This window comes from Nyctibius grandis, chromosome 10, assembly GCF_013368605.1.
Source record: "Nyctibius grandis isolate bNycGra1 chromosome 10, bNycGra1.pri, whole genome shotgun sequence".
In the NCBI taxonomy this organism is placed as follows: domain Eukaryota; kingdom Metazoa; phylum Chordata; class Aves; order Nyctibiiformes; family Nyctibiidae; genus Nyctibius; species Nyctibius grandis.
Window position 1 is genome coordinate 7,543,447 of NC_090667.1, and position 140,150 is coordinate 7,683,596.

Below are 140,150 nucleotides of genomic sequence, written 5' to 3' on the forward strand. Positions count from 1 at the left end.
GCAGCCAGAATCAATGGGGGTTGTGCAGCCCCTGAGACGTGCTCGCAAGGAGCACGGTGACCCCCCAGCAAACACGGGACTGGGCTATGTGCAGTACAGGACATGGCTTGTGTTGTTGCAACTCAGGTATCAGAGCATCCCCTCTGTGTATTCAGCCAGGCAGCCAGGCCGGTGGCTGGCTCTTCTGGAGTCAAAATCAACTTCCTTTTGGGATTTTACTGGCCAGATTCTGAAATGTATTTGGGATGTGGTGCATACTGGCGATCCCCGAGGCTGTGGCCATGAGGGTGCTCTCTGAGCCAAGAAGCTGGGTACCAAGGGACACACGGGGCCAAGATGGTCTCAGCAGAGCATCCCCCATAGCCTGAGCCTCCCTCTGCGGATCTGCTGACCCTTGACGCTGTTGCCCAGCCGAATGGGGTGCTGAGCTCACGTTTGTCTCTCGCCCTCTTCTTTCCCTGTGACAGCTCCACTGTGAAATCAGCTTTTCATCCTTCTCCACGCACTGTCAGCTGGGAGCTACATCTTCAGTGCCCTGTCACGCTGTCAGGTCTCCTGTGGGGGCTGCACAGATGTCTCACCAGGGCTACAGGACATGTTGGGGCTTCCAGATGAATCTTTCTGGGGAGAATTGGGGCAGTGTGCTCGTTGTCACCGAGAAAAGGCCGGGAGAGGCTTGCTATGAATAAAAAAAGGCATCGACTAAGGGCTGCAGTGAATGAGACAGGTTGTGCTAAGCGATATCGGCGGTGCAAATCGCCTTTTAAATGTGTATTTGTGTGCGCTCACACACGGGGTTTGGACTCGGTGTCTTGCTGGCCATAAGAATTAAGGGACAAATACCGAGGATGTTAGTGACGGTGATGAGCGAGGGACATCCCACCAGCCAGAGACCAATTCAATATTTCAACCTCCTCAAAGGAAGGTCTGTGGGCTTTGCCGGGCTCAGGACACGGGAGGGGTTATTTCCCCAGGACACGGTTATTTCCCCAGGACACGCACCGAGTCCCCTCCTGCACCTTCCACTGGAGACGAAACCCCCCGCAGCCACCAGCTCCGTTATCCTCAGGCGTGGGTACCCGAGAGCATCCCCGTGGGTACCCGAGAGCGTCCCCGTCCCTCGGCCCCCGGGTTGAAGGTGCAGCGGACCCCCCCCGCCGCAGCCGTTGCTCCCCGGTTCACACTCGGTTGGAGGGGACTCAAGACCAGCCAACCCCCCTCTGACTCGTGTTTCCACCGGCTCGGGGGCACCGGGTGCGTTCCGCACCGGGCAGCCCCGGTGGCCCCGAGCCGGCAGCGGAACCCCAGCGCGGCCCCTTTAAGAGCCCCCCCACCCCGCACCGCGCAGCCGGGCGTTGCATCAGGCACGTGCGCGCCGCCGGCCGGCCCGCGGGGGCGCGCCCCGCCCCGCCCCTCGCCGGCGCGGTGCGCGCCCCCGCGGCAGTCGCGTGGTCCCCGCGCGTCTCCATATTGCGGCGGCGGTTAAAGGGAGGCGGGGGGGGGGCGCGGGCAGCGCCGGGAGTTCCTCGGCGGGGCGGGGGCGCGCAGATGGCGACGCAGGTGGAGGCGCTGCTGCCCGGCGCCCCGCTGCTGCCCGCCGAGGAGCGCGCCCTGGTGCTGAAGCCGCCGCAGGACGGCGGCCGGGAGAAGGGCGAACCGCCCATGGGGCCCGACGGCGGCCCCGCGGCGCCGCGGCCGCCCAGCGCCAAGCAGCAGAAAGAGGAGAGTAACAACCAGGAGAAGGAGAGCCTGCTGAGGGCGGGCGGCGAGGCGGAGGAGGGCGGCGAGGCGGGAGGCGCGGGGCGCCGGGAGTTCATCGAGGCCCCGCCGCCCAAGGTGAACCCCTGGACGAAGAACGCGCCCGCCGCCGCGCCGGCGGTGAACGGGCAATCGCCTCCAGGTGGGTGCCGGGGCTCGGAGCGAGGTGAGGGTTGGGGTTGGGGTTGGGGTCGGGGCGGGGGGGGGCGGTTGGTTGCGCCGCCGACCGCGCCCCGGCCGGCCGCGCCATGCGGCACAGCGTGGGGACGGCGCCGCGCCTGCGGCCTGCCGGGGAGCGGGGCCGCGGCCGGCGTGAGGGGAGCGCGGCGGGGGAGGGAGGGGTGGCGGGGGGGGGATCGTTGGAAGTAGGAAGCGGCGGCGCCGTCTGTGGCCATGAGGTGGGGAGCGCGTGTGCGGGGGAGGGGAGCCCGGCCCGGGCAGCGGCCATGGGGCGGCGGCGGCGGGGGGGGACACTGAGGGCCCGGCGGTGGGCCCGGGCGCCAGGCAGCGAGGGAGCTCGGCCGCGGCGTGGGGCGGCCGGAGGCGCTCGGCGGCCGGGCCCGGGCGGGGGCACGCGGCGAGCTTCCCCCCCCCCCCCGCTCCCAGCATTCCGCCGCAGCGCAGGCAACGTGGTCGCTTCCCCGGGCGCCGCCAGCGTGCGGCTTCCCCCGGGAGCGCGGCCCGGCCTCCGCGGCTTCCCCCGGGAGCGCGGCCTGGCCTCCACCGCTCCCCGCCACCGCCCCCCGGGGAGCCCTTCCCCGGCCCGCGGCCCGGCGCTGCCCACGTGTGCGGCGGCCCCTCGGGCGCGCAGGCCGCGCCGCCTTTCTCTGCCGACTCATGGCGGCGGCGAGCGCGGCTCTGCCCCTGCACGCCTGCAGCCGGGCACGGAGGTTGTCAGCGGCGAAGCGTGCCCGGCTGGGAGGGAGGAGGAGGGGGGGTCCCCAAAGGGGAGTCGCGTGGGGAGGCGGAGGGGCAGCGTCCAGCGCGGTGACACTGTCTAAGTCTTGTTTGTAACCCGCTGCTGTCGTCAGCAAAGCTGAAGCTGCAGAACACCATTTCCTCGGGAGCTGGGAGAGGGGCTGCTTTTACCGGGAGGGCATCGCTCGTACCTGCTTCAAGTGAATCGATACTAAGAGGAAAACACAGAAGTTTTCGCTAAGCGTCTTGTTTGGGAAAGACTCTTTAATTTTTCCAGCCTGCCTCTGTTAACTCTAAAATCGCACTGCCAGATATGACATCAGATTCCCAATTACTGTATGTACCAGTGTTTTGCAAGAACTGTTACTGCCTAGCGTGATGATTCATCAGAGGTATTGATCTTTGGAAGACGGACAGCTCTGCAATTTCCACCTGGAAAGCTGTTGTCTTAATGGGGAGTATAGAGGAGAAGTTAACTGAGCCAGGTGAAAGTCCATGTTCAGATTGCTTGGTGGTTTGTTGTTGTATGCACCAACACAAGCAAAGCTTAACGAAATCCAGGACAGCATTGCTGTCTGCATTTGCCTCTTGCGGTATGACATAAAACTCTCACATCGCTCCTTTGTGTGAAAGCTGCACTCCATCGCACTGCCTTTGCAGGTAACAGTCCCTGGAAATAAACCAAAAGATGCAAAAACGCACGACTGAACGCTCCTGTTTGAGGTTCACGTCTAAGGTTCATCCAGATTCGTTACCAGGCCCATTGCAAAGGTGGGTGACTTGTCAAAGTGAGCAGAGATGAGGCAGAGGCAGTCTGCCCAACACAGGAGGGGGGCCCTTGCAGCTCCCGAGATGATTTTTTGAGGGAGAGAGTGTGTCAGTAGTGTGTCCACCCTATGGTAGGGTAAGGGAGTAATGCTGTAACACTCAGAATTTTCTTGGGCCTGGCACGATTGTCCTGGTATTCCTGAAGGTGTTTAAATAATGGAGTTGGTTAGTGGTGTGTTTTGGGACACTTGGCAGCAGCGACTGGTTCCTGCAGTGCCCTGGCCGCTGCTGCTTGGCTCTCCTCTCTTGGGGCATTGTTTCTTTTGCTGCCTGTTCATTAGCAGAAGAGAAAACATGTAAAATAAACATGGCTGGCGAACTCCCACGAGAGGCGGACTGACAGCTGACCTTGCGTGACGGCCCTTCGCCCAAGCACCTTCTCGTAGAGTTTGCAGGCTCCTGTCGTGTCTTCGCTGCTTTGGGTGCAGGATTTCTTCTGGCTTACAAAAAAAAGATCTGGAGCATGAGTTTGTGCCAAAGACGGTGCTGGTGAGGTGAGTTGTTGTGTTGCAGTGATGTCCAGGAGGATCGCCTAAGGAAAGTGACTCCTTTGTACACTTGAAGCGAATTGAGAGCTTTTAAACTCCGGAAAGTCACTGCTGGATGTTTTTGGCTTTTCAGCAGAGCTTAGAAAACTGTAGCTCCTGATCCAGCAATGTGCCTGCTGCGGTGCTTGTATCCTGGAGATATTAAATGTTTCCAGCTCTGATCCTGCCAGAGGTAGCGAGGAGACCAAGGAGCCTAGTGAGGACAGCTGTGTAAAGATAAAGGGATCCCTCTATGACTTGTTTTACAGGCTTTGACAGCCCTAATTTTTTATAATGATTGTATTAATTACAGGCTCACAAATTTAATGGACAAGACCTGCTCCGTAGGTGTTCACCCTTTCTGTAATGGTTTGTGTTGGAATTAGTGCTTCTAAAAGTAAAGGCATCGAGCTCTGGCCCGGAGGAAACAGAACCACCTTCAAGATCTTTGTGAGTTTCAGCTGTCTGTGTTGGAAGGTGGATAGGGAAGAGCTTGACAAATCCACCTCTAGTTGTTTTGAACTGTTTGACTCGCTGCAGCTGGGAAGGTTGAATGCTTTGGGGGGCTGATGTAGGGCCTCAAGAACAGTGTCCTTTTTTGACGAGTTAGGATTTGTCTTCAGAAGTTGGTGTCTTACCTACCTGCTGCAGCATATTTACGCTCAAGGTTGCCAGTGAGATCTGTAACAGGGTGTTTGAGTAAATGTTTCTGCATTTTCAGGAAGGAGGACTATTGAAGCAAAGCCTCTCCTTGCTTCTTAACCCCTCCTCCCAAGAGCACAACGGCGTGGCAGTAAGTGGAGCAACCATTAGATCGAGTCAGACAACAGCGATGCTGCTGATGCTGCGCGCGGAGACTGAGGCTCAGCTGGAGTGGCACACCAGAACATTTTCCTGGTGTCTTGACAAGATGCGTGTTACGTTCCTGTTCCTGTGCGTTTCAGAGTCAGGGTACAAGAGAGCAGAGGGGATCCTTTGAGTCCTGAGGTAACACACGGTCCTGTCCTTTGTGGCAAGGCTTGTGCTTGACACTGTTTGCTGCTAGTGAGGGACGCTGGCAGAGTTGGTAATGATGCCTCATTTTTACACTCTAATGATCTAGTAGTGAGGTCTGTGTGACTGTCCCCTTGTTACTATACGTTCTCCTTATCATGTAAATAAATGCAGCCAGCAGCCTGACTGGCGAAGGCGTGATGGTAGTGTGTGTGTGTCTGCAGTAGCGAAGGAAACATCTTCTGGCAAAAACAGCTTTGCACTTTTGGCTATAAACCAAATTCAAAGTATTTTCTCAAATTCTCCTATAGAGGAGAAGTATGTGGCTTGCAATTAAGACAGCTCGACCTTCTGGAACATGTTGTACTCCTCCGCTGTGCCCTGCACCAGGGCTGGTGCTGATGCAAGCATTGGTGCAGACAGGTGTTAACAGCACCCCGTTTTGAAAACCTGCTGGATTTATTTCAAGAAATGTTGCATCAAGGCACTTGGCACTTCTTGATTTTTTAAAGCCATTTACATCTTGGAAGTAAGAACACGCAGGTTGTAATGACTGGCACTGCAGTTGCTGAGCTTTGCCTGTGCTGACTTCTGTGCTGGTTTTCATTCTTGTTGCAAACGCTCAGCCAGGAGAAAGCAGCTTATTTCCTAGTGGAGATGCAGGAGGTGTTTTAGTTTCTCGAGTAGAGTTTCTTGCATGCTGTTTGGCAAATGCACTGGGCGGGTAAGCAGTACTTTCCAGAAGGCACACCTTAGTTGCTAGCAGCAAGCACTGGAGGTTAGCTGACTATTGTTCAGAGAGCACGTGTTGCTTTATGCCAGAGCAGAAGCTGGGTTGGCTACTGGTGCTGAGAAGGCAGGGGGAAGATTCATTGGCTCCTCACCCCTCGCTGACTAACTCCCCCATCGGGCTTTCCTTGAAATCAGCCTCCGGTACAGGAGATAAGATGTATGGGAAGCTTATTTTACCTTTGGCATTTCTTTGGGTTCGGAGTAGACGCACGCATCTGCCTGCTTGGGTATCCAGCTTGGTAGTGCTGCACACACCTATTGCCAAAGTGTTGGGCAATTCTCACTCTGTCGTGGCATGTAATTGTGGAGCTCTCCTGGCTGTTTGTTGCAACAGAGCTGCTATCGCAGGAGTTGTCCTCCCCCCCACCACCCCAAGTTTCCTCTCCAAAATACTGTTTTGTTCCAATCCCACAACTCAGGTTTGAGTAACTCCTTCCCATCTTGTCAGGGAGGACAAGGGTAATTGGAACTCGCTGCTCAAAAAAACCCGTGAAGGTTAGTGATTTCCCTCCCCCGCATACCTTTGCCCTTCAGCTTTGTGCTGGACCTTTGCCCTGTTCTGCACTGTTTGTTTCGGGAAGGCTGGGGAATGCGGGGCAGCTCCTGAGAGCTGACTCACTGGCCCTGGTTGCTGGGCTTCGGCGCTCGCTTCTGCCACGACCTCCTGTTCCAGATTGCTGGGTCTGAGGCATCGCTGGAGGATTCTCACCAGCCACCTCTTTACCTCCACAGCTCTTCCTTTAAGGTGTTTATTGCCCGCGGTGCCATGGGGGTTTCCACCGGGATTGCGTCTGGAATCGCTGGGTTGGGGCAGCAGAAGGACTTGGGTCGGATGTGAAGGCAAATCAAGTGCAAAAAGCAGGGCTGGGAATGGGGCACTGGGGCTGCAATACTCTGCTCTCCCTGCAAATTATGACACCTGATCTTTTAGCTGTGCTCAAATAGTGTGAAATTATCCTCAGGGGAATGCTAAATGCTGACTTGGATAGAGTTCGGTTCCTCTTTGCATGCTTGAGACTACTTGGTAGCGATTCTCTGACACCAGCTCGGTGGTGGTGCTTGTTTGGCTAAATGAGGAATGGGCATTTTAGTAGGAAGCCGTGCTGTCTAGACCAGGTTGGATGTTTTAATCCTTACAGTTACTACAGCTGCAAACAGCAATGGATTTAAAAAAATAATATCTTAAAACTTAAATACACTTGAATACTGTTAGAGTATTGTGGTGCCCTTTGTGGTGGTGCACCTCTCGGAGGAGCTGTTCTCCCATATCAGTAACCAGGTAAATGGAGGTATGGTGGCCTCGCTGTAGGTCTGGCAGATAGCTGATAAGAGAGCTGGGAAGGCTTTTTGCTCTGCTTTTACCATAAGTCCAGTTGGGAGTGGTGAGCTTTGTTCATTCCCAACCACAATATGCATTAACATTATGGTCTTTAAGACGTTACTTATCCTCTGTTTGTTTCGGCATTGGAACCCTTGCTGACTTCTTACCAAGGGATTAAGTCTCCATGCTACTGGCTCTGTCAAATCCCTGGCTTGCTGTGCATCTAGGTAGCTCAGGGAAAAGAGGTGGTGCAACCTTGGTGATACCTGCTGGGCTTTCTCATGGGGGTAATGCCGTCTAGGAGGAGCTTTGCATGGGCAAGAAGTCATCTCCTGGGGTTGGGTAAAGCTCTGGATACTCTGTGTGGATGTGTGGTCTCTGGCATGGCCAGGTCTGCATTTGTCTCTTTCTTTGCTTGAGACTGGGCTTCAGTTCCAAGCTCATTCTGCAGGTCCAGGTCCTTGTTAGTGATCTCTGAACCGAGTTGGGAGAGTTTTCTCCCTGCATTGAAGTAACTGGGTAATCGGAACATCTAGTAGCAAATGATACATCTGTGTAACTTGGGTAGGTCAGAGGAGGGGTAAAAGAAAGGCTTCGAAGAAGTTAATGCAGTGTTATGGGAACTTAAAGCAGCTGCTTGTGTATTTAGGCAGCAATAATTGGTGACCAGAACAAATGGGAACTGAATTTGGCCTTCAATAAATCAATTACTGGACTTCTTTGTGGGGAGAGTCCTGGGTCAGGGTCGGTCTGCATTGCTTGGCTGAAAGGAGAAGTGGATGCGCACGTGAAGGTCCTACAGCCGTGGAGTTAAAACTAGCACAAGGCGTTTGGTGAAAATAGGTTTGCTGTTGGCAGTTCTAATACTGCGTGAGATACACAGGTGGGTTTTTTGAAAGGTTGTGGAAGTGGTGGTCAAGTGTCAACATGTTTCTAAACAGAGTCTCATCCTGTAATTGCAGGTTCCCAGAAGATTCTCCTAACTGAACTTTCCTCTATCAGAGCATGTGTTTGTGGTACTGTTTGGGGGGCTTCTGTGGATTGCCTTTTCTGAGCAAATGGGCACACGATGTGCTGTGTCTGTGCTGGTTTCAGTATCACACCGGGCTGCTGGTGCTGGTTTGCTGCCGGAGCCATCCTTAGCAAGTCAGCCGGCCCAGCTTTGGTGTGACACTAGCTATGGATTTTGCCAGGATCAAGAGCTCTTCCTGCAGCGTTAAAGCTACGCGTGCTGGGGGATATTCTGCTGTGACATGCAAGGAGAGGGAGGAAGGGCTGTGAAGTGGCTGATTTATTACCTGCATTATCAGTGCTTTACCTTCAGTGTCCTTCTGGAGGAAAGCTGACTTAGGAGCAGCAGTTTGCTTCGACACTTCATGTGTTGCAGCACTGTACGGGACCGTGCAGCGGGCTTCAGTACTCTGTGGTGGTTGTGATTTTATTTTTGGTTTTTTGGTTTTGAGTCATCCTGTTCCTTTCCATGGTCACAAGTCAGAAGGGTTGGTAGAGATCTCTGCTGCAGATAGCTTGGAGATGACCGTGGTGGCTGGGTTGGGTGCTCTGGCATGACGGGTCAGGTGGACACCTCTGTTTGCTTTAGAAATGGCCAACGGAGGTGGCTGTTGGTGTGACCGAGGTCTGTCAGTGCCGCTCAGTTTGGTTCTGGTGGCACTCAGAGGTGACACAGGCCCTTTCTTTGCTTGATCTAGAAAATGGCACTTCCACTTCGCTCCGGAGTGTGTGTGGCACACACAGCGTGCTGGTGGGCGCAGCTTGCCCCGACCTGCACTCCTGGGGAAGCACGGTCGTGTCCTGCCGAGCACTCCTTGAAGTGGCTGGAGACAGGTCTTCAGCCTGCTGCTTTAGCAGGCGGGGCTGGCCCGTGACCTGGCCGTATGCCTGCTTCTCTCTGCTCCTGACTGGCTCCCCGAAGTGTCCCTGGCCTCTGAGAGGGAGAGGCGTCCCTGCCCGGTGAGGAAGGTGGTGGAGGAGAAGCATCTCTGGTACTCCACCGTGTTACTTGTTTGGTCTCTGGCAGGCTCTGCAGAGGTTCCTCAGGTGATGGTGAGAGCTATAGCCAGGGGGGCACTGGGGAGAGATGGGGGCTCGGATGGGGCTTGTGGACCTCACGTGTCCTTGACACACAAGCCGGAGTTAAACCATGATTGGGAAGCTGGGCGGGGGGACGGAAATGTGCTGCGTGTCCTTCCCGCTGGGCGCCAGCCGGTGGGAGCCCGGTGCTGCCTCGCTCTTCCCTGCCCAGGTATGGGGGTGCAGCCCCGAGGCTCGGGGGGGTGGTGGGAGGAAGCCGAGCCCGTCCCGAGCACACTGCTGAGCACGTTTTTCCAGCTGAGCGGCGGCGTGTGCCGCGCTCCTGCAGAGTGACTCTGCAGTCTGCAGGGCATGGCCGCGCTGGAAGGGATCCGCGGCGAGAGAGAGGGAGGGCGCGGGGGGCTGCGTATCTCTTCCCCTTTCCGGGTAGTCATTTGACTTCTTTGACTCGCCTGCCAGATGTGTGCGTGGAGAGAACAGAGGGTTCCAGGGCTACGTACGTTAGGTTTTAAGAAGTCTGAAACACAGAGAAAAGAGGTGAGTTTTTCCTTGACTAAATATGTGGGGAAACAAGTATGAAATTGGAAAAGCCACAAAAATGAGGAAAGGATAGAGTTTTGATGATGCGAAAGTAAGAGAAAAGGTGTGTGGGGAGATTGGTGTCTTACCCGCCTGGTAACTTGGAGCTGCTGCGAGAAGGTGGGTATGTTGCTAAATACTTAGCGCTGTCTCTAAGCAGATTTTTGTGTAGTATATATTCAGCCTTATCACTAAATTCACTCTGCCTTTTTTTTTTTCCTTTATAACTGAGCTTTTGAAGGCTTCTGGTCAGTGGTGCAAATGAGTGATTAGTAATTTACCAAATGTTAGTTACCAAACTATCTGGTTTGTGCACTTGCAGATGATGAAGCTAGTGATGGACTGAAATAGCGAGAACTTCTTGGTAATAAGCAACACTCAAACGTTTGATAAACCAACATTCACTTCAAACTACAGGAACTTAATTTCTTCAGATTCTCCAAGGTCAGATCTTCCATTTGTTGTATTAAATCTTGCAAAAGAAGCACAGAGTTTATTCCTGCAAGACACTCAGGTTTCTCACTGCAATAATTTTATACCTTTGCTGTAGCCCTTCCAAATAGTCACAAAGTCAGCATAGCTCAGGAGCAGTGTCTGTCTATGTCAGCTCTCCCGGCCTCACAGAACAAGGCTACTGAAAATAAAGACTTGACTGTAAGAACAAATAGCAAAGCTCTTGGCCTCGTCTAGCACAAAAAGAGATATTTAAGGGAGTGACTGAAGCATTTTGCCCTACCTGTGTGCCTCCAGGTGGGCTCGTGTTGGCAAGTCAGCTACAAGGCTGTGCAAGGGGGCAAGTAAAGGGAAAAACAGAGCGAAGAATTAAGTGTGAGGAGTGACACCAGTATGCATGATGCTGAGAAATTACGTGTCTGTAGCAGCAGATATTGAAACGTGGAGAAATACATCCCAAAAATGTTGCTGGGAGGGTTTGCTCTGACCGAAACAGAAGTGATAGGATATTTGTGTGCAAGATCCCACCCAATAAGACAGAAAAGCGAATCACGGAGGTGTCTTCTACCATGTGCTCAGATGACAAAGCATGAGACTTTGCTGGCTGTAATCATATTAAATTTCACTTCCCAACTCCCAGCTAAACCTTGAGAGCTCGGGGGAAATACCTGATATGATCTAACGCATCTTCTGAGTGCTCAGGAATCCTCTGCCACTGCAGAGGGTCTGGCACTGAGCTGAACAAAAGGAGGGCTGGTTTCTTTTGGCTCCCCAATCTCAGGTGAACTCTTCTACCTCCCTTTTTTTTTTTTTTTTTAGTCGGAGAATGACGGATGTGACATTTGCAGGCTGTGCAGGGAGGAATTTACTCTGTGACCCATGTTTTTAAAAAGTACAATTAAACCTGTAAGTACAACTGTGAAGATGAATTGGAAGAGGCGTGGCAGATTACAGGCAGACAATGCTCTTAACTTTAGTTGGAGCTGAAATCTGAGTTGAGCTAATTAACAGCAGAGAAGTGGAACCAAGCAAGGATGGAGTTTGAACCGTGATTGGGAAAGCTGTGTGTTTGATTAAAGCCAACCAGACAGCCTGGACCAGAGGGGGGGAACATCTCAGACTGTGAGTCTGATGATTTCTAATTCAGTTAAGAGATTTAATTATGTTGTCTTTGCTGTGCTGCCTTGTGTATCCTACAGACCCCCTGCTTGGCCCTCTGCCTGCAGCCTTAACGTGGAGAGCGCCTTGCAATTTTCAGTTCCTGGGGTTTTCACAGGGATTTATGGCATCCCTGTCTGATGTTACGGGGCATACCCATGATACTGGTGCTTTTGAGGAGGTAGGGGGGATCCTCTTTCATGGAGAGGCTGGATTTCTGGCTACAGGAATGGATTCTTGTAGGGAGAAGGATCTGTCTTGCCCACTGCTTATTGAGCTGTCCTTAGGCAAAGTGTCGCTGTGGTGTCTGAGCCTGCCTGCCCTTGATGTGCATGCAGAAAAGCGTGTTGCAGCGCAGCGTGCGATAACCCTGTCAGAGGAAATGCCATCCTGTATCGGTTTCCACAGCGCGGGATCCAGTTGGCTTCTGGACTGCACCAAAATGGTTCCTGTATTTCAACAAGAGTCTGTGAGACATGTTAATTTTGCTTGATCGTGCCTGAAATTTTACTGCCTGTTCAATATCCAGTAGCTTAAAGAACAATTTGGGGAGGGTAACTGTGATCATTGGGCCCAGACTCATGTAGGGTTGGTGATCTGGAAGGCTGGAGACTTCCAGTGGTGTCACTTCAGGCTTACTGGTAATTAAAGTATGTGAGGCAGAGAGCTGGGTCACCAGCTGCTTCATAGGAACGATAATCAAGCACCTTTCAGGTGCCTCATATTTTCCTTGCAGCTTTTTGTCAGGAGCGTGAATATGAGTGTTAGGACTCATGATTGGAGTGGCAGCACTTTACTGCTGCTCTGTTTTGGAGATGAGGGGAGAAGGGGTTAATGGGAGAGAACACCCAGTGTTTGTTCTCTCCAGTGTAAGCACTGATAAGTGGATGGGAGAAAAAACAGCCGTGACCTTACAGTTATTCCTTGTGTGCCTGCGCATATGTGAGCATTGGATTCACAGGACTGTCTTGTTTGAAGAGCTCTCATTTTTTCTGGTCAGGCTGACCAGCTGCATTCCCCAGAACCCCACTGGCATCTCTGGTGCTTGGAGAAGAGACCTGGACCCTCTTCCAAGCAGATCTCTGACAGGTGCTTTTGCCAGGCACAGCGCCGGTTTCACTGGTGACCGCATGTCCAGCCAGAGTTGCAGCCCTGCTCGGTCAGCTCTGCTCCCCTTCTGTCTGGAAGAGACTGAATGTCAGCATTAAGGTACTAATTTAGTTTAGTATGTGGTGTGAAGTTAAAGCTAGGGAGCTATCTCGGGCAGATAATGCTCTGATTTTGAAGTAAGTGATTTTTTTTTTTTTTTCCAGAGGTGTTCCTCTTGTAACTCGGTGATGCTGGAAGTCTTCATCCCTTTTCAAGTACATGTAGTTAGCAGGGGCACCCCAGCTGAGCTTTGCCAAAACCACAGTCGTTTATACACTGAAAACCCATTTCAAGCATTTGTTTCTACACGAGTTGTGGGAAATTGATGTCAGAGCTCACACTGGCTGCAGTTCTTTGGCTGGTGTAGGTGGTCTGGGTGTCTGAGAAGGAACCAAGCCTCTCCTCTGGATGGAAAGCAGAAAACCACTTACCAGGGTCTGGTGATCTGGATGCCCTTGCAGAGAAGCAGATTTGGGAGCTGATAAATGCTTCTGTAGCTTCTTACTGTTTACTTGCACAGACCTGATTGGTGTCTTAGGACCTAACCAACATCAGGTTAGGGTTGATAGGTCTAGCTTGGATCTTTTACCAATCTCAAGCTTCAGATTCTCTTTGAGGGGGTAAAGATACTTATTGCAGTGGCCGAGCATTGTTAAGAGGCATGGGAGGTGTTTGCCACCTGGCAGCTGGGGAGGGTTGGGAAGTTCTGGGTGGTTGAGAGCTGGACCCTCCCTGAGCCTGCTTGGCAGGTAGTGAAGGAGGGGAGCAGGAAGCAAGCAAGATCTCAGGAGGGATGTAATTGGCCATGCTAATCTTTGGGTTTGGGGTTTCTTGCTTTGCTGCTTTTTCCTAGCAGACCTCACCCCCTTCTCCACTGAGCATTGCTTTGAAGAGGCCTGTAACTATCTCGGGAACCTGTGCAGACACTGCCTTGGCCTCTCAGGGTGAGCTGGGTGATAGAGATTTGAGCTAAAAAGTTGCCTGGGGCTGGAGAAGAGATTCAAGCAGCACTGGTCTCTTTGTAGCAGACACTGGACTATGTAGTTTGGACTTTTTTCCTGCCTGTGCTGTTTGCACTGGGGGGACTGCCCTCGTAGCCAGAGGAGCAGAACTGAATTGTCCCTGCCCGGAGCCAAGTCAGGTTAGGGGGAGAGATCCCCGGAGACCCTGCTGTCCACCAGCGTTGCCCTTCCTTGTCACTCTCCTGGGCAGCCAGCGCATCCCTGCAGCTTTTGAGCCGTCGTGACCGAGCTCTGGTCACGTCTCTGCTGCCGAGTCCCTGCGTGACCTTGGAGAGGTCATTTTTTTGCTGATGTCCGAGTCTTTTGTCTGCAAAACGTGGAGGATGATTTAGTTGCAACTTCACGGGTCAAAAGCCAGAACATATCAGCTAGTGTCTTCCCGTAGCAGTGGCGATGTGGATGGGCCCTGTGTCCTGCTGGGAGCGGACGAGGACCGTGTTATCATGTCTGCTTGAACCCATGCGTGCAGAAGGAGCAGCCCTCGCTCGGCACCACACCAGTGCAGTGGTACGGGGCGGCGTGCTTTGGTGACAGGCAGGTGACATAAAGCACACTGAGGTCATTTCTCCCCGAGTCTGGAGAGCAGAAGGGTGATTGCAGGTGGGGGGGCGGTGGGGTGCAGGCAGCTGGTTCTTGCTGGCGCTCAGCCTGCGGCCGTGCTGCCCCTCTCGGCAGTTACGGCTGCGGGTTGCTGTAATAACGAGTCAGCGTTTCTCTTATGTCAGGACTAATGAGCTGCGCTTCAGCCGCTGCCTCTCAGGCCCTGCTGGGAAGAAGCAGGATCCATGGCAGAGGGGTGCTGGTGGCAGGGGGCTGGGGACGGGCAGCGGGTGGCGGAGGTCCCTTCCCGGCCGTAGCTCCTGAGCAGGGAGAGGGCAGGCTTCCCACGAGGGGGTCTGGATTGGGCACTGAAGCATGGCTGGTAGAGGACCTGGTTGGCAGCGTGCTTCTGCAGTTGAGCAGAGGAGCAGCGGAGGGGAGATGTGGGCTCGTAAATGGGGAAGCCTTTCTGGACCCGTCCCAGATACCAGAATAGCAGCAGTGGCCAGGTAGCCTCTGGGGAGGGGGTATGTGTGTGGATGCATCAGCTTTTCTCTTTAAATGCCCCAGTTTAGCATACGATCTCCTCCTGCGTTTAAAAATACCATCAGGCAAAAATTGGGATTCTGTATCCACCCTCCCGCACCACCTAAAACAGGGACGACTGCCCTCAATTTAGTTCTGTCTCCTGAGCTTTTTGTGCAGCAGCTCTAGGTATTGATGTTCGGAGCAAGCACCTCTGTACCGCGTCTGCACCCTCGTGTGACAGTGATGAAAGGGATGATCTGTGTCCATTCTGATGTCCTGCAGCACGCACCTTCCACCTCGTCCGGCTTGATCCTTCCTCCACCCTTCTTTGCTGATAACAGGGAGATTCATGGAACGTGGTTCCTGCTGAGATGTTGCAGGCTGTATGGATAATGTACGGAGTAGGATGGTGAAGAGCTTGGGAAATACCTGGCTTGGCAGAGACTGGCACTACAACGAAGAGATCGCCAGTGCCTGTGGTGATTATAATCCTCTGTTTAGACACCAGTTCTTTCTGGTCTTTGGTTCATGCTGTGAAACAAAGTGTCTGCGTGCAGGAAGGAGAAGGAAATGTGAGACCATGGGGCCCAAATTTTGTGGGTCTTCCTTGCTTGCATCACGATATTGTTACTTCTGGCTCCGTCTCGTTTGGCTGCCTGGGGGCTATTTTGCATCAGCCCAGCATGGCAGGTTGGATGTGGCTGGGAGCTGTGGTGCAGGCGGGGGCAGTGCTACCTGGCTCCCACATGGGGAGTACCCGCTGCTGGGCAGGTGGCCGGTTGGATGGTGGAGAGTTGGTGCGGAGCATCGTCCTCCACAGCATCTGCCTCCTTCCCCACCACGGCTTCCCTGGGAAAAGAAAGTGCTGCCTGATTTAGACTTCTCTTGGGCACTCAGGTGGTGCCCTTAATTGGCAGGCTAATTTCTAATCTAGTCACTTGTGCTTGCAAGGGAAGAAGGCATCCCAAAGGGTCATTGTGCCTGGCAGTCCCTGACCAGCCCTGCCTCGTACGTGTCCTCCCAGCAACCCTATTTTTCAGAAGAGCAAGTCCTGCAGACTGACTGCTCTGTGCTCATTCTTGGCAATAAGGAAAGCTGCCTGCAAACCCAGTGCTCTGGGTCTCTGCTCTGGAGAGCTTGGAGTCAAATTGCATTCATCGTAGGTGTGATGAGTTGGACAAGCTCAGTCTTTCCCCGACAAGAGGGCTGAGGACTGGAGGTAAGTGCCCTTCATCAACAGGAGTTGCACTGACAAACCTCTCAAGAGTGGATGTGAGCAATAAATACTGCCCCTGACCATCATGCATGGTCCTTGCTTTCTCCTGACGTAAGCCACTGAGGAGTTTCCACTGCTTTTCTAGCAAATGTGGTGGCAAATCTGCTGTCGAATTGTTGTGGGTGAGCTCAAGAGGAGCCAGGTGAACCATCTCTAGAGCTGGACAGGACAGCGGGGGATATAGCAATAAGCTGAGCGGAGGCCTTGAGGGAACGCAAGCTTGGAGTTGCATTGGTGGCATGACTGATAGGAGACATCCCTGAGGGGTCGCCTGCAGTTGCTACCTGATTTGGTGGCAGTTGCGGTTTCTAGAAGGGGATAGCCTGGACCTCGTGTGGATGGCTGGGTGCGCAGATGGCTGGCCAGGCTGCGGCATGTGTTTGATGAGAGTTGGTTGGACAGCCTAGCAGGAATTCAAACTGGAGAACTGCACCTGGCTGGGGTATAGCAAGAGGGATGGTTGCCAAGACCTGTAGCTCTTGGCTGGCACAAAGGAATTCCTTTTCTCAGCCATTGTAGTAGTAGTAGTATTATTTATTAAATTTTGTTTTTTGATAATAGCTGTTACAGTTAGCTCATCCAAACAGGTTTTGATTTCCCACACACACACACACTTGCTTCTGCTGCTCCTATGTGGGATGAGAGCACCCCTGCCTGAGGATGCCTTGAGTGCTGTGCCCTGTTAAAGGTCGATAAATAGGAGCTTTTTGGTAGAGGCCTGTTTTTGCTGTTTCTGCATTGGTTGGGCCCAGGCCAGAGAGCATTGCCTTGGCCAAGGGGTAGTCCTTGCTGCAACTCTTGTGACTTTACAGCTGAATGTGTGTTTTGGACAGCTGATAAGCAGGAGCCAGGGGCCTGCCCCTGTCCCAGGAGGACCTTGGCTTGCTGGCAGCCTCCCTTCCCCCCCTTTACAAGTTCCTTGAAGAAAACATAGTGTATTGCTCTCTCAGAAGTGCTGTTTTCATAGCTTCTTGGGGAGCCTTTATCAACAGGGTTTCTCTGCACATGCTGTCCTGCCTGCCTCTCACCTGATCCTTCTCAGCTACTTCAGTGAATGTCTTCCAGCAATAAATAGGGTCCCTCTGGAGAAGGACCTGTATGTCTAACTGGAAAGAGCTTGTGGGGTGGAAAGGTTGAGTAATCCGTTTCGGGATCTGAAACCCTCCGGACTCCAGCAGCTCTGCGCCACGGGCTGTGCTTGCTGGCAGAGCTGCCTGAGAAGGGAAGGCATCCCCCGGGGTGATGCGTGATGTGCCAAGGCACTGGGCGCCCATTCGGGTGATGGGTGCGTGCTTCTGGCTGCCCGTTCTCTGGAGTAGGTGCTGTGCTGGAGCCAGGCACAGCTGTTGGTGTCCCTTGGGGCTGCAAAACCCAAGAACCATCAGGAAAATGCTCGTTTTGCTTTGGCTGCCACCTGCACTCCCCGGCTGGTCACCACATTAGATGTTCTCTGTGCAGGTTTCCATTTGATAATACTGGCCGGGGGGAGTATGGGGGTGCCACCGACTAGCTCATTGTGTGCGGCTTTGTACATCTCATGAACTTGTTATTCCTCACTGCTGTCTGTTAGAAGCCAGTATGGAAGGTTATTTATGAGAGCAATACATTCAGGTAAACACTGTCTCCTTCAAAGTCTTTCTCACAACAAGTGGTTGAATTGAGGTGAGTTCCAAGCTGGACTGATGTTTAACTTGGGATACTAAGAAAATACTTCCTCTGTTTAGCTAAAGCAAACAAATCAAGAGAGGAGGGACCTTTTAAATATGATTTGCACTCTAGCTGCAACCAATACTGATTTTTTTCTTTTTTTTTTTTTCTTTTACAGATATATTTCCAACTGATGGCCAGTCTGGTATGTATTAATTAAAAAGGGAGTTCTTCAAACCTCCCTCTCCCATGCCTTCCCTGCACTTCTCTTTCTGCAGAGTCAGCGCTAACCAGATTTAGAAGACTGCTACAGGAATATGCAACAGACATTCATTTAAAATAAAAAACAAAACAAACCAAACAAAAAAAAAAAACACCCTGAAAACTGAAACAAAAAAACCTCTCAAAAAACCCCAAGCAAACAAAGCTCCTCTAATATTTGGCCATTCCTGTGTGGCAGTGACATGTTTTATGCTTTCATGCAGTGATGACTACAGCTGCTGGAAGGTTACTTTCCTCGCATACATTGTAGCATGGCAAATTTGGGTGTCCGGAGTTGAAAGAGTGTGGGAGATTGTAGGTCTTGATCATCACACATAACCGAAAACACTGGCGTGTCAAGATGCAAGTGTAACTCAGAATTGCTGCTGTTCATCTGTGTGTTGGTTGTATACAGCTTCATGTGTCCATGAACCTGAAGATGTATATTTGAATTTGCAGTACTTGAAAAGATGCAAACTTGCCCCTTAGCTTGTGTAGTCTGTGTGTTGCTGCTCAGTATCCCTGTTAATGACAACCGAGATACATACTTTGTGGCCATCAGTGCAAGACCAATGAAAACTTAGTGTGTGCAGCCTTGCCGGGGGGACCCTGCAGAGATGGATTGGGGTCCTAGGGAGGGAGGGGAGGCTACTCTGGATGGAGGTCTCAAATCAGGAAGGGGATATAGTTTTTTAAAAGCAGGTATCGATGGTCTCAATTCTTGCCTTTCCCAAACTGCCTGGGAGCTCTTCATCCAGGTTGATGTTGTTGAAGTGTTAAGACTGAAGGAAAAGTTTGTTTTACCCAGTGATACCAAGACCAGTCAGTGAGGTCCTGTTGTCTCAGAGCTGTAGTACCTTATGGAGATGTCCTGTAGCAAAGGCACCGGGCATGGGGGTCGGTGCCTGGCTTGGCCTTGTGTGACCTCGACATGTCACTATGTCCACCTCCTACCTGCATCTTTGGCTTTGCATGGGATCACATTTCCCCAGTTCACGTGATAGTGTGAGGCTAAATTGCTGCTGATTGTGGAGGCATTGAGTGATCAGGATTTGGAAGTATGGAAATTGGCTCCATTGTCTTAAAGGTGATTTTGGTAAAAATAACTCACAGGTTTTGAGCGGTGTGGTGTAACATTGGAGACGGTGTAATTTGACTTCATGAACTGAACAGAGGGCTGGAAGTTGTGTTTGCGTATGTGTTTCCAGAGCTCTAGCCAGCTAACGAGGCTGTGGTATTCTGGAGCATTGCGGAAGATGCTTCTGTAGGTGTTGGAGAAGTAACCCAAGTGGTAACCCAACCCGTTTGTAAGTCTCGTTATTTTCTTGTTTCAGAACATGTGTGAGAGTGAAATACTAAGACTGGTTTTGAAGGAGTGAAGGTGTATTCCCATGTGTTGAGTACAACAGGTGTGAAATCAGGATGGAGCAATGAATGCATAGAAAAGTTTCTGCTATTTAGAGGGTTTTTCTTCCACCCTGCTGAGGCTTTTCTCCACCCTGCTGAAGATCTGCCTTCATTGGGTGTTGGGTTTTGTCTGCCTGTGCTACAGACTCAGATGTCCCCTGGTTGGCACAGCTCCATCCTCTGCTGTCCAGCTGGTTGGGGACCTTCACAGCTGCCTCCAGGGTGGGGCATGAGTGTGTGTCTGCAGCAGATGATAGCATTTCTGTAAGTGCTTGTTACACATCAGTAGTGTTGCAGAAAACATTGCCTACAGAGCTTGGGGTTTTTTTTACCATTTTATATTTTCAAGGAGATAAGTGAAAGCTTGAACAGTATTCCTCTTAATGGTAGCTGCACAGGACACTGCACAGTCCTTTCTCATGCCTTCTCCAGAAAAGCCTTAAAGCTGGTGCCGTACTTTTTCTTCCCATGCACTAAGCTTATCTGGAAGCCCTGATATCTGAGAACACAGCAGAGTGTGAGCGCAGCTGGCAAAGGCAGGGTAGCACTGCTGGCGGGGGGCAGCAGGCTTGCCTGGAGCATACCTGCTCCTAGCATCATGGTGCACTCCTGAGGCTGTTGGGTTTGACTCCCTCACCTCCCTTTCATCGCTGAGGTGGTTTAATGAGTTAATTTGCTTAAATCTGTTACTGCAAATCACCAGGACTTCTATATCTATGCTAGTGCCTATTTTTTAAAAGGTTAATCTTGTACAGCCAGGTGGGTCTGTATGGCTTGTTTCCCCTCTTGATGAGAAGTCCATTGTTCTTCCACCCAAGGAAGCAGTTAGCATAGTGACGGAGGATGCCAAGTTGTGGTGACAGAGTTGGGACTTGCACGGGTGGGGAGCCTGAGCCAAAAATCGGCCATTTTGTAGGCACAGCAGCTGTAGCATGCCCCAAAGCATGTTCCTGCTTGTTAGTGTACGGATGCTGGAGGCGTTCTGCCCTCAGCCTGGTGTCACAGGCAAGCGCTATGGAGGTAGAAGGGCAGCAGTGTTTGCATCCTGGTTACCTAACAGCATTTGGAAATAAAACTGTTCTCGGAGAGAGGTGACTGACTTTCCTTCTGTCTAGCACAACAGTTCCTTGGTCCTCTCCCACATCCAGCACCAGGATTTGGCAGCTGTGGGGTGCTTTTCAGAAGAAGCCACTTCAAACCTTGTGATCTGGAGTTCAGGTGAAAAGCTGAGAGACTTCAATACCCTTGAGAGATGTGGTCCTGGGCTTGGCAGCGTGGTGGCAGAGCAGAGGGATGGACTCTCATTCTCCCCACTTCTGCTGTTAGAGGAAGGCTGTGAGGGCACGTCTCCACTTGGACCTCTGTGGATATGTCGGCCGTGAACACGTAATCCCTCTGCGAGGCTGCTGATGCTGTCCACATCCTGGGAGTCGTTGCTGCATGGGGTGGTGCAGTTCGCTGCCTGCTATTTAAGGAAATACTTTTGCCTGCTTTAAACAGATCCCCTGCTAGCTTCATGTGCTGTTCCTGCTTCCAGTTGGTCAGGAGGTACCCTCCTGGCATGGTACGCCGCAGCCAGCCCTCCTCAGTGGTGGAGGATCCCAGCCTTTTTAGTCTCACCTCTTAAGGGGCTGCCTCTGAGCGATTTAATTGCTTTTCTCTGTGCATCTGTAACACTGCTGCACCCTTGTTGAAATGCAGAGACCAGAGCTGACTGCAGGGTGCAGTCGTGGATGAGCTGGTGTTCAGTACATCAGCAAGTGATGCTCTGTCTTGGTCTCGCTACTTCTGATGATTTTTTTTTTTTTTTTTTTTATCTTCCACTGCACCCTAAGCTGATAATTTTGGAGAATTGTCAGCAGTGTCCGAGATGTCTGTCTTGAGTTATAAATTCCACTTTGTGGAAAACTTCACAGCATTTTATTCAAAGAGATGTGGGTGATGCTCCCACTGCAAGGAAGCGGTTTTTAATCCTTTATAAAGAAAAGGAGGAGATGGATGTTTAAATTAGGAAAGAAAGTGCTGTGTTGCACTCTTGTTACTGGGTATTCCTGACTCCTTTGGGAAGGCTCACTCTGATTAGGGTGTTTTACTCTTTTGTGCTGTGTATTGAGACAGGGGAGGCAGCTGCCTGTAGCACTGGGATTACCTGGACTGGAGAGCATGGTTTATGCAGCAAAATCCACCTGATTGGGCACCCAGGAAGGAAGCTGGCAGCATTTGCTATATCAAAGTAATTTAGAAAAATCTTGAATTTCACTGCCTCTGGCTTAAGGTGGGGGGCATAAGTGAGGATGTTGTATCTTGTGCTTGGAGAGCATGCCCAGAAATCAGCTCTGCTGAGGTACAGTAATCCTTAAGTGGCAAAAAAGGAGCCTTTCTGCCTGCTCTCAAAGATTGCAAGGATATTTGGCTGCCTTGTTGTCACAGCTGTAATGCTCCGGATTTGCCGATGGGAGGAAGCCCCATACCTCTACTTAGTTTAATCCAGGTGGTTACGGAACTGTAGGATTTCTTCAGCTCATTTCTGGAGACACCCTGCTTAGTGGGTGACCTAGGTCTGGCCTCCCTAAATTCCTTGGGGTGTTTGTTTACACCCGGTCCTACCACCAAATCGCTATTGCTTTCTCCTGCCCCAAGAGGTGGGGCTGGATTTCTGCCTGGTGGTGCCTCTGTCTTCCTCAGCCTTGCAAGCTGAGCTGCTGCTCAGTCTCCTTTTGTTACACGCAGTTGGGGAGGCAGGTTTGCAGCTGACCTGGCTTCAAGGGTGAGGTCTAGCGGTTGCTTTGGAAGTGGCTGCTGCACGGGGTACTCCGCCGGTCCTGTGGAGATCCCTCTGGAGAAGTAGCCAAAGTCAGGTGCAGGAATCACAGCAGGGAGGAACTAAGAGTGATGTTATTTAAATTACTTCAGTCTCCTTTCTAGAAACCCAGTCTCTGGCTCTCTTCTTGGAGATGACAGGTTTTCCAGAGGCATGTTTTGTGCAGAGTTTGCACCTTTGCCTTGTATGACCCCTCACTCAGCTGGTGCAGGCGCTGGGAGCTGTGCAGTCCCCTCCTAGACAGCACGAACGCGTGGAGCAGGAGGGTCTCGTGGCAGGCGCTTGGCTCTCAATTCCTGTCTCTTTGTTGTTAAATATTTACAGTGAGATGTACCAGATGCTTCCCAGGAAGGGTTTTTGTCAGCTTCCAAGTCCCCAGATGCAGCGGCAGAAGAGGCTGACAGTCGTTAAAGGGATCACACCAGTGCGATGCCCTGGGTCCGGCAGCAGCGCGGTGACCTCTTCTTCCTCGTGCTTCGGGCACTGCCGGTTGTGCTGTCTCATCGGCTGCAGTGGGATGTGGGCGGAGAGCACCCCTCGGTGATGACAAGAAATTAATGATGTCTGGTCTGCAGGCTTTTTTTTTTTAATCTTGTGAAGCTCTTCCACTGCAGTGGGAGGGGGAGTGGGTGATGCTTTTGGCTTTCGTTGCCGCACACCTTTTTTCTGGGACTTTCTCTCCACAGCAGTGGCACATATGTGTGACTGCCACACGGCCGCCTTTGCTCCGTCTCCATTCTCGGCGCAGCAGTGTCTGTGTTGTTCACCCAGCCGCCCTGCGCAGAGAGGGGTGGGCTGAGCCAGGCAAGGCAAACTCCTGTCGCCAGCTCTGAGCATCACCAGCCCCGGGCGAGCAGAGGCCGGCGGCCAGAGCATCGCTGCCGAATACCGCCCCTGCGCTGGTCACGCTGGTCACGTTCCCAGTGTGCCTCCTGCTTTCAAGATAAGGTCCAGGACCTTGGGCTGGGCCCTGTTTTGTTGCTCTTGGTGCTTATCAGCTTTCACTGCTGACAAGGTGACCCGCTGCGCAGTGCCGAGGATGGGGAGGGAAGGTCCCCCAGCCCAGGCTGTCCTGGGGGGGCCAGCCCCTGTGTGCACACCAGGCGTGCTCCCGTGCCGGGCGTCCCCATCTCGGTGTTACAGCTGGCTGGATGAGGGACTGCCTGGGTACCTGGAGGTAGGATCTCGGGAGGCGGCAGGTCGGCTCCACCAAGGGGGGGCCAGGGAGGGGCGGGCTCGCTAGGTCATCGTTTTTCCAACTAAATATAGTTGCCCGTGCTTTCATAAGGCCGGGATTTTTGCATCACGTGACTGTCTTATCCCTCCCAGCCGGCAGTCGGTCAGAGTAGGGGATCGTGTGTCTGAATGGGTAATAATTAACTGTTAACTAGCTTTTCATTAGAGCCTGGCAGAACAGGCAGAGCGGTGCAGGAGCGGAGCAGACTGCTCCTGGTCCCTCCCAGAGGGTGAATACCCCCCTTTAATTTGCAAACCAGTTGCTCCGAAAGGTGAGTGGGTTGGGTTTTGGTTTCTTTTTTTTTTTGCTGTGTTTTATAAAGAGTTGTGAGTCCTGTCATGCCTTGTGTGTCTGTCCTTGTTCTCCTGTAGTTCCCACTCATGTCCCCCCTCCTTCTCCCCTGTCACTGATTTTTTTAGGTCATGAACAATCAGCTGGTCTCCAAGCTGGCTTGGAGGAGAGCCTGACCCTCTGGCTCCTCCACGATTTGGCCCGCCTGCATGCCCTGGGCCCCTGCAGCCATCCTTGGGCTCCTCCTCTCCCAGCGCTAAGGTGTCCTTGCTGCACCTCGCTGCCCTGAGCGGCAGCTGGACCAACTCCTGCCTTTTCTCAGGGGCCCCAGCCCGGCCATGACAGACTGACGTGGCGTTTGCCCTGGAGCTCAGCAACTGGGGGGGCCTGAGCCAGCCCAACTCCCTGGTTTTGACAGTTTCTGGAGTCCAGTCAGCCCGGTGACCTTGCCTGCACCCCCAGTGTGATGCTTCCTGGGGTCTGGGAACCACTGGCTTTCCCAGCAGAGACCCCTTAGTTTAGGGCTTGGTTTTCCTTAGAAAATTGGGGGAGTTCCTGTGCCATCTTGTTTCTGCTTGAGCCTGGCATCTCGGGGATCAGGGCGGTGCATGAGCGTGGATCGTGTGTCAGAAGTTTCCTAGAAATCCTCCTTGGGGAAGAGCGTTGCTTGGAAAGGCGGTGGAAAGATGTCACTCGCCCTTGAGAGAGTTAATTTGCTGCCTTTAATAGTAGCCGTCTGTGCCAGGAAGACTCCATGGTGCCCTGGCTCTTGCTGTTAACGTTAGAAATGCCCATCAGCATTTCTTAACCCGCTCCTGCTTGTAGCTTGGCCACAAGTGGAAGGGTCTTTGTCTTGGGCTGGGCGGCTATGGGAAGGGGGGTTATGTGTCTTTGGTAAGCCCAGAAACTTCCTGCCCCTCATCTGCCCTGGAAATAAAAGTCAGACCCTGCAGATAACTTGTGTGTGCAGAGCTTGTAATGGCTAAGTGTGTTTAGAAAGCAGTAGTGTTTGTAAGCTCCCTGTGACCAGGGCGGTGTTACACCTGGTGCCCCTGCGTGCTCGGAAGGTCCCCGTGCAGGTCTGCGCTGCCTGCAGGGTGCTGTCGGCAGAGACACAGGCTCTGCGATACCTCCCCCTGCTCCAGGGCTGTCTTGGGAGTATCAGGTGAGGATGTGAGGGCTTGCAGAGCTGGGAATGTAACTCGGGTGCCCACACTGCCAGCCCGTGACGGCACTGCCCCGCCACGCTGTACTGAACCTGCCTCTACCCCCAGCCTCTCTCCCTGCACTTTTCCAGGGCACACTCCCGAGCTGTGGGAGCCTGCCGAGGACACCCAGGTGGGAGTGTTCTCATGCTCTCAGTGGAGCTGTCAGATGCCCTTTTTGAAGTTATTTTTAGCGAGTGATCTTTGCAGCAGTTGCAGAGCGTACATTGCGGTGTAGGCAGCTCCCTGCTTCCTCTGCTGTTACAGTAGGGCTTGTGAGGTGGAGCTGTCTGCTGAGGAGCTGCAGAAGATTGCTTGGAAGGCTTTGAGCCATGGTGCCTGCAGCTTGTCTCTTGCTCCTGCTGAACAGGCTTCCCACATGCTTTACAAGCCCGGATCCTGCTCAGCCATGCAGCTTAAGGATCGGGTCTTCTGCTTCGTCCTGACCTTGCCCATTCTACAGCAGTTTTTCTTGCACATATTGCAAATATCCCTCTTAGCTGTGCTGGGAGCTGTGAGACCGCATGCTGCAAGCGGTGGGGCCAGCTGTGGTACTCCACAGTCCCCAGGAGCGAGTGGGGGGAGCTCCTGCAGTGGAGACACCGACTCCTTTATGTTGGGAGGATGTCCTTGCGATAGCATCTCATTTAAGGCTGTTGGAGAACTCCATCCCAGTGCTCCCTTGATTTCCCCCTCCATGCTTGCTTCTCTGGCTACAGCTGCGATTTAGCAGGACATAGAGATGTACAATGTTGCAAACCTAGAGGAGGTGCAGTCTGTGTGCCCAGTTTGCCCTGAACTTTACTGTTTTGTGTACCTTGTGATGTCTTCAGCAAAATGTGAGCGTGACAGGCAGCCAGTGCTGTAAATCCCAGGCTCTTCTGCTCGTACAGGAGCTGCGGAGGCAAGTGTTGCCCATCTCAGTCAGGCATTAGCTCTGACACGTGGCTGAGGTCAGAGCTGGGAGCAGCTCCTTGGGAGGCAGGCAGAGGTAGAAGCTGCTACTTGGTCTGTGGGGGTATCTGCACCCCTCTCTGCACAGAGGGGTGCTACCAAATTGCTCCTGTCTCCTGTGCTTCCCAGCACCTTTACAGTAAGGGTGTGTTGCCCGCTGCTGCTGTCTTGCTGATGAAGAAATCTGTGCAGCAGCCATGGGAGGTGGGTAGAGGTTTGCCTGTCCCACAAGGCTTCTCTGCCTGTAACTTCAGGGGGTCCCTCCGTGGGACAGGCTCTCAACAAGAAAAACCTTCAGCGCGGGCTGCCGGTGGGAGGGGGAGGGCTGTTTTTGGCTTGTAGGTCACATCTGGCCTGCAGGACTGATCCTGCGAACATCTCTGGAGAAGGGGTGGTAGTGGTGGCATGAAGTTCACCGGCTGTGTTCTCTGATGGCTTGGGCAGGCTTGGGCAGCGATGGGTGCCACAGGAGGGTCTCCAGATCAATGTCTTGCCCCTGCTGCTGTGTGGATCAGGCTGCTCTGGGGGAGAGCTTGCTTGAAGTGTGGAGGAAGGACAGGGACAGGGTTGGGGCACGAGTTTCTCACGTCGGTAAGGTGGACACACACCTTCATGAACCCATGCGCAGCTCTTCTCTGTTCTCTCCCCAGGTCTCCTTTGGCACCAGCAAGGGGATCCTGGTGCCCACAGAAGGGTCCTGGCAGGCTTGGCTGTGGCTGCCTGCCTGCTGGGTTCCTCTGTTTTACAGGAACTGCCTCGCAGGTCGGTGCTGTCCCAGCACGTCTGTCCTGTGTGTCATACCCCGGGAGGGACTCTCCTGCCCTCCTGGAGACTCTGAAGGAGCTGGCTGTCTCCAGGGGAAACAGCTAGTCCTCAGGCTCATCTTCTGTGAATGGGCAGTGAGTGTGTGTATAGAAATAATGTGAGTGAGTACTAGTTCTTTTAGGTGTAAGCGGTCTAATGGTTTCTGTCTTTACTCTTCTCAGAAGTTCTCACACCTGGGCGCCTGTTGGTTTCTCAGGAGGTTAATGCAATACCTTTTCCGTGCTGCATCATTTTGGCTGGGGCCCAATCCCCCCCCCCCTTGGAAGCTGCCCAGACCCCCAGGCTGCGCAGGGCAGCAGTGAAGCTCACTCTTGACTGAGCTGCACTTGCTCTTTCTCACCTGGAGACCTCAAAGCAGCGTTGCTGGCACGGCTGTCCCCTAGCACTAGGTATGGGCTGCGGTCCTCACGTGCACCAGCACCGTCCCGTGGAGTCTGGGGAGGAGAGAGGATTGTTTGGAGGCTGTCAAGTGGTGAAGTGGATCCCGCTGGGCGCATGGCCGACTCTCCTGCCTGGTCAGCACCCTCGGGCTCCTGCCAGGGCTCCAGGGAAACTGGGGATACCAGTTTGGCTCTTCGAGCCCTGGCAGGACCTGTGACACGGAGCATGCGCCCCTGTCTCGGCCTCTCCAGCGCAAAGTCCGGGCTCTTGGCTTCAAAACCGCCTTCATCAGCGGTTTCTCCGAGGTGCCAGGCTGTGGGCTGGAGTGGCTCGGGGCCAGGCCGGCTCCTTTCAGTACCTCCAGGTACGAGGCATTTGCTCCCCTGGACACCCCGTGAGCTTCCTGCCTCGAGGGCTGCTGTGCCGCAGGAGGGCACGAGGTGTCTGCACGGCCTCATGGGAGGAGAGCGCGAGGTGTCTGCACAGCCTTGCGGCTCTCGGTGCTCGCCGGGTGTGTCGGGGAGCGAGCGCCAAAGGCCGACGAACGCTTTGGCTGTGCCTGGGCTGTGGGAGGGGTTTGCAATGGTGGCATCGGGCCGTGGTGCTCCCACCTGTGCCGTGTCCCCTCAGTTGTTAAGAAATAACCCCTCTTGGCTGGGCAGCCCCATGGGTAAACGATCTGGTCCTGGCTGCAGGCAGCAGATCAAAACTCGAGACCTGCTTTCTGTTCCTGGCTGCGCCAGCATCTGCTCTGTGACCGCAGGCACAGCCGCTCCTCCCTCCCCTGCCCGCTGTCCCCTTGCCGGTCTCACACCACTAAAGCAGCTCCCACTGCAGCTGTTTGGTCTGTCCCCTTGCACGGAGGGGCCCTGGGTTGCTTTTGGAGGGGGGTGGTGGGGGTGCTAGTGCGACTGAAAATTACTTATGCCCCCAGATAAATGCAAAAGGAGGTTTGTGAAATGCTGGGAGGTCTGAGACGTGTCAGCAGCTTTTAAGGGCTCAGCTATCGATCCCTCGCTAGCACTGCTTGTCCTGCACTCCTGCGTGGGGCTGAGCAACGCACTCTTGCTCCCCGTTTCCCAGGTTGATGCAGTGACGAAGGGCAGTGGGGTTTTCCTGCAGTGGGGTTTGGCAAGGGGATCTTTCCAGCTGTGCACCGCCAGATCTGTTGCTGTCCTTCTAGGAAGGTTTTCTGCTGAAGCCTGAGCACTTGAATTAGCCTAAATGTGTTTTGAGTGGGTTGGGTTTGGTTTTTCAAACACTTTGGTTTGCTAGAGTCTCTGCACGGGAGCATGAAGAGCAGTTTGGGTTTGGATGTCCAGGAGCTTGACTACAGAATCCCTGGTGGGTTGGAGCTGGGGCCCTTAGCTAGGCTGGCGTGCCCTGGAGGGTGCCAGGCGGGCACAGGTTCTGCTGGCGTGGCTCTTGGCTCTGCGGATGGTGGGTCGGTCTGTCTGTCTGCTCGCACAGTCACACCCCCTCGGCCTCCTGCCTTGCTCCCAGCAGTCTCCACCATGACTTGCAGATCTCGGACTCCATCCATGCTGGCGAGAGCCGCCTGCGGCGGGGCTGGCCTGGCTGCGCTCCCTGAAGCAGCCTCCCTGCCAGGCTGCAGCGTTGCTTTGCTTTGTGTTTTGCCTTCTGCAGCGCTCTGCAAATGCTAATTAGTCTTCTCAGCACCTCAGCTAGATAAGGGATCCCTGTTCCTATCTTGCAGATAAGGAAAGCAGCAGAACTTGTTTCAAACAATCTCCTCCCTCCCCTGCAAAGACGATGAGGCCCGTGGCACACACTCCTGCAGCCTGTGCCCCTACGTCCTCTTTCACTACAGGTGTGAGGGGGCCTCTCTTTGACTGGTCCCCAAAAAAGCACAGGAACATCTATGGCCGCGAGGCTCCTGAGCTGAAGCAGCAGGAGGAAAGGGCTGGAGGCCATTGCAGTGCGGTGGGAGCAGGCACCCGGGTGAGATGCTTGGCTCTCCCCCAGCCAGAGAGATTGGTGCCTCATTAGGCTGCAGAGCAAGTTCAGTTATTTTTTTCCTGCGGTGCCAGGCACGTCGGTGCTGTTGGAGCAGGCAGGGGTCCTCCGTACCTGTGGAAAACCGGGCTGGCTGCTGCTTTGTGCTGTAGCACTTGGTGCCTTTTGAAGCTATATTTAGTTGGTGACATCTGTGGGCGTTGAGTGGAGGATTTTAGGGGCTGTTTTGAAAGCACTCGCTCTTCCTACTCTAGCAGGAAGGTTTAAAAGCCTTGTGGCAAGCTCTGTGCTGTGGAGACAGGATTCTCAATGAGGTGCACATGGAATAAATGAGGGGCATGTGGGACTGCTCCTGCTCATGGGGGGAGGCAGTGCGGGTGGGCTGAGGAGGTCCTGGAGGCGAAGGGGGGGAGTCAGGGACCTAGCTGAGAGCTTGGGCTCTCCAAGGGGTGAAATCCCGGCACAGGAGTCTTAGGGAAGGGAACTGGGGAAGGGGAGCACACGTGGCTCCGTCCTGCCATGTCTGACTCTGCCTTACTGACACTTCGAAGCCTCCAGCTCTGAGCAAGGCTGGGCCGGCAGGCTGAATCACAGGTTTCGAGGCTGGGACGGGGACCAGGTTTGATCATGAAGGCGAAGTTGTCCTGCCTTACGCAGGAGATCAAAGCCAGCTTTGAGTGGAGCTGGGTAGGCTATTCAGGGTATTTCCCGGGGTGTCCCCAGATAGCCCCTGCCATTCCTCGGGGCTCTTCTCTTTACCTCCTTCCCACCCTCGCCCCCCACCCCAGTCTGGTCTGCTTTTCTTTCAAACAAAGCCAGTGGAGTCAGCAGAAATGCTCGCTCCTGCGGGGTGCGTGGCACGGGCTGCCCCTCGAGGCAGGGGCCGGCAGGCTCTCCTCTCCTCTCCCTTCCCTGCTGAGCACCGCTGCCAGGGAGGAGACCCTCTTACATGGTCCTCGTGGGGCTGGTTTGTGTTAGGCAGCAGCGTGCTGCTCTGCTGGACTCTGTTCATGCCCTAATCCAGAGACCTTGCAGCCAAACCTGGGAGGGAGAAAACAAATCAGATTTCTTTTTCTGCTTGTAAGGAGGTGGTGTGTGAGCAGGAGCCAAGATGGGTCATGGTGGGGCTGAGGTCTTGACTTGCTGCAGGTCTTCTGTGAGGTCCATTGTGGTGTGAACCCCAATAGTTGCACCCTGATACCTTAGAACACCGCAGAGGCATTCAAGTGCCTAACTACTTCTGGCTATAGCAGGATTTAGGCGCTTCCCAGATCTGGCTCCTTCTCTCTGTATGTTCCCTCTTGTGAACTCGCTGCCCCGTGCTGGGATGCACTGGAGATCAAAGCACGAGACAAGCACCGCCCGTGTGCCGCAGACTCGCACATCCATCCATCAGAGCCCTCCTCTGCTCCCTGGGGAGGGCCAGCCACACTGGCGCAGTGACGGGCCTTGCCTGTTCAAGGGCATGTTTGTTTTGCAGTGCATAACAGCAGGTCAAGTTTAGCGTGGCGCTTTACAGAGCGAACTGAACTCCTCGCCACCCCTCCTCCCTGGCTGGCAAGGCCAAGTGCAGAGGGCTGAGCTAAGTCAGGGAGTGCCTTCCTGCAGCAGGATGGGTTAAAGGTCCATTTCTTGGCCACCTGGATTGATCAGGAGTCTTCTGATCTGGATGGGGCCCTTCTGAGACCCAGGTCAGGAGCTGGCTCTGTTTTCTGTTCACCTTTTTGTCTCAGCCCTCCTTTGCTGAAGGGGGAGCTGGCTCGCTTCCCACCTGCTTCCCTCCAGAGCTAACACTTCCAAAACCCTCAGCTGTGTTTTAACAGTTTTGTTCTCCTCCTCTTGCAGAACATACAACTCCTGCAAAAGTGGTGAGGGCTGCCAACCCGAGACAGCGGAAAGGAAGCAAGGTAAGGCTGTGCCTGCTGCCCCCCTCGCTGGCCTCCAGCTTCTGGTGCAGTTGTCAGCACTGCATGAGCATCTTGAGGGTCCGGTGAGCAGATGGCCTCCTCGCCAGCCTGCTTGTGGAGGGGTTTGATGTGCTGGCCTGGCCCACTTGTGAGAGTGTGGAGGAGAACATCTTGATTCTCCATCTCCTCTTCAGCGTTTTAGTGGTCTTGCATGCTTCCTGGGCTGGTTTTCTGCCCAGCTAGGCTAGGGGCGACCTTCTGACCACCCCTCTCTCAGGGAGGCACTTGGAGTGCAGTGCTGGATGTGGAAAGCCTCTCCCCCCACCCCAAGGACACCCCAAGTCCCTTGGGGGCTTTAGCCAGTGCCCTGCTCTGCAGTGCAGAAGGGTGGTGGTGTGATAGTGGTGTGTCCGCAGGTCCTTTCTTCCTTGTGCAGTCTGTTCTTTACTGGCACATGGAGAGCCAGGGTAATTGATTTCAAACAAAGAGACTCCTTTGGAGGAACCAGGGCAGTCTGTTCCAGGGGATCAACATGTGATGGAGGGACAGTTGCTTCTGAGGATGTTGCATGCAGCTGGGGCACAGCTAGGGACACGAGCTGTTGGTGTTGGCTCCCAGCAGCCAGTGAAGACGCATCTGAAACTTGATAGGACTTTCCTTATCTGTTCCATCTCAGGGAGAGGAGGGCCCTGGGAATGGTAGATGCTCCTGTCTGTGAAATGGGCATGGCCCTGCCCTGGAAGTGGTTTTCCTATGAAACCTGTCTCCTGGGTAGAGGAGCATGGCACCTGAATGTAGAGATGTGATCTCCTGGGGGCCTCAGTGACGCCAAATTAATTTAGAAATAATAACCCACAAGGGTGAGGAGGAGTGTCTGTGCCCAGATAATCTTAAACTCAGTGCCCAGCCATGATTCATCATGTACCTGGGCAGCTGTTTGGCACCTTTCCTCTCTGTCCTGCAGGTCCTCTCTGAAACTTGGAAGAGGTAGAAATGATGGTAGTGGCCGGGTCACTTACTCAGAGAAGTGACTGGCAGTTCCTCATGTGGTCATGGGGTGTCTGGAAGGAGGAAGCTCCCATCACCATCAGATACCTGCTTGGATTTTCCCACCAGTTCTACTACACAATCCCTTGCATTGTTGTTGCCAGCACTTGGTTGCAGTTGGGCACTTAAATGAAACCAAGCCTGGCTGTGACCTGCCGCTGCATGGGGGCAGCTTCTCTGATGGGATGTAGCTGCTGCAGGTGGATTTAGGGTGCTGAAAGCTGTGTGATTTCCCTGTCCAAGGGATGGTGCCTGTGATGAGTGAGTTACCCTGAGCAACTTGGTGCCAAATGCTGCTGCTGGGGCAAAATGTTTGGTGGGAGCTGAGCGGCTGGTAGCTGACGGAGCTGGTGACAGCTTCGTTAGAATCACTGATAGACTTAAACTTGTCTGCAGTTATTTGGGATTAATTTGGAGGCCCTGCTTGGGTGGGGAGAGGGGCTGTGTATGTGCAGTTTGGGTGTCACCCCCAACCTCCCCCAGGAGGACAGGACACTGGTGGGTGGTGGCTGTGACAGTGTGGCTGGAAGAGCTTCTGGCTGCTGATGCAGGGAATGGCACCTGCAGCTTTTGTGCTAATGAGACCCTTCTCTTTGAATACAAGGTTGGTGACTTTGGTGATGCCACAAATTGGCCAACACCTGGAGAAATAGCCCACAAGAGTGTCCAGGTGAGAATACAATCGCTTCGGTGAGCGGGATAAGGCCCTTGCAGACCTCCCTGTGCCTCTGCAGTGCTGGCAGCGCTGGCTGAGCCAGGCCATTTGGGGTCCTGAGTGTCAGCGCGGAGGCAGCCAGGAATAGTGTGCAGGGGATTTCCTTTTAGGGCTGCCCCGCACATCAGGCTCCCTCCCTTGGTGCTATTCTGGGAGCCTGGAGCCCAGTCTGAGCCCCTAGGCTGGGTGAAGCAGGTAGGGCAGCTCCCAGACCTGCTCTCCTCAGGGCTGCTCCGTGCAAGAAGGGGCCTGGGCAAAAGCCAAGACTTCCCCAGGAGAAACTGAAAATGCATGAGAAAGGGCCTGTGTGCCCGAGGGGCATGGCCTTCCTCTCCTGCTGCCCATTGCAACGGGTGTCGTTGAAACCTTTCTATTTCTGGAGGCTGCTTTGCCAGCTCCTGGCTCTCTGTCAGGGCATGCGGGTCACTCACCCTTTTGCCATTGGGACAGTCCGGTCCGTTGTAGGACACCCCCACCCAGGAGCACCAGGCCTCCCTGGCAGTCCATCTCGGTAACTTCTGTGCCTGGGGCTTGTGTCTCAGCTCGAGCACTTCCCAGCATCTGTAGAGCCCCTTGCCCTGCTCAGACATAAGCCTTTCCCCAGGAACAGGACAGCTCTGGGAGGCACAGAGCAGGGATGCTTCCAGCCTAGGGCACAGTCCTCCTGTTCCTGCCGGGGCAGCTGGGGTCTTCGTCCAGCTTTTAATTTCTTCCACTTTTTACATCTTTCCTGCACTGGTGTGTCTCCAGCAGCCGCACAAAGCACCATCCCTCCGGAAACTGCCTGTCAAGAAAGACATGAAAGAGCAGGAGAAAGGGGATGGGAGCGATGGCAAAGAGAGCCTGAAAACCAAATCGGATGAGTCTGGGGAGGAGAAGAATGGTGACGATGACAACCAGAAGTCAGCCCAGAAAAAGAAAGGTAAGGCAGGACCTGGTGGGGACAATTCCCTGGGCTCAGTCTGTCTCCCCCTCTGCGACCCACAGCCAGGTGGAAGCATCCACTGCTATCTCTGGGGGCCTTGCTGCAGGACGTGGTCCCAGTGCGAGGACAGCTGTGGGGAAAAGGTGTTTGCAGGGTTCAAGGGGGCACAGTGTCATTTTGGTGGGAGCAGGTGGAGCAGGGCACAGGTAGGGTCACTTGTGTGTCTGGGGAGCGTGGCAGTAGTCTGCCCTCTCAAGTGCGCTTTGTGGTGACACAGAAGAGCCCATGACTGTGGGTTGCATCAGCCATGGCTGACACCTGGGCTCGCTCTGGCCTGAGCCTTGGCAGGCAGAAAGGGGCAGAGGAAGGACAAGTGCTGTGAAGCAACAGGGGAGTTTTGTGTCGTGTTCCTCCGTGCCTGAGAGTCCTGGTTGGAGCCTTTCTGCGTCCAGTGAGTCCTGGAGGAATGTTTGAGGACAGGATTGGTCCAGAAGGCCGCCCTGCTTTCTCCCCTCCATATGTTGGGGGCCTGTGTGGCAAGAAGGGGCAGCGGGAGAGAGAAGCAGACGCTCTCTGAACCTGTGTCACACCCCAAACCCTGTCCTTTTGCAGGCAACAAAACACAAGTGGGTCCCTTTGCAGATAGACATGAAGTCAGAGGTGCCTAGGGACAAAACGGCCTCTCGGAACAACCGGCAAAACGAGCAGCACAGGCACCCCTCCAACAACCGCGGCGAGCTGAAAGGTGGGGGCTCAGGCTGGGGACCTGCTCTCCCTGCCCTGGCTGTGGGGCAGAGCAAGCTCTGATGCCTCAGCATGGCGTGGGGTGGCGGGGATGCTCCCAGTGTTCAAAGGGCTCCGGGTGCAGTGGGCTTGCTCCAGGGACGTGCTTTCATCCTGTAACGCTCCTGCCTCTCTTTCCCCATCTGCTGCAGGCTGGCACCCGGACAACAAGCACGAGCGCAGCTGGCAGGACCACGATGAAACCTCCAGCGTGAAGAGCGAGGGAGGAGCCGTGCGAGGGGCCTTCCGGGGCCGAGGCCGGGGCCGCGGCAGGGGCCGAGGCCGGGGCCGAGGAGGTGATCATTGTATGTGTGGTCTTGTGACAGTAGGGAGAGAACGGGACATGTGCCGAGGTGTGCAGGGCCTCTGCGTGTTTTGTGACACCTGGGGCTCCCAGGCAGGCTGGGGAGGGCAGAGGGCTGTAGGAAATACTGTAGCAGGTCATCCTGGCTGGTAAGTTGAGCTGCTTTGAACAAAAGCAAATTATTCTTATTAGTATTTTAATAAAGGCACATGTCTTTCCGCTACTCAGGCCAAGCTCTTCCACCCGTTTCTGCCCCTTGCAGTACCCCTGCGTGCAGGAGTTGAAGCATGCTTCGATACTCTGCGTAGGCTTTGTCATGTTGAGAGCCAAGCAGGAGTCTTTGGCTTGGATGGGAAGAGCATCTGCAGGCATTTGGCAGGGCAGTGTCTGTGCCAACGCTGACATGCTTTCAGTGTAGGGCCTTCGTGTGTCACCTGGGCTGCCCGGTTGCTCCTGGGTAGGAGGGCTCCTGGCCTTTCCTCATTGGCTTCGTGTGTTGAGGCTTCACTGGATCCCTTCTGTGGCGTAGGCTGAGAGCAGGAGGATGAGGATGTGGGTCAGTGATGCCTCATTGTGGGCTGCCATGGGGGCCCCAGGAACAGTGCAGAGGGTGCTCTTTGTGCAGGAGTCCGGCCCCATCTGGCAATGCAGCCTGGTCTGGCAGATGCCAGGGGCTCTGTGCTCACCCTTACTGGGTGTCCCACAGGGCACTTCGACTACCAGTATGGGTACACGGAAATTCGAGGGCTCAGATGGCTCCCGCACCCAGAAGTACGCTAGCAACATCACTTACTACTTCGACAACATCAGCAGCGCTGAGCTCTACAGCGTGGACCAGGAACTGCTGAAAGACTACATCAAGCGGCAGATGTAAGCACGGCCTCTCCTTGTCTGAGCGTTGGGTGTTGGTGGGATGTTCACAGGTGCCCTCCCTGGAGTCTGCGTAGCTAGTCCTGTGGGTAGGGTTAGAGCTGAGGTGTGTTATCTCTGTGCCATGCAGCTTACAGCACCAGCTTGCCCAAGTCTGGGCTCCCCAGGCTCTCTGTCTTCAGCATTGCAGTAGCAGATGTATGTGGGGGGGGATTATTTCCTCGGGGGTGCCCAGAGGAAGGTGGTTTGGAGCCATCTCTCACTGATGTGTTGTTCATGCAGAGAATATTACTTCAGCGTGGACAACCTGGAGCGAGACTTCTTCCTGCGTCGCAAGATGGACTCGGACGGCTTCCTTCCCATCACCCTGATCGCCAGCTTCCACCGGGTGCAGGCACTGACCACCGACATCAGCCTCATCATCAAGGTGAGGGCAAGGAAGGATGAACTTTGCTGCTTGTTCTGCTTCTTGCTACCTGTGTCTGAGGCCTGTTTTCTAGATGGGCTGTGGGTGAGATGCAGGTGGAGCCTTCCCTTGTCCTTGACTTGCTCCCTTCTCTCAGTCCTCCTAGGGAGGAAGGGCTGGGGCTGAGCTACTGAATGTGCCGAGGCAGGGCCCTAATTTAACCAGCTATCATTTGGTGCCAGGCTCTGAAGGACAGCAAGGTGGTGGAAATCGTGGATGAGAAGATCAGGAGAAAAGAGCAGCCAGAAAAATGGGCTCTGCCTGGCCCTCCTATGGCAGACTACACACAAACAGACTTCTCACAGTTCATCAACTGCCCTGAGTTTGTGCCCCGGCAAAGCTTCCAGAAAGAGACAGGTGAGCACTGGGGGAATGTGGAGGGAGGTGTGGGGTGCAGTGTTGATACTGCAGCGGGACTGAGACCCTGAGAGTCAGGAGTGTTCCCCAGGGCAGGACTCTGCCATTTGCTTTCTGCTTGGTGGTGGGAGCTGGTATGGGCTCTGTCCTCAGACCCCCAGAGTGCTGCTGCCTCATGGGGAAATATGGGAGAGTCTGTGGCTTTTCCTCTGTGGGGCCTGAAGGGATTCAAGGAGGGTCAGTCCTGCTGGAAGTCTGTCGGCTGTGCCTGGAAATACTCTACCACTGCTGGACAGAACAGAGGACACTCGTGAACCCAACCTTTCCTTAATGGGTGAGGAGATATTGGGCACAAATGGAGCAGCAGGTATGGAGCTGTCAACTGAGTGCTGGAGAAGGGTCCGCTGTCCTTCATGGGCTGCCCCTTGCTCTTGTCACCCCATCCCATGGGGTCTGGCAGGAGCCCAGGGCTGGGCCTGAGATGCCAAGTGGAGGATCTTCTTGGTGCTGTCATAAGAGTTAGCTTTAGCAGGAGAAGATCTGTTCCCACTGGCTCCAGGCTGTGTTGGGAAGGTTTCCCTGAGAGCGACAGAGTCACCACCTGCTTTAGGGCTCTGTGTATCTGGGAAACTGTCACCTGCAGAGCTCTGTGGCCACCACTGGCATCACAGCCTTAACCAGAGACTTTTTTTTATTTCCCCTACAGCACTTTGTGGGCAGTGTGCCGGTAAATCTTGGCCACTGGATCTCAGTTAGTCCCACGAGCTGTGCCATGCTGCCAAAATAACTCCCTCTTTGGTTGGGTGCTTTAGGTACACAACCCCCCAGGCTCCCTCCCTCCCTCTAAAGCACCCTGTGGCTCTTGTTGGTTCCAGAGTCTGCTCCTGGCTCCCCGCGTCCTGCCAGCCCCGTCCCCACCAAAACAGAGGAGGTCAGTAACCTGAAGACAATGCCCAAGGGCCTGTCTGCAAGTCTGCCAGACCTGGATTCAGAGACATGGATTGAAGTGAAGAAGAGACCTCGGCCCTCCCCAGCTAGACCCAAGGTAGGTGGTGATGTAGGAACTGTATGGGTGGGGGTCACCCTGTATGGTGACTTGAATCATAAGTAGGCAGGTTTTGGAACAAATAAGGTCTGTTGGTCATGGGACTGATGCCCTAGTGTCCCTGGCTCTGACCCTCTGAATAGGTGTTTGTCTCCCCAGATGGGCAGCTTCTGGCTGTGGTAAGGAAACACGGTGCAGTAGTTGTGCCTCCAAGCAGTAGGTTTGTGCCTCTATGTGGTCTTTACCCTGTGTCACCCTTTACCCCTCTACCTGTAGAAACCAGAGGAGTCAAAGACACCACAGCAGCAGAAGCAGAAGGACCAAGATGAACCTGAGGAGCTAGACTTCCTCTTTGACGAAGAGATGGAGCAGATGGATGGCCGCAAGAACACTTTCACTGACTGGTCAGACGAAGATTCGGATTACGAGATCGACGATCGTGATGTGAACAAGATCCTCATCGTGACGCAGACGCCTCCTTACCTGCGCCGGCATCCTGGCGGGGACCGGACTGGCAACCACACATCCAGGGCTAAAATGAGCTCAGAACTGGCCAAGGTGATCAACGATGGGCTGTACTACTACGAGCAGGACCTGTGGACAGAGCAGTTTGAGCCAGAGTATTCACAGATCAAGGTGAGAGCAGCTGATCCAAGGAAAGGAGTGCATGTGGGTGCAGGGCTCCTCATGGGGAGCTTCGTGTGCAGCACCCTGGCTGCCTTGGTGGGGTAGAGAGGGCGGTACAGCAGGTTACAGCCCACTCATGGGGCAGAGCTAAGCAAGGATTAGTCCTCTTGTAGAGCTCGGGATTCCTGGCTTCCGACATCACACTCTGCTGTGTCGGGGATAAACATGGCTCTGTAACGTGACGTAAGGCTGCCCCAGGTAAACAAAGTGCTGGTAACGAGGTGACCTGGAAACATGGGGTCTGTTGCTCCGCTGTCAGCCAGGAGCTTGGCAGGCAGTGCCAGATCTATGGAGGGAACCGCGTGTATCTGCACTGTCCGTAGTGCCCAGCGCTCTGTGGTACTGTCACTTGGAGACCGCACTTACTGGGGACGGGTTCATTGATGGCTGGGCTGCACTTGGCCTGTGCTCTTCTCAGCTTTGCTGCCAGTTTGCATAGACTTGGGCTTTTTATGGAAAGGCCATCTGCTGCTTTGAAACATTTTTAGAGTCCCAGCTTGGGGACTTGCCTAGGCTCATTCAGCAATGGAAGTTATTTTGGCTGCAAGGTGGGGTGGTCCCTTGGAGCTACCAGCTGGGCACAGTGTTCCCATGTCTGGTACCTGGCACATTGCTGAAGCAGTGCTGCTCTTCGAGGTGGCAGAAGCTGGGGGTGTGGGGAGAGCAGGTGACAGAGGGACGGGGAGGGTTGTGCCCCCCTGCCGGTGTGGCGGGGAGGATGCGGGGAGGAGGCTCTAGGGATGCAAGAACGTGGTGGGGGCAATGGGGTCCTGGCCAAGCTTGCCTTGAACCTTGCTGCACTGGCGCTGACAGAGGTGGGTAAAAGCCTGAAAGAAGCAAGCGATGGTTAGTGGAGCTGCCTTGTAAGATCCCTGAAAAGCTTGGGAGAAGCAAGTGGCTGAGATCTGGCCCATGCAGGCCCTTGTTTTCTGTCTGCTGCATCTCCGCTTCTACCTCCGTGCAGCACATCACCCTCTGGGCACTGAGGCCTCGTGGGTGCAGTTGGTGCCCAGCATTGTGGCTGTGGCACAAGCAGAGCGGTGGTCACAATGAGTTGATGGGATGAGGGCAGAAGAGGGCAATTGGTTGCTTCATCGTCTTCCTCTTCCAATGCAGCAAGAAGTGGAGAACTTCAAGAAGGTGAATATGATCAGCAGGGAGCAATTTGACACCCTGACCCCAGAACCCCCTGTGGATCCAAACCAGGAAGTCCCTCCTGGTCCCCCCAGGTTCCAGCAAGGTAAGAGACAGGGGGCATGAGCGGGTGGGACTGAATTTGTCCCTGTTCCTCCTAGTGAGATGTCCTCGGAGATTTGGTAGCATCTGGGGAGAAGGAACTGGGGCCACTGGTGTGTGGGAGTATCTTTCCCAAAGCAATGCTCTGCTCCCAGCTGAATGTTTTGGGGCCCCAGAAGAGGAGACCCAAAAGCAGGGGTGTCCCAGTAGAGTGAGGAAACTTTGGCGGACTTTGATGTAGCTCCCTGGGTGTGACTTTTCTTTTGGGACCCTCTTGGGGTACCTGGAAGGCAGCTGCCCAATGGGCCTCACTTGCCTGTGTGTGGGGCTTGCTGCCCTGTCCTTCTTCCTGGGGGATAGGGATTTGTCACCGCTGTTAGCCCCTGGGAAGCAGGTACCTTGTGGAATCCCTGGAAGCTCAGTCCTTGGATCTGCTGCTAGGTTTTGGGCTGTCTGGCCAGGCTGGATTTGAAGCTGCTGGTCTCGGAGGGCTGGGATGTGTCCCTGCATTCCTGCCCCTGCTGCTTCCCATCTGCCAGATGAGTGTCCCTTGGCTGTACTGATGCTCTTGTGCTCAGAGCTCAGCTTGACCCAGGGTGGGGGGGTTTCTCTCTGCAGTACCTACAGACGCTTTGGCTAATAAGTTGTTTGGAGTCCCTGAGCCTTCAACCATTGCCCGATCTTTGCCTACAACTGTACCAGAATCACCCAACTACCGCAACGCCAGGACCCCCCGGACCCCTCGCACACCTCAGCTGAAGGACCCGACACAGACACCCCGGTTCTACCCGGTGGTGAAGGAGGGCAGGACGATAGATGCCAAGGTGGGACCAGGGCTGGGGTGTGGAATGGGAACTGGGGCCTGGGGAGGAAGGGGACACGTCCCTGATGCACCATGTCTTGCAGACTCCACGGAAGAGGAAGACAAGGCACAGTTCGAACCCCCCGATGGAGTGCCACGTGGGCTGGGTGATGGACTCTCGGGAGCACAGGCCCCGAACTGCCTCCATCAGGTACTGGAGATGGGCCAGAAATGGGAAAGGGAGCGAGGGTGGGAAGGAAGGGGAAAGGCAGCATCTGGTCTTGCAGGGGAGGTCTGTTAGGTGGCTGCAGAAAGGACTGAGACCCAACTTGTCCCTCCTGGAAGGAGATGAGGAAAGTCTGAGGCCTTGGAATAAGGAGATGACACTTGGTTGGGAGCATTGATTCACTTCCTAGTAGGATGCCCCATGGCTCAGGCCCCAAACCCAGAGCAGATAGTCACAGGGAGTCAGTGGGACCAACAGACAAGTGCTGCAGGCTAGAGCCTGACCCCGCTCCACTGTCAGCTGGGTGATGCCAAGGAAGGGGGTTGACGGGAGTCTCTCATGCTCAGCTCCAGCCCCTCGGAGGGGACTCCTGCTGTCGGAAGCTACGGCTGCACCCCGCAGTCCCTGCCCAAGTTTCAGCATCCTTCGCACGAGCTGCTCAAGGAGAACGGCTTCACGCAACACGTCTACCACAAGTACCGTCGGCGCTGCCTTAACGGTAGGGATGCCTGCACCAGGCGCTACGCTGGGTGTGCTCACAGGGCCCTCCTGTACAGCCCCTGTGCAGAGCTGGCTCCTGGGAGAGGATCTGCCTGGTAATCATCCCCTCTTCCCGAAACAGAGCGGAAACGGCTGGGCATTGGTCAGTCCCAGGAGATGAACACACTTTTCCGGTTCTGGTCCTTCTTCCTCCGAGATCACTTCAACAAGAAAATGTATGAGGAGTTCAAGCAACTGGCTGTGGAGGACGGGAAGGAGGGATACAGGTAGGAGAGAAGCGGCAGAGCGGCCTGTTCTGGGAGGGGAGTGAGGGAAGAAGAGTTCGGCCTTTTGCGGGGTTCATGGCAAAACAAGGCAGCATCTCTGCCTTGCTTGAAGGGTAGGACTGGGGCTGCCCTCGGTCACCTCCTGCTGCTGGTACGCAGCAGTGCTCTTGCCTCAGGAGCCTCTCTGCCTGGGTGCTGCGTGCACCAGTGTCTGAGCACCACGTGCCGCTCTGTTCCCAGGTACGGTCTGGAGTGCCTTTTCAGATACTACAGCTACGGGCTGGAGAAGAAATTCCGGCCAGACATATTTAAGGACTTTCAAGAAGAGACCATCAAGGATTATGAAGCTGGTAGGTGCCTCCTTTGGCCTCCCCTAGGGTTGGCAGTGATGTAGCCCAGCGGAGGGTTGAGTGGATGTCCACCGGCCTGAAGACTGCTGGGGGGATGGAGGGGGACAATGGGAGGCTGTATCTCTCCCAAAACATTTCTGTAGTGGCACCAGTTCCTCTGGGATTTCTCAAGGCTGTGCGGTGGCTGAGCCTTGTCACCACGAGGTCAGCTGAGCCTGGGCACATCCCCTGTTAAGAGGGCTGCCCTGCACTGATGTAGGTTACTTCCCTCCAGGTTCTTCATCCTGGAACAGGAGGGTCCATGGGGCGAGCAGTGGGGAAGCCTGGAGGAAAGAGTTCTGACATCTGGTTTGGTTTTTGTCCTGCTGATGTCTGGTTTGGTTTTCTTCCCCCTCCAGGACAGCTCTATGGGCTGGAAAAGTTCTGGGCCTTCTTAAAATATTCCAAAGCCAAAAATCTGGACATCAACAGCAAACTGCAAGAATACCTCAGCAAGTTCAAGCGCCTCGAGGACTTCCGAGTGGATGTGAGTAGACACAATGCCTGCACCACACTGATGGCCCCTGCAAACACCCCTCGGCCCCCTCCAAGGACTGAGGGTTTTGGGGGCCCGTCCCCAAGCGGTGCCAGGCAAGGGAAGTCAGTGACACCTAGTGTCATGCCATATCATTGCAGCTGGGCCAGGAACAAGCTGCAGGGTTTGACTATTGCTAGTCCACTTCAGAGCAGCTCTCTGGGGAATTGGATGAGCCCATCTTCCCTGCTGAGCTGAGGAGGGGGGGGGAGTGAGCCTTGATGGCTTGAGTGAAGCCAGCATTGCGTGGAGTTTCGGCTCCCAGGCTTCTGGACTGTGCCCCTGTGTGGGAAGGAGGTGCCTAAGAGCAAGTTGTCACCCTTGTGCTCGATTGGAAGTCGGTCTGTCTTTCTGTCAGCAAATCTGGCAGCAGCGGATTTGGAGAGGAGGGCAGCGGTGTGCTTGGGGTGAGTATGTGTGTTCCTTGTGGGTCAGGGAGAGAAGTTGCAGCTGGAGGTCTGCAGGAAGGCTGTTCTCTGATCCAGGGGGAGGGCATCTGCATTGGGAGGAGGCTGTGCTGATACTGGGGTGCTTCTTTTCCAGCCACCCATGGGGGAGGAAGGTGGACACAAGAGATACCCTACGACGTCAGGGGGAGATGGCAGGAAGCGCTACCCATCCCAGTCTTCAGCAAAAACGGTCAGCCAGTGCCCGCCCAGCCAAGCCCACGCCTCACCCAGCCAGCCTGCACAAGAGGATGCCAAAAACCTGAGCCAGCAATCCCCTGCCCCGACAGCTGCAGAATCGCAGACAGTGGGGAAGTAGAGAGGCTGCAGCGTCTGCTTCCCGACGAGGGATGGGGTGGGTTGGTGGGGGACTGGCTCGGAGAAGGGGAGACGTGAGGGGGTGGGACAGGAGGGGAGCTGGAAGGTGGGTGCCCAGGAATAGGCTGCTCGGGAGAAATTTCAACGCACACGATTTTTTTTTCTTCTGGCTGGAAAGCAAAGATGATCTGCATCTATAAAACACCATTTTGCTATTACAACCCTGACCAGAGCCAGACCCGCTCCCAGCAGACCCACTCTTTGCTTTCCCATCCCTCCCCTCCTGTGCACACTCATGTCTTAGTGTCTCTTCAAAAAAAAAATGTTCTGGCTGGGTTGGAAAGGGGAGATTTTTTTATTGTTATATATATATATCAAGTTTTAAATTATTGCTAGAAGTTTGTCTGGATTTACCAAATCAAGTCCGCTCTGTGCGGCCCCAACACCTCCCCTCTGTGTCCCCCCTCGGATCGCAGGGCAGCCTGCTTAGGAAGCTCGGAGGAGCGAGGTTCCCCGATGGGGGACCGAAGCTGCAGCGTGTCGCGATGCTGCAGAGCCTCTGATCTCCACGGCCTGGCTGACGTCTCCCATTCCACGTACGGCGGTGCCTCTCCGACACCGACCGCCACGACAGGAGCATCACCCTGTTTGTCCTCCTGGTCCCTTCTCCCCAGCGTCTTCAACCTTCCCGAGGGTCTGGCTCTCCCTCCACCCACCTCTCTCTTCCATCTTGGACAATTTGGAAGTCAACCAAAGGACCTTTGCCAAGGATAGGCTTGTTCTGACTCCTTCCTGCAAGGACAGCTGGTGGGAAGCCAGCAGGCACCTGGACTTGAGCCTGCATGGTTCATCTGCTGCCCCAGGAACGCCCATCGCATGCAAAGACAGGACTTTGCTGAAGGAGGTTTTCTCTTCCTTTTCTCTTGGAAAAATGAAACAACAAGAAAAACAACAAACTCATCTAAAACAATCCCTCTTTAAAAAGACACATCTCCCTTTGCTTTCTTCCTTGGAAATATTATTGAAGAAAAAAAAAAAACAAACAAAAAAAAGTTGCCTTATGGTGGAGCTGGACTGGGGAGGCTCGCTGGCTTCCTGCACCCTGGGGCGCGCTGGGCTCTCAGCCCCCGAGCCCAGAGACTCCTGACCGCATTGCTGCCGAGCTGATCTTCCCCGTGGCCTTTCCTCGGACCCCGCAGCTCGCTCAGATGCCTCCCCCCAGCACAGAGACACCCTGCCAGCCCTGATTCTCGTGGGGGAAGGTGCCAAGGGCGGTCAAACCCAAAACTTGTGCTCACAAAGTAGCTGAAGCTGCCGTGTTCTGTATATACCATTGTAGCATCCTCCCTGTGACAGCGACTGTACATGCTTATGGCCTCGCTCGGACCCCCGTGCCCTCTCCAGGCAGCTGGGGTGGGAGGTTGCTCTGCTCTGCACCTTCAGCATGGTCAGGAGGTGAGCGGGGAGATCTGTCACAGCAGCTGGAGGGACTGGCCCTTGCTGTGAGCAAGGGGGAGGGCTGACATGTCCCTGGTGCCATTTAATGCTGTAGCCTGACAAGGAAGTGATGCAGCCTCAGGGAACTCTGCCTCCCCCAGCCATCACTGGCCTGGGGCTGCTGGTGGGACTTGTGCTGGGTGTGAGCAGGAGACGTGCCCAGAAAGGAGGGCTCTTGCCTGGGTCTTCTGTCTTGGTGGGCAGCTGTGTGGAGTCTCCTGCTCAGGGCAGCATCCCTGTGCATCTCCAGAGGCTAAGATAACACCATGCTGCTCCTTGCTCAGCTGAGGCAAGGATATGGCTGCAGAGCTGCTGTGACATTGGCTTGGCTCCTCTGCCCAGCACCCAGTGGGCTTCAGCAGGCAAACCCTCCCCAGGCTTGTGAGCTGCCTTCCCTTGCGGTGGACACGTGTCGGAGGGGTGAGATCTGCTCTGGGGCCCAGAAGTAGCACTGGGAAGTCGTGCTCGCACCGTAAGGGTAGAGGCTCCTTTTCAGCCAGAGCCGCTTGCCTTGCTGCCGCTCTGCTCCATCTCCTGGGCTGGGATAACCTGCTTTGCAGCTGGCTTGGTTGTGCCTCCGGCACCGCGTCCTCGTGAGCTGTGAAGGGTGCTCCTGTGCGCAGCGCGGAGCGGGCACCGCAGGGGGCTGCTTAAAGGTGTAGCTAATGGCGTTACCCTCTCTGCAACATCACAAGCTGGTAACGAACAGCGGTTTCCCAAAGTATCCAGTTGATCCAGTGCTCTGTCTTATAGCTGGGAAGGAGGAGTCGTCTCTCCAGGGCTGTCACCGTATGCCTGCGGGGCTGGTGGATGAGAGCAGCTGCAAGCTGGGGTGGGCTGTCGATCAGCAGTGGCTGTGGGTGCTCGCGGGGCCCTGGCTGAAGTTATCGCCTTTCTGAACTGACCTGCATCAAAGATGCTGCTTTAGGAGATGGGGCTGGGGTGGGGGGGGAGGTGGGCTGGTCTGCATGGAGCAGCTTCGTGAACTGCTGCTAGAATTGAAAGTACAGCGGGGTTTGAGTGAGGCTGGGTAGCTGCTCCTTTGCCCTTCCCTGGGGGTGTGATCCTGCCCTGGTCTGTCGGCCCCTGCCACATCACCCTGCGGCTTGGTACTGCTCGCAGGCCCCGTTTCAGCACATCAGCCTGGCTCAGCCCGTGGCTTGCTCCGTTACTGGGGTTGGGGGTGGGAACTGGGCAAGATGGGCAAGTAACGCTCGTACAGTGCTGTGGCCGTGACTGTTATCTCTGGATTTCCCCTCTCTCGTGAGCTGGAGTCAGTCTCTGAGGTTACCGGTGCGGTTGGGTTTGCCCCTCATTTGGGAAGGAGGAGCCTGGAGATGGGGTTGATCGAGGACAGTGGAGATGCGTTGCTGGTTGTTAGCAAGTGGAAGCGGGCCTGGACGTGCCGCGGGTGGTCCTTGCTGCTGTGTCCCCATGCTCCTCTCGTCGGTGCGTGTTCTCGTTTGAAGCCAATTGTCTGCATTTTAGCAACAAATGAAATAGGAAGCGAGGAGGAACGGCCTCTGTGGAACAACTCTTGCTGTGGGGTTACTGCTTGTGGAGCAGGCCGTAGAATTGCTTGGGTGGTAGAAGAGGTAAGAAATTTCCTGGAAAATTTCCCAAAATCTGAGCTGATTTTAAATTATTTTTTAATTTCTAAGACTGAGGCTCTAGTCTTGGCACAGAGGAGTTTTCCCCGCTTGTCTGCTGAGTCTGGTTTGTCACATCAGTGTGGCTGAGGGCCCGGCGTGAAACCCCCCCGGTTCCCGGGGAAGGGGGGGGGTCAGCAGAGCGATCCCATGGTCCCGCCACCCTCCAGGCCTGGGCCGGTGTGCCCGGTTGTGCTGTCTGTGGGGGACGGCAGCGTAGCCGGGGCGTGAAGGGGATCCGTGACAGCCTGTGTTCCCCTGGCCTGGGGGACTTCTGCTCTTCGGGGTGGGTGGTGGCACAGGGCAGGGAGCTCCACGGTGCTTTGCTTACGGGGTAGCCTCCTGCACCCCTGTGCTGAAGGGCTGCCCGCAGCAAGGCTTTCCCCTCTTACAGCTCACGTGGGGGACGGGCCCGCAGAGGGGCTTCCCTCTTGCTCCGTAGCTGCACACCGAAGGCATCGCACACTGCTTGCTCCGCTGCCAGACAGAGGGACAGCTGTCCTGGGAGGGGGTTTGCTTTTGAGGAAGCTCTTCCCCTCCTGCTGAGGAGGGAGTTCGGCCTTGCTTTTAGCTTGGATGCTTCACCACGATCATGTTTTGTGCTTTTTTTTTTTTTAATATTAGTGGTCTGAGAGGTCAGACAGGCGTGCTCCCTCCCGCAGCTCGCGAGGGCTGCGCAGTGCTGGTTCCCAGCACCGGCCTGTCCTGGGGGAGCCCCAGCTGTGTTCGGGAGGGCTGGCGGAGGCCGAGCGGGGGGGAGCGCTCCCCATCTCGCCCCTCTCCTCGGGAGCTCCCCGGCCGCTGCAGCCCGCGGCTCCTGGCCGAGGTCAGCCCGTCTTCGGGGTGCAGGTGCCTGCGATGAGTGCAGAGCTCTGGCGTGGGGTCAGGAGCGGAGGCGGAAGGTGTGTTTTGGAGGAGGCTTTGTTGCTTTGCCGTGCTCATTTGGGGGGAGAAAAAAAATAATTAAAAAAAAAAAGTAATAATCCTGCTGCTCCATTCGCCTGTCAGTCCCTCTTCCTGCTGCCTCCCTGCACCCCCACAGCAGCTCGGCACTGTGGCCCTTGGTGTCCCTTGAGTTTCAGCAACTGCTCGTCTGGCTCGGGGCTGGTCGGCCGTACTGTAACAAAGCGATGTGTTAACCTCGGTGTCCTGCCACGTGGCTGTACACGATCCGCACGGCAGCGCAGAGGGGGCCTTCTAGCTGGTGATGCCTTTCCAGTTCTTTTCTCAAAAGGAAAAAAAAGAAAAAGAAAAAAAAAAAAGGAAACCTGTAAATGTAGCAAGCCGTGTTTGCAATGCTTATCTTCTCCTGTCTCCTCTGAGGCTGGTTATGTCACTTTGTCACTGTTTTGAAATGGATGCTAGGCTCTTTTGAGAGGGTTGCTACACTCAATGTTAAATGCCTCACTGACTCTCTTTTTTTGTTTTCCCCCCTTTTTTTTTTTTTAAATTTTCCAATACAGGTAATAGATGATTGACTTCTTTTTTTTTTATTTTTTAAAGACAATGTTCATCTCGGTGGCATGGAGTGGGTGGCTGGAGGGCAGCGTTTCAATGAGCAGTTTACAGTTTCACTTTCTGCAGACACTTGAACATAGGACCGATGTATCTGTGACAAGCACATCCCCTCAGTGGGCAGCTCCGGAGGAGCGGGGAGCACCCGGTGCCCCGGCCAGACCCGGGGTCCCCACTTTCCAGGTGTCAGCCCTGCACGAGGGGTGGCTCTTGCTGGGGGTGGCCCTCGCGGGAGGGGGTGCTTGGCACCACTTTCGTCCCTTGGGCCTCCCTGGTGCAGCCCCGCTCCCCCTCCTCCTCTCCCAGCCTGTCCCGGTCCCGTTGGGGTTGGAAGCCTTTGGCTCTGGGGCGATGGTTCGATGTGCTGGCCCTTCTCAAACCCTGCGTGTCCCAACCTCAGCCTTTGTTTCCCAAAACTAGAAAGTGTGTGCAACCTTCTTCAGCTGCGTTTTATCGTAGAGACAAACTTAAAATGACTCATCACAGACCATGTATCACTTGGGAGGAAAATCTTGTTAATATGGCCCGCTGTACATGATCCATCTTCTGTCGATAGGACATAATCTTTGACCCGTGTGCTAGGATCATCATCACATATAAAAGGAAAAAAGAAAATGTAAAATACTTGAATGAGAGCTTGTATTATAACATTAATATTATTCAGAGTATCTGCTTTCTAGGCTGATGTGATTCATTATTCTAGTAATGCTTTAGTCCTTTGTAATTTGTGGTAATTATGCTTTTTCCTTTTTAATACAAAAAAAATGTATAAAAATAAAAACTTCAAAAGACAATGCAGCCTGGGTTTTCTGTTCCGCTGCCTGGCCCTCCTCGGGAGGCTGTGGGGGATGAACGGGCTGGCTTTATCCCACTGTGGTTGTGGGGGCTGGAGGAGAGGGGGGAAGAGAGTTGGCTGCTGTGGGTAGAGCTGGGCTGGCAGCGGGTAAGTGCCGCATGGGTCAGCCCTGGGTGTCCTCTCGGAGGGCTTGCTGAGGACGTGGGTCTAGCAATGGTGAGAGGCGGGTGTCGTTTTTGTCCCAGGCCCCCAGACAGGATTGAGACTTAAAGATGCTGGAGAAAGTTTGCAGCGTGTCTCGATCGGTTGTGTAGGTATTTAGGGATGTGCATAAAGGTACAGGTGCTTTTGGTTGGGGCCGTCCTTAGAGGGTTTCCCTGATCTCCCCCTAGTTCAGGACAGTGGCGACTCTTCTTGCCCTGGAAAGTCTCTTTCTATAGTTTATGATTCTACAGAGCTGCTTGGTTTGGTTGGTGCCTCCTTTTGGGGTGAGGGGAGTGAGGTGATGCTCAGCAGGAGGAGGTGATGTACCAGGGCTTCTGCCGTGTAGCACATCAGCTCCCAGCTCTGCTTCCCTGGCCTGCGTGGGGGAAACTTGCTTTATGTTTGCAGATGTTATTTTGTGGAGCGGAGATGAGGATGTGACAGCCCTTAAATCAGATCTGTACCGACCCCTCGGAGGAAGGAAAACTGCTCAGGGCCAGTCGGGCCTCTGTTACATGTGCAGGGAGAGGGTTTCTAAAGCTGTGGTCCCGCTGACTTGCCATGGCGTTGCATCCCATATCCCAGGTGTTCTGAGCCTCAGAAAAAAAAATGTTTTTAATTGTATCACGTGTAGTTATAGTGATCTTGCTGGGATTTCCATAGAAGGCTGCTGAAAGAGGCCAAAGCATGGACTGAGAACTGAAGTGTTAAAACCTCAATGATGAGAACTGCCCAGGAGCATCCCGCAGCCAGGCAGCACAGGACACAGCTGGCTTACGCGCAAGCAGCTAGAACCAAGGAACGGTGCGAGTAATGAAGAAAAAAACCCCTCTAACCTTTGTTTAAAAATAGCTTTATAGAGCAGTTTTTTCATGCTTTAGGAGGCAGCAAAGGTGCAGTCAAGTAGCGTGTTTAAGTTCAGCTTCGGGTTTTGTTACATATGAACAATAACTTGTTTCCCAATTAAAATACTATTTGGCATATATCATTGTCTCACTCTGCAGGAACTGCGGGCTGCTGGGTTCACTCTGCTCTCCTGGGGGCCTCGGGGATGCTTTCCGAGAGCGGTGTGAAGCTGAGGAGGACCCTGTGTCTCTCGTAGGCTTTGGTTTGTCTGAACACTTTATCCGTTCCATGCAGATAATCCAGCACTCCCAGGACTCCGTAGCACTGGTTGAACCTGGAAAACAAATGGAGATTAAACATCACTGGAAGTTACAGAAGTTGCCTCGCCCTTCCTGTTCCCATCTCCCTTCAGAGCCCTGATAAGCTGTCCGTGGGATCTCTGCCACTGCACCAGTCTCCCTCACAGCCCTAACGAAGCCTGGGGGAAACTTCTCCTGCAACTTCCCTCTCCGGTGCCGTTGTTACCCAGAAATGGTGGCACTGAACAGCCGCCCCTCTCTCCTGGGCAGCTCAGAGCTGTGGGAGCAGCCGGACAGCCACCTTGCCATGTCTGTGTGCTCCCGGGACGCGGAGCTGCCATGCCTCCAGCCCTGGGACGCTGCCCAGCGAGCGTCTCAGCTCTGCAGTGATCCGTGTCCTGACATGAGCCGAGCTTTGGAGGAAATGACTGATAAGGAGAACTGGCACCATGGTTTGGGTGTTGCCCAGTGTTTGGGTGGTGACACGACTGCCACGTTGGCTGTTTCTGCAGGAGGGACAACCTGTTCGAGGGAGGAGGTCTATGAATTTAATGCACATCTGGGAGATGGGAACAACTCTTCCACAGCTATGGTATGTATCCCTGAACAACCTGCTGAAACTCTGCTCTCTCCAGTGTAGGAGGAGGCTGGGAATCTCTCCCATGAATTGTGATTGTTTGGGCAAGGTGTTATCTGATCAGTTACTAATCCCAGTGTATGGGAGAGGGACAGAGAGAGAGGCTCCCTGTGAATTTATTTCAGATGTGTGATTTGCCCTTGCTCTGTCTTTATTCTAGATCACATGCAGTGCCTGCTAAACTTCTAGGAAGAGCCTTGCAGAGAACTGCCTCTGACCCTGTGCTTGTGCTGGGGAAAGTCCAGGTGATACCTGCTACTGCAGACACTGTGTGCTTTCCTCCCATGTAACCTTAGGAAACTTGAAAGGCCCAACCTCAGCTGCAGTGTTTGGGCTTTGGAGAAAGTTTCCAAGTCAGCTGGTGGAGGAGGGCAGATGTCAGTGAGGTGGCTGGCAGTTGTGTGGGCAGTGGGCTGGAGTCCTCTGAAAGCCCGATCTCCATTTAACTGCTTTAAGAACTGACAGCATTCAGCCTGCTGTCGGGTGACCTGGATAGGCTCCTCTGCTTCAACGTGAGTTATGCAAACCAGTTTGACCCTCCGAAAGGAGCTTTGCCCGTCAGCGGTGCCGGGGCGCAGGCAGGAGGGGAAGGGGAAGGTGAGCAGTGCCCAGACGTACTTGAAGTGGTGGAAATCGTGGAACTCCGGTGACGGTAGGAAGGGCAGGTGGTAGCCACAGTGCGAGATGCTTGTTATTATGAGAGCAATGGAGAACCATGCTGCGATTGAAACAATGTGAGACCCCATGATCATCGGGCCAGCCATGACAGGCAGTGTGTTGGAGAGCTAGAAATGAGAAGCAAATTCTACCTCATTAATGGGTCCACAACACGCAGACTCTCCTCTAGGAGCTGAATTGTTTCACCTGGGTGATACATCGCATTAGTTTTGTGCAAACAGCATAAAGGGAAGATCCCTCTGCAAACACCTTACCAAAATTACATAATCATCAAAGAAATAATTTACTCTGAGCTAACTGAGTTTTACGTGCTGCAAAGCATAGTCACAGCCCAAGCTCCCTAAGCCTGTAGTTAGACGTGAGATCAAACCAGGGGTGTGAGGGCAGCGTGATTCCAGTAAATCACCCTGGAGCCAGAGGTTTGAATTTCAGCTTCAACTCTGAACAACACGGAAGCTGCTCTCGGGAAGCTTGGCTGTCGAAAGGCATGGCCTGTGGGCACGTGCAGTCAGAGGCAGCGACGGGATGATCCCGGCTGCATCACTTCACTGTGTCCTACCAGTGGCACAAACGGCCGTCGCTGCCCAGACCAAGCTTACCGCACCAGCTAGGCTCAGCTGGCCTCTGGAATGTAAAAAGTCATTCTGCTGCCCGAAGACTGTCAGTTTGGGAGACTCACAGAGCTGGTGCTGCAGCCCAGGGCTATTGTTAACAGGAGATAGTACTTGTAAGTGGAATCTTCTGAAGGTGGGATGTGTTTTCATGAGAAGTCTCGGCTGGAGCAGCGCTCGAGACGCTCCCGCAAACACTGATCCCAGCCACTGGCATGAAAATCACAACAGAATTCTGAGTCCATGCAGTGACCCAGACTGTGTAAGTGTGACACCTCCTGCTGAAAGCACCGTCTGTGCTCCCAGCCTTCTCCGTGCTCAAGGAAGCACCGTTCAGTCAGTTCCTTATCTGTTGGAGTCCCTTGGATTTGTGCTCTTAAACTAGTGCAGTATAAACAGGTGCTGCAGTCCTACAACCAGGCTTCTTGGCAGCGCAGCTTAGCTTCCTCTTCCTAAAAAAGGAGAGTCTAAGGGTGCATTTGCTTTTCTTCTCTTATCACTGCTCCTCATCCCGTGGAAATCACACTCTGTGCAGGAACTGGAGTGTGACCATGGGAGAATCCACTTACTATGTGTTCTACAGGGTGAGCGTAAAGGGAGACCACGCCAATGGGGGCTGTCCACTCGTGGTGCTTCTTGTGAATGTGCTTATACAGGAGTGGGAGGTGAACAAGCCTAAGTAGAGAAAACAGAGAAATGTAGGCTTTCAGCTTAGTAAGAAAGGAACCTAGAGTAATGTAACACAGGATTTCTGCTGGGGACTTGCTCATGCCTGTTCTTTAAAACAAAGGTCTTAGAGCAGCTGGGAATAAAGGTGTCGGGCTCCTGCCTTCCCTCTCGCTCTTTTTCTTTAGCATTGAGCCCTCGCTCAATGGATGTGTCCACTGGCTGATGTTAAACTTAAGTCCAGATAAATCCCATAAATCCAAGTCCCTGAATGACTGATTTGCTCAAACCTGGGAGTAGTTCTGAGGGGAAGACTCATTTTATATTTTCACTGTTTTGACTTTACTACTGGCAACTATTAGAGGCAGAATTTTAGGTCCTGTGGGCCCTTAAGGAATTGTTTTTTATGTTGTTTTTTTTTTGTGTGCATTTGTCCAAAAGAGAAGCCTACATATTTCTGAGAATGCCTGGCCTGTTCCTGCACAGCCTTGCAGGCTTTTTCCTTCCTTGCTTTAAATTTTTCCTTTAATGTTGGTGTCAGTGCTTAGAAAGCCTGCAGTGTCAGGAGCCAGGCTCTGTTTCATAGGTGCCGTACAAGTGAACGGGAGATCAGTCACTGACCTCTTGGGCTTTTTTCTTTCAGGACAGTCAGTCTTGTTCTCCTCTTTTTGAAGAAAGTTGGGTTACAGCTTTTGTGTGAAGCTGGCTGGTTTGTTTCTTTCTTAGCCTCTAAGCTGCTCCACCTTTGTAATATTATCTGTCTTTGCTTACTGTAGTTACCAGCAGCATTGCAGCACCAAAGCCTCACGTTGTAAGGGTGGATTCCAGGACCTGTAAGTCTTCCCATATAAATACCAGATTGGTGGAGGAGGGGGGACTAGGACTATTGCTGTTGCAAGAGATGGGTATAACCTTAAAGGCATGGGGAAAAACCACCGAGTCCTGTTCCTATGCTCAGCTCACCTGTGTGTATAATAGAAAAGAATTTCCTCTATTACGGTGAAGACGCTTAGCTCCACAAGAAACCACTGGAAGGTGGGTAATTCCTTGCTGAAGGTGTTGCCCCACCATTTCATGACATAGAACATGGGCACGAGCATGGGCAAAGAGACACAGAACTGATTACACAGCGCTGTGTAGATGGCTTGGCGCAATTTCTTTGTGTCCACCTGCAAAAGAGAAGTCAGGACTTGAAGTCAAATAAGAAGCAATGTGGCTTTGAGTTGGGAGGATAAAGAGCTTTAAGATATGTAGGCTGCTCCTGTGTTAGTTTTGGGATCAACTTTTTAACAAGCAGTCAATCCAGATCTGATCAGTTGCCTAATTACAAGAACTGCCTTCCTCTCTGCAGTGTATATACAAGACTCAGCTTGATTGTCCTTGAATCCTATCTGGTTACAAAAGAAAAGCATAACAGGTTCTTCTCCCTGCTCCTAGCTTAAGAGACTGCAGGAAGTGTTTAGCTGGCAGAAGAGGCAGAGTGAGAAATACTTACAGGATTGTTCTTGCCCAGCTGAATGCGATAGCGAGTAATGAAAGTTGGCTTTCCTGTTACATCAGCCACCATAAGGATTCCATTGAAGGACCAGAAAGCAAGGGCAGGTACTAATGCAGCCCCTGTGGCATAAGGAAAGGGCAGAGATGTGTGAATACATTGAGAGCTATGGCTTAAATCGGAAACAAAATACAGTGGCATAGTATCCAGAGGACCTTGCTGGGACCCAGATGTGCCAGGTGCACTTCCCCTGCCCTGAGATGCTTTAAAATGGACTATGGGTAGGTTCTGACATGTAGGTAAGACATGCAGGGAATGGGAAGGAGGTCAGAGAAGACAAGTGTCTGATAGGTTAAAACTTGCCACAACAGAGGCTAAGAAGGGGCTTTTCTGGGAGACTGGGGGATCTCTCTCATGGGTGGTTTTTAAATACAAGTAGGATAAGGTTGAGTTGATCCCTGGGACCTTGCAAGGTTCCTACCAGGCCTGTTCACAGCTGTAATCACAGACAGAGGAAAGTTTTATAGGTGCTACAGCAAAAGTAAAATCCACTAATTTAACTTTAATTTTCAGTAATTAGTTCTACTGAGTCATTCAGTTCTCACAGGAGCAAAGTGTCTTCATGGGGAAGCCATTTCAGCAGCAGCAAAAAGATCAAATTTTTAATCTGTATAGGGGGTCTAACGGTGAACTGGTCCGAAGGCAGCACAGTTGCACTCCATCAGCTGTGGCTGGCTTTGAAGCCCACATGTGCTTTTTCAGTGGGAGGATTAGTGAGTTTGGGAAGGCATGTCCACGTGTCCCCCTTTTAGATGTGATACATGGATAGTTCCTCTTACAGCAGAGGGTTGTCAACCAGAGTAACTCACCAAAGAGGAAGATTGTCCACTCCTTTCCCTCAAACAGGTCGTAGAACTTGAGCCACGTTGTTTGCCAGAAATGGCCTGAGGTGTCCCAGATATTCTGCACGTACCTGTGGGAATAAGTGTTCTTGGTCACCCACCTTTTCGTCATCCACTTTTTCCCCCTCTCCACAGAAAAGTTTCTCCTCAAGACCCTTTGTCTGAACAATCTTACCGAGAAACTAAGTTCACTAAGGCAGTGAATACGAGCAGGCCTGTACCAAGGACACGGGCAGTGATCCTGATGGCATCCCAGAGCTTCTCCTCCTGTGAGCAAGCAACAAGAGTAAGCACATGCTGCTGCATCCTACGCTAGCATTTTTTGTATTTGAAATGCAGGAGGTCAAGGCAGTCCTACGATGGCCTGGTTTGTTTCACAAACTCTATAAAGAACATAGTAACAAAGCTGTTATGGGCTATTGTGTGTAATTGAGGGCGGGAGGATACACACATCCATCTGCCGTGCTTACGTGTCACTGACACGGAATTTCTCTGGAATAACCAAAGGGTAAGGAATGGTGCTCCATCTCAACACCTCCCTCCCTCAATATTTTCTCCCTCCCAGTATACGGTATGTTTTCCCCCCGGAGTCAAGAACTGTTGTGCTCAGATGATCTGATTAACAGCTCCAGTGAATCCAGAACCACTCCTCTCAAGTTTCCTCTTTGCTTTGAAGACCGATTCTGAAGTCAGGCTCACGTGCCCAGACACTTGTCTTTTTTGCCCCTAGTACCACAGAGGTTTATACGGGATATTACCTCTCCTTGCATAACTCGCTTTGCTGTGCTTTTAGGCCATCACAGGTACAACTCAGCTCTGGTACTGAGAGTACAACTTCTCTAGTAGGTACCACATGCCATCTGTATAGAACAACTGCACATTAACAAGGAGCTAACATACTCAGCTTCTCAAAAGTATAAACTTCTCTAAATCCCTGCTCTCAGTCACAGAAATGTTATCTACTGAAGAAATATTCCTGTGTACAGCATAAGGGCAGCTGTGATGTTAGCCTCACTCTTTCATCATTGTAAGGATTTTAACTATGCAAAGCAACTGCAAGAGAGTCAGAAAATTACCAGTGAGACCTTTTGATTCCAGGAATAAGTATATTCAAAAAGCAGTATGCAATATATTTAAGCATTTAAATATTCAAAAACAAGTGTTTAGCAAATACATGACAAATGTATAATTAACTATCTGTCTTTTAGAGTAGCCCAAGTTGGAATTGGTTCTGGAGTTCAGCAATCTTAGTTTGAGTTTTCTTGGGTGAATATGAATCACAGAATCATAGAATGGTTTGGGTTGGAAGGGACCTTAAAGATCATCTAGTTCCAGCCCCCCTGCCACGGGCAGGGACGCCTTCCACTAGACCAGGTTGCTCCAAGCCCCATCCAACCTGGCCTTGAACGCTGCCAGGGAGGGGGCAGCCACAGCTTCTCTGGGCAACCTGGGCCAGTGTCTCACCACCCTCAGAGCAAAGAATTTCTTACCAATATCTAATCTAAATCTCCCCTCTTTTCAGTTTAAAACCGTTCCCCCTCATCCTATCACTCCATGCCCTTGTAAAAAGTCCCTCTCCTGCTTTCCTGTAGCCCCTTCAGGTACTAGAAGGCTGCTATAAGTTCTCCCTGGAGCCTTCTCTTCTCCAGGCGGAACAGCCCCAACTCTCTCAGCCTGTCTTCATAGGAGAGGTGCTCCAGCCCTCTGAGCATCTTCGTGGCCTCCTCTGGACTCGCTCCAACAGCTCCATGTCCTTCTTATGTTGGGGGCCCCAGAGCTGGACGCAGCACTGCAGGTGGGATCTCATGAGAGCGGAGCAGAGGGGCAGAATCACCTCCCTTGACCTGTTGGCTACGCTTCTTTTGATGCAGCCCAGGATATGGTTGGCCTTCTGGGCTGCAACCGTGCATTGCTGGCTCATGTTGAGCTTCTCGTCAACCATCACCCCCAAGTCCTTTTCCTCAGGGCTGCTCTCAATCCATTCTCCACCCAGCCTGTATTTGTGCTTGGGATTGCCCTGACTCACATGCTGGACCTTGCACTTGGCCTCGTTGAACTTCATGTGGTTTGCACTGGCCTTCCGCTGAAGCCTGTGAAGGTCCCTCGGGAAGGGCATTATATCCATCTGCAGGATAAATGTTTAAAAAAAAAATCAATGCAATTCTAAAATAATATAGCATAATAACCAGCTAGTGTCTTGTTCATTACTCCATCCTTCCTGTTTAACTGTGTTGTTGTGCCACACACACAGCCTGGAGTAAAAATAGCATGATTCATAGTTGCTGTCCTGTTTGTCTCCTGTTTGTCAGAGAGGACAAACAAGAGAGACAGCTCGCTAATAAATGTTGAATGCAGGTGTGTTTAGGGTAATGCAATATAAAGGAATCCTCTGTACACAGCTCTCAGTGCCAAGAGCTTCTTTAAGATTCTGTAACAGTTACAGAACGCTGACCATCGCCCAGGACTTGTCAGCAATATTTATCTGTCCCAGGACAGAACTTTGCTCATTAGCACTGAAACTTTCCTTGTTAAAATAAACAACCATTGGCTTCTATCATCTCTTTTTCTAATCAAGTTAGCAACTGGCGAGGAAGTAATTTAAAGGACTTTTGCCCTACAGCTTGATGTTTGTGACCCCTATAGGTTTATATTTGAAGCAATGCAATCAGTTGCAAGCATTATCACTGGGTGTACTGAATTACCAACGCAGGGCTAGCAAAAGCCAGCTATTCCAGCCTCAGATAGTGCGTGCTGCATTCTAGGCTGGAGATTTGCTCTCTTAGCAGTTTCATACTTGCAATTGCATTCATGCTATGCCTCATGTATGCTGATGTGAGATAAGACTTTCTTAATCTTTAGACCCTGGAACACTATCTACGTATTATTTAGAGAAAAGGTTACAAAAGCTATAAAAAGCTTAGAGCTTTTTAACAGAATCGTATCCTATAAATCCTTGTTTCTCCTGGGATGAAGAAAGAACACAGCAAAGAAAAACTCTGATGTCTTACAAGTATCAGAATTTTTAGTTAGACCAAATAGTATTTCAGATTCTTCAGCATCTTACAGCTGAAGAACTCAAAGATTTTCAAAAAACTACTAACTCCTAATATTCATCAGATACTGTGTATGCCCTGCTTTGAGACAGGACAGAGAGCAGCTAAAGCTGAGAACTTAAGCTATTTTAAAAGCCCTTTGGCTAGAAACTGTTTTGTTTTGAGGCTGTGTTTTTATTGCATGTGATGAAATGATTACGTGAATGAATCCCACACAGTGTCATTACATGAGCTGTAGAAGCAGAGAAGTTTACATAGGAAAAAAAAAATCTTGTTCATCAAGTCCAAGTGCTAACACCCTCTTTCTCTTCATGCCCACAGCCCCAGCACAGTAGTTTCCAAACTCTGATCCATGGATCGCTTAAGATCTTGTAAGTTCTTTAAGTGCAGAACAGAGTTGCTGCCTGCAAGGTAAGGAGACTGGGGGACATCAGATGGGAAACATACTTTTTAGCAGGACTACTCTGAGGACTGGGCCCAGTGAGGTGGCACAGCTTCTGGTTACAGGGGAGCGTTGTGGTCTCTTGCCACGCAAGCAAAGATAACAGGCCCTTCACCACTTGGTGCTGTAGCTGCTGTCCACTGGAAGGGAAAAAATGCTGGGAAAATGTTGCTGTAGTGATGAGATGAGCTCCTAGTTGTGCTAAAGTGATCAGAGCGTGCATGCGTCTGTCACTTCTCTTAGAAGATGATTAAACACATCCAGCTTTCTAAAGCACCTGCATAACACTTCCATTAAATGATGGCCTTGAGCCTTTACCTGCTTCTGCTGCTCAGCCATGGTGGAATATCCAGAGATTCTTTTCATCTGAAATAAGAGGTGATCTAAGTAAGTGAACCTTGTACGGCTGGAGAGTGGAAGAATACACTGCTGACAACAGCAAATCCCCTCAACTTCGATTCAGTTGCAAAACTGTAAAATATTTACTCTGTGCTCTGTCCTGTCCTGCTCCCTCCGTCATGTTGGCCATGGAGCAAAGCTGAGCTCTTGAGAAGAAATATCCCCTTATTTCCTGATGAGTTAGTATTGTCCCAGACTAACAGGGATGCAAGAGTAACACACACGAAAAAAAAGAACAGCCAAAGTGAGTTTGTGCCAGAAAGAATTAACACTGGAGAGCCCCACACAGGCTTCGCTCAGGTGGCAGAGGAACTGTAAGTTACAGGTTAAGAACATGGTAAGTGAGAAAATTATCTTTGCTTCAAGTCCCGCTATGGGCAATTTGAGGGTTTAAAGTTCTAAATGGACAGTTGGCCACCTCATAATAAATGTCCCTGCATTTGGCTCTGGCTTGACCCTTTGTTGCCGGTTTTGGTAAAAAAAAAAAAAATCAAACCCAAGGTCTAAGTAGCTGCTGGGGCTTCACTGCTGTCCACAGCCACAGAAAGATCTCTGTATTTCATGACATGCTGTGGCTGTCCTAGGCATTATTGTGTAGCTGGTTTTGTATCGCTGCACTCTTACAATAATTATAATTGGCAAAAGCTAATAAAGCATTTCTTAAGGTTTCTTGGTTTCACCTGGTCTTTAAGAACAAACACACAGATTCTAATTACATGAAGGCCAGATTACTGAGGATTGCAGAATCTAATCCATTTTGCTTTTCATACTCAGAAGAATATTCAAGCACAGGCAAACTGTGTTACCTAAGGTAACAAAGGAAAGCACAAAGAAGGTAGAAAGGCACCTGTCTAAGGTACAAAGAAAAACAGTTGGAAAATTATTCATTAGAAAGGTGATATTCCATTACCTTTATGACAGTAGCAAGCCTCTTGGGAGTACTCCTCTTGCAGCGTTTCAGAAAGGAGGAATACACTGCCAAAAAGAAGTCCCCGTATTAGCCAGGAGGTTATCCTTTAGCTTTGAAATGATGGCTTTCTGGGTACATTCTTACAAATGCAACTCTGTTCATTTGTGAATGTTTCCAGCTCTGTTGCTCTATGTTACATGTTATATGCAGGTCAAGGGGCATGAGACAGAAAAATTCTTCCTGCTTGGGTTCCTGCTTACTTGTGGACAGAAAAGGACAAGGCCAGTCCACCAGACTACATACTTTAGTGGAAGAAATTGATGTTAAATGGTTCCGAGAAGACAAAAAAAATAATCAGGCAAAAAGTGATTTGAAACTTGAAACCAAGAGCCCAAACTCCCAACACTCTATTTTGACACTAGGATTGTATCTGCTCCTATGGGAAATGCTAACTTTCGGTAGCAGCCTTAAACAAGTTAACTTAGTCCCCCTTGGCCAAAAAAAGTAGTGTGAGAGGTGCCCTAAGGTGCTATTGCTTAAAATGAGAATGTGTTAAGGAAGTCACAGTGTCCTAGGACTTCTCGCCTTTCCCCAGATCTAGAGCTCCTCGCTATTTGACTTTGTGAGCTACTAGAGCCAGACTATGAGATCTTCTGTATGGTTTTTTTCTCTGATATATCAAGTTTGCCAGCCACAACCTTATTGAAAAAATATAGTTGGACTCTAACATATCTGATGAAAAATACCTGTAAGTAGCAATCACAAATAACCTGCTAGCCTGAACAGAACAGCGTAAATAACGTACTGCAGGACAAACTGATCTTATCTTCATTTCCAAAAGACCTTCTGATCACACAATGCTTTTCTATTACGTAACATGCACTATATGCCCATCTTGTCACGCAGCGCCTCTCAGTGTAGGTGCGCCCACTGTCTCCAAGAAAACATTAGTAGTGCTTGAAATATGTCAAGCTTGACTAAAGCATTCCTTTTTGAGGCTTTGCTCCATTTCAGCTTTCTTAGCAGGTTTTTCAGAGCCTTGAACAATTGAGTTTTGAGTATCTGCATGGAGGGAGATGCCACAGCTTCTCTTGGAAATCTGTTCCAGTATTTGACTACCTTCACTGTAATTTTCTTTCCCCCCCTAGCACATAATCAGAATTTCCCTTGTTATAACTCCTACCCCTTGCCCTTTTACTGTTCACCTCCCTGTCTTCTCTACAACCACCCAGTACGGAGCTGAAAACAGCAATATGAAATTATTCTGCTGGGACAGTACAGTAAATAGTGTTTGCCATAGTCTTCTGTGGTTAAAGAGATTATTCTACCCTGATGACCTTGCAGTAGACAACATTAGATCTTAGAGAGGCAGACATAAAAGAGGTATCTCAGCTGCTTGCTGAAAGGCTGAGTCAAACCCTCCTGAATCTTTGCATGCGAAGAGCTAGAGAGCGGAGCACAGTAGTAAATATGACTCTGCTTTGAGTTTTTAGGAGAAAGAGCCATTACTTGATTGAGTCTCATATTCTGTCAGTTTAGGAAAGAGTTACAATAACATTTCTAGTAGTTCTCCTTTTAAAATAATCAAATTATGATAGAAGTCTTGCTTAGGCAATGACTTCCAGTTCAAACTGTACTGCCATGTCTGCTTACCCTCCCTCTCCCCAAAATCTCAGTACACTACCTTTATTAAGTCATATTTACAGGATAAAATTTTACATTATTTACATTAAAACAAGCTACATTTTGATGGATTAGGTTTTCCCCAACATCTCATTACCTACTCTTTTTTGTTGGATAATGTCTCTTATGATTTAGAATACACCAAATACATTAAAAAAGCATTTGTGTAACCATGGCCATTTCGGCAAACAAAAAAGCCATTCAACTGCTTGGCACTGATCTCCTGTTGGCAGGTTATACAGCCCTGAATCAACCAGTGAAAATCTCAGCTGCCTGCAGCTATTTCCAAATATTAGCTAGAACTGGTGCTGTTTGAAAAAAAAAAAAAGTTCACTTTCAGTTATTTCAAATTAGTTAACACAAAATCTGATCCAAACCAAATTCTCAACCCTAAAGTAAAAGTAATTGTTTTTCCAATCAGTCTCTTGACGTTAAAGAGGAAACATACTCTAGTCAAGAAAGAATTCTAATACTTTTTTTTAATTATTATCTCCATGTACTTCATCATTTGTCCAACAACTCTTCATTAAATCACAGATCTGTTTTCACTGAATTTTCTATTTCAGGTATCAGAAAAAGCTGGTTTGTCTAAGACTTTAAAATGTTCAACATAATCTGAAAAGGAAAGAACTGGCATATTTTTTACATTTAACATTTCCATTATTATTTATGTCTAATCTCTGCTGTCCCCTTACACTTCTGTTGCCCAGACAGTCCCAAGCTGAGGCTGCACAAGTGCTCCCTTCTCCTCGTATTGTACCCACCATTGTGTTGTACTCTATCCTTCTCCTGACACCAGCCAAACAGTCCTGCTGCCGGCAGGTGCAGCTGAGTAACAGGGTACTCTGCTGGGAGGGACAGGCTGCCCACTGCGATTTCTCGGTATTCCTTTTTACCTCCTGCTTGAATCTTCCGTTGCAGACCCTACTTCACTGGAATCAACTTCTACAGTGCATAGGTAGTGGAAAACAACTGTGCCTGAGAGAAAAAAGGCTACGACTATGTATAAAAGTATAGAAAGTGTAGAAAGGAAAACATAAGGACAACTTACCTGCTCACCCAAAAAGCTGCATATCAGCCGCCACACTATGTGGACAGATATAAGACTCCACGTTGTGTTTGGTGGATGTCCTACTGTGCCAAGCACTGCACAGATCTGAAGGCAACCACAGTTCCTAAAAAAGCTTACAATCGTACTTTAAACAGACACATGATATTGCCTTCCAATTATTTCCTCAAAGTTTCTATCATCTTTTCAAGCTACTACACCCCTGAACTTTGGCTGCCCATTCTTTGCTCACCTCCAGCTGACGGGAGTCGAGGAGAGGCCCTTTGTGTCTATTCAGAGCCCAGAGTTCAACGCCTCACCTTTCACTACTGCTGTGGAAACTTATGAGGGTTTAGGCAAAGGCGACGGGGGTGTTTCCAAGCTTGAGCTGGCTGTCCCCTCCCAGCCAAGTCATGTGAAGCCAGTGCCATGTCACTGCTAGTGCTGGCAGGGTTCCCTGTGCATATGCCGTGCTGTCACTCAGTTAAGCATTTGGAATACATCTTTGCAGGTAAGAGTTTTTCATCAAGAGTTAATGGCTGTATCTGAGAATAAAAAAGCCACCTTAAAGACAAGTAGTTTTTTTATAATGCACTAACTCATGTTTCAAGCACAAAATAGTGCCAGTGCAACGGAATGGGTCAAAGGTGTATTTGTTAAAAGCAGTAGGGTTACTGTGGAATGTGGCAAAAAAACAGCACTCCAGTTTTCATTGTGTTGCACTAAATCTATAAATTACCCCAACGCTGTTGCTACACAGTGTCCCCAGTCAGTTCCAGTTATTGGTTCCATCTGTAAGGATGAGATGCAAATAGGTTAGAATGTGCTTGGGCTTAGTCGTCTTTAAGCAGCATGTTTACAGAACTTAAAGTCTGTAATTATGGTGTTGCAGACAGTAAGATGTAATTTACCGTAGCATTGGTCTTTATTATGCAAATATGGCCCCAATCTATGTTACTTACCCAATATACAGTGCCCTATTATGAACTAAGCTCTGAGCATTGAGGGTGTTACTCACGACTCGTGATAACTTTCCAGATTTATTTTTTCACACAAGGAAAAACAAGGAATACCACCTCTGCCTCACAGTTAGCCCTGGAAGGCCATTCACAGGTGAAGCAACACACACTCTTGTCTGGTAAGCAACATCTCAAGCTAGCAGCAGCTAGAGCTGCAGACACGTCCGCAAGCATGAATAATGGTGCCTCGTTGTCTGCGCCTGGATTCCTGTACCTACATCTGTACTTTTATCAATTACTTTTTTTCTGGAAGGAGAGTATTCCCAGTGCTCCCCTCACCCTGTTTGTCCTCTTAGTGCGGTAAACATTCACTGTTGCTTCATTTCAGATTTAAGACGGTGTCACTGTTTTCATTGACGCTTTCTCTTGACTAATCCTAACTCTTCCCTAGTGGGAAAAGAGTTTGTAATTCTTAGCCGCTGCTACTAATTGTTATTTATCATAGACAACAGACTCAACAGGGAGGAAAGCGATTCCTTCAAACAATTTACACACGTGCAGAGGAATAAGTGGAAATTGGCATTTCAAGAGAGAAGTGCCACAGGACACGCAGCTTAACCTGACTAATGTGGAAGCATTGAGCTAAAGCCCTTTCATACGCCTTACGATGTAGGAGGTCTGCAGGCACAAGCTGTTACCGGGGTCTTAACCATGCAGAGGGGGTGAGGGCCGTTTAAGAACCTTCTTTGGAGTGCTGGACCTGGAAGCAAGTTTGGTAACTTCCAAATACAAGAACTATGGGACTTTTCTAAAGAGCAGGGTGCCTTTTCCAGCTATTCTTCATCTTTATTAGCCATGATGAAAATTAGCCATGATTAAAAAAACAAATTCTGATCTCCTTGAGCAAAATATGTTTCCAGCCTTCGTCCCCAGTGTGTGTAAACATCCTTGAATAGCTTTTTTTTTAAACTACATGCAAACTGTTAAAACATAACAAGCGTAATTTATCACAAGTGTTTATTTCCTGCAATACATCTTTTATTAAGAGGAGCAAGGCACACATATTTTTGGTGTCCTGAGAAGATTCATCCTCCCTTTTTCTCTGGATTCAATATACCTTCAAGCGCTGGGTTTATGAGCAAGAAAATTGATATATGTATTTTACTCTGAACTCTTTAGGAAAAAAAAAAATCTAACCTTACATTTACAGAGTGCTGTAAGCCAACCTGCTATATTTACCTGCTAGCAACGTATGTTTTCTGGTGTGAAATCCCAAACTAACTCAAGTGACCATGGGAAGAAAGGCAACTACTTTCTGCCAATCTAGCATATTGCATAATAAATAAATTATGCAAGACAAGACACTGCAGAGCTGAGAAGGCAAAATGGTAGCTATCTGTCATCTATGGAGATAAACTTTGAATCAAAATAGCATTCAATAATGAGATGTCATAAGATGCTGCCAGCACCAAGGTCACTTGATAGCATAACTCAGAAAAACCTCTTCTTTTCTGAAAGTTACATTTCTGCTGAGATATGAACATTAAATCTGAGACACTGAACTATGTCTAAAGTGTGAAAGACGCCAAGATTTGTTTTTCCAGTTACTTTTATCAAAATGGTAGGCAAGTAGATGAGATTCAGGGAGAGGAAAGACTCCCAAACGGTGGGCAGATGAACAATCCTGCAGCAGTACCAGAACTGCAGTATTTTATAACAGATGCAACCCCGTCCAGAAGGCTGACAGTCTAAAAGAAAGGAAATATTATCTAAGCTTAATTGTTAGTAGACAAGCTTCCAAATCAATTGCATATGTTCTGTCAGCATCAGATGGCAAAGCAAGTGTTGGCAGCTATGCTACACAAGAAGTTACATTATGCTGCTTTACTGGATACAAACTTCTGTTGCTAATGTAACTTAAATTGCATTTCTGGAACAGGAGAAGCCAGCCTAGAAGTTTGCAGATACTTGTAGGTACTTGAACAATGACTTCTAAAGCTTCTGCAGGAAGAGGCAGAACTTCCTGCACGTGGAAGAGAAGAAGGTTATCAGGAGTAGTCAGCATGGATTTACAAAGGGGAAATCATGCTTGACTAACCTGATAGCATTCTGTGATATCATGACTGAATGGGTAGATGCAGGGAGACCAGTGGATGTAGTCTACCTTGACCTCAGCAAGGCGTTTGACACAGTTTCCCATAACATCCTTGTGAGCAAGCTCAGGAAGTGTGAGGTAGAACAGACAGTGAGATGGATTAAGAACTGGCTACACAATAGAGCCCAAAGAGTGGTAATCAATGGTGCCAAGTCCAGCTGGACACCTGTAACTAGTGGAGTCCCCCAAGGATCAGTGCGGGGTCCAGTCCTGTTCAACATCTTCATCAACGACCTTGATGAAGGGACAGAGTGTCTTCTTAGCAAGTTTGCTGATGATACGAAGCTGGGAGGTTTGGCTGATGCACCTGAAGGCTGTACGGCCATTCAGCATGATTTGGACAGACTGGAGAGTTGTGCAAAGGGGAACCTAATGAGGTTCAACAAGAATAAGTGAGAGTCCTGTACCTGGGAAGGAGTAATAAAATGCACCAGTACAGGTTAGGAGGCGATCTGCTAGCGAACAGCTCCGTGGAGAAGGACCTTGGCGTCCTGGTGGACAAGTTATCCATGGGACAGCAATGTGCCCTTGTGGCCAAGAAGGCCAATGGTATCCTGGGGTGCATTAAGAAGAGTGTGTCCAGCAGATCGAGGGAGGTCCTTCTCCCCCTCTACTCTACCTTGGTGAGACCTCACCTGGACTATTGAGTTCAGTTCTGGGCTTCACAGTTCAAGAGGGACAGAGATCTACTGGAGAGAGACTCCAACGGAGGGCTATGAGGATGACTAAGGGACTGGAACACCTGCCTTATGAGGAAAGGCTGAGAGACCTGGGGCTTTTCAGTCTGGAGCAGACTGAGAGGGGATCTGATTAATGTGTATAAATATATGAGGGCTGGGTGTCAAGAGGGAAGGGGCAACGTCTTTTCACTTGTGCCCTGCGATAGGACAAGGGGCAATGGATGCAAGATAGAGCACAGGAAGTTTAACCTCAACATGAGGAAGAACTTCTTTACTGTAAGGGCTACAGAGCACTGGAACAGGCTCCCCAGAGAGGTTGTGGAGTCTCATTCTCTGGAGACTTTCAAGACCCGTCTGGATGCGTTCCTGTGTAACCTGCCCTAGGTTGGTCCTGCTCTGGCAGGGGGGTTGGACTCGATGATCTCTAGAGGTTCTTTCCAACCCCTAACGTTCTATGAGTCTATGATTCCTCCACTAATGAGCACCACAACGTATGGGCAACATCTGCCAGGACAGGAGCGCTTTGCCCTCACGGCCTCACCCCGCTCTGTAACCCTGCGTGGGTGCACAGGAACGGCCTGTGAGCGCGCGGGGAGGCCCAGGCCCCACAGCAGCCCACGGGCCTCTGCTGTGACCTACTCCCCTCCTTCCCTGAGGGAGGAGCGGCTGCTGTTTCTTTTGGGGACGCTCAGGCAGGGCCTGGTGCAGCCCCTGTCCCAGGGGAGCGGGGGATCCCCCACGGCCGCATGCTGGAAGCCCACCAGTGCCGGCCTGTTCCCTCCGGGAGAGGAGGGCACGTAACTCCCTTAGCCCTTCCCCCGCCCGCGGTCTTTGGACTCGCCCGCCGCGCCCAGAGCGGGGAGCCCGGGCGAGTCCATTAGCCGCACTGGAGGCGGTGTGGGGAAAAAAACTCATCATGAGGCCACCGGCTCTGCGCAGGCGCACTGCGGGCAGGACCCGCGTGGCGCTCCGCCTCCCCCGCCCCCTCCCTTTCCCCGCCCCTCCGCGGGAGCGCGCGCGGCGGTGAGACAGGCGCGCGCGGCGACGCACCTCACCGCGCGCCCCGGCGGTTTTGCCATATCTCTCGCGAGAGCAAAGCGGCAACCCGGAAGTCCCGCCCCCCCCCGGTGGCCGCATCGCGCCTGCGCGGAGGCGAGCGGCCCCGGCCCCGGCTTCCGGGCAGGTAGCGTAGGGGCGGGGAAGGCGATGGGGAGCGCCGGAGCAGACGAGTCGCGGGGGGGAGTGAGGGCTAGAGCGGCCGGGCGGCCCGGCTCCCGGAGCAGGTGCGGGCGGGGCGGCCCTGGGCTCTGTGCGGGACCCCCCGGGCTCTGTGGGGGACCCCCCGGCTGAGGGGACGGCGGGGGCGGGCGGCCCTCCCGCTTCCCCACCGGGCTGAGCCACGGCCAGGCGGCCCCGGCGGCGTGAGGGGCTGTGCGGCGGGGCGGGCCCGGCCTTGAGGCGGCGGGGCCTTTGTCGGCGGGCTGAGGGAGGAGGGACACCCCCCGTGGGCTGAGCGGTGGCGGTGGGGTTCAGTCGCGGGAGCCGGGCGCGCAGGGCCCGGCTGTTGTTTGGAGCGCTGGGGCCCTGCGTGCAGCGATCGGGGGCCGTTGTGCCCGTGTTGTTGCAGGCCGTGGTAAACACGCGGTGATTTATCCTCGGGGCAGCGCTGCTGGAACTGCCGGTAGCGTCATCGGTGTTTCCTGGATTACATCGGAGAAGCGCGTGTCTGTAAACGTAGTCTGTAACGCATTCTGTTACTGTTTTTAAAAGCTATCGCAGTAGCTGAACGGTATTACACGTGAGGATTCCCTGCTTGTACAGCTTAGGCCCAAAGTTTCAGAGCTGATGCCAGGGGAAGAAGAAAGAGAGGGAGAACGACTGTCGTAAATAACTGGACTGTTAATTGTGCATTGTCTGTAACCTGAACAGATGCTCTAGATTTTCTTGTTCAGCATGTTTACAGGAAGTGATAAAAGCAAGAAAAATCTTGGTGTAAACTTTAAATGCGCTATTTGAATCTGAAAATGGAAGCGTGACTGACTCTGCCAGAGCGTTCATTCTTACATGTAGATCTTTCTTTATATAAAGCACTATTTGTTTTTCTGTTTAATGCAGCACACTGGTAAGATCGCACAGTTTGCAATTCTACGCTGTCATCTGAATTCAGCATTGGCTGTCTTTACTCTGGTTCCTGCAAGATGCCAGCAGCCCTTGCAGAGAACAGCCAGGTTATCTGCGAAGTATGGGCGAACAATCTGGAAGAAGAGATGAGGAAAATTCGAGAGATTGTGCTAAGTTACAGCTACATTGCGATGGTAAATATTTTACACTCGACCTAATTGCCTTAGTCAAGGGATTTTGGGGGGAAGGAGAATAAGTTGATTCTTGAGCGAGAAATTATTTCCCCCTGTCCCCATTCAAACTGAGCTAGAAGTTAAGTGGTGAAAAACTAGGAATCTGTTCAGTAGGTTTCCAGAATTTAATACAAGTAGTGTTGAGTGTGTATTGAATGAAAGATGGGGAAGAGAGAGACCACCTTAAAAACCTGAATTCATTTAATATTTAGCTATTCATAATGTATTACATTGTGCAACAGAAAAATGAAACGGGTCAGATGTACAATTGGGTTTAAATCTTTAGTTTTCCACCAATATATTTCACCTTTGCCTGTCTTTCTCTGTTTGGTTATGGAAGATGCCGTGGTCCTGTAGGACAAAAGGCCTGCAAGTGACAGCTAGTCAGCTGGGCTGCCTCCTTTTTAATGAGGTCAGTTGTTGATTCTTAGGGAGGAAAAATATTCTGTCTGTAGGTATGACAGTGTGTTCAGAAAGCTTTGCTGAAGAAGACCAGAATCGCCCCCAGGTGGGACGAATCTCCTCCTGCTCTTAAAAGTCTGTATGTGCTTGGCAGGAGCCAGTTAGTTACATAAATAACTGGTTTTGGTTACGATACTGTAAGTGATGCCAACTTTGCTTAGGAACACTAAACTTCAACATATGAAAAGTCCTTAATAAAAGTGTGGCATAAAAACACGTGCACCTGCAGAGTGTGTAGTATTTCAGTGTAGAAGGTAGTTGTGTAAGTAAATGTGATTTTTTGTTATCGTATGTCCATGGGAAATGAGCTTTCTTACGTCTGTTTGATCTCACTGATAGTGTGCTTATGACCTGTTCTAGTGGCTGTGCTCTAAGAGTGGACAGACAAAAATCTTGGGCAAGGGAGGAATTTTGTCAGATACACAGCACTGGATTCTTCGTGAAAGTTTTTGCATAGGCTGTACTCGGTAGAAGTTACATGACCAAGTCTGAGAGTAAAAATAGTCTAGGAGTTTGGGTTTCAGCAAAGATAGCGCACAATCACTGGCCAAGTAAAATGTTTTTCATCTGATAGATGGTTGCTCTGCTGTTAAGGTCTGTTCTGACTGGCAGGAGTTTTCATTAATGTGGGCATTGGCTGCTCAGAAACAGTGAAAGTTATCACCAGCATCTGGACTATCAAATGAAGACAGTCAGAGTGCTGAATTTAACTTGTATTTAGAACATGAAAGAATACTGAATACATTTTTTAAAAGTCCATTTTAGTAGATTTAGGGAAAATGAGGGAGTCCTTTGCAAGAGAAAGATGTTTAGATTATACAGTAGTGCATATTGGATGACTTTGTAACATTTTTGTTTTGGAATAAAACAGAACAGCAAGAAACGGTACCTGTAATAAATGAATGAATGCAATAGTTAAAAAATTGTGTAGGGTTTTCTTAGTGTCTGACTTGTAGCAGTTTAAAATCTGTATGAATATGGAAAAGGAGAAAAAATAAGTGATTTTTACAGAAGAACTCACAGAATGCAGTGCTGAGACCTGCGAGTGTGGAACTGAATAGACTCCTAGTAGAGTAATAATAATGACTTCTAACAGAGCAAGTGGTGAAATAAGGTTTTCCCTCCTCTCCTAGGACACAGAGTTTCCTGGAGTTGTTGTAAGGCCAATTGGTGAATTCCGCAGTTCCATTGACTACCAATACCAGCTCCTTCGGTGTAACGTTGACCTTCTGAAAATTATCCAGCTGGGCCTGACTTTCACAAATGAGAAAGGAGAATATCCTTCTGGCATCAACACCTGGCAGTTTAACTTCAAATTCAACCTTACGTGAGTCTCTTGAGCTAGGGAATAATCGCCTGTTCTCTTCTGCTGAAGTGATGCTTTCCTTTGGCAAATGCCCGTGTCCGTATGTTCATCCTCAGTGGCTGGTTCTGAGCAATAAAAATTCAGATTCCAACACGGATTATGTGGGAACCTATTTTGGCATGACAGGAGTTTGCCATATGTCTGGAAGTCAACCCATACTAAAATCCTATCCTTAATACCCTTTCCTGTGATAGACAGGCTATCCCCAATAATTGTATGTGCCTTAAATATTTTTCCTGCAACAATGTTGTAGTCTTAAACTTTATACATTTTTATATATATATATATATATAAAAATCAATCTCTTTCTGCTAAAAATAAATGGATGTGCTGTTTTCAGCAAAAAGGCAAATACCTATTTACAGATCCATGCTAAAACTGAGATCTTAAAAAAGAAAAGGTGTAATCATCACACCTGTTCAGGAGAATGAATCTTGTTAAATGGTGTGTGGCAGTTTTTCTTGTCTCTTCCATACTGTACTATCCTGGGTTACAGTTGAAACAAGTTTCATTATCCCTTCCTCTGTAATTATAAAGACAAACTCAGCATAATTACCACTAGAGCTGCCTGGAAATAAAGAGAGCGTTTATCTGGCAAGCCACACATTTATAGGAAATCCATCAGTATTTTTATGGAACTGTCACTGGAAAGCATTACAAAAATTCATAGTTAGTATGTGCAGATCATACAGTTCTTGAACCCAGAAGCTGCAATATTTACTTTCACAAATTTGTGAGCCTCTTAAAAGTATTGAAGTCAGAGTGAAGTGGTTTTCACAGTGTGATCACTTCATTTGACTCAGTTACCATATCTGGCATATTTTGCTCTATGTGTTGTCATGTCCTTCCCTCCCTGCCCCCCCCCCTCAAATGAAACACCTTGGTATAGAAGTCAGGTTCCTGCTCAGCTCTCCACCAAGCATATCATTACTCGTCCCTGTCCTCCTTCCTTAGCCAAGTATTATGCAATTTTGTTTACTCCCTGGAGATGATGATACGGTGGTATGTGCTGTGCAGTGAAAAAGAAAAATGTAGACATTTTCATTTCATCACAAATGATGCTCGGTGCTTTAGAGTTGCATATCTTCCTGTTTGGGAGACCTCCTCTTTTCTCTGTGCTCTCTTCTGCAGTGCTTCTGTTCACCTTGCAGAAGTGACATTTTTCAAAATGTCATTCAGTTCTGTGGAGGTGGATTCTGTGGAATTTGCACGAGCAACAGAATTATTAACTAGTTACCATTGCAGAATAGCTTGTTACAGATGTAGAAGGTTGCAGTAGTGGTATTAAAACTGATTCAATTTTAATTTTCTAGAGAGACAAGTGTGGAACCCAGAGATAGCCTACTGATCACTCCAATTTTTGAAATACAGTGCGGGGGGAATTTTCCTAAAATAAGCCTGACTTGTTAGTACCTTGAGCGCAAAGCTGCATTTCTTCTTCAGGGAGGACATGTACTCTCAAGATTCCATAGACCTCCTTGCCAGCTCTGGGCTGCAGTTCCAGAAGCATGAAGAAGAAGGGATCGATACCCTGCATTTTGCTGAGTTGCTTATGACATCTGGGGTCGTCCTTAGTGACAGTGTGAAATGGCTGTCCTTCCACAGGTAGGTGCGAGATGGTCATGGACTCTGTGAAGTAAAAAAATCTCTTTTTGATTGAAATACTGCTGCTTTTGTCCATGGAGACACAGGTTTTAAGGAGAAGAATTAGCAGCTCTGCAGTTCTTAAAAGAAGCTTAAAGATACAAAGGCCAAGTTTAAGAAGTAAGAACACTTGGCACTTCATTTTGTACTAGCACTTAGTATGGTCTGAGTTTTGTGTGTGCCTTTCCTGCAAATCCTTTTGCTGTTACAGTCTTCCTCTATGGAGGAACTTACTAACAAGTTGAAATGTGATTTCCCCACTTAGTAAATTGCGTGCATTGTTTTTTGTTTCTTCTTCCTTGCAATGTTGGTGGTGTTCTCCACTTCCATCTTATGTTTATGTAGAGGAAGAAATCGGTGTAGTTAAGATGTCTGTCTTGTAGCGTTTCAAGCAACTTGATTACAAAGCCTCTGGTCCTTGATATCATCGTAAGTGAAAGGACTTGAGAGAGGAGGAGGTGATGGCAATATGTATTTATAGGGTTTCCTGGTTTTCCATATTGCCCATAGCTACAGAAACTTGCAGTGTTGGGAAGAAACGTGTGTTCTTCGCAGTGGCTTAGCTGATCCGCAAGAGGTTAGCGGAGGCACCCAGGGAGCATTTGGAAGTCCTACATTGGCAGAGATGATCAGGATGAATTCTGGCTCTGATCCAGAAGAGTTTTATGAATGTCAGAAAATGTTAAGGTTTGAAAGCTGCAGCATGTAAAACTTGTGAAAAATGAGATATTGGTACTGACTGAGTATAGGTGTTGCCTGCTTATCTGGTTTCTTCATGTTTTTGTTTTCAGTGGTTATGACTTTGGCTACATGGTGAAGTTGCTGACAGATTCCAGGTTACCAGAAGAGGAACATGAATTTTTCCATATCTTGAACCTTTTCTTCCCATCTATCTATGATGTAAAGTACTTAATGAAGAGCTGCAAAAACCTCAAGGTACTTGTATCTCCCCAGCAAGTGACTGATGGGCGGGCATCAACACTGTAAATGCACAGTAAGCCAAGCGACAGAACGGTGCCATATGTCAAGTGTTAAAACTGGAACATGTATAAAGGCCAGTAGTCACACATAAGCACCTATGATTAAGTTTGTATCTAATAGATACTGTCTCACTAGTTTTAGACTTATCAATATGTATATTATATAGGGGACATTCCCATAACCTTCCAGTTTGTTTATCAGTAATTTCAGAGGCTAATTACAATTCAGCATGCTTATCCTCCCTGTGCAAGGTGGAGTATTTCTTCTTACATGAACTATTATGTGACTTGATTAACTGGTAGCCACTCAGAGGGTTGAAAGTAATTTATCTACTGAATCAGAGCCTTGTTTGAGGAAAGGAAGGGAAAGGTCCAGCATTTGTAACCTATGAATGTACACGCAGTCATCTCAGGTATCCGCAGCAGGAAAGCAAGGTCCCTAGATTTGAGAAGAGTATTTATGCGTTCTTGAACAGTAAATAGTGTTTCACTCACAGCTGGTGTGTGTGTACTGCTGGAATCTGCATCGATTCATTGTAGCCAGTGTTTGCCCTCACGTTTCGGAGAAGCCTGGCAATTTTGGTAAGAGATGGATCTTCTAAAATAAAATCTGTTCTGTTCTCATTGCAGGGTGGCCTTCAAGAAGTGGCAGATCAGCTGGATTTGCAGCGAATTGGACGACAACACCAGGCAGGATCAGACTCTCTTCTCACGGGAATGGCATTCTTCAGAATGAAAGAGGTACTGCAGTGTTCTTTATGGTTCTCCAGTTCCTATCCATAGATGTCAACATGCACAATGTAGGTTTAGGTTTTTTTTGAGCCTAGTGGCCATCACACTTAAAACTGTCAATAATAGGAATTGTTGATATTGGCACAGACTTCTTCTCTTTACTCCTCTTTCACGTGCTTTAATTCGTGTGTTGCATCTTGGAGGTGGCTGACTTCAAATGAGCTGTTTAATTAACATTGGATGCTTTCTGATTTAGAGGCACAATTAAACAATACCTGTTTCTTCCCCCCCCCCTTTTTTTTTTAATCTGCAGTTGTTTTTTGAGGATACAATTGATGATGCAAAGTACTGTGGGCGGCTGTATGGCCTTGGCACAGGAGTGGCTCAGAAACAAAACGAAGATGTGGACTCGGCCCAGGAGAAAATGAGCATTTTGGCTATTATCAACATGCAGCCATGATAAGCGGTACCCCTCAGCAGAACATGGTTATCATATTGGCAGCTGCTGTCCTCAACCATTTTCCCTAATAGCGTCTCAAACAAAAGGCATCTACAGTATACAGCCTGCAGAAGGCCTGCAGTTTTGCTGAAGAGCTGCATCTTCATTTGAAACCCTGATGAAGAGAGTTGACTGAATTCCTAATGCCAGCATTTGTGGTTTGCCATCTTTTTACTACCAAGGGCAAAAGACAGAACCTACTGTGTATACCTCTGTTTTTTTCTTCTTTATACTGTACAGATTCTGCAAGGAAGACTTACCAGTAGAACATTCAGTAGAGCTAAGCGTCTGGAAATCCAGTGAAAATGGACACAGTCATGCACACAAATTTGCAAATTGTGCTTTATAAAGCTTATTTTAAAACTTCTGCATGTTGTGAGGGTGACTGCTTCACCTCATGTTTTGCTTATTTTATCTTTGTGTAGTCTGTGGAAATTGCTCCCTTTGATCACTGCAGAGGTTTGGGAATGGATGACATCATTAAAAATGATCCTTGCAGCTAAAAATATTCAGAGATTTGCTTTAACAACAGTGGGAATGGATATTACTGGAGCTGATTTTATCAGCTCTCCATAGTTTCTAATTCTGTATGGTGCAGGTTTGACCCACACTGAACCTCAGCTTAGTTCTTATGGGTATTAATAAACTGTTCTGGAAATAGATTAAGAAAGAGGCCTAAAAGTTGACCTTTGACAGGGGATTGGACCAATGCTCTGACTTCAGTTTTCTTCAACTTAACCTACAAATTTTGTCCTTTTCCTTGAAACACAAGTAGTTCAGCAGATGGATAAGTATTTGTTCCTCTTCTCTCCCCCTGCTTCTCCAGCCCCTAATTTTACTATATGCTTAACACCAGACAAAACAGCTCCATTTCTCTTCATTATAAACATTTGAAAAGTAGTTAGAGGATGGGAGAACAGCTTGGGATTCTGACTTTTTAAAAAATGAGCTATTCTATAGTATTTTTTTTTTAACAGCTCTGTAATGACATTTCTTAAAAAAGAAAAAAAACCTTTTGGACATGGCAAACTTAAAATTTTAAGACTTTGTCTTGCATTTTAAACAAGCTTAAACAATCCATTATTAGGAGCTGAGGTTTAGAGCTGGTATTTAAAATGCTTGTAAATACTACTTGTTTTTAATTTTTATAAAATAAATTTTTTTAAACCAGGCCTTGTTTTGGATTTTCCATCAAGCACTAAAATTCCCAAAGTTCAGGCTTTGGAATCTGAATTTGAGTGATACATGCTCAAAGATGCTCAAGTTTATTATTTCTTCTTTTACTATTTATGATGTGCTACTGGGGTAGTTCTTAGTAAAATCTGCTTTTGAGCTTATTGTACAGTAGCTGATGAAAAGTTGAGCTTAAGGTCTCTTTGGGGGACTTGTATTCTCTTTCTGCTCAGCACAGCTAGCAGTATTGTGGAGTGTTCTTTCAGTGCAGCATAGCCACTTAAAGTGACAAATCTGTTTTGCTCATCTGTGCTGTGTGAAGTTTTCCTGCTCTATCTAAATTCTAGTGGCTAGTGGTTCTTGCCTGAAGTGGAGGAGGGCTCTTTGGTTAAGCATTAGCTCCCTCTCCTGGTTTTCAAGTACTTTGTAGAGAATTTATCAAGTTAAACTCTTGCCACTAACTTGATCAGATGAACAAATCTGCAGAAGGATCGTCTTGGAGTATAACCCCTGGCTTTCACCTACTGCTCGTCAAGTTGTTTGGCATCTTTACTCAGCTTGGAGCAGGAAATCTATCAGTATCAAGTCTGCATTTTGGCTGGAAGAATCTAGAACAGTTCTGACCTAAAAAATCCATCCCACTTTTTTCTTAAACAATAATCTTCATTGCACTTAACTTTCTAAATTCATGACTCCCGCCCCCATCCTACCATGAACTTTGCTGCTGCATTTGAAAACTTGCTTCTAGAAATTACAAAGATAGATAGATAGATGCTATGTTCACTAAGGCTTACGGAGCCTTGTTCTTTTCTTAGGAAGAGTTAGTTTTTCTAACAAGACAGGCAAAGCCTTTAGATAAGCTGTTAAGACTGGTCAAAATGTTGCATGTTCAAGACTCTGGACTCTAGGATTGTATTTGGCACTTCTAGAATAGCAGCTTTTCTAGAGAACTTGATAGCACCTCAAATTTACCATCACTGTAGCAAAAAGCAGTTTGTTCAGCCATGGATGTTGCCAAAAGCAGAGACTTTTCTTGACCTGGAGACATCCCGTATCTCTCGCTAGTCATGCTGGAAACAAACATAAAAGATCTTGCCCTCCCTTTTATGTTGTACAGGTGGCTTCACCACGCAAAGCTAAAAGTCAAAACAAGTGTGTGCCAGATCCGCTGTGTTTGAGTGATGTAGCATATTTAACAAAAAAAAAAAAAGGGCATTTGCCCTTGATTGATACTGACTTCTATCCATCAAATTAAATGCCAGTTCATGGTGGTAGAAGACTTTATTTAAAGGAGGGGAAATAAACTCACAATGCTCTTAAGAACAATACTGGCTTAAGGGCCAGTTTGCTTACAGAAGTCACTGTTTTTCCTGCCAGCAGCTACTATTCCTCCTCTGCTGAAAGACTGATAGAGCTGCTCAAAACCACTTCTCTTACGTGTAAATAGCAAGAGCTTTCATTAGCATAACTTCCGACAAATAAAAAAAGAGACTATACAAAAATCCTGTATACAGTTCAAGCCCACAACCTACTGCTTTTCATTTTTCTAACACAATCTCCTTAAGTAGCAGTAGTTGATGACAAGTGAGTCTGTATATAAACCTGATTTTTTTTGTAGTTTCATCCAAAAATAATCATGGCCAACAAAACAAGCCTTCACTTGAAGAAAGAACAGCCTTGGTGTTAAGTAGCTGTAGGCAGCTCAAGGGAGACAACTTGGTCTCAAAATGTGAAGAACCTCCTGCCAGCCTTTTTGTAAGTATTACCGCTACCGTGTTTCCTAAGGAGATCCAATGCCTGTTGGTGTAGTTCAGGAGGGCACTGGGATCCCATGTGAAGGAGTACGAGGCAGCACTCCAGCACGTCGGGGAACGGAAAGACCTGGAAAAAAAAAAGGAACGTGAGGTGATGTCTACTCTTTCAATTACAATTGTTAAAACTACAACATATTCAGGCAGCCAGCTCTCTAACAACACTGCTTTATAGTATCTTTGGAACAGACAGGCATGAGTCAGATGCATTTTTCCCTCTTCTTCTAGTGCATTAGCTCACATTTAACCAGGTTTGTCCCCTCTTGCACAATCACAATGATTACCTTTAGTTATATTAATAGACTAGAGAACAGAGGGGATGAGACAGCCTAGAAAACATTGTTTTCTAACACGTGATGTGTCGTTTCTACAGTTCCTATTCTATAAAGGCCATTTTACACCTTAAATTTCTGATTTCACTGTTTATCAAAACTTCTTGCATACATAATTCTAAGTAGCAAGGCATTACTTTTAAAACGCATGGCAGAGATTCACACAAAATAACCGATACGGTTCTCCCATGCAGGAGCTTTACCTACACTTTCCCAATGCATGGAGAAAGTTATGCTTGAAAGAAAGGTATCACCGTGATGCAATGTGTGAATTCTCTCTCAAAATTGCCATAGGATCACAAAGAAAGTCACTGTTCCTTACTTTCTGTATGAAAGGGATTCTATGGTGAGGCTGCCCTTAAAAAAAGACTGTCTTTTTTTTCAGAACCACAATACCCCTTCTGAAAACTTACCTTTAAATTGTCTGGGAATTCTGCTAGTTTCTGCTTTGCTTTTAGAAGCTGCTTCGTTAGCTCAGGGAGTGTAACTGGTTCCTTTACTTCATCTTTACTGTCAAGAAAAGAGCAGGTGTCATGAGTAACTGTTTTGCTTAAACGACTGCATAGCCTCCCTCCTGTACAGGCAGCACAAGAGAGCGCTGGACAAGTGTTACATGCTCTAGCTCGTTCTTGCCAAAGCCCCAAGACCTCTTAGATTATGCTTGTCCTTTTCATTATCCTTCCCTTTTCAAGCTGCCCTGTTTATTCACCGTACCAACACACCCTGTGCATCAGGAAGTTATTCAGCTGTAATAAGTTTATGCACATGGTAGTTCAGCCCCAGGGAAAAGCAAGACTTTTGAGCTGTATGTTGAAGTGTCCCTAGGTGACAGGCATGAGATTAGAGGCAATCTGAGCAAAACAAGACATTTGCTGCACAAACATACAAAAAAAGCAATGCTTTTCAATCCATTGATTCATGTTCTGAAGCTTACCCATTGATCTGGTTGCTGTCAGGGCATGGTTTGTCTGATTCAGTCTCTGAACTCTGCTGCAGGTTGCTTTCCTGGGTGCTTCCATTTGTGTTTTCCTGGAGATTGTTCCTCTGTTGCTGATGCTGGTGGATCATATCTGCTAAAATCTGCTGGACCTCAGCTATATCCCTCTGGGTGTTCTGTAAAGCAGCAATGTCTTCTGAAAGAAGCACTTTGCAGCCATTCAGTTTTGACTGTCTGTCTACCAAATCGACTGAGCTAGTTCTGGAGACACTTTCTGATTCACATCTATGAACTTCAGTTGCATCACAGACGTTTTCATCCATCTCAACTGCAGTTTGATCAGGAGTTTCTTCAGAGGAGGACTGACCTGAAACGTAACTCTTCTCAAGAGCTGTCTGCTCACTGGGACACAGCACAGGATCCAGAACAGCCTTTTGCAAGACAACGGAGTCTTTAGGTGGTTTCCACCACAGGTCGTACAGCAGTCCATAAGCCACAAAGCCCTCTAAACTTCTGCAGGCGTCCATGCTCTGAGAATTTGTGCTGTCCAGTTTGTGTCTCAGGTTATCACAGCCTAATAATGAAAAAAAGGGTTACTATAGAGATTTCCAAAGGAAAAGACCAGATCTGGCAAATGAACGGCTACCCTGGAGACCCAAAGCAGAGATTTACTCAGATGCCAGCAGAGTGGTGCAGGAAGCAGAAAAGCAAAAGCAGACATCTTTGGCATCTCTGTAAACACAATACTCTGATCTAGCTAGCAAGAGACTGCATGTTCTCATTATCTACAGCAAAATTCCTTGGTCCCAAGCTGCACATCAAGATATTCAAATGATCAAGAGACACAAAATAAATGCACTGCGTGCTCTGCAGAGAATGAAGGGAAGAGCTGGATGGAGTGATCTGTAACTGAGAGATGAACACAGCTTTCCAAAGTCCCCATCTCCCTTACAGAATGGAATTTGCTGTTTCCTCCATCACCCACACCAGCTGACACTGCTGAGCTTCCTTCCACAATCAGGAATTTTGATTGCCCAACAGCCTTTGCACTAGCCAAATTCCACAGGTTTACATATATATGTATATGTCTTGCTCCTTCCAAGCACTATTATGCCCAGTAATAGTAATGGACACACAGCTGTGCTTATGGGGAAGATCCCCCTATCTGTCAGTGCCAGGAGATACACAGGAAGAGACTCACCTTCAGGAAGGAGGATACTGCAAATCTCTTGCATCAGAGTGAAATTACCAGCATCGTAACTGCGGGTCACAGCTCCAAGAATACTTTTCACTGCCTCATCCCAGGTAGCCGTCTGATAGCTCAGGGCTGCAAGGGTCAGGTCATGGGAGATATGGAAAAGCACCTACAGGAAGCACCAGAGAGCACGAATAATAATTTTACTGCGAAGTGTGAGCTTATGACCATTGTGGAAGAGCCCAGAAGCACGTGACTTAACCAAAAGCAATTTTAACGACAATGCAATTTACATAGTCTCCTTCATGCAGGAGACAGAGCACTTTCACATTACTTGTAACTGAAAAATCAGCAGCTGTGCTTGCATGTGTCCTACTAAACAGATGAGAAGAGGGAGCACACCAAAGGTCAGTGACTCACTGTGGTCAGAGAGCAGAGCTGCAGGAGCACCAGTCTATGAACAGACCATCTGAACTCCACAATATTTTAACATGAAGCAGCCCTGCCTCTCCTGACAGTTCGACACAAAACCCTGAATCACTGCTAAGGCTACTCAGCTATGCCAATCACTCCCACTCAGCCAGCATACCCCAGCGATCTCTGTGCTCGTCACTGACACCGTATGTCAGTCCTTACCCTGCGCAGAAACAAATGTGGAAATACACTGGTGGCTACACAAGCCGTCCCAGCTGCCTGTCATCTACCTCTCCCAGACTATAACCTCATCCTGCAGCAGGGTGCAGACGTCAGTCCCCTGGGAATGGCTGGCACACCACCACGAAGTGGCTGCGTTTTACTGCGTATGCCATAGTAAGGCTTAGTGTGTACACAGATCTAAATCCCTTTACCTGCTTCGGGTGTGTGTTGCTGGTTGAAGGAGGATGCTCAATACTGCGCAGCTGTTCCCGTGCATGCGTGGCTTGTTCAGTGGTGCCCATGCCCAATACATTCTGCCATACTTCTATCACCATGTCAAAAAATGAGGCCTCTTTGTTCAGCTCCCAGCTGTGGTAACAGGGAGGCACGTGGCTCTTTCGGTCACAGGGATTTCTTTCACTAAGGCACTTGCAAAGCAGTTCGTTAAGACAGAAAACAAGTCTTTGTCCCTTTAACAAGAAGGAAAAAAAAAAAAAAAAGAGCACTGAGCAGCTGCTAAAAGGAAAACAATCCCTTACTGACCACAGCAGGTAGACAAACTTAAGAACATCACGGCTAGCAGAAGCTTGTGGGTGACAGACTGTTTCACAACTGCAGCTACCAAAGAACAATGCTGACAGACTCAGAGACTCTAGGAAGGAAACCTCAGAACAAGCTAAGCTAGCCTTCTGCTTCTCAGTCCACATGATGGATTTACAGTTAGCTCATTTGTTCCTTTAATGTAAACAGCAAATACTTTCCTTCACTTCTTATGATCAGTATTACATACTTAAAAAATATCCCACTTTTCTCAACTACCTCTCATACAACTAACAAGCATAGAGCCTATGTGCCTCCCCTCCATGGGCCCTTTGCCTCTGCAAAGGCACGTGCTTTTTCATAGTCATTGCAATAAACTTCTAGAGAAATATTTTGAGGCAAAACCAGCTCAAAGGACTACCTGTGGACTATTAACATATGGGAAGTGGTGCCAAGTTCATCAAGTTAATCTGGAGAGGGACAACGCTAAGGAAAGCAGAAAGGAAACAACCAGACTCACAAATAAAGTTTGATGTTGCTGAAGGACTTCCTGAACTCCCACCCAGTTCCTGGATAACAGCAGGTCTTGGGCACATCTGAAAGACAAAGTTGCCGACAACTCCTCCTCTCCAGATAGCAGCGCAAGCTCAGCAGCAGTTTTAAGGGAGGTCACGTCCCCCTTTTTTGCCAACACCTTAACTGCATCATAGGGTGAGGAAGCCCCCAAATAACTGAAAAGACAAAAAAGGAAATCAACTTGATTAATACTAAGATACCATTTTTAAATTGTATTGCAACGCAATAGCACAAACATACACATGAAGATAAACCTGTATTTTCCACAGGTTCGCAGAGCTCTCATCACTTTGCTTTACCAAAGTTTGCTATAGACATATGGCACCTGTCCTGATGCAAAGCTACAAAGGGAAAGTCACGCAGCCTAATAATCCGGACTGAAGCCTCTGGTGGTGGGCATATCATGCACGGCTTGGGTGAGAAACAGAAATAAATAGATTCAAGAGACAAAGGTTATATGCAGTAGTTTATTCCTACTGCCTTTGTCTGGATTTCATCTGAATCCTTTCACAAGCGTGAACACCCTCAAAAATGCCAGACCTGAAATCAGCATCAAGCAAAGGACACTATTCCAGCCAAAATACTTCAAGCGTTATTAGTAATTTTAGTAGTCACAAATTTGAAACACACTAGTTGGAGGAGGATAACCCAGTGATTAGGATATTAGCTAAGGCCTCAAGAAACTCAAGATGAACTGTTGCACTGCACATTTCCAGTGGAAAGGTTGGAAACATCACATACTCTTTCCTAATCTTAGTCTTGCTAGACTCGTTTTCAAAGACTTCCAGTAACGACTATATGGAAAGAGATGGCTCTATTGTAGTAAGGCATTTGGACCTTCTGCCTTGAACTGCCCTCTGGAGCTTCTGGAGGGAGCTGAATGAGATCAGGCTCAGAAAGCACCTTAGACAAATGATGACCAGACCAGTTAACAGATTTCAGCTGCTACAAAACCAAGAACCTTCTTTGTTGCAGGCATGGAACCAATTCTGTCTTCTTCCCAGTAACACTCACCATTTGGCGGCCATGGAATAATGACCATCTTTCTCTAACAGAGCTGCCCAACTGGTGTAGAGATCCCTCAGGATTGGATCTTCTGGACGCAACCTGGCCTTAGCAATTACAATTGCTTCCCTAATGCACATAAGAGAAACCAGATAGAAAAGTTAATTGACTGTGTACAAAAAGCGAACCAAAATGTCAAATCTACCCCACTAGAAAACAAGAGCAAATCCTAAATTAAATATACAGCAACCTGTAAAAATGGTTCACTTTCAGGAGCTCGACAGCCTCGTACACTTTATGGATGGAGAGGAGATGGGAGGCAGCCTTCACATACTGCTCCTGAAAACACAGCTGCTTCACAAAGGCTTCTACTGTCCAAACCCAGGCCTGATATCCAACTGCAAAAGAGAAGGCAATACAATTGGAGGTAAAGTTTTAAAACTGGAAGAATTCCTGTGGGATGATATCATCACTGGTTTCTTCAACATGTAGCTCTTCTCTGCCCCAGATTAGTTTCTTGTTTCTTAACCATCCTAATATAAGTCACTGAGGCAATGAAACAGGGCAAAGCTAGGGCTTGAACACGACTGTAGGACTTCACTACCAGTAAAATAACTTAAAAACATATTTAAACCAACAGCAAGCTGGAAGGACTGCTACAATATTACAAAGAACCAACTTTGCGCTTGGAAGGATGGGCCTGCTCCTGCAAGAGGTCCCAAAGGAAACCACTGTATTTCCTGCTATCCCAACCTAAGGGTGCTTGTGGAAACATCCAGGTCTTTGTCATAAATAGGATATGTTTTGTGTTATCAGACAGTTAAAGAAGCAACTTATTTCCAGTCTGGAACAATCACGAGTCTCCAACCCAGAACAAGCAGAATGAGGCTGCCCTTGGCAGCGAATTCCATCTGCTTATGTGTTACAAGAACAAACATACCCATGGGCGAGATTGCTACCAGCTGGTCTGTTAGCTCTCCCCTCTCAGCAGCTGCCTGGAGGACACCCTTCATATCTCCTTTCCACAACATGAGCTGTTGGAAGAGCTCTGGATGCCCGTTCTCCAAGTGATGTTTTCCTGTTGGAAGCAAACACACTTCCTATCAGCATAAGTGCAATAGCCTTATTTGCCATAGTAAAGTAATTTGGCAAAAGTGAGATTATTCAAGCTTAAGGTATTGCAGGTTTGCATCTGAAAGACGTCAGAACTATTTGGGAAAAATATGTCTTTTCTTTTCACATAGACCTGCATTCTTAATCCTACACTTTAATCCACAGTAAAGAAAATTCAAGCATTTTTCCCAATTTATTTTCTACTTGAATGTAACAGTTACAATTTGTAACAGTTACATATTGTCAAGGTGAATTCATTATTCCACTTACCTTCCACATCAATCATCTGGTGCAGAGAAGCCCTGTCAGCGAACAGCCCCAAGTGGATGCGATCCTTGAGGTCAGGGGACAGATCTTCACTATTATCTAAACCAGATAAAAAGAATGAATATTTAAGATTTGGTACAACACTGGGAACTGGGACCTGCCAAGTCACTGTACCACTCCATTACACTCAACTGTTGGCAAATACTTGCATCTTCTACTTTCTTTCCTGTATAACAGATTTAACAATTTGCAGATCAACACTTATATCTAAGTTTGATTAGAAGGACCATGTTTGTGCAGAACATTTATTCTAAATCAAACTAGCATGTTCCTTTGCATGCTCTAAGGAACAATACTGTGAGAATACAAGCATCTCCCTCATGGCTTATTTTCTCCTGCCCATATTATACTTCTGAACGTGAAAAAACACTTGGCATGTATGCAGACAATTCTACCCTTTCTCCACAACATAGGATCCTACTCAAAACCTGTCTGGAGTGGCTGCAGAATGCTGAAACACTGCAAGAGAAGTTAGATAAGAGACCACAACTAGTCACACACTTTGATAAAGGTAAGAATTTTTAAAAAATAATGCCTAGTGGTCAAAGTCAAGTCCTTGGACACATGCTTCTGAATACTTCAGAGCACCTACCCTCTAAGTATTTTAGACTGATACCTTTGGTTTTCAGACATGTAGCCAGCCTCAAGCAATCCTGATGCAATTCATCTTTTGATCTGTGATCCATGAATGTGCTGAAGGGTAGAATAGAACGAGGCTTCCTCTTCTTCAGGGAGGCATCAGGAGCTGAAAAATCAGGCATGTTTTAGTCACTGCTGCACAGTTACAAGAGTCTCCTACAGCAGAACTCTCCAACGTATTCCAAAACCCCCTCTTCCTCACACAGGAAAATTAAAACCACATGCTCAAGTGCCACACACATCTCTATTATAACAACTATGACTTTTGAATACTGATCACTTCATGCATTTTTCTATCTTGCCTGGAATGAAACTAGCAACTAAAAGGCAATATCTAAGCCCACGTTAAACAACTACTCAACTGGCCTGCAACTTAAAATGTTTATGAGATTTTTAAAAGCACGCTTTTCTTTCTCTGGCACTTATTTGGTGTCCCATTAGGAAGGGAGGTTGCAGCCAAACAGAAACGTAGAATGAGGAACTCTGCCTTGATGCAGGACTGTTAAAGTCCCTGAAACACACTAACTTGGTTTCTCTTTAGGTGGATCCTTTTTCACAGGAGTGGCGTTCTGGGTCACAAAAGGCTTGGGCAAGCTGAATGAAGAATAATCATATGCAGATGAAGATGTATCCTTGGACACTGTGGAGTTAAGTGATAAAAAAATGATAAAAGAAGGAAAAATGATACATGGAAAACCCCACAGCAGAATACTTGACATATTCACATTCTATTACATTAATTTCAAAATATACAGAAAATGCTTTGCAATAGAACTTAAGAGCTTTTTAGGGAAAGGAAATATTAAGAAAACATTACAGAACTGTCAGAAAGCTAAATACGATGTCAACAGACACTAACGAAGGTCCACTATCACCAGAAGGCATCACTGATCAGAAATGACATTGTTTCAAGCCAAACACAGTAACTTTGTTTGTTAGGCCAGAATCTTCTTATTTAAAGACAACTAGTCCCAAACTAGTTCTGAGAATTATGAAAGGCATTCCAGAACCGTATTTCTTTCAAGTGGACTATGTCAATAAAACCGTATTATGAGAAAATCTGCATGAAAATATTAAACTTGGTGGTGCTCTGAGGACTAAACAGTCTGCCAACCATTGAACTAAGATGATTTGATTATTACCAGTCATGGAGACTTTATCAGGCAACTCTGCTTCCTGAGCTTCTTTTTCTCCTTCATGGTCTGACACTCCATTTTCCTCTAGCAACATTTCCTTGGTGCTCTCATCTCCATTCATGGCATCGCTTAGATCCTGCTTGGGTGGACTCTTTCCTATAGGCTTTTTCTTCTTCTTGGTTTTGACTTTTGGTTGCATACTTCTTTTTTTCTCTAATTCTATACTCTTTTTGCCTGTAAAAGGTTGCAGAAGTTACAATACAAAATATTATCTGTAGAGATTTTTAGTGTATTAGCTGTCTGTCTCTCAAGATCGACATTTAGTTTCCACATAAGGATAGGGCTCAATTTAAACCTAGACATAGTTTATTCCTGAAGAGGCAGCAGGCAGATTTGGAATTCAGCATAAGAACTTATCGTACCATTTCAATGTGGCAACCTTCTATTTCCCAGCTCCAACATCATCTTCAGGAAAGGATCTTCTGTTTGAATATACTTACCCTGAGGAGGCCGTGTATGCTCCTGCTTTGAGATGTGCCATTTGTGAACAGAAAAATCATCTGCTCCCGTATAAACAGAATCTGAATCCACTGGTGACCACTGGACACTCAGTAGCCGGCCCTGGTGCCCTCGGTAGTTGCAGAGTGGCTCTTCCTTCATAACATCCCATACCTTATAAACAAGAAAGAAATCCAGTTACTCAGAAAGTCTCATCTTTCCCTAATACTCTGCATTTTCTCTTCAGTGATTTGCACTTGTAGGAGCATCTCTTTTAGAGCGTTTGCACAGGTATTTCAATACCAACATGCAAATGGAGAAAATTCAGGGCTTCCTTTGTTTGCATCAATACATTTGCATAACATCTTTCTTTTTTTAAAGATCAAAAAGTGCTAATATGAAACCGATAATGACTGGATTTACAAATCAATTTGCAAGTTGCAAAAACATACAGATACCTGCATATTAGGTATCCAGAACCAGGAGGTAGTCACCAAAGGTAAATTTGCAGTACTTCAGTAGTTTATCTCACAAAACAAGCTTTGCTGTTTAGTCAGCTCGGTTCTAAAACACTGTAGAACAGGTGACTTGAAACTAAAAGAAATACACTTCTGAGTGGCTGTAGAACACTACCTGTGCAGTGCCATCATAGCAAGCAGATACCAATCTTCCCTCATGGTGGGGGCTCCAAGAAAGACTTGTGATTTTAGCTGTGTGCCCAGCCAGAGTTCGAAAAGGCTCTGTTATTGTCAAAGGACTTTCTGAAGTGCTCTCTGAAAGAAAAAAGAGAAAGATAAAGTATGGCCAGCAAGACAAACTGGCAGTAATACAAAACAAGATGCCAAGACTTGGAATATAATCTGCAAACTGTTACCTAGGACACTCTTCAGATTATGCACGTAAATAGTGGCATTGATTGAGCCTGAAGCTATCAAGTAACTCAGCTCTGGCTGGCTCCCATGCTCATGATGCCAACGAATAGCGTTAATCAGTTTATGATGCTGCTGGATAGTGCAGAGCAACTTCAAGTTTGGCGCCTGAAATATTTCAATTGAACTGAAATGTAAGAAAAACAGTGTAAGAGTTCCAGTAGTCAGTAAAAGTGGGATATTTTTTGTTATCCTGCATGAGCAGAACGACAGAACATGAAATAGAGTAACTAAACGAGTTTTTCTTTTCTGGATTCAACTCAAACCCTCCTTTAGTACATCAGCAAAAGCACATTTCAACCATGAGTGGATCCTTGAAAAATAATTAAACATGATTATGTGGATCCTCCATGCCAAGAGCAGCTAAACGAAGTAACAGCAAGGAATGCTGTATTATCACAATTCAAATGCACGGGCAGTGAAGAACAGAGACAAACCAGGGCAACAAAAAGTACTTTTGCTTCACTACAGTAATTCTCATCAAGATCAGCACACAGACCACCTTAACCTACAAGTGAAACGTACCCATCTTCATTGCCAAGAGCCAAGAGCTTGCCATCTGGTTTCCAGCTGATCTCTGTACGCGCAGGCAGTTTGTGCTGTAGAAAGAAGACACAACTGTTGCCAAAAACTCTTAAATCTCTCTCGCATACATTCAACAGAGCAAGACTGGCAACTGGGCAGAGTTGCAATTAGTCTGCAAAATGAAAGTCACAAAAGGGTCCATTGCTTTTGTATCAGTGACATAAGCGTGAGCAATTAAGACTGAATGAACTGATGCAAAAAACAGTGATTATTCTTACAGTTCAGTGAAATGTCCTAAAGGAAGTTTGTCTGGATTCCAGTAGGACCTTGATATGTGATCTGCTTATGCTCCTTGGAAAGCTCCAGACATTGCAAGAAAATTCTATCATATTTCAAAAGAAATCAAAGTTGACTTGCAATTATTTCTATTTTTTCTAATTCATATGAAAGCTACTTACAATTTAGAATTTAGATGCCTAAAAATGATTGTTCCATTGCCTGTGACATTAGTTTTTTAACCCCCAGTGAGTCTTCTATTCAAGGAAGAAGCCAAAACCCAGCTGCTATAAACCAATATAGTTTGATTTACTTCCATTGACTTATGCTGACTTAAAGCAACTGAAGGTCTAACCTACTTCACTTATTTTGTACTTTCAACTGAGGAATCACTGATCATACTTGAGAAGATGTTATGGTCAGTTATCACCAACCACTCTGCATTAGCTGCAGTGTAAACAGAAACAGACTCCTGCAATAAATACTGCAAAATTTATTTAAAAAAGAAAGAGTTAATGTTTGAAACGAGAGAACTAGAGAAGCTGAGGTAGTTAACTCATGCATGCCCACCAAGTGATCTAAACTATGACATTATTCAGGGTATTGCTTCAAGTGCGTTGAAACTGGAAATCTCCATATGAACTAATTATTTTAAACAGCCACACAAAGCTTTAAAACCAGACTTTATACTGCAATTTAACTTTTCTGATTAAGTAAATTACACAGTAGAAAATTAAGTAACTGATGCCAGGAACAGATGTGCAATGTTGACACTGGGGGGACAAAAAAAAAAAGGACCCTTTTTCAGAGACAAACACATAAACTGTTTGAATAGTTTCAGTCAGTAAGTGTCTGTGAAGTCCATCTGTGGAGACTACAGGTTTCAAATTTCTTATTTGTTACAGATACATCACAAAGGCAAAACCAGAAACCTACATCTACAAGGCCACAGAAACTATGACATGGTTACCAGGAATCCATAAAAACCCCTCAAAATCATACTCACTTTGATTGAATTAGTGTCTCGGATGACTCTGTTGATGTCATTTGCCTCTCCATTAAGCTTCCAGGGGTTGTGTTGAAAAACTATACCTTCTCCAGCACAACTATATAAAGTTACAGAGGGCTGTTCACCTTCTCCTCCTATCCAACAGAGAAAAAAAGCTAAATATACTATGTTCTTCATCAGTCTTCCCAGAAGTAATCGCTCCCACTATAAATCAAATCATTATTTTACAAGGCTATATACATGCTTTAATTGCCTGTGATCCAGCAGCGAGAAATTCTCACAATATGGGGCTCTGAAAAGACCTCTCATTTCTACCAATAGATCTCTCCATAGCACAATTACTGCAAGCACGAAAATTCCCTTCAAAGCCTGGTCCTTAAAAAAAGTTGTGTAAGAAGAGCTAACGGAGCTGTTCTGTTTAGTTCGAATGCTAGAAACATACTTCTGGAGCTGAGGAACCCATAACTGATCTGATGCAGTTACTGCAGGAAGCCCATGCAGACAGTTACTGGTCTGTAATACCCTGAAGGTACCACAGAGGTGTGGTATGCCACTCCCACCTATTTCTTGAAGCTACTAGAATTCAAAAACTAGAAGATTGTTTTGCTCCCTGGCAAAACTATTAACAATTCCTCAAGCAGAAAGCATTCTTAGCTGCTAGAAAGGACTGCTACCAAGCAAATGGGGCTCCTTTTCCTAAGAACAGAAGGGCATACCAACTTCATGGCATCTGTGTGCTCTGCATGGATGACCTACTTTGTCACAAGGTGTTAGAAGACTCACCAGAAGACAAAGGAGGAGTTGGAGGTCCCCAGGCTAATGTGTATACAGTCTTCTTGTGGTAAGTACTGGAGATCTGAGGTGGCTTATTCTTAGCACTGGGCAGGAAGATAAGGAAGCAGGGGCAGTCAGATTTCAGCAAAGGGAAAAAAAAAATTAACATTTCAAAGCAATATATTTCCAGTGGTGAAAACAGACACCAGTGCTATAACATACTAAAGCAATGGCTCAGCTAAGCCTTCTTTAACATCTCCTGTAGGGCACTACTAAAAACATAACAAAACTGTCCTGATGACCTGCACCCACATGTTGCTCTTCATTCTCTGAAAATGTCTTTCTGGCTGAAGTTTTCCTTGATTGATGTCCTCCCACAGATGATCTCTGGTCATGCAATTTGAGTAAGATTACCTTAGAAGCTACCACACATAATGGAGAGATGAAAACATGCACTGAAAATCCAACCATTTGACTAGTTTTAAATTTAATCCTACTCTTGTTTAACAGTAAAGATATACCTCAGGAACGACCACACCACCTATGCATGGTAACATACTAGCAGGATCTTAAATGGATGAATTTGAAAGCTACTTTCTTACCTGCTGGAGAAGGTGTCAAATATGCCAACTTTTCCATCATCTGTTCCAAAAGCCAAGCAGCCTTCCTTACTTGGATGCCAGGATAACTGCAAGCAAAATAGAAAGAGACACCTAAGGACACAAGCCATGGACACTTTGTTTCTAAATAACAAACAAAAGGAAAACATTGAAAGTGATGAGCAAGCATCATCCCTTATACCCACCCTTCCAACTACAGCCACTTGACTTTATCTCTCTACTATGGGTATCAGAGGCTTTCCCCCTACAAGCTACTGTAGAATGAGATGAAATGGACTAAACTCTTTAAAATACTACTTTACATCTACATTACAAAATAGAAGTGGAGAATATTGTAGGATGGTGAAAAAACTTTTGGTGTAAACAAGAATAACTACCATGTTTTACTGCTGCCAGCAATTTTACCAGGCAGTAGCCTCTGGCCAACCGCTGGTTAATCCCAAACTGAAGACTGAGTGAAAGACAAATATTCTTCAAAGAAAAAAACGGAGTGAAAAGAGCCAAGAGAAAAAGGGAATCAAAAGCACACTTACTGCTGTAACCTTGGACTTTATGCTTTGCCAGAAGGTTTTAACATCATAAATATTGTTCATGGACAACGTATTCCACACCCGGATCATGCTGTCTCCAACACCGATGGCAAGACAGCCTGTGTCTACAGGGGAGAAGGCAAGACTATAGACAAATCCCCCAAGTGAGGGCATGGTCCAGCTACAATCGAGAGTCGATAGGTCCCAGCACTTCACCTGAAGAATATTTAAGGAACAAGCAATGGTTAAATGTAGAGTGACTGGTATGACAAGGAAAAACAAAGCACGAGTGAAATGAAAAATCAAAGGGTCAAATTCAGGGCTTGACATAGTATGTGATCTGCACCCAGAGGATTACATGTCACAGACAGGGCTGCAACAGTTGGAAGACTGTAATGGAATGGACAAAAGTACTACATTTTAATACTATGGTCCTCTTCTGACTTCAAAATAGGTGCTCTGCTGCCTGTAAAAGGCAAAAAGTTAAAAAAAAATAGATGCTTTAGTTTGTACAAGTAAATTATTTTAAGAAGGAAAAATAGGTCTTTTCAAAATGAAACATACAGGAAAAAGACATGGTAAACTCCCTTTATTAAATGCTTACCATTCACATTCAGAATGTCATAACCATTCACTCCACCATGGTAAGAGCTTCAGCTTATAAACTAACAAAAATATACACAACCTGTGCTCCTGTGCTCAGAACAAATTTTAAGCAATGATGTTATGAAATGCTGCAATAAACCCACTTTAAGAGGGAAATTTGTGGCACTAAAAGGGGCAGCCTCACTCAGTCAAACTGTATAGGTATGGCTATTTTTATGTTAATTTTATAAATGGTTCTTACATCTCTGTCCATTGAAATGGAAAAAAGGAGCTCTTTGTCTTGCCGCTTCACAGAGCTCAGATTGAACACAATACGGGAGTGATTTTGTCCTTCTGAAGATCCTAGAAGTGTCCACTTGCGTTTTCCAGATTGGGTCAAATCCCAGAGTAGCAGTTCTCCTCTGCAAAATTTAAAGTGTGTACTTCATTGTTCACTTCAAAATAATAATATACGCTATATACAGACTATATTATGTGTATACATAATGGAAGTGCAAGAGTAATACAGCCAGGCACACATCCACTACATGTGCCTATACAGATACACACGTGCAAACACCACCCTACAAATGATATCCATAGTTAACCACACTGAAAACTGACATGTCATTTTTCTCCCATTAGATGGGCAAACCTACAATTAGTACCATTAGCTGTCAATATTCCATTCGATTATCAGACAAATTATGGGACAAACAGTAGTTTTCTACTACTGAACTCCCACTTTAGCTCTTGGCCTGTCTTCTCTCCGGTTACACTGGGAAGGAAGGGGGTGTCAGTTTCCTACCCAGTTCTTCCTTAAGTATTAATCTGCAGTTACGGACGGTACTCAGGCTGCTGTGTGCCCTACTCACCCAAAACAGCTGGATACAATCTCTGTGGAACGACCAGAAGGCCAGTGAAGAGTCAGCCAAATGCGTTCTTTAACAGCAGGATCAACAGCTCCACCTCTTCTCTTCGTGGGTGGCAACTTCAAAGTCATTACACCTACAGGAACCAAGAGGGATCATCTACATCTAGTACATCCAAATTGTCTGAGAGAAAAAGAAGTTCTGTGAATCTGAAGCTTTAAGTACACAGCCCATGTTTTAAACTACCAAGTTAGCAAATGAAGACTGCAGTTAAGAGAAAAACTCTTCCACCATATTGGTATTGTTTAGCTCACATTATTAATCTTACTTACTTCTGCCTCTAGTAGAGCTCCATATTCGTATGGTCTGATCTTTGCTTCCCGAAGCCAGGTAACAACCTTTCTTCGTGGTTGTGTCCTGTGTCAGCTCCCCATTTGGAACTTTGCCTTCCTCTGAAGGAACTACTGAATGCCATTGAAATCATGTTACTATACTTTAAAATTCAAAGCTTTATAAAAATTAACTGAAAATATATTGTTTTGTATCAGAATCTACTTTATTGAACTTATCAGATGCCTTTGCTTAGCTACTTACTGACTTTCTATAAGGAATTCAATTCTCTAGAAGGACATTTACATGAACTAAAAATCACTCCACAAACTATTAATCACTTTTACATACCTTGGAGCTCATCTTGCCAAGCAGGTAACCTTTCTTCACCAGGCACAGGGCACCAGGCCAGACAATGTATTTCATCATCATGGCCTCTCAGCCGATGAAGTACTTCTCTTTTCCTGCTGATATCAATTATAACCACCATGCCATCCTTGTAGCTAAAAACAGAGACTTGAATTAGTGAAGAGATTCTTGGACACTTGTAGAATCATATCTGACTCAATTTCCAAGCTCTTTACCAGGATCACTATCACCGTATGACAGACAGAGATGCCAAATCACAAGCAGCAATGGGACTAGCAGACTACTGGTCAATGGGAGCTCCAGTATAGCACTGATGCACCTGCAGCTGCCTTTTCAAGAAGTGCAACCAGTACGTTTGGCTTCAAGAATGACAGCAATTCATTAGTAATACAGCTTTCCACCAAGTATAATTAAAAAATAACAGTTTTAAGAAACTTCAAAGATGCAAACCAAAGCTGGACCCTTACATTGTTATGGATTTCTGTGTCTTGCAGGTCTACCAAATTTAAATGTTATTTCTAATTTGTTGTATACCAGAAGAAAAAATCAGCCACCTAAGCCTCTTAAAATTAACCTTACAACTGTGTAGCAAAAATTCACAATAAGGTTCTTGCAGAAGAAGAATGGAAAACAAAACGTAATGAGCACTTACCCAATCGCCACCAGGTTTTCTTGATGAGGAGAACAAGTGAGACAAAAAATTGTCCGAGGCTCTGGAAAGAACTGCTGGCTGTCACTTCTGTTGTGCCAGTAACAAACAATTATACCTTTCTCATCACCGGATACAATCAGATCTTTCACAAGAGGCGACCAGTGCAACGCCGAGATCACGTTCTGAAGAGAATTGAATACATTTAAAGCTGTCTTACCCCCATCTAACACCGAATAACAGGCAGAAAATAATCTGCGAGTACTCCCCAGCATCAGCTGAGTTTGTTCTAAAGTGTTTCAGTTCTTTTGGGCTTTGGCACGATTGATGTATTTGCTGATATCGTACAGTAACTGTTCACATGTATGTTCTTAGTCTGTCCCGCGTGGAACAATAACTTGCTGAAAAGATTTTAAGCGAGCTGGGTTAAGTGGCGATGAGTACACAGTGCGAGCATCCTCACTTATGGAGGCTTTGATGGTAACCAACAGCTTATTAAGGTGGTGTAACAACGCTGCAGACCTGAGGCTAGAACAAAAAGCTGGCCAGAAGCGTTCAACGGTCTGTAATTTAACCGGGTTTGAAATTCACCTTTGGTTAAAGTAACATCTCCCTGCTTTGTGTGCAAGACCTACAAAAAACCACCCCCCCGGTGAGTTCTTTCTGTCTTGCCCTCTCCGTCCCCGCAGTGGTGGCTCCCGGGGCCACCCTACCTGGTGCAGGCTGTGATCCGCCACCGGGGCCACCCTACCTGGTGCAGGCTGTGATCCGCCACCGGGGCCACCCTACCTGGTGCAGGCTGTGATCCGCCACCGGGGCCACCCTACCTGGTGCAGGCTGTACTCCGCCACCGGGGCCAGGCCCTCCGTCTCCCAGATTTTGACGCTCCCGTCGTCCGAGCTACTGGCGCAGAGGCTGCTCTGCCCGGGGCAGTGGCAGAACGTGAACCCGGAGATCCTGTCCGTGTGCCCGATGAGCTCTCCTGCACCGACAGCAAGAGACCGCGATGGGACTCTCCGGGAGCTCACGGCACCTTCCCAAACCCGCCCCGCCCCCGGGGCTCCCGCTGCCTCCCCGGACCCCGGGGCTCCCGCCGCCCCCCACGTGCCCGAGCGGCGCACGGCGGCTCCCGGCGGAGGGGCGGCCCCGCGGGGCTCCTATAAAAGGCGGGGGGGGGGGGGGGCGGTCAGGGCGGGCCGCCGACGGGCCCGGGATCCCCGCGGGAGCGAGTTGTGGCGGTACCGTAAAACGTGGGTGCGGCGTCGCTGACATCCAGCAGGCAGACGCGGTGCCTCGCCGCGAAGCCGAAGAGGCGGCCATCGCTGCTGGCGTCGCTGCAGCGGCTGCTGTACCAGTTGGGCGAGGCGGGCAGCACCCGCACCGCCGCCATCGCCGCGGGCCGCTCCGCGCCGCCCCACGCGCCCCGCCAGGCCGCCGCGGGCGCTGCCGCCAAGCGCCGCACACGCCGTCGCAAAGAAGGCGCCTCGCTGCGCGTGCGCCGAGAGCGCCTGCCGTGAAGCGAGGCGGGAAGATGGCGGCGCGGTGGGCGGTCAGCGCGGGTGAGTGTGAGGGGACGGAGCGGGGCGGTGGTTTTGGAGGGTCTCGCCTGCTTATTCCTTGCTCACTGTGCTGCTTCCTTTCAGGTAGTGCCTGGGCGTGCGGTCTCCTCGGCTGGGCGCGGCCGGAGAGGTGAGTGGCTCTGCCGTGACCCTGGGCAGGCCCGTTCCTCCGGCGCCTTGGGCAGTGGGGCTTAGGCCGGCTCGCTCAGGGGGTCCCCGGGGCTGGAGGCTCCCCGGGGGGCCCGGCTTGGCCTTCTTGCTGGTTTCTCACCCTGCCTCGGAGCTGTGGGGAACAGGTCGCTCCCTGTCTCTGTAGTGTCTTTCTTGGCGATTGTGGCGTGATGGAGATGACTTTCTTTCCTAGCCTCTTTCTGTCAGGCATCCGGATTTCCTTTGGCTTTATGGTGTAGGTCACAGTAACATAGTACCTGTTGCTCCCCTCTGCACTCTCCCTAGTCCTTGCTTTTTTGTAGTTGCTGGCCTCTCCCTTCAGTCTGGAGGAATGGTAGAGTTGTGCTGGGGGAGCATTGGTGGCTGCTGACTGTATCCCTGACTTCAGAAGAAAGGGGTGATGTGGATTCTCAAAAGTGCAGAGCTTTGGTCTCTACTAGAGCCGGTGGAGGTAAATTACAGAGACCTGTGTTACTGAAGGAAGAAGAAATAGGCTTACCTTGCCTGTGCTTTGCTTATTGTCTTGCAGTTGAACAGAGTTATGTGCTAATTGTTTGTTTTACTCAGTTCTTCTAGTCTGTATGTCTCCCACTTGCTGTTCATGCTTGATTCTTCCTGGAAAGGTGACCAGCTTTTTTTCTTTCCTGTTTCCCTTACTTACCATGTGCAATGTACTTTTCTCTGTTGCTTGTCATATTTTCTTTTGTTTAAAATGTGTTTGTGTTCTCTTTCTTCTCCTAAATTTATGATAAATGGAGTTGCCCTTCGCATGAGGTTGGATTACCTTAAGACAGAGGGAATGCAAGATTCCTTAGTTTGTCAAATGTATTAATGTGTTCTGCTGATACCAGAAGGACAACACTTAGATCATTACTGCTGAAGTTGTTAAATTGCAAAGTGATATCCATGTGCTTGTCAAATATTTTCCTGTATTAATCGATGATATTATGTCTGGTGGTGATGAATTGTTGTCTTGATGAGTGAAATTTTTACGTATTAAGAAAATAAACCAGTTTTGGTAAATATCTGAAAAAATATCCCATAACATTTAAATTTGTATCACAGAATCACAGAATGTTAGGGATTGGAAGGGACCTCGAAAGATCATCTAGTCCAATCCTCCTGCCGGAGCAGGATTGCCTAGACCATATCACACAGGAACGCGTCCAGGCGGGTTTTGAATGTCTCCAGAGAAGGAGACTCCACAACCTCTCTGGGCAGCCTGTTCCAGTGTTCGGTCACCCTCACCGTAAAGAAGTTTTTCCTCATATTTAAGTGGAACCTCCTGTGTTCCAGCTTGCACCTATTATATTATGCTACCCAGTATATTATGCTACCACTTACTGATAGGATGTGAAAGCTTTAAGGTGTACAATGCCCTCTTGAAACTAATCAACATGTTCTGTTTGCTGGTCGTTTTTAAAATCCTTTGCACAGTTTGGCTACCCACACAAAGCTGCTCACGCCTTAGTAAAACTCGCAATATCTGGTCTTGAACTCGTCTGTTTCTTGTCATTACTAGTGGCTGCCCAGCACTGCTTTATCTAGTCAGCAGGGGGCAAAATGTAGCTTGGTTTTTCTGAATCTGAAGTGAGCGAACTGACTGAAAACTAGAGATTTTTTTGCTATCAGCAGTCTTATATTGACTTGATTGCATTTTGAAAGTAGCATAGAGTATCTCTCCCTTCAAATTTCAGAATGTTTATGAACTTCCAAGGCTTTGTTGATACTCGGTCCCTTTAAAAAACTAGAAATTTTTACTGCTAAAGATGTTGCTGGTGAAAATTAAGTATTGGCTAGTCTTGGAAAAGATCTAGATTGTTTGTGTGAGTAATGAACTCCAGATAAAAACAAAGAGGTGACTGTGTGTCTGTGTGATGATCTGGGGACGCTTAACGTGGAATCTCATGCTATACCAATGTCACTTATGGGTCATGGTTTGCTTTAGGAAGCCTGAGGCTTCTTGTTGAATTAAAAAGCCCTCTCAATGTAAACTATAGAGGACTTGAACAGTTTTATTTTGTGAGTAGTGAAATGTATCAGTTCTCTTTAACAAGACAGGTAAGTGCACAATTTTCCAGATAAACTGAGCAGGGACAAAGAACTCTTGTGTTCAGCAGCAAAGGCTGTGGTCTTGTCTTGCAGGTGGCTAGCATCGGGTAGCCTTTTTCCTCTGTCGTGCATCCACACAAGCACATCTCTGCAGAAATTTGGGAAGTGGGAGAAAAAGAACAGGATTGTTTATCCTCCGCAGCTGCCTGGAGAACCTCGCAGACCAGCTGTAAGGATACACCCGTGAATTTCCGTACCTGTTTGTTTAGCAATTTCTGAACAGATTGTCACCGACTCTGGGTGACTCCACAAGGCACTAGTTTGATAGCTAAATTCATGTGTTGTTTAAGATTTTAGTCAGTTTGGCATATTTATATTGTAAAAGTTAACATCACTTGAAATGTTTTCCATTTTTAAATTATATTGGAGCTTCAAGTTGCTTGCAGCTCATCGCCTACCTAATACATGATGCAAACTGCAAAGGTACCATCCTCTCTTTGTAGAAGTCTCTGAAGTACAAGGAGGTAGAGGTTACCAAGTTACAGAAGTTACCAAGAAGTTAGCACCTCAATATAAACTTGTTCGGTTTGTACTGACAGTAAATAACTAGAGAAGAATGTGACTGTGTTGTTGCTTCTGTGCACAGAGATATAAATGTAACTGTACTTGAGTAGTGGAAGTATGGTGCCTCTTTGATATATGTACAATAGAGTGCACACACTTTTCACTTCTTAATTTCTCTGCATTATAGATTCTCTGAGGTCTGATAGTGGAAGGAAGCCTCTTAAATTAAGTTGCACATGAAAACAAAGTGTTGTGTATTTGATCACTGAAGGGACTAATCAATGCTGCTTTCTCTACACCACAACTGGGAGAATTTTGGGTGAATTCTTTGGTATTTTCTTTCTCTCAAGAACTAATATTTTGGAATTCCATTTTACGGCCTAGGACATAGAAATAAGTGCTGTGTACTGTGCTGACTAATGCAGTGTATCTGAAAATGCAGTTATCGACCTGCTCACTTATTAAAGCAGTTTTTTACCTGTTCAAAAAGAATGCTATCTCTTACAAATTTGTATTGATGTGAAATTTCACTAGCTAGTTTTGGTCCCTATTGGTATAGTAATAATGTTAAATGGGTCTTTGGAGGCAACTCTTCATGCCAATCAAACTTGAAACCCTCTTCACTTTTGAAGAGTTAATTAAGTTCATTCTGGTAATATTGTGTAGTTGCTATCCCAGTAAGTTGATTTGACAGCAATGTTTTTCAGACTGAATGGGCATGTCAATCTCAGACTGCTTCAAAAGGTGGGGAGGAGGAAAGGAAAAGATGATGAAAAAAATCTTCTGATTATCCTTTTCGGGGACTTACTGTTTATAAACTAATTCTTATAAGATTGTATTAAAATTTTCTATGTGCTAGCTACTTTTTTATAATTCTTTCAATTTCAAATGTCAAAGGTATGCCTGATTTGGTATGTTTATGGTATAGGAGAGGGAGTCATATTTATTTTATTCCTAGTAAGGAAACAGATTGTGGAGCAGACATGTATGCTTCGTTCTTGTTTTCACAGCGAAATTACTGCTCTTAACTTTTTTTTGCACCTAGGAAATATATCATTGTCGGAGGGAAATAAAATACAGCAATGATAAGATGTGGTATCTGGCAAAACTGGTAAGCAAAAAGTACTTTGTAATGTATTTGTTAGAATGCAAAATTTAACTGCTGTGTCTGCCTTAACAGCTTAGTTCAATCACAGTCTAACCAGCAACTTCATAATAGAGTCCTGGGGAAGAGCAGGCATCTGTGCAGGCGAACAGTTGTTTGTAGTTTGGTTTAGCCGCTTTATCCTAGCGTGCTCTCAAATGTGTACCCAGGATCATATGCAGATTATGCACTGTGGAAGCATTTTCGTGTTGGTTTCTGCCTAGTAGTAGATGGCAAGGGGAACTTTGAAGGATAATAATGGGCTGTTTTTCTCTTTAAGAAAAAAATGGATGTTTTATCAAGATTTATTCAATGTTTAGCTCAGAAGTTCTGTATGTAAGATACTACGTTGAAGAAATGGTAATTAAGGAAACTTAAAGTCTTTTGATTTGCTCTTTATAGTGGCAAAATAATTTAAATACTGTCTTCTAAACAAGAGAAGGGAAATTTTGTAATTGCAGAAGTTAACATTAACACTTTGATTGCAGATAAAAGGAATGTCCATTGATCAGGCTCTTGCTCAGTTGGAATTTAATGATAAAAAGGGAGCAAAGGTGATCAAAGAGGTATGTAGTAGTATTCTTTAACACTCCTAGTTTCAAAAAAACTTTAAAATCAATACCTGTCACCAGAAGTTTGGAGATGTTTCTATTTGTGTGGTTTTCTGTTTCTATTAAGCCTGTTGGGAGCACATTCAAACAACGTATTTTTGTAGCAGTCATGGGATTTTGTGACTTGCGAATATGCTGAGGGCACTTGTGCTGGCTGTTTTAACTTGTAATGATAATAAATTACATGTGGGTACCCTCTCTGGCAATGCTTGCTGTTAAGGTCATGGTAAATAATGCAGAATCCTTGTCACTAATTGCTGCTTCTGTGTGGTTTGGTTTGTAAAGTTGTAAGAGATGAAGGATATCATCAGGGAAAGGACTGAGTTCTGTAAAGGCATGAAAGCTTTTCATACACTGTAGTTGTTAGGAGTCTCAAATTTCTCATTTTCTTGGCCGAAGCATTGATTTCTGGCATAATAATGACAAAGAAGTATCCTGTATTAGCTGAAAGTATTGAATGGCCTAAGTTCATTTTGCCCATCTTGGAATTTGTTTCTAGTCTGATGTCTAATTAGACAAAGGTTTATGGATGGAACGCTGACAAATGCTGGTGGGAATCATCTTTTCCACTCCCTTTCCTCCCCAAAAAATGTAATAAAGTTGTCCTGAAGCTTTTCAGTCTGTATGCAAAGAACATACTTATGTACAGGATGTCTTTTTTTTAGCAGTTTTGATCTCTATAGAATACTTTTTCTATAACTGACTTAAACTAGCAATTTCTTCCATGTTATCTAGAGATAAGAAATAGCATTGTTTCAATTCCTACTCAGTATTTCCATTTCTTTCCCTTTTGTTACAGGTTCTGTTAGAAGCTCAGGAAATGGCAGTAAGAAATCACAATGTGGAATTCAAATCAAATTTACATATAGGTACTTTTTTTGTTGTTACTTTACTGCAGAAAAATGTCATCCTACCCTACAAAAAAATGTTATCCTTAATATGGTTTTCTTGCTTCAAATCAGCAGAAATGAATAGAGAACAGTTTCTAGTAGCTTATCTTTACCAAAACATGAAAGGCACGTGCTTCTGACTTGCGTCACAACTGAAGTTAGTGTGGTTGTTGAGCCTTCAGCCATCGGTTTGTTATAGTTAGTGTCTGACTGGTGTTTTTCTGGCATCTGCTAGATGCATTGTTTTTAAGATACATTCATCTGAGAGTGGAATTTCTGCTCCCTGTGTGAAAGCAAAGTCCTGAAGAGGAAGGTGCTTGACATGATTATGAAAGACTAGACAACAAGAAGCAAACTGTTAATTAGTTTTTAATGCTGCCAGTGAACATAGATGCTGGAGGCTTTGTCCATGGCTAGTACTATGAGATTTGCAGGACTGGAATCTGAACTTCTGTTAGAAACAGTATAAAAGTAAATGAATATTGACAGTAGACTTCTTAATAAAAAGGCTTTGTTATAGGTGATTACAGAATAAGCTTGTAATAACTACAGCGCTTTCTTGCCTAGAAAACAGCTGGAGAAATGTTTACTTGTAGGTGGTTTTAGGCCCAAAGAAAAAATTCCCATTTTGCCAGATATGGTATAAATGTTATTAAACTGACCTCATAAGCTTAAAGTAACCGGGATTGTAGAGCAGATTTGATTAGAATTCTTTGAGCCTTCCAGGCCTCTGCCATAAGAAGGTTTATCTGCTAGTGCAGGACTGGATGTGTAGATAATGAAAGTACCCATGATGAATGCAATAAAGGGAGAAAGGAGGGAAAATGAAGTCTGTAAGACTTCTCCAGGCATTCATGAGACAAACTACTGAAAAGCAATGGAATTAATACCACCTTTAGAAGAGCTATATAATCTAATAAGTGCTCAGTGTAACTTCCTTTGGATTTGTCCTTTACTACATATTTATCTTTGCATGCATGCTTTCTAAATTCACCTTTTTGGTGCTCCTGAAGAGTTCCTCTATAGCAGTAATCTGCTAAATGTAATAGAGGAAAGATGGAGGAAAGAATATCAGAATTAACTTTTCATATGCAGTCATGAAAAATACATTGGCAAGACTGTTCAGTTGCAGATGTGTAGTAGTTTATTCTTGTCTGAATAGTCTTCTCTCCCCCCGCCCGCCTTTTTTCTTCAGCTGCGTCAGCGACGGGCAGAGGCCGCTACGTGAAGCGGATTCGTTACCATGGCAAAGGCATGTTTGGCATCATGAAAATCAACAGGTGCCATTACTTTGTGAAGCTGGTGGAAGGTCCTCCTCCTCCTCCAGAGCCACCAAGGACTGGTTTTGATCAAGCAAAAGAATATGTGCAGCAGCTGCGAAGTAGAACCCTTGTTAATACACTGTGACAAACTTTTGTGACTATATAGGTATTTCTTGTTTGACAATGTAATTATATAAAAGAATAATTAAGATCATGTTTTAGTTATATCTTTGGTGCTGCTGGAGCTGGACGATGGAAGAATGATTGTAAGCTGCTTTTCTTATTTGTCAAGCCATAGGTATTGAAAAATCTTGGAAAAGCAGCAACAGATGTTTCTTTTTCTGAGTTACTTGGACCACGGCATTCAAGCTCTGCCCTGGACTATCAAATCTAGAACATACAGTGCTGTTATAAAGCTTGTAAGGAACTGTGTTGTCCTCAGATTTGTGCAGCTGTCTCTTTATTATGTATGGTTGGGTCTTTTATTGTAAAAATATATGCTTGCCAGTCACATTGCAAGATCAAGACTTGGACTAAAATTACTGAACTTTGACATCTTAAAGTAGCTACAGTGGTGGAACAAAACAAGCAAGTATAATAGTTGAGATTATCAGGCATCAATTTATGGTTTCTTTATCTGGGCTGTAACACTCTTTCCTTACAGCCTCTGTTGTGCATCTTAGATATTTGTGTCTGGGAGTGGGGAATGAAAAAATCATTTCAAGTTCAGGTTTTGAACTTTTGAGTCAGTAGGTGGCAATGTTTGGTTTGTCAGAGAGGGAAGTGGCAGTGAAAACTTACAGCATGTTGAAACTCTGTTCTTGATTCTGACCATGGCATTAATAGTCTGATATGTGCATGGAGTTCAGACTGTTCTCTGTATGGGTAACAGGCACAATGTGGAGAAAAGCTTGTCTTGGTGAAGAGTCAACTAATAATTCTGCACTCTCTGGAAACAAATTGGTTTTCTAATGTTGAGGCAAGTAAAATGCTCAATGGATTTAATATGGAATGGCTTATTGCATATACAAATCAGGCTTTCAATTCTCTGAAAACAATCCCATTTTTATCATTACTTTGAAGAGAAGAAGAGTGAGGTCAGTAGGGGGAATATCATTTCACCCAGTCAAGCTTTCAACTCGGATGGCCAGAGATCACAAACATCAGCATAAAAGGAGAATGAGTAGCTGCTTGTTTATGCAAATGGCAAACATTTAGACCTCTCTCTTCCATTCTGGGAAGATTAGAATGGGAGCTAGATTGCTTACCTTATTTGATCTTCACCACAGCAACTAGTGGTAGCCTTTCTTACATGTGTTAACTTTGATCAGTACTTGAATGATGGTAAAGGGACAATTCCTATAAGGAAACAAATTATCTTTGTCTTAATGAAGGTGGCATACAGCTGTTTCTTTTGCTTACCAAAGAAAGGGTCTCATGATCTTAAAGAGCGTTAGGGGATTGTGAAGTTACACAAGTACATGCATAGCTGAATACAATTAATGAGTGCTTATTTGCAGTCTGCTTTTCTGCAGTGCCTTTACAGATGCATTACTTGCTTTAAAGCCATGATTTAGTAACTTTTGTCTGAAAGGTAGGTGCCTGATAAAGCTCTCTATCTCTGTAGTCCCTGACATGTGTTTGAAGAACTGTTTCTGGTGTGCTGTGACAAACAGCTGTGCTTTGCTCTGCTGGCTGCCCTTAAACTCTTTTGTCATACTGAATCTCTTGCAAGTTGTAGCAAACTTGAATGACTTAATCTTTTTTGGGATCAGTGATCTGTGAGAATACTAAGGAATCGCAAAATAATCCAAGCTTAATAAGCACTTGTCATCTAAACATGTAAAACTTGGCTTCCAGATACGTTATTCCAGTACCTGTTTCTCCTGCATGCTGTAGCTTTCCCTTCAGATCCCTTCTGGACCTCCAGACAAGGATGTATCCTTACAGGTATCATTGCTCTAGTTATGCATCTGCAGACTGGGAGAGAAATGAGAATGTGATTGGTGTCTTTTCCAGCTTCTTTGTGAAGTGGCCCTGACACTCCTTTAAACAAACAGACCTAGGCTTTTAAAATTTTTCAGTCAAAAAATAAGGTGGTTGCTTGTCACTCTTGCTTTCTTTCTCGAAACAGTAAGTGGGAAGACTTTTTTGACATGCTTTTGTGTGTCACTTTTATTCCTTAGTACCTTGTTCTGATGCCTTTAAAGATGCATAACCCATAGTGGATCCTTACGGTGTTGGCTAAGAAAGCTCCACAGCCACGGCTGAAACAGTACAGTGACTGGAGATTTGGTGAGATAAGGGGCTTGGACTGGCTTGATCTGTGCCTTTCATTGGTAGGATGGCAAGAGTGAAGTGGTTTCTGTGGTAGGTGCATCAGAACATTGGTGGTGGAACCAGCCTGAACCATTTTAAAAGTCAGTAAGATCTAGTGATAAAGCTTTATGCTGTTGAGTTCTATATATAAATAAAATTTGGCAGTTTTGATTCTGCTGTGCTTTCTTGGTAATTAGTACATCTACACTTCAGCTAGGTATTTGATATGGATTCAGACAGAAAATTCCATGCTAACTGCAACAAGTTTGTAGCAGAAGATGATAATTTATTACCATGACCTCCAATAAGAGAACATTCTTAAATGAGCCATCACCTGAAGGGAGGGGGAGAGGCACCTAGGCTTCTACTTCATGCTAATTTTATTAGTAACATCTGGGGGCACTGTAAACTCACCACTTGTGTATGTGTGTGCTGATGTTACAGAAATTGGAGAAGGAGCAAGTATGCGTGAAGGTGTAGTAAGGCTTCAGGGAGATCTGAAGAGAGCAGAACTGTGAGCTGTGCTCAGCACTGTGAGACTTAATTGAGGAAAACTTAAAAACCTTCTGTTGGGCTTATTCATAAACATTTTAAAGTATTCAGTGAGAAAGTTGAAGTACTTTTGTCAGACAGCCTGATGTCTTTTTGGATGTGGGGTTTTTTTTTCCCCTTTTAAAACTCTTGGGCAGTTATTGAGGAGGTACTTCATCAAAGGTAGAGTTAGGAAAGACTCATGAATATGGTTATAAAGTGATCATCAGCCTTTTTAAAGACATAGAAGATACGTGTGAGTGTGATAGACAATGACTGGACAGTTAAGAGATCCCTGGTTCTGGTGAGGTCTGTACTGGAAAATGCTGTGGTGAGATGGACAGTGTCAGGACTTGGGTGGTACCTGGGCACCGACAGGCATGTTCTGCCCAGTGCTTCAGCTCCGTTGCTGCACCTGGCATGAACTTGATTAGACCAAGGTCATGCAGTGAGAATATTCTAATTACCCCTCTTTGCACAGATGGGAGGTGTGTAACCGTACTGCCACCTCCACATTGCAGAGATGCTTGGGAAATCCTTCAGTCGCTGGAGTGAAAGAACAACAAGAATCAATGTTTGCTTTCTGCCAGTCCCTATGAAAATCCACCAGTGGGATGCTAGAAAGTAATTTGCAAACAGAATTTTCCTTTAAATAGAAATAAGGTTACTCCTAATATTCTCAATGAACCGTAGAAACAGTGTGACCTTCTTCACCATATGAGCTATAGTCCTGATGAAAATGCCCCTATTTCTAGCTTTTCAAAGAACAAGCCTTTATTGCTGAATGACATCTATCCAGCTGCACTTCAGCCATGTAATTTAAAATAATTACTAATTAAACAAAATAAGAGACTGTAATAGCAATAATAATCACACAAGTTACTGTTTGCTGAAGCCTTACCTAGGGAAAAGAACTTGAAAGGAGGGGAAAGTTTCAGGAACTGACTTTTGAGTACTTAGACTGAAGTAAGGAGCAAGATATCTCTTGGGAGTAGTCAGGAAATGCAGAGCTGATTTTATATTTGCTCTGTAACATCAACACTCTCTTCTTGTTTCAAGGAAGTTGTACGCTAATACAGAGGGCAGGCTGCCATTGAAGAGAACGAGCCAAGGAGAGTGTAACTTTACATTGGGCAAATTAGGCATCCACCTCAGAGTATTAGCTGAGGAAATTAATCTGAGTGTCTATGTAATACACTTGAACAGAGCGTTCTTGAAACTAAAGACAAAATGTGGGGCAGAGCATCTGAATAACTACCACATCTGTGCATGCTACTTCTGTGTATCGCACAGTAGTACAGTCATCAAGTTTTGTGTGGTAAAATTAATTTTGTCATATATGAACCTGGATTCACTCCCTTTCCTCCAAAAATAATGACATGGAGGCTTAAACCGTATTTATATTCATGTGGAATCTTTATTTTAAATTAACTTGGAGTTGGGACCATTGTCAATGCTACAGCAAGTCACCTGTGTCATTGTCTAACAATATTGGAAATCCAGCCACCTCTCTGGTAGCTTGTACTAATGCTATGCTACTCTCCCTGTGAAAGCTTCTTGTAAAGCCCCAGCTTTACTCCCTGAGCCTCCCAAGCTGTACTTTGTTGTCCTTGTCCTTTGTTCTGTTGCCTGGTGCTACCACGAAGTGGTTGGCTGTAATGCGTTGTAACTCTCCTGTTGCTATCAGATCACTCTGCTAACCACCTTTTTGGCAGGATGAACAAGCTCGGCTTCAAGCTCTGATAAATGTAGTTCTTTAGCCCTTGTGCTGTACCCTCTCCAGTTTCCCCATCTCTGTCGCAGTGGGGGACCTAAAACCAGACTCCAGGTACAGCTTCACCAGCACTGATGAGAGGGAGATAACTTCCCTTTGTCTGCTGGCCACGCTTTTAATGGAGCCAAGTATGCCGTCTGCTGCATCTGTGATGAGAGCATGTTGTTGGCTCATGTTCACCCTGATGTTCATGCAACTCCCAGGTCCTTTTTAGGTTGCTTATCAGAATTGCAGTAAGTACCTGTGGCACCTGTGTTCCAGCTCTCATTGCTTTTCTGTATACACTAATGAGGACTCCTTTACCACTAGGAAATTGTTCTGTTATATGGATGATAATTTTCTTTTCTAATAGAAAAGCTGCAAAACAGTTTTCTGGCTTCTGTTATTAATCAAACTCTTAGGCTAGCTAGGAGTGGAGTAAAGGCATTTGTACATGCTATTGTGGTAAACTCCGTCAATGTATGCAGGTAATAAGCAGTGAAATGTGTCTACATCTCTCCTATTGATTATCTCCTTCAGAGCAAGACAAACATAGGTCCTTACTGTATGCTGGCTATGTAAATTAAAACTTTAATTAAATGAGAACAGAGTGGACTGTGAGGTGCACAGCACTGGGCCATTAAAGGATTGCTGTTCAAAGCCAGCTCTTCTAGATGCCCCCGATTCCTTGCCTTCTTTCCCCCCCCCCCCCCCCTTAAAATTCCCAATAGTGCATTAGGATGAACTCAGTAGTTAGTAAATTTTCTCTGGTGTAGTTTACAAGCTCAAGGTTATGGGCTAGAACAAGTAGTGTCATGCTATAAATCAGGTGTAATGGAACAGCTTGAGAGAGTGCACAGAAGTCCTACTTCCCCTCACGCAGCGTGCATCCTAAAACTCTGAAGGTAGAGTTGGCACAAACCCAGAACCCCCCACAAATGGCTGATTAAATTGTTAATAATGAGCCTCGTCCTACTACCCTCTGTCTTCTGGAGTTTGAATTCCCTGAATCATTCCAGTACAGCAAGGTGTACTGGAAAATTCTAACAGGGCTGCAAATCAGAAAAGACACAAGTTTTTCACCAGAAAAGGGATGTAGCTGAACCCCAGTGTGGTGCAGAATGGAGGTGGGACACCTGCCACCTGGTAGCTCTCCTTCCAGCAACTCAATGCTTTTTCTCAATGTGCTGTATCATAGCTTACATGGCTTTAGCTTTCAGCTGTTCCTTATGGTTCTTGTTCTCTCCACTGGCTTAAAAAGTCCGTTTCTGTTTCTTTTGGGCCTGAAATGTTTCACTAATTCAGGGAGTCTGAACACTGGATTGTCTAAAGAAGAACTTGCCTGCACAGGCAGGGGAAGGCAGTCTTGAGTTCACAGCCAGGGTCCTCCCAGCAGGACTGGGCTCAGGGTTTTACTTGGGTTCATATTATGGCTGAAGACCACCTGGCTGGGTTCGTGTTCTTTCAGCTTGAAGCACAGGCAGTGGTCTGTGCTGTGACAGAGGTTCATATAACATGGTTCTTGTGAGAAAAAGACAAGCTGGAGATACCAGACCTTGAGCTGGAAAGGTTCAGTCACCAGGGATGACTTCTAAATAGAGTTATATTATGGTAGTGGAAAAACTGTTATAATTGTATATCCATGCATATGCTCTAGCTATGTCTTGTCTGCCCTGTCCATGTGAATTGCAGAAACCGCCCAAGATTCCTGTTTGTCACAACCTCTTTTAAATAACACGGTGCTAAGTTTCATCCTGAGTGTGCCCAGGGCCTTAGGTCAGTGTAGAAATGTGATTGCAGACAGTTGAATGAGGGAAGACAAATGGCACCTTCTTGACTGAGTCATACCTGGAGAAATTTGAGTGTGAAACAAGTGGAACTGTGGTGCCCTTAGAAGGAGAAGGTGATTTCCAAAGTCAGCAAAGGGTAGGGACAAAATGATGTGGAACTTGGATTTACCTTGGGCTGACTGGAGTCAAGAATAAGGGTCAGATGTCGGGTGCAGTTACACCTCTCTTACTTACAAAAGTTGGTGAAAATTTCTGTCTGAGACCAAGGCACTACCAACTAAACTATTGGCTAAGTAGCTGGAAATGTCTGGGATTGTCTCTAGCATGATACATTTCAAAGCAGAGATTCCCACCTGTTCTCATCAAGTCAAGTCCTAGAAATTTCAAAGATACTCTTCATTTTTCTTTTGCTTTTATTGTCTGTCTCTTTTGGGGGCCTATGCTCACTACTTTTGTGGGGATGGATGCTTGGAAAGCAATTATTGTTCATCTTCTCCATCTGTTCTGATGCTGGATATGCCTGTCTTTTTGAAGGCTTTCAGAGTCTGTGCTGGGAATGCATTTCTCTTCCTAGTGTTGAGAGATTTATATTTTTAATAGGTGTTTGTTTTACCTATCACATGCTAGATTTATTCACTTGAGAAGATGGCCTGCGTTGCTGAGAGATTATCATGTCCTGATCTAGCATGCAGGGATTTTATTCATTTAACAGTTTGGCTTTTGGATCAGATAGCCATTAGAGGTAAATCCTGCAGTGTGCTGAGTATCCTCAACACCACCGGAACTGAGAGCAGCAGTAACTTGCAGGGAGCCTGCAGCACCTTTCAGCATTGTGCTCTTAGAAGCTTTCTTTACACATGGAGTATATGAATAAGTTACCGTGTGGTGCGTGTCTTTCCTTCCTAGACCATATCCTTCTTTAATATGATTTCTCTCTGATAAGTGAGACTTCTTCATGAAATTTTGGTAATGACTGCCTGTGCTCAGTTAACCCCTTTTGAGTCTCGTAGGAGTTCTTTTCTATGTCCATCTTCTTTGATATGAAACAAAGGCATCCTTCCTTCTTCAAGGTGTGCTTTGTTAAAGTTAGTTGGAAAATGAGAGGGAAAAGCAAGCAAAAATACTTTCATGAAGTGACACTTCTATCCGACTCCAGCACCGTGCAATAAACTCAGTATCATTGTCCCTGAACGTAAGACATTACCATTTCTTTCTATCTACAGCAGGAAAAAAACATCAGGTCTTTTTTCTTGTTTTCTGACACAGAAGCTTCCAACTTATTACTCCTTTAAAAAAAAAACGCCAAACAAAAAAAAACCCCCAACAATTCAGATCCTTTATCAGACAGCACAGTATCTTCATTTCTTAAAAGTAGGTTTGAGGTGTTGTATTTGTTCCTGATAGGCATCATAGGGGCCAAAATTCTAGGTTTCAGAAGGAGACTAATAATACATTTCCCTGATACAGTGCCTGGGACAGCAGGGGAATAGGGGCGATGACCCAGGGGTGCATCATCTACCTACAAGGTGAAATGCAACAGCAGCCCCAGTGGTAGACAGTGCCTTGGCACAGCTGTGACTTGGCAAGCCAACACATTCATGGCACTGACAGTGCAAACATTTTGTGGCAACTGTGCAAAGCAGGCAGCCAATTATTTTACTAATGATTGCTTCTCAGTGCTCTCCTCCTCCTTCATCTGCCCTAGAGAGGAAAACTTTCTCCCCTGTACTCTATCCTCTTGAATAATGGCAGAAATGTATTCTTTCTGTAAAAATGCAGTGCTGTGGGAGACTCAGCTATGTAATTACGTTCCTTCTCTGAGTTCCCTCCTTTTCCAGACTTTATTTGTAGATCCCATCTGTGACTGTGACAGCTGTAGCAGGGATAGTTGAGAGCTTGCATCTCTGCTGACTCCTCTCTGAGCTGTTCAACTGCTTCCTGTTAACCAAAGTGACAGAAGAGTTAATGCTTCCAGAGCACTTCTAAAATTCTCCTTGTGAGATGCTCAGTGAGGACTTTGCATAAGCGGAGGGTGACCTTCTGCTGACTCGTTTGCACAACTGGTCCAGTCTGACTCCAGTAGTTTCAACTAAGGAACATAAAAAAACAGTTTCTGTGCCCATTACGTTCTCAGAGTAGTCAGGCCCATGGGAAAGTTAGGGCTATAAACACAAAGAAAATGTTTGGTACAATATGTAGGTATGTCAGGAACAGAGTGGTAGTTCTTCCTGCTTGAAGGTATGTTCCCGATTCAGTGAGCTGAAGGTTAGTTGTTGTGCTCTAAGCAGGACTAGCATGACAGGAATCTCAACTTAAAAAGCTATTTTTGGTTTTGGAAGTCCAGGGTTCATCTTGATGTTTAGTGAATCCTGTAGGTTAAATCTGAGTGTTTAAGTTGTACTAAGTTAACTCAGCCAGTTTCTGGATAGCAGATGCCTACTGGAAATTATTCCCAGCTTCCTTAGCAGTCGTCTAGTACTGTCTTCTTAACAGAAGCTTGGAAGGTTTCTGGGCAATATGACCATGGCATCACTCTGACCTTAATTCTGATAAATACAATGATAAATACAAACTGAGCTCCATCCTGCTGGTACTAGATTGCTACCAGCCTCTGAGCTACCTAGATTAAAGCTAGCTGGAGTGTTCAGCAGTGAAACTTCAGATACTGTCCCCCATCAGTTTTAGGAGAGGGGTGTAGCTTCCTAATTGAAGACTATCCTCTACCTCACCACTGTTGTCAGCTATGGAATCCAATACAGTGCTTTCGTCTAGTGACAGTGATGAAGTGGTTATTAAATGCAATAGAAATCATTCAGGCCCCTTTTCATTAAAAGCTTCACTCTTATCTCTGGCTTTCTACGTTCTTGGAAAACAGCTGGGTGGAAATACAGAGCTAGGGAGAGAAATGCTCCCCTACTTTGTTATTTTGAGGGGTCGGGGCTTTTAAGCACACAAAGGTAGGCATTTGCATCTAAGGCAAAGGATTGATATATCACCATCTAAGTCTTGATCTTGAGAGGTTGGGGTACCTCTCCTCCCCAGCATGGGCACAGGGCTTTTGAGTAATGATCCATGTGGATTATACTGTGTGGAAATGTCATTTTTTTGGTACCCATCATAGAATAAAGCACCAAACATTTGAGAAATTACCATTACTTTGCATATAACAGATGCCAGAGAAAGAGTGTGAAAAAATGTCAGCACCCTTCTATTAGCCAGCTCTTTTGAATACAAACATAAAATATGAATTTAAATCAACTGAAAGGCATTAAAAACTTCGTGTTCTCTTTGCCCCAGAAGTACTCTGCTGATAAGAAATGAATTAAAAATGCAGAGTTTTCAAATAGCAGTAATGCTGCATATTTCAAATGAAGTTGGTCTTTTTATGTGTAGCATTTTGGACTAAAAAATAATATTAAATGCCCATAAAAATGATTACTGTAAATGGTGAAGACATCAAAGTTTGGCATCAAAGTTAAATGAAAGCACTTGGAAGTCTGTCTGTTTGATCTGTACATAAATAAGCTTAACAAGAAGCCAGGGCTTTTTTACACAGCTGGAACTGGGTAGCCAGTTCAAATTCCCCTGCATCCCAGGGATTCCAAAACTAGGTTAGATCCAAACATAGTCATTATTTTTTGTTGGGTTTTTTTTTGCATTTGCCCAGCATCTTTCTATGCCAATGCACCAGGGAAAATGAGTTGGAAGAAGACACAAGTCACAGGCTCTTGTAAAATGCTTTTGAGTTCATATGGAGAGTGGACAAACTCAAGGATACTGAAATAAAAGTCTCTTTCCTCTTCTAGTTTTGGAATGAGGACTATCAAAATGAAGGTAAATTGATGAGTCCTTAAGGTTGTTGAAGCCAAGGCTTGTATACTCAACTGTCGTCATCTTGGTTGTGTTTCACCACCAAAGAGCCCTTCCTGGCTTGGCAAGAAGGTATGAATTAGGAATATGGGCCAGAGCTATGTTAATTTATATCGGCTAAGGAGCTGCTGTAAAACTGAGCTGCACTAATGTTTGATTCGTGTCAGTTTGCTCTTAGAAAAAAAAAAGCACACCTTGAAATGTGGAATCTGTAAGAAAAAAATGGGACTTGGCTTCTTTAGTGCCTTTCACCAGAAGACCCCACTGTGCTTTATAGTGATAAACTCTTCCAGGAATCTGCATGGTGCAGAGGAATTACTCTGAGCTCTGGGAGCTCTTTTGGTATGGTGCAAATGTAAGAGCTTTATCTACAGAGAGCCAAGCTTCAGCTCGTTTAGTTTCAGAGCTGAAAGTTGTAAGCAACTAGAAGCAAGATTTCAAAGAAAACCACCTTGGCTCCTGTGACTTCTGTTTAGTGGCCTGAACCTTTTGGGATCAACAGACTTTCAACACTTAAGGGTGTGTGACAGTCAGTAAAACATGCTCTCAAAACCACTACAAATTTATCCTGTTTCATTTGGCCTCTAATCATGGCCTCTCTGAGCACGGACCTTTTGCCAGTAAGGTAAGCTGGAGCTGTGTATGCCTCTGTGGTCCAAAGGAAGATGTTCTGTTTTGAAGAGCAACTTCAAAGGCCATACTTTACCCAAAACAGGACAACATGCTGCTGCTTCACCCTGGCCTCTGTTTGTAGCCCTGGAGTTAAGTGTACATCCTTCCTGGGAAGGCAGACAGTCTCAGAGGAGGCACAGCAGAGCCTGTGCCTTTGAAGATGATGGCTTCAAGGCCTTTTCTGGGACTGCTGTATGAGGTAACTGCAGGGCAACCAGCAAGGCAAGGCTTAGTGAAAGACTTGCCCTTCAAAAATTCAGCCACAGCCTCGAGGTGTGTACCTCTGACTTACAAAGGTATTATTTTTTCCTGCTGAGAAAGTAAAAATTGTCCTCCCCCAATGTTCTTTTCCATTAAACAGTTCCATCATACATGTCCCCAAAACCAATTCATTATCTTGTTAAGGTGGAGTTTCTTTTTCTTACTGGGAAACTTCCCCTCTCAAGTGCTAGAAGGAGAAACCTAAAGTCTCCAGGTCACTTTTCTATTTTCTTGCTGTGAGTGGCAGTGCAGGAAAGATGCTCTTTATGAAAATAGCAATTTTTTAAGTGAGAGAAATAATAAAAAACCTCCCCTGGAAGGAAAACACAGCCCATGTCCTCCTCGAGGGGTGGCAGCTGAGGCAGCAGGCTGCAGTTTGGCACTGTGTTCTGCCCTTTGGGCAACACGCTGCTTTTTATGCGGTGAGCCCAAAGTTCGTTGGAGCCCTGTGAGAGGATGGCTGTGCTTGCTAGGGTGGGTGATGGGGATGTAGTCAACCCCTCTCTTGCAGCATGATGCTGAGGCTGCTGGGCTTACCTTCTCTGGAGATTTAAGTCAGCTTTTTGACCTGCTTTCCTGGCTCTTGCAAGTGTGTTTATTGTAGTTGCCACTTAACGTCTGGTTTATTTTAGGTTTGTACAGGCTACTGTACTCTCCATTGCTTCCATTTAGCGCTAAGCTGAATTTTCTGGGGGTCTGCAAAGCATCCCAAGGGAGGGCTGAAGGAAGGAGGCTGCAGAAACGGACAACATTGGTATGTCACTGTGCTTAAAGTAAAATCAGTCTCAGCATAGAAGTGGATAGCAGGCTATCAGTGCATGGCAAGCCCTTTTTCACGTATGAAATTAGCTTGGAAATTCACATCGTTCCGCTTTGTGGACAAGAGGAAAAACCAGGAGGACTCAATGTTATCGCCTGCATCTCCCTTACCTGGGAGAGCTTCTCTGCAAGTGCAATAAATCTGTTTTCCTATGAATGCAAGAGAGGTCTTGAAATAATCTCATTTCAATTCCACTTGTTTTTAATGGATTCCAGGATGAGCTGGTTGCTATGTATAGTTATTTTACATACAAATTTGGGTTTGAACCCAGCTGAATATTCAGTCCAATTAAAAGCAAAGTCTCTGCTAAAACAAAGGCAAGGGGAACAGTGGGGAAGGGTTTCATGCAAATGAACGAAACAACAAAAACAGGAGGACTGAATGAAGGTTATTCATACATATTCTTAGAGGTAATTATTGTAATTTCATTCCTAAAAACTGCCCACTTAATAAGAAATGATTGTATTCTAATAAGTGCTTGTTTATTAAAGTTGCAGTAACTGAAGTTCAATATGAATTATTAAAATGTCTGTGAGGTGCAAGGTTGTTTTTCTTTTGCCAGGTGTCTGTGAAAAATAAAAACAACAGGAGAAGGTGCAGAAAAACAGGAGAGGCAAAATGTAAGGCAAGAACTGGCCCTGGATCAACGGTCCCAGGCCTGCTGGCCATGAGACTGGATTCCCAAAGTCTGCCAGCAAAGCCAGAGCTCTGAACCCCTGTCACCTGCAGGACGGCCCCTACCCTGGGCTGTGGGGAAGGGGCTACACTGCCCAAGGAAGCAAGCTGACAGCTTACTGCGCTCATCAACTTGTGTAAGGCTGAGGCATATTTTTCTCGTGAGAAATAAGGGTAAATTTAAGGGGGAGTGAGAATGTCAGGAGGGCAAAAATAACAGCAGGTAGGTTGCAGCATGTGGCAAAGAGGAAAGAGGGAAAAGGGGATGGTCTGTGAGGACAGGTAGCATCTGTCTATTTATAAAGGACATGGTCTACCCGCAATTTCCAAGTACTGAAAGGGTTTTGGCAGGGAAGTAAGAACAGAGCAAGGGAAGCCTGGAGAACTCGACAGATTTAGCCTTGTAAGAGGTTAATGGCTTAGCCCTTAAATGTACTAGAAAATGCAAGGAGGTTTATGTGATGGCTTTGACATATTCTGGCAATAAAAGCAATGTGAAGATGTTTCCTCCATTTGCTCTAAGCCTTTGACTTTATTCTGACACTATGGGAAATTCACTGTACATAAGAGAAAAAAAAAGAGAGGATGTGAATTTCTGTTGCAAAGTATTTGTGTTTTTCTTTAGCATCATTTACTGCAGAAAGGAAGCTTATGCCTTTGCACCCTGTGTATCTCCCAGATGTCCCAGCAGTGTCAGGACCTGTTGACCAAGTCTGACAGATGAGGACAAGTGTGGAAGAGAATGAAGTTTGTAGAAAATCAGTGACAGGTAGAGCAGAGATCCTATAAGCAGCTGAAAAAGGAAAGCTGTGATGACCTCCAGAAAAGAGACCTTGTCCTGGTCTTACTCCAGGAAAGCTTGCAAATGGAGTTCACATCTTCCTAGAGCACGAAGTCCATCAGTCACTTGACACAAACCAGTAGAAAATCAAACTACATTTTTTCTTTTTGTGCTCATATGGGTGAATTCTGGAGGACTATGGAACCAAAATGTCCTGAATAGGTGATCCACCTGATTTCAGGGGGACGTCCTGTGCTTAAAATCAGTTCTTGTTTGAACAGCACCTGTGCAATTGCAGTCTGTAATTTCCCCCTGATTCCTGGGAGTTTGCTGTGTGGTTGTGCAGTTTTGTCTAAGAGAAATGTAAGTAAAATAATTCTTCTTTAAGCCCAAGAACCTGCTGGGTGACAGAAAACAGATACAGTCATAAACATATTTTTGATTGCTGGTTATTCATATGATGTGATGAAGGCATATGTGCCTTTTTAGCTGAGTTCCCTGCTGCATAGTCCTGCTTCTGTCAGTCTCCTGGTAGAAAAACTCTCCTGGTAGAAAAACATGCTTTGGTCCAGTGATGTCTGCACGTTACTGTTTTCTTCACGGTGCTCATATTCTTAACATTTATGATTCAAACATCTTCAGAAAAATGTGACAGTTTCTCTTCTGAAAAATAAAGAGCAAAATGGCTTGTGTTAATTATTCCTTCTCGCTTACTCACTTACCAGGTCATATATTACTCAAGGCTTTTAGTGCCTTGGGCCAAAAAGGGTCATTACAGCAGGCAGCCTAATGACCTGACCAAAAAAATATAAGTAGGGGGAATGAGTCCTTCTCTGCTGAGCTCTCTGAAGTCGTTAATGGATGCCTTGGGAATTCTACAAAGCAACAGCTCGGAAAACAAACAGAATTGTTCAGTGTTGGATATCATTCTTGTGACATCTATGCTATTACAAAGATTTACAGCTGGAATAATTCGATCTGGGTTTTTTCTTTCCCCCATTGACTCACATTTTGGAAGGCAGTCAGACCCTGAGAGTTGGGTTTTGCATAATTGAAGCACCAGAACATATTAAGTGGAACGACTAATGGGGACGAAGCTTTTCCCTTCCTTCCAGACTGAGTTATCAATTATGAATTAGCGGCAATCTAAGATCAAAGGGGTTCCATTTTTGTAGCTGAATTTGAGGATTTTGGAACTGAACAGATGAAATGCAGTTAATGACTTACTTCAGGAAGGCAGAGACGGGAGATAACCGACAGAGGTGGAGTTAAGTGTTTGCTTTAATATGTTTCTGAACATGGATGTACATTCTCAAATGTAAACTGGATGCTGAGATCAAGTTACTCATGTAAAATGATGCTGTTAGGTCCTAGTTCCCCTCGTGGGGCATGGCAGATGCGAATCTGATCTATAGCATTTTTTTAAAGCTGTATATGACCTAGTTATTGAGACATACTATAGAAAAGTGTTAGGGTTACCATGTATTTGTTACACAAAAGGCTGTTTTGCATTAATACAAGAAGTTCCATTGCTGTGGAGAAAATGTATCTCTCCAGCACGAACAGTTTGACACACGCTTAAAACAAAAAATCATGAGGGTTTTAATTTAAAAGTGGCTACAACCTAATGGAGGGACATTCAAAAGAGCAGTCCAAGGCAGGACTTAGCTACATGCTCCCTGAAGCAGCAAACAACAAAGCACCTTATGATTCAAGATAGTAGATGGTGCCACAAAGATCTCAGAAGCCTTAGGCAACAAATAGTAATCTGTGATTTCTGCAAGAAAAGCGCATGAACCCTGGACAAAGCCGAGAGGCGCATCAGGTACCTTTTGTTTAAAAGCCTTTTCTCCTTGAAATGCTCTGGTTCTGAGTATTTCAGACTCAGGGACCCACATCAAACCAGGTGAAATGGTGTTTGTGATTAGGGGCTGAGAGCTTCTCTGCACAGCTGCCCCGCATTGCAGAGGTAACGGGCTCCGCAGGGGTGGGAAGCTGCGCAGGTGAGGCTGTGGATACCTGCTGGGGCTGGCAGGGAGAAGACAGTGGCCATGGTGCTTTCCTGCAGCTAGAGAAGAGGAATTTCTTAACCCTGAGGCTTGAAGGCATTGGGAGCCTGCGAAGAAGCTTCCTGAGGAGTCCTGGCTGCCCTGGCAAAAGTGAGTGACTGGTGTAATAACACTGCTGAATTCATAGAGGAAAATATTTGGGAGAGTGAGACAGGCTGGGTGAGAGAAGGGGGCTGGGGTGGGCTGCTGCTGGGCTCTGGGACCAGCCTTGAGGGGGTGAAGCCTCTGTGGTTCCCCAGCCTCCTGGTTTGTTTTAGCCCTGGGACTGGCTGTCTGCTCTCACTTCAAAAATGCACAGAAAAAGTCAATTACATCATATGCTTTTAAGTAAAATATTTTTTTTTTGGCCTCAAAGTAATTTTTAATTGGGTGTTAGATAAATTTCATGCTACATATTACTTATTTTGTTTGGGTAATGTCATGTAAGTAGGATTTTGGATTAATTTAATTTTAATTGTTTCTTATTTTGTTTGCATAATGTCTCATAGTAAGACTTTTAAATTAATGTGAACCTATTACCAAATTATGATGGAGCAATTATGAAAATAATGAATTTATTATCACAGCTGCTGTTGGAATAAGAAGGAAGGAGATTCTAATGACCTGACTTGCCTTTGCTGGTGTATCAGAAAAAAATGTGGCTTGGAATATTAAATTTTATATTCAAACAGTTTAACATTTGGGGAGAAACTTTCAGAACTTCACACTTACCTGAAAGGCAAAATGAATATTTACTTTGGAACAAAAAAACTTTTCTCATTGGGCTGAATGCAGAGGCCAAACTAATAAAACTTGCTTTTCAGTGGTTCTTGGGCTTTGATCCCAGGTGCTCCCTGCGCAGAGGGAGCCCTGTGAACCTCTGTGCTGCTGTCCTCGTCACCCAGCCTGGGCTGGAGACAGAGGGATGCTGTTCATTACGGGGCCTGACCCAGGGGCTTCTGGAGGTGAAAACGTGTCCTCTCAAAGCATGAGCAAAGCTGTCGCGCTTGGTGGGCTGCAGGGTTGGGGGCTGCTCTGGGGAGTTAAAACCCACTCCTTATCTCTGCCATCTCTGTACGGCTCCGCATCCTCTGGGCTCTTCGCTTGTGCTGCCAGAACATACAACAATGTCGTTCCCTGGAGCGTGCCAGCAATGTGAGCGAGTAGGTCCTATCCCTGCTGTTTGTTTTATTTGGTGTGTTGTTAACCTTTACTCAGTGCGCTTATTTACTTCAGGTTTTAATAGTGTGATAAGGTCATGACAAATTTAGTGGGAGGCGTTTTGAGCACTTACAGCAATAAATCACAATGTACATCACCCTTGTGCAGTTTATCCAGAACCAGAGAAATCCAATTTGGTCCCTAATATGAAGGCCAAATAAAGCCAGGTATTGTAGTGAGAAAGCTTTGACGTATGGCTCTGAAAGAACCCGCACGCTTCTCCTCTATAAATTAACAGCTATTTTGCAGAGCTGACAAGTAGCTGATATTCTTGGAACTGGTCCTATTTGTGGCTTTTTTCGCCCCTCTTCCATTCCAGCCTCTTGATCCTTCTCTTTAGAAAATCCAAAGAGAAGAAAAAACAGTCTATTCTTTAATGTAGGTTTTTAAAACACAGGTGGTGTAGATGCATCTCACAGGTGCAATGAACTCGCTGGTAGTGAATGAGACCCTAACACCTCAGGGACTCATCTCTGCAGGAATATGTTCTTATCTATTCCTTTATACGCTGAATATTTTTTTTTCCTAGACAAGACAGCCTTTGCAGGTAGGATCAAACCAGCCTGCAGGTCATCCAAAGAGCTGCAAAGTCCTAGTGACCAGAAATGAATAGTAGCAAGCTTCATTCGAGAGCTGTAGATAAAGCACAAGGGAATGTGTCATGGGCCACTAAACTGCACTGGCTGGGAAACGAGCTTGATAACCTGGCATATATATCCTGCTTTAATTCCTGTTGGTTTATGGCCCCTGCAGTACCCCAGGAGCCTGGCCAGTTGTCTGACCTTACCCCTGCCTTTAGTCCAGCAAAATTGAAAGGGTGTTTGAGAGAGGAGGAGGGAAGGAATTTTTGAGGGGGTGGAAGGGATTAGTTGCAGGCAGTAGTGTCGGACTCCTGAACTCCCTAAATGACCCAAATGGAGATTGATTTTGCTGATGTGTGAAGCCTAGCAACCACCTGGGTTTTAAGCTAATGTTAAAAATTAAATGCCAGTTTCCACGTTATTAAAGATGGAATAAAAAATGTTGCGCCTTACCACAGTCGGAGCAAGAAAAAGATGGAGACTGTAGAGCTCAGCAATGCCACAACTGTGAAGTGCAAAAGCGGTGTGAGGAGGAAGGATGGCTTTCTCCTCGGGTTTCTCCTTCGTCTGGGTGGTGAGAGAAGAAGAAACCACACACTGAGTGAGAGACAGTGCTGCGATATCTGCCAAACTTGGCAGAGCAGTGTCTGGCTGGGCTGTGGGAGCAGCACACCTGAGGGATGCTCAAACACAGCCTCCATAAAAATAGGCAAGTTGGGTTTGCCAGGCACTGCTGCCTCTCACTCAGTGTCAAGTATTCCCTGCAAGAGCCACTCCTGGAGTGATGGATTAAAAAGCAACAAGAGCTCATAAAAATCTGGATACGCCTTGTTTAGGTAAATAAAACCTTGTTATTATGGAAGAATGGAGGGACTAGATGAATTTTTGTGGGGGCTGTGGGTGAGGCAGGTTTCCCTCTCACCACCACGAAGGTGTTTTGGGTACATTTAACCATTGCTGGTTCTGCCATTTTAATTTTCAATCCTTGCTTGATGTCTTTCTGAAGACTGCAGCTCCTAGAAACATCCAATGTGTTTGTTTTTAAAGGCATGAGCCTTCTACCTTCATCTGCAAGGGTGGATCATGAATGTCTGACCTGTCTGCATCAGGCTGGGAGGAAAGCCAAACGTTTTGTCACCAAACCCTTGGACTTCTATCTAAGTACTTTTGGAGCAGTGAGGCTGAGAACACTGAAGGGAGGAACAGCTGATGCACAGGACCTGTGTAACCTGGTGGAGGTCCCTGTGGCAGAACATGAAAGTGGTCAGTCCGTGCTGTGAAACTTGGGGAACAGGGGGCGGAGGTTTAAATAAACTGGACGTGCCCTTGCTGCAACCTACCATAGGTGCAAACTCTATAGCTGTCACTGGGAAAGAACAGACGAGAGCAACAGAGTCGCTGGGAAATAGGGCACTCGCCTTTAAACAGGGTCTGTGCCTCCACCCAAAGCACTGGGTACCAGGCATGATCACTCTGCCATGGACTGGAAGCTGCAGCTCCAGAGCATTTTGCATGCAGAGTAGTCTCTCTTGGTCTTTAATGCCTAACTATTCTGATCATCCTCTTTTAATTTTTTGCTGACTAACTACATCCATAACTTCTTTGCTCTAGTAAAAATCTGCTTAACACACAGTCATGTTGTAAAGTCAAGCTGCAGTTCCAACATGCCTAATCCTAAAAGAAGCATTTGTTCAAAAAAGATCCATTTCCCTTGGAAATGTGCTTTGAGTTGCGAAACAGAAAATGTATTCATTTAACTGAGCCATTCATGTGACAGGTCACTATTTCACCCTTTTGGTGCAGTAAAAGTTTATTCTTTTAATGGGTTTATTGCTTTTCGGTTATTCGTTTCCAAAGGACTCACTTGAGTGCTGCAGCTACGATCTGGAGTACAGAAAATTAATTCTTTTTATGGTAGTCTGTTCCTTTCACAAGTCCTCATTTTAAGTGCAGCTCAACTGTATTACAAATAACAGTATGTGGTCCTAGAGGGAGTACCAAACCTCTAATTTAATATTGTACTAGAGGCCTTATAATGTCAGTGCTGCCTAATCGAGCTTTTCTCTTTCGAGCCCTCCTCTGCGTCCCAAGGGGAGTTGTGAGATACCAGGCTGGCTGTTGTCAATGTGCGTGGATGCTGCTGGGTGTGTGTGTGTTCATCTGGTTTTGGATTTTCTGGTCCCAAGGTTCATTAGTAAGAATGAATGTCCAGAATAAACACTTATCTCAAGACTCTGGAGAGGAGGTTGGACTAGATGACCTTTAAAGGTCCCTTCCAACCCAAACTATTCTATGATTCTATGACTCTGTAAGAAACAGGAAAGCACTGTGTACAAAAATCATCTTTTACTGCCAGGGTTTCATGGTGAGGTGCTCTGCTCGGAAGGCACCATAACCCATGGAGATATCCTAAACTCCCTCTGCTCGAGTTTCCAAGGCCAGGCTTGGGCATGGTGCTGTGTGTGCCATTCCCTTTGCGTCTACTCCTCCATGCAGTGCTTTGAGAGAGTCTGAGGGATAAAACCTTACAAATCTTGGTTTGATACCTGTAGAATAGATTTAAATGGGAATGATAGTCTCATCAGTTATAATAGAAAATGACCCACATTTGGGAGTGGGGTTAAAAACCACTCAGCATCTCGCAGTGGCACCAGAATCCACCATTTCATTCATCTCTAGGATGAATCAAAGCTCTGGAGAGCTCTTTCTTACCTCTCCATTGTTTGCAGAACTATTCCACCTTCACTCCCTAAGTTCCTCCTCCTCCTCTGGTTAGTTTTCTCTGGGTAGGTTTCCTTCCCATCGCTGACAGATGATGACCTAGATCTGGTGCATCTTTTCCGGAGAACGCAGCCGAGCTGATTCTCCTTATTCTCCACGCTGTTTAAAGCTAGGCATGGTTCAGCAGAACTCAACCACTTTGCCCTTGAGAGTAAACCCCAAGCTCTGAGATGCATCTTTACTGTTGTGTTTCATGCTCTATGGACTGACGTGCCCATCGGGATTTCATGTGAGCTGTGGGGATGAGATGATACTCTCCACCTCGCTTCAGCACGCTGACAAGGCACTAACCATTAAATGCTGACTGGCTCAATTTCATTTTGCTTGCGTTATGTGGGTATCTCATCCCATGTGAAATCAGAGCCCCCGTTTATTTTGCAGGACTGGATTCTGTATGTACCTACAGTGAGCGGTGGTTTGACCTGCAGGAAAAAAATGATCTGAGTAGCCAAGACGGAGGGCAAGAAACAAAAATATGTGCCCTTTTCTGTAGGGAATTTAAGGCAGAGAGAGAAGAGGAGCAGCCTTCCCTAGGGAGCTTGCTGGAAGCCCTAGCAGTGACTTTGAGGCCACTCTGGATGTTGGTGGCAGTGCAGGATGCGAGTGTGATGCTCCAGAGTGGAGGTCTGTGACTCTTCCCTTGGCTGTGGGGGAGTGGAAAATCGAATTTAATTGTGTGAACAGCACAGACTTACTTTTGAAACAACTATTTATTTACTTTGGTACTATTTCTGTGTTGTCACCACTCAAGTTCCCAGACTTTTGACTCGGGGTGCGAACGCACCATTCCTGCTTGTGGGGCTGGCGGTCAGGGGCTGGCGAGCTCCGATAGGAGCACGTGGAGCTGGAGACGATGCTCAGTGAAAGAGGAAAATGTCATTTATAATTATGCTTGTAATCATTACCTTGCTTTGAAAGACTCTGTGAAAGTGTGGACATATGGAGTCCCTAAGCATTCAGTTGTTTTCAAGAGGCATATTGTGAGTGGGTGAGTGGTTCATAGGATAGAAATAAGGAAATCCAGAATTCTCCCAAATGGTGAATCACTTTTCATTCTCCCATTAACAGAAGGTCTCCCTTTCAAGGTGACTTTATTAATTGGGCCCTTTATCATCTCTTACATCACAGGGGAAAGTGAAAAGATATCAGCAATTGTGTGTGGCCCCGGCTACAGAAGAAACAGGCAGCTACCATCTGCAAAATTGAGCACTTTCCATCAAAAATTAATTAAATCAGCCCAGATTCCATAAGTAATACAACTAGATCTCCCTGGTACCTCCCAAGAGAAGCATGTTCTAAGTCAAGTGCACCCAGAGACCGTATTTGAAAATGAGGCAATTATTAGTTTAATTCAGTCATCAAATTAATTTTACAGAAGCAGAAAATGCCAGTGACTGAAGGAGGTGGCAGTGGCGTGTAGCACACAGCCTGCTCTGGCTCCAGCGGGACTGTGGTGGAGGCCGTGAGAGGACAGACCGACCGACTGCTGGCAGTGTCCAGACCACCTTAGCTAGAAGCAGCCTGTTTGTGTGTTCTCTCCATGCTTTTCTAGATGGGGTTTTATTGCACCCTTGTCAGAATAGCATCGAAGGGCAGCTTCCTGAGCTGCCACAGCTGCTGTATCGTGTGAGCTCCAGAGAGCATGGAGAGGTTAAGATCAAGACCTGGCCAAGGCTCCTAGACAACACCTCGCTCTTCAGCTACTGAAGAAAAGTAGTAATGACACCTAAATTAGAGTCTGATAGTAGATAGTTTGACTACAGCCCTAAGCACCGCCATGAAATGCATTAAGTGACCTGTCACATGCAGTTTGCTGTTTTGCTCATCCTCTGCCCTGGAGACAACTGTGCACAATGTGTTATTTGTAGCAGTAGGAATTTTTTAAATAACCGTACACTCTTCTGTCTGCTGGAGAAAGCAAGCTGAGATGTGGAGATAGTTGCAGCAGTGTGTGTAGTGATGGTCCTTTTATCACACAAAAGCTGTTTAACTTCATGGGCTCTGACCAGTTCCTGAGAAGACACTGTCTTCTGTGCCTAACACAACAAAACAAATGTGCTTTCCAGAATGCTTGTTGGCTGTTCCACCAAACCCAATGTGATTGCTAATGTAGTTACAGATGGTGCAGGATTGCCCATGTCTTGGTCTTTAACCACTTGCTTGCCAGAACTCCTGGAAAAGCCATACATGAGTGAAGTGTGCCAGTTTGTTTGTGTTTCTAAGAGTTTGTTTGTGTTTCTAAGAGTTTGTTTGTGTTTCTAAGAGTTTGTTTGTGTTTCGAAGAGTTTGTTTGTGTTTCTAAGAGTTTGTTTGTGTTTCTAAGAGTTTGTTTTGTTTTTTTTAAGAGTTTGTTCACTCTGGAACTCAAATATGACTTTAAAATGCAATCACTGGTACTCCATTGACCCCAGTAAGGTGTCTACCTTTCTGCAAAACAGTGACAGTCTGACAGGTGCAAAAAGTACCAGTATAGGTAAAATATATTCTCTAATTATTTAAAATCAATGTAAATATTTTAACCCACAAATTGCTAGAATAAGGGGAGGCCATGCTCCCTACAATTGTCAAACTTACTCTAGTGCTGAGAGGTTCTCTTCCAGCTAAAGTATCCCAGGGTTTTGTACTCATTTTTTTAGAGTGAACCTGTACAGTCATCCTTGGAGACTTTTTGGTAGGTACAGAAACACATGTATGCAAACCTTTTCCTTTTATTTTTTTTTTTTTTGCTGGCTTGTTCTGCATCTCACTCTTTTATAGGAATCAGAACTGGGTTTAAATATTTCCATTTCGGTATTCGTATCCATTGCACTGCCTTCCTGAGAAGATGCCTTTTCTAGGCTCTTTGGGAGTGCTTGTGTTGCCTTGCACCAGTGGATGTGCTTGTTCCATCTATACTCACTTGTCCTAATCTTGACTGATTTCTAGAGTTCCTTTACTTGCTGATGGACTGTTTCTATTTGATGCCTAAATGTTTCACAGTTGCTTTCCAGAAAGCATTTTGTTTTCTTCTTAGCACTTGCAGCTATATTTTAGCATTGATGTTAGGTTCAAGTACTAGTTATATTCTGTTTCAATCTGTCCAGTGTTGATTTCCACCCCCCCTGCTCCCAAGTGATTGCTTTGACTGATCTTCACTCTCCTTGTATTTGTGTCTCTGTGCAGGTTTCTCTGCACATGGTTGGTGGGCTACCTTCTTGAAATGATTTCTGCCATGATAGTGTTTCTTGATACCTGGGCTCCAAGGATTAGACGTACCTATGTGTAGCCCTGCCTGACTTGCTATTTTGCTGGGCTGTTCACCTTGTTTATAGCTACTTGGAGGAATGGCACAGTAACTCCATGTCATCAGGCAACTCTAGGACTTGTAGGTGTCTCTTGGACTGCTGTAGAGTTCTGCTGTGCCTCTCTGGGTTCTCCTCCTTTCCTCGGTCTCTGACAGTGCCAATGAGCAATGTAGGTCCAATCAGAAAGACTCTGGCCATTTGCTCTTATGGTGTACTTCACATCTGAACACTTAGGTATGCCTGGTGGGGGAGCAGGGGAAGAAACCCTCAACCTTTTCGTGAATGTTATAGGAGGTTATGGGCAAAAAAACTGACCATTACAAGAGGTTATTTAATAAGCAGCTGGAATTCTCCTTTATTGCAGGGAACCTTATGCAGCATGCAAGTCCTCAAAAGTTGGGTGTAGTTGGGTGACTCTAGGTTTTGCATTGGTTTTCTCTCTGGGATGGATTATACTCTTTTTGTGATGAAAATATCTGCTTTAAGAAGCAATGCCACCTCAGTCTGTTTTCCCTGACATTTGACAGTTGAGGGGTTTCTTCTGGCTGGTACACATGCGTACTTCCTGCAAAGTAACTTGAGAACTTGATGGGCAAAAATAAATTTCTCCTTTGGAATATTTTTCATTGGTTAAAGTAAAAGAAAGCCAACACTATAGGCTCTCCTTCACTGTTTCATGCATTAGGGAAAGTCTTAGATCCAGACTTGTAGTCAGAGATGCGATACCATGGCCTTAGTGCATTTGAAACTTTGAGTTAGGTAACGTTTCCTGTCCAGCACCTCAGTTCAGGCTTGAAGTGAAATAAGACAGGAGGGAGCACTCGGACGTAAATATTCAGTGCCGTATGTGGGGAGTTCAGCCAACCACATGATCGCCATTAATGGTAATGATGGTTGTGAATCTACATTCTCATGCATCAGGTTGCACAATTACCCCTTTGGTGCTATTAGAACATCTCTTGAGGTTCCCCCTTCACTTCTTGCCATCAGCCAGAGCACCTGCCTCCCCTCCAGAGCTCCCCATGGGATCCACTTCACTCTCTTTTAACGGGTCTCATTATCTGGGGTATTTCATCAGTATTTACCTTAAGGAGAAGGTTTAAATAATCCTGCCAAGGCACAATAATAAAAACTGGAAGGGACAATAAAAAAGGAACCATAAAACAGTTTCTGCTTCTCTGGTATGCAAAACACGGAGCAAGGCCCTGCTGAGTTCACTCACAACCTGTGCGTGGATCCTAAGTGACCACTTCTGTATCTGCAGGAACAGTTTCTACTGACAATTTAGTTACCCATGTATAATTTGGTCACTTCAGCAGCAGGAACTGCTGGGGACTGCCAGGCTTTCCACCCAGGGGGTTAATCCATGCATCTGAGTGGTGTCCATCAATTAATCTGTGCACAGCAGGAGCTGCCTAGGGGCATCTCTAGTGAAAGATGTCCCTGCCCACGGCACAGGGGTTTGACTAGATGATCTTTAAAGATCCGTTCCAATCCAAACCATTCTGTGATCTCCAGCACTGTGCAAAATTCCCACTCTTGTAGCAGTCGGTAGCTTTGTTGTGAAGTGGTCTGGTGCCTCTGGGCAGAGATTAGCTGGGGAGTTCCTGGACCACCCATGGCAGTGATGACTGAGTGCACACAGACACTTAGTTATGTCACTGCTGCTCCTTGAATTTCTTGCTTAAATCCCAGTTCTTACTTAAACGCCACACAACTTGCCACGGACCCCAAGTTAGGTTCTAGTTTTTGTGTCTGTTAGGAAACTGCAAGGAGCTTGTGGTGTGTCTACCTGGGAGGTTACAGCACCAGGCAGAAACCCCTTTGCTTGCCTTACAGGCTGTAAAATAACGTGGTGCGCTGCTCTTGCCTGACACTTTGGCTCAGCACAGTTTCTTTTCTGGGTGAATTAACCTTTGTTGAACTTGATCGTCTGCAACTAGATGGTTTCAGGTCTTTGCCAAGTATCTCTGTTAAAATTAATCGTTCGTTAATACCATTAGTCACTGCACCCATGTAGGATTAACTGGTGGCTATCAGTAATCCCTTAACCATGAGTGGGTAAGCCTTGTGCAGGGTAAGTTTCTGAGTTGAATATGGATGGCAGAAGATGATTCCTCCTGCTTCCTTGCATTGCTGACCAGATCTGAAAGTCACTTGCATTCTTCTTTAGTGTATTTTAATACAGGGGTGCCTGCACAGCCTCTGATCAAAGGAGTAGAGTCATGGCACTGTGGTGAAATAGATCATAGAAAACATATTCCATGGTTTCACATAAGGTTTTCTTTATTGTTGTTTTTCTCTTTTGCTGATTCTTTTCTGTTACCCAGCACCAATGTGATGAGATGTGGCACTTTAATGGTGCTAACAATATTCTGAGCTGCTTGGTCTCACTGGGAAATACCAGTACTGCATCAAAAGCCTCCTGGCACAGAAGAGCTGAGGTGACCTGTGGACCCGTCAATAGCCGTAGGGCTCGGTGATGCTTTCCATCCCCACAGTTCAGCAGGGAGCCAAGGAGTTAGCGCATAAGCTTTGCTTTACCAGCTGATTTCTCAAGGGCCATTTAAGTCAGCCTTATTTTTGTTTCAACTTGTTGGCTAGACTCAGCATGACCACCACAGTCAGATGAGCTGATCCTTCTAGGTATGCTTGAACGGTGCTGAAAGATTGTATGTTTGTGCTGAATCCAGAGCTTGGACCACAGGCATGGTCCAAATTAGCCTTTGAGGTTTTGTTACAGGTGATGTCCTTCAGTTTGGCTCTAGATGTGATGAGAGAGAGCCTGTCTATAAGAAACTAGGGCAGTGGGAAAGGACTTTTGCTTTTGGGATGTTCAGGCCATCTTCACGCTGGCTATGCTCTTCACAGCACTGGGGCTAAATCATCTTCCGTGTCATCTTGCTAAACCCGTTGGTGGCACACCACAAAAGGATCTGACCCCAGCTGCAGTTTTCTTGCCCACTTAAGCATGTTTACTTAGCTTTGCCAAAAAGATGGTGTGTGAAAATTGCTTTTATTACTAGGAAAAGAAGTTTGCAATAAAACCTGTCTCCTTGGGTGCACTAATTCTATTTTACAAAGAAAGAACATATTGTTTTAATTAATCATATGAAAGCAAAATTAGCATGATTATGTGAAAGGTGCTGTAAATCATTCTGATCCACATCATTGAACAAAGAGCACTTAGTTATTCCAGAGTTGTTAAAGATTTTATCTACCCAAGTGAAAATTCAATTAGCACAAACCAGTCTCATATAAAACTAAGGTTTCTGACTGCAGGAAAAACTTTGTGTGTGAATACTACCTTGTGCCAGTTTGATAAATTACTGTAATTAACTGTATCCCACGCAAGCTAAACAAAATTTACAGAAATGTTGTTGTACAAAAGGAATATCTGCTCTCCCCTTCTTAGGTAGAAATTCAAACAGTCTCCATAATATTGTTCTGAACATCCTATTCTACATCAAGGTTAAAAAAATACTGCCAAAAAATGCAGACAGCTCTGAAACTTATTGTTTTGTTTTGTTTTTTTCCCCTCCTGCTGCATTAGAAACAGGCATTGCACTTAACATGTTTCAATTAAGCAACTTGAATTCAATTAGTTAACCGAAGACATTAGTAGTGATAGACAAACTAAAAAAGAAATGAGATTGCTTAGAAAAAGAGCTGCGTTCCTATTCCTGGTCTGGCAGGGAGACTTGCAGAGGTGTTAAAGGGGCAGAAATGGTGGGTACCGCAAGTTACGCCAGAATACATCAACTTAATGGAAAAATAACTATACAAATAAATGGGTTTGTTCTTGAACACGTTTTTCCTCGACTGTTAATTATATTTGTCAGGTTTTGGCTGTATTCTCCTCCTGTAAGGAAAAACTGCTGTCAGTGTCTGCAGGGTGAGGCTCTTTGCTGGTGCGTGTATGCAGTGACATATTGATACAGCTCTCTGGTTTGAGGCTGGTTTCTGCATTACTCTCATCCTGTGCTGCTCTTCATTTGTCTTGCAAAACACCTTATTAAGCAAATAGTAGTGGCCTGTTCTGGTAAGAGTAGTCAAGTAGAGTTGAAGTGGCAGTTAAGTGTTACAATATTCTAGGGAGGGTTTTCTGACTTGTGTGTAGATGAGATTAGGCAGAATATCCAGTGTCCCATAGCCAGATGTAAACATGTTTGGGGAAGATTATCATTATTATCCCCAAAGATTCTACCCTGGACAAACCCCAAAGATATTGCAGAATAGTCTGCTATGTTTGGGCTGGACCATGTGTATCAAGGAAGGCAGTCTTTCAGGGTCTTGAATGTAATTGCTTCATGTTCTTGTTGCAAATGTGGTTGTTCAAGCTGTGATCAGGTAGTGTCTGGTGTCCTTTCTTCATCTGGTCTTGGGCAGTCTTTCCCACAGAGAAATAGGAAAAACCATGATAAAAATGTGCAATCTGAAGGAAGAAAGGGGGATTGAAACCCCCACCTTTTCTTTGGATGCTTGGGTGTGAAATATGTCCCCTCTCTGTTTCAGTGCTTTGCTTTGGTTGGATTTTTTGGGTAGTTTTAACTTCCTTCCAAATTTAACTTAATTGTCCAGATTTGGATCTGGAAATAGCTCTGTTTGCCAAAAGTGACACATATTAAGGGTCTTGGCCTATGCAGCAGTACCATACCAGACTGTCTGACTGTCTCTCTTGCTTTTTGGACTGAAAACAAAAAACCTGAATGCAAGTAAGCCTTGAACTGTAAAATGGACTGGTGTGTGTCCCTGGACTCATAACCCTGCAACTAAACCTTATGGCACATCTTGGCATGTACGTTAATCAAAAGAGTAAGCTTTCTGGATGAGATCCCTGTGCACCATACCCATTGTGCTGATTTCCTCCACCCTGTCCACCGTTTGATTCAGAGAGGAAAAAAAACCTTATGAGCTGCAGAATTGCTGGCACTGCTTTCTGTAGCACCTGAAAGCGTCTTGGACATCTCCCAGATATGTAATGGCCTGCTCTGATTCTACTTCTATTACAGCTCAAGCACTGGAAGTCCTGGTGTCAGATCCTCAGCTGGAATAAATGAGCATTGCTCTGATTACAGTCAGAGATCTCTGCCAGTCAGTGTGGCTGAGGATCTGGCTTCTGTTTTTTAAGGGAAAATGTGGGCAAATGCAACTGGTAGCAAATAGGATACAAATGGCTGTAGATCTAGGGAAGGCAAGTAGAAGTGTGGTAGGGGGAGTGAGGGGGAAAGGATGATAGGAAACCCTTGAAGCAGTTGTCACTGCAGCTTAGGTTATTGAAGGGAAAACTTTTACAGCACAAGTGAAAGATCTGTCTGTGTGGCTGAAGTTACATTTAAGCCGGTTCCCTGGGAGGTGAACAGGGAGGCAATTCCTTTTTCTACTTTAAAAAAAAAAACCAAAACCAAACAACAAAATAATAAAAAAAAAAATAAACCAAACCAGAAAAGAGGAAACCTCCGTGCTGGTGAGGGGGTCATTGGGGTGTGACTGCTACACCCCCTGTACAACGCCCACCCAGACCCACAGCAGCTCTGCATCTCTTTCCAGAGCAAATTGCTGTTTCTCAGCAGCTCGCTTTCCCTGCCAGTTTAATTTCAAGTCTGTTGGATTTCAGGCTTCCTCCTTTTAATCCCCACTTATTTCTTTAAACAGAAATGGCCAACTGTTTTGGGGCGAGGTGGGTTAGTGGGAGCGTTATGTGCGTTATCAGTGAGCGACGTCTCGGTGCGGGGGAACCCCCCGTGCGTTTCCGCCAGATTAGCTCCATCGGTCCCTGCCGAGTGAGGAAATGGGTCATTGCTGATGTTTAATTTTGTTTCTCCGAGATGGGCTGTGGCTGCCTTAGGTCCACGTAGCTCGGCTATACTCAGTTTGTCACTCGTAAGCCTCTGTGCCTTTCAATTGCAGGATGACAGGGGTGGCACTTTTACAGAGCTGAAGTGGGTCAGTTGTGGGGTTTTTTACCCTTTTCAGATGTCAGCCTGCATTCCTCAATCAGACATTTTATCTGAGTAAGACTTGCTGGGTTGAGAACCTAATCTGTTATCCTTCTGCTTTTTACTTAAAGCTCACAGTGATTCCTTATGAAACAGGCAGTTGTGCAACCGCCTGCCTTACCCATCCCAGGCTTAGGGCAAAGTCTTGGGGAATAGTTTTGTTAATTGCCCCTTTAATGAAGTCTGCTCCCTTTGACTGCTGAGTACTCAGACATACTGCTACTCTCTAAATAAGAAGAGGTAGGACTAGCAATTTGCTGGCCTTTGTGCATGAGGCACGCAAAATATTTCTTTGGAAATAGAAAGGGCACAGCAAGAAGCAGCCAGTCCTGTTACCTTTTTGCTCCAGCTCAAGGCTTTGCAAGTAAATTACTGAAAATGTTGTTCTAGCAGACGTCTGTGTGTGCTCCTGTGCGTTCACACACGTGTGTGTGGGTAGCAGTGGGTGCCAGCGGCTATGCCCAGCGTGTCTTGGCATCCACGGCTGGTCACTGGTTTGCCATGGGGCTGGAAACTCACAGCTGGGACTGAGTCACTCCTGTAATGCTGGTGGTCAAGGTCTGGGTGCTTCTATTCAAACTGCTGTGCCAACCTGCGCGTGTGTCTGTCCTCCTTGTTAATCGAAAAGCAATGCCAAAGCATGCTGTGACTGCCCTCCCCATCTTTTGCACTGATTTAGAAGTCAATTATGCATTGATTAATTTATTCATCCTTTCCTGTTTGTCCCCCCTTACGCTTTCTTGGTCTGTTTTCTGAATGAACATTAACTCATATAATTTTACTGGCTGTCAAGCTGTGGTGGAGTTTATTTGGCTAGTCACTTTTTGTTTTGCAAAATTAATTAGATAAGGATAGATTTAAGTGACTGTGGAAGTCAGCAATGAAACATTACGTTCTCATTAGCTGGAATAATACAGTTGCTCTGTTGTAATCTGCAGAATCTCCACAGCATCAACGAGATGGATGTGAGTGAAAGGAGAGGAAGTTTTGCAGTGACCTCTTGCCAAGGGGGGTGTTGATGGGATGGTCGCTTGTCATCAACATGCCTTCTTTGGAAAGGGCATCCTTCTTGGTCAGAGCTACGGAGCGTGACCAGGAGGCTCTTCCTGGCTTTCAGGAGCAGCGTTGTCACTTTTGGTGCATCTCCAAGGCACTTGGCTGTCTTCCCCACCTCATCGCTAAAGGGTTCCCTTCCCCACCCTGTCACTGCAGACTGCCCACCGGGGAAGGCAAAAATTGTTCCTTTACAAATAAAGAGGAAGCGAGAGGAAAGGAAAAGGGAGAATAGGGAAAATCAAGTGGGACAGAAGAACAAACCACAGTCTACGTAGCAAAGTGGGACTGAGCCTGTCCCTGTGTTCAGGTTGGTGTGTTCAGGCATGCGTGATTTTGAGCACTTTGAGCTGCTTTTTTGTCATCACAAATGCTACCATGATAAAAATAATAAGGCTTTCTGTTGGGATGAATAAAGAGCCAAATTTTGTATTAGAGTAAGGTAGGATTTCAATGTTGTGCTAGGTTTAATAGCCTAAAAAACAGGTTCTGAGGACCCCACTTTTATCCATTTAGAGTTCATACTCTGTGTGGAAATGGCTATTGTGGAGACTAAATAGAAATCTTAGATCTGGAAGGATGGAGCTCTGCTTCTGCAGAGAGGATGAGCTGTTGTGAATGCCGAGCTGCAGCCTGCGAGCAGAAAGGTGATCGAATTCCTGGGAGACAAACAGCTGGAGCTGTACTGACATATGGCGCGGGGCACGGATCTGGGGGTGGATGAGTCCCTTCTATAAATAATTGCTGAGGAATACAGCACACGGGATGCAAAGGACAGAAAACAATGCCAAGGACAAAAACGTACAACTAGGGAATACGCTGAGAGAGTGGAATGAATCATAGAGTGAAAAACAAACCAGAACAGGGGAAGGTTCTGGGGTTACAACAAATAATGATGCACCTCTCCTGTGGAGCACCTCAAATGAAAGGCGCTTGGTGGAAGTGGTTTATAAGCTGTACACTGGACTGAATTCCCACTGAGGCCCATGGAATTGCTCTCATTTATTTTTTTTAATGAGTTGATTTGGGCCTCGCAGGCCACGTTTTGATGCTTTGTGGACGTTTTCTTACTCTACTGGGCAAATATAGCGATTGGTTGCGGTTGGACTGTTTTGAGCACTAAGACTGTGTTAATTGTGGGTTAGGATATTCCTGTTTTTGTTCAGGATCGTAAACTGTCACGGGCTCAAGAACTTCTTTCCCTACCTGAGTTTTAAAGAGGATTCTGTTACCAACACAAATAACGCCCCGGTACAACACTGGGTAGGGCTGTAGCTGGGGGAATAAGACTTTAAGGAAAGATGGAGAGCTGAGAAAATTGAACCTATTTGCAAACATGTGGAGAACTCGGCAGCTGATTTTAGCTGAGAAATCAAAGCTGGTGGGGGAGACTTGTCAAAGCAAGACTCACCAACATTTTGCTTCAAAGCAGCAAAAGAAAGTCACACAGACTAATGTTACTTATGTCATGCACCTAATTCTTTTATCTGCTAGTGATACCAAGCAATTAGCTTGTCAAATGTTTGTAGGTGACTCAAAAATAGTTATATTTTTTAGCCTTAAACAGAAAAGACCATTTTGCCCTCGTCTCCTGTTCAGCTGACAGCAGTAGGAATCTGAGGCAGCAGAATGCCCTTAGCAGAGACCATGCAGGGGTCAAGTTTGGATCCCCATCTCCAAAGTGCTTCTGGATCCTTAACTCTTCCAGGTTGTTTTTTTGTTTTGTTTTGTTTTTCCTGCAGACCTTCTGGTTAGGGTAGTACCAGGACACTGACACCTCTTTGGGTTTTCCTTCTTCCCTTCTAAATTACTGACTCTAACTATCTCTGTTTATTTTAAAGTTTATTGTGACCACTTACCAAGTAATTGCAGATTTGAGTGTAAACCAGGGAAAGGCAACTGGGGCTTGAGTTTTATTGTCAAAAAATAATCAGGAGAATCTGGGAGCTGCAGCGTGGTGCGGAGTATCTGTGGGCCAAAGGGGTAGGACACTAAAAGTGCAGTGAAGCAGGAGAGTGGAGGAAAAAAATAATTAGTACTTATTGAATAAAACTATTTTGCTCTCGATCTGTGGGAATTAGATTTAGAAAGAATGAGATTTAGAAGACACTCGAGCAAGCTGATTTGGTGACATGGGTTTTGGTGTAAAGGCCAGTGCTGAGGCCAGTGTTGTTTGCAGAAGCACAGATACCAAGGTCATGCCTTTGAACTACACATGTTTTTTTGATGGGAATAAAAATGAAAGACGTTCCTGGTGTCTTTGAACTGGTATCAAAAACAAGAACTAAAAGTCACAAAGTGACAGTGAAGGCACCCAAAATATTCAAGACAAAAATTTCTTCAGCTGGGCAGATCTTGGTACTGCACAAGAAATCAGCTGTGTAAAAATACCCTGCAAGAAAACGCTCAAAGGGAGCAGAATGGGTTTGTATCAGGAAGACAGTGCTGCAGTGTATAAATTAAATCTTGCCTTGTGTTTGGAGTGATGGCAAAGGTCAGCTGTGGAAAGCAACAGCAGCTGTGTTGCTGGAAGACACCAAAAGAGGACATGGGACCAGAGAAGTTACCTCCATACCATTGGTAAGGGATGGATGCTCATTTCCCGTGGAGCTGGTAGTAGAGAGTACTGGTGAGATAGTGGGTGAGGTGAGAAAGGCAATGGGAGGTATGTGAGAAGTTTAGTACTGGTTTCTATCTTTCCCCTGCTCTTTTGCAGCTTGTTCTGGAGTTTTCAGCCTTGCAGACACCTTGGGCCCCTGCAATACAGCTGCTTGGTATGCCAGCATCCCTCTGTGCTGTGACATGTGATGGGCATATGTCCATCTGTATGAGGAAGGACAAGGGTTCCCAACGCAGGGCTGCTGCTGGGGACATTATACCTAGCAGGGCTCCTGCCAGCACAGGGCTCTGCTGTGGCTTCTCGTTTGTCAGTGGACATAATGTGTCTGCAGCAGCAGGGCCTGAAGCAAAGAGCCTTCCTGGGATAAAGGCATTGCAAGGAGGGTGTTTGAGGTGGGGAAGACTGAGCCACGTGTCTTGAAACAGTTTATAGAAGTCAAGCGTCTAAAATGCCCAATGTTTTTCCCCTACGCTGGGCAGCAGCACGGTGCGTGGCTGCAACAGGCCCCTGGCTGAGCCCACCGGCTGTTCCAGCCAGCCAGCCCCAGCTATGGCTCTTCCCTTCCTGAACGTTAAAGCTCAGCTGAAGCAGAGCCCTTCTGAACTTAGCTGAGCTTAAGGAAAAGGTTTGCATGGACTGTGGGTCTGTTGTTGGTTTATTCACAATTACTGACCTTTCCTGGCCACTTCCTCACCCTTCCCTGTTACGTCTTCTTCCTGTCTGTGATTCTGTCCGCGTTATCCATCCGTTGAGAAGGAGTGTTGTTAGAAAGGGCTGTGGCTCTTGGTGATTGACAAAAGGAAGGGCATTTGTCCTTTTGTCTATCAGTGCGATAAGCAAATCCAGTGCCAGTCATTTGCATGCAGAGAGGACCATTTCATTAAGAATTTCATTAAGATGGTAATGTTTAATGTTTCCTGGAAAAAATGAGTTTTTGGGTTGTTCAATTATATAATTAAAGTCAGAGAATTAGGGAAGATTGCAAGCTGCTTGCATAATGTGGGCAAGTTTAATGGTAAAACTTGTAAATAAGTTCAAAGGAAATGAGCTTTCTTTATGTTACTTGTCTTGAATGAAGTTTGTCTCCTGCAAGGGTGAGGGACACAGAGGAGGGCAGATGGGGAATTAACAGGCTTTAACAGAGGAATGTATTAGCAGACATCTCATTTTTCTCTGAGTTTGAGCAATAGGAGACAGGTGACCTGGTAAAACGCCGAAAGCTCCGCTAGACAGGCGGGCTCAGCCCGCCTGCTGCGTGAGCCGTGCCCGTGGGCTCTCCGGACGGAGCCTGAGATTTAAGAACATTTCTTCCACTTTATTTAGCACAGCACTAGGTTACAATGGCATTGGCCTAGTATTTTGCAAACTTGCATTAATTTGTTCCCTGTGATGTTCTATCTCCGTTCCCACCACGAGTGGAGTTGAAATGTTGCATGTATGTTGTGCTAGAACTGTCTGCCTGCTCTGTGTGTGTGTGCAAGGGAGGAGCATCCAATGCTGACCTGAATGATGGCCAAGAGCAGGTGTGTAACCAGGCTTGTAAGGTGAAGCCAAGGTATGCGAGATGTGTACACGCATAAATGTATGTATATATGTACATATCTACATACATATATGTGTGTATATCTGAGAAGAATAAATTCAAACACTGTAGCGTTAATTCCTTAAGCAAGAATATGCCCTATGTGCTTTGCTATAGAAGAGTTTTCCTAAACTTAGGTCTAAACCTAAGATAGTGTGGATGGTTTAAGAGGGATCCTTTCCTCTATAGGTGACAAACTCTTAAAGGTAACTGTGCCCCATCACCACAGTTTCCATCGCAGCAGGCTGAAGTCCTTCTGTCTCCCCAGTTTGTCCAAATCCTCCCTGCTAGGAGGGGCTCTCCCAGTCACACCCCGGCTTTCCCAGAGCACTAGAGGAGCTGAACCTGGAGTTCATTAGCATCCAGGTGGCTCATTAGGCTTCCTGACTCCTGTCCTACACCAGCATTAGTTATTGTTCAAGTGGGGCATCTGACGGGGAGCTGTTGTGCTCCTGTCTGCTGAGGGTTACCAGCTCCATGTAGTTATTCCAGAAGATCTCCAAATCTCTTCATACCATCCTTTAAATGACAGTCCTGAAAAGGGACATAAAAAGGGAATTTATTAGGGAGAATTCCCAACAGAAGCTCAAGCAGTATAACATCTTAAAAAGAAAATGGTGACCTGACAACGCTGCAACAATGTCATGTATTATGTGCTTCTCCTTTTAGTGCTTTATATAGCTTATTTTAAGGAGATGACCATTTTGGATGCTCCATTATTCTTTATGAGGAAGATCTATATTTGAGTGATTTGAGAATAACAACTGTTTCCTCCTTATTTTTTTTTTCTCTTTTTCACAGTGTTCCAGTTCAGTTCATTGTGGGTTTTTGTTTTGTTTGATTTGTGACTTTTGAAAGCTGGTCAGCATATTAATATTTCATACGGAAAATCATTTATATGGATTAATTTATTCAATACTATTTTCTTCACTCAGCTTGTGAAAGATTCACAAAGATTTCCTTAAATTTCTTAAATCCCATCATTTTTCCCATTCAACGTATATTTTGCAACCACACCTTGGGTTGTGGAGTAGTTTTGAGCATTTCATTTGGAGTATGTGGGGATGCTACATTTTGGATGTCAAATCAGGCTGTGTATTGGTTAGTGCTAGTAGTCTGGTCTTGATGGCAGGGTCCCTTTAGCCCCCGAGTAAGCTTATGCCTCAGTATCTCTTGCTGTTCTTGCAGATTAACACTTCTGATTTTTTTTATTTCTTCCCCCCAACATCTGTGTGTTCAGCAAATCTTTTCAGCACATTGACAAGAATGATGCATAGGTCTTCCACTATTATTTATCTGTAATGTATTATGAGTCAATGAATCACATATTTGCCTTCTGCCTGATGAATACTTGACTGCATGGAGAAATATACCCAGTCATTAGTAGTCAAAGAGTGGTAAGTCCTATGAGTTTACTGCTGGGTCAATAAAAATGTGTCTAGGCATTATGCTGGACAAAAGGGGATTACTGGATTATTGAATGGGAGGTGAGTGATTATCGATTGAAGTATTTGTGTTTTGAAATAGCTTTGAATAAAAACATACCGTGCATATAGTCACTTGCCAAACTTTTGAGTTGTCTCTGTGATAATAGAAATACTCCTTCTGTGTTGCCCATTGATAGTGATGTTATTGACCTGTTAAGTTTTGTAATGGAGCCTGCCCATAGCATTTCAGGCTTGATTTGTTGGTCAGCTCTGCGTCCTTCCCCATGAAACTGTGCAAATACTGGGATTCATGAGATCCAAAATGTGCCGTGTGGATTTGCCCACGACCTGTGGGATCAGAGAGGGCCAGCCCTTGCTCTACAGCTCAGTCTGGTAATAACACAGTGATATGGAGCAACTCTCTTCTTTAGCACCACTCTTCATTTAACATTTCCATATTTACTGTTGTCATAGTGTTGAGAAGGTATTTACTATATAATAGTATTTTGCTTCCCAAATTCCCTGAAGGAACTGGCTCTCTTACTGCAAAGTAGTTGAGAATGCTGCATAGATGGGGAAGATTGATGAGCAGTAAGTAAAATATTTACAGATGTGTGTAAGACAAGCTTTGCATGGTATCCATTTATCATCTTGAGTGAATTTCATCTCCAAGCTGAGTTCAGACTTTTAAAGGAGAAAACAAGAGCTTTTGCTCTGGAGCTGTAACTTGAGAGAACTTCAAGGAGCAGCAGCCACTGCAAAATTACTCTATCTCTGGACCTTTATTGAACTGTTAGTGGTTACACATTTATTGCTGCAAAGGCTTGGTGGCTGCTGATGGCGAGAGGGACACAATCAGACATTTCAACAGTGTAATTACTCTGGTGTGGAGGCAACAAAGTTGTTCCAAGGTCATGTTGTCACATCAGAGCAGGCTGTTTCCTGCATCTCATTTTTATGCCCACACACAAAGAGACACTTTTCTGGCTGATATTTATAGAGAAGTCCTACAGTCACTTTAATTATGCACAACATACTGATGCCTGCTTCACTGATCATAATTGCAGCTCTGACCTGTTTTATTTTGTGATTTAGATGCCTTCTCTGGAGCACTGCTCTGGGGTATGATTTACAGTGTTAGGTACTGGAAGTGAGGAGACAGCCATTGATAACGCAGCTTCAGCTGGTGGAGGCTGAAGCGTGCTGTGGGCTGACACTGAAGGAACCCTACATGTTCTTGAGGAAAGTGTTGCCATGTTTCAAACAGCTGGAAGGGGAGAGACCGGGACCTGCCTGTCCCATCCTGCCCAGATGACTTGTCTTGTCCATCCTGTCCAACTTCATTTCCCCTCCTAGCACTTCCCAGCATCAAAAGTCCACAGCCAAAATCTTCACTGTCTATTTCTTCTGAAAGTTATTTTTTTCTGATTGGAGTGATTGGTCGTGCAAAGGCAGGTCTAGGAGCAATGTGAACACTCTTCTGTAGGCAGTCTTCTGCATCGTGGTGTCCAAGAAAAGCATTGCAGCACTACTACCATCTCCCTTCCTTTTGTCACATTAAAGATTCACTAACCAGAGAAACCTATTTCTTGTAAAACAAGGGAATGTGGGAATGTGGCATCTCACGAGCAGCAGCGCTGCCAGCCTGCGTATCATAGCAAAAGCACCCCCAGGGAGTGTCTGGGAAGACTTAATTTTTTAAATCCCTTGTCATGTTATTATGCCACTTGTTCATTTACCAGCAGAGGTGTTAGAAGACCAGTCCCATGGGCCTTCTGCAGTGTTTGTCACCTAATGCTTTTAAGTGATTATCCAGGGCAGGAAAGGCATGAGCGTTTGGGAGAGAAGATGACTCGTGTCTATCTTTCAGAAGTCTTCCTCAAGTGGAAGCTTTGCTGGCAGGGATATCAGCTGATGGAAGAAACCCAACAGAAAACAAGCCCTTTGGAGAGTCATTCTTCCATGGAGCTTTGTCTCCATAACCCTTTTTCGGCCACTTTAGCCCCGTTAACAAGTCAGGGCTTGCATCTGCTCTTTCTCTGCAGGTAAGTCCTACCATGTTTAAATCTGCTATAACCAGAGCATCAAGACATGGCCCATCTGCACACAGACCCTGCGGTGGTTCTTGTGAGCTGAGTCTGGAATCCTGAACCCTAAAAATGAGTAATCCTGTGTACTGGGGCTACAGATAAGACTCTTTTAGCTGCAGCAAGGACTTGGGGTATTCCACAGTGTGAAAGGATCCTAGTTCCTAAGTCAATGAAGTGCACCAGGCTCCCCCTTGTCAACAGGCAGATACAGAGTAGGGACTGGTCCCCATGTATGCCGTCTGAACTGGGAGCAGTTCAGTTCTTGCTACGCATTGAAACAAACCAAAACAAACCAAACAGATTTAACATTTCCTCTAAATTCTGGATGTAGTTTTTGGAAATCACCAAAATAATGCCTGTTTGCATATCATTAAGCACTGGGGTCACTGTGACTGTCAATATTTTAGTTCCAGAATACAGCAATATGCTGACAGCAGAGTTAGGAGAGTGGTAACGGCATCAGCGGG

General features: G+C 47.0%; 5 protein-coding genes across 7 annotated transcripts; 3 read left to right on the forward strand and 2 right to left on the reverse strand.

Moving 5' to 3' along the window:
* Positions 1-1,449: 1,449 nt before the first annotated feature.
* Positions 1,450-48,180, forward strand: LARP1 (La ribonucleoprotein 1, translational regulator). Its single transcript, XM_068408515.1, is given in 21 exon segments — positions 1,450-1,900; positions 17,720-17,746; positions 30,746-30,807; positions 32,459-32,524; positions 33,320-33,496; positions 34,107-34,239; positions 34,430-34,573; positions 35,288-35,313; positions 35,315-35,451; positions 35,734-35,878; positions 36,100-36,274; positions 37,150-37,319; positions 37,596-37,955; positions 39,123-39,246; positions 39,861-40,066; positions 40,149-40,255; positions 40,618-40,769; positions 40,893-41,037; positions 41,278-41,387; positions 41,786-41,913; positions 42,505-48,180. Coding segments are annotated over 21 exon segments (3,168 nt in total). The 5' UTR covers positions 1,450-1,548; the 3' UTR covers positions 42,727-48,180.
* Positions 48,181-49,262: 1,082 nt separating this feature from the next.
* On the reverse strand, positions 49,263-62,137 carry FAXDC2 (fatty acid hydroxylase domain containing 2). The gene is made up of 11 exons (XM_068409375.1): positions 62,059-62,137; positions 59,325-59,389; positions 58,334-58,381; positions 56,547-56,645; positions 54,696-54,787; positions 54,488-54,591; positions 53,619-53,740; positions 53,087-53,292; positions 52,027-52,132; positions 50,787-50,953; positions 49,263-49,566 (listed from the first exon to the last, which is right to left on the reverse strand). The coding sequence occupies exons 3-11, from the start codon at positions 58,379-58,381 to the stop codon at positions 49,410-49,412; spliced, it is 1,101 nt and encodes a 366-aa protein (XP_068265476.1). The 5' UTR covers positions 59,325-59,389; positions 62,059-62,137; the 3' UTR covers positions 49,263-49,409.
* A 4,825-nt stretch (positions 62,138-66,962) lies between these two features.
* On the forward strand, positions 66,963-75,058 carry CNOT8 (CCR4-NOT transcription complex subunit 8). Of its 2 annotated transcripts, none has more exons than XM_068409010.1 (7): positions 66,963-67,032; positions 67,965-68,164; positions 69,799-69,992; positions 71,475-71,636; positions 72,467-72,611; positions 73,286-73,396; positions 73,701-75,058. In XM_068409010.1, the coding sequence occupies exons 2-7, from the start codon at positions 68,048-68,050 to the stop codon at positions 73,845-73,847; spliced, it is 876 nt and encodes a 291-aa protein (XP_068265111.1). In that variant the 5' UTR covers positions 66,963-67,032; positions 67,965-68,047; the 3' UTR covers positions 73,848-75,058. The 2 variants fall into 2 exon arrangements, with proteins under 2 accessions (XP_068265111.1, XP_068265110.1); XM_068409009.1 differs by lacking the exon at positions 66,963-67,032 and adding an exon at positions 67,041-67,132.
* A 1,263-nt stretch (positions 75,059-76,321) lies between these two features.
* Positions 76,322-94,698, reverse strand: GEMIN5 (gem nuclear organelle associated protein 5). 2 transcript variants are annotated; one of them, XM_068409128.1, is made up of 28 exons: positions 94,515-94,698; positions 94,100-94,254; positions 93,276-93,457; positions 92,606-92,757; positions 92,257-92,385; positions 91,928-92,060; positions 91,315-91,474; positions 90,471-90,683; positions 89,920-90,005; positions 89,327-89,421; positions 88,541-88,677; positions 87,259-87,332; positions 86,679-86,860; positions 86,438-86,577; positions 85,807-85,978; positions 85,313-85,540; positions 84,697-84,810; positions 84,148-84,276; positions 83,475-83,570; positions 83,032-83,169; positions 82,342-82,489; positions 82,101-82,220; positions 81,031-81,241; positions 80,183-80,440; positions 79,341-79,503; positions 78,137-78,713; positions 77,616-77,712; positions 76,322-76,940 (listed from the first exon to the last, which is right to left on the reverse strand). In XM_068409128.1, the coding sequence occupies exons 1-28, from the start codon at positions 94,660-94,662 to the stop codon at positions 76,782-76,784; spliced, it is 4,596 nt and encodes a 1,531-aa protein (XP_068265229.1). In that variant the 5' UTR covers positions 94,663-94,698; the 3' UTR covers positions 76,322-76,781. The 2 variants fall into 2 exon arrangements, with proteins under 2 accessions (XP_068265229.1, XP_068265228.1); XM_068409127.1 differs by having other exon boundaries at positions 92,257-92,388.
* A 70-nt stretch (positions 94,699-94,768) lies between these two features.
* MRPL22 (mitochondrial ribosomal protein L22) lies at positions 94,769-114,046 on the forward strand. The gene is made up of 7 exons (XM_068408602.1): positions 94,769-94,831; positions 94,916-94,961; positions 97,148-97,283; positions 98,664-98,729; positions 99,251-99,328; positions 100,173-100,242; positions 101,459-114,046. The coding sequence occupies exons 1-7, from the start codon at positions 94,804-94,806 to the stop codon at positions 101,668-101,670; spliced, it is 636 nt and encodes a 211-aa protein (XP_068264703.1). The 5' UTR covers positions 94,769-94,803; the 3' UTR covers positions 101,671-114,046.
* Positions 114,047-140,150: the final 26,104 nt, after the last annotated feature.

Excerpts from the sequence above, each read along its gene's own strand:
- CNOT8 (XM_068409010.1), top strand. The coding sequence starts at position 68,048 with ATGCCAGCAGCCCTTGCAGAGAACAGCCAGGTTATCTGCGAAGTATGG. Across the intron at positions 68,165-69,798 it reads GTTACAGCTACATTGCGATG|GACACAGAGTTTCCTGGAGT; the intron begins GTAAATATTTTA and ends CTCCTCTCCTAG. Across the intron at positions 73,397-73,700 it reads CATTCTTCAGAATGAAAGAG|TTGTTTTTTGAGGATACAAT; the intron begins GTACTGCAGTGT and ends TTTAATCTGCAG.
- GEMIN5 (XM_068409127.1), bottom strand. The coding sequence starts at position 94,662 with ATGGCGGCGGTGCGGGTGCTGCCCGCCTCGCCCAACTGGTACAGCAGC. Across the intron at positions 92,758-93,275 it reads GAAAACCTGGTGGCGATTGG|CTACAAGGATGGCATGGTGG; the intron begins GTAAGTGCTCAT and ends CTCTGTTTTTAG. Across the intron at positions 92,061-92,256 it reads GAGCTCTACTAGAGGCAGAA|GTGTAATGACTTTGAAGTTG; the intron begins GTAAGTAAGATT and ends TGGTTCCTGTAG.
- MRPL22 (XM_068408602.1), top strand. The coding sequence starts at position 94,804 with ATGGCGGCGCGGTGGGCGGTCAGCGCGG. Across the intron at positions 97,284-98,663 it reads GAGAACCTCGCAGACCAGCT|GAAATATATCATTGTCGGAG; the intron begins GTAAGGATACAC and ends TTTTGCACCTAG. Across the intron at positions 98,730-99,250 it reads TGTGGTATCTGGCAAAACTG|ATAAAAGGAATGTCCATTGA; the intron begins GTAAGCAAAAAG and ends CTTTGATTGCAG.
- FAXDC2 (XM_068409375.1), bottom strand. The coding sequence starts at position 58,381 with ATGAAAAGAATCTCTGGATATTCCACCATGGCTGAGCAGCAGAAGCAG. Across the intron at positions 56,646-58,333 it reads TGGCTGAGCAGCAGAAGCAG|ATGGATATAATGCCCTTCCC; the intron begins GTAAAGGCTCAA and ends TTTATCCTGCAG. Across the intron at positions 53,293-53,618 it reads AGCTGGGCAAGAACAATCCT|GTGGACACAAAGAAATTGCG; the intron begins GTAAGTATTTCT and ends TCTCTTTTGCAG.